The 138,898-nt window shown below is 34.2% G+C and overlaps 5 protein-coding genes across 21 annotated transcripts; 4 read left to right on the top strand and 1 right to left on the bottom strand.

The window, feature by feature from the left end:
• Positions 1–12,326: 12,326 nt before the first annotated feature.
• LOC148608666 (uncharacterized) lies at positions 12,327–19,364 on the top strand. Of its 2 annotated transcripts, XM_088546735.1 has the most exons (3): positions 12,327–14,643; positions 15,022–15,111; positions 15,505–19,364. In XM_088546735.1, exon 3 carries the CDS (start codon positions 16,935–16,937, stop codon positions 18,768–18,770), a length of 1,836 nt encoding a protein of 611 aa, XP_088402861.1. In that variant the 5' UTR covers positions 12,327–14,643; positions 15,022–15,111; positions 15,505–16,934; the 3' UTR covers positions 18,771–19,364. The 2 variants fall into 2 exon arrangements, with proteins under 2 accessions (XP_088402861.1, XP_088402860.1); XM_088546734.1 differs by having other exon boundaries at positions 12,327–15,111.
• A 3,699-nt stretch (positions 19,365–23,063) lies between these two features.
• On the top strand, positions 23,064–50,339 carry LOC148608665 (uncharacterized). 5 transcript variants are annotated; one of them, XM_088546730.1, is made up of 7 exons: positions 39,052–39,259; positions 42,142–42,215; positions 43,857–43,959; positions 44,662–44,791; positions 45,070–47,637; positions 47,806–47,884; positions 49,657–50,339. In XM_088546730.1, exons 3-7 carry the CDS (start codon positions 43,903–43,905, stop codon positions 49,877–49,879), a joined length of 3,057 nt encoding a protein of 1,018 aa, XP_088402856.1. In that variant the 5' UTR covers positions 39,052–39,259; positions 42,142–42,215; positions 43,857–43,902; the 3' UTR covers positions 49,880–50,339. The 5 variants fall into 5 exon arrangements, with proteins under 5 accessions (XP_088402857.1, XP_088402858.1, XP_088402859.1 ...); XM_088546732.1 differs by lacking the exon at positions 44,662–44,791 and having other exon boundaries at positions 39,051–39,259; XM_088546729.1 differs by lacking the exon at positions 42,142–42,215.
• A 31,207-nt stretch (positions 50,340–81,546) lies between these two features.
• On the top strand, positions 81,547–89,889 carry LOC148608664 (uncharacterized). Of its 9 annotated transcripts, none has more exons than XR_015915569.1 (7): positions 81,547–81,681; positions 84,241–84,361; positions 84,592–84,790; positions 85,484–86,835; positions 87,291–87,372; positions 88,145–88,284; positions 89,060–89,889. XR_015915569.1 is itself a non-coding variant. In XM_088547194.1 (7 exons), exons 2-7 carry the CDS (start codon positions 84,305–84,307, stop codon positions 89,083–89,085), a joined length of 1,851 nt encoding a protein of 616 aa, XP_088403320.1. In that variant the 5' UTR covers positions 81,547–81,681; positions 84,241–84,304; the 3' UTR covers positions 89,086–89,889. The 9 variants fall into 9 exon arrangements, 8 of the variants coding, with proteins under 8 accessions (XP_088403320.1, XP_088403321.1, XP_088403324.1 ...); XM_088547194.1 differs by having other exon boundaries at positions 85,484–86,830; XM_088547191.1 differs by adding an exon at positions 83,450–83,500 and having other exon boundaries at positions 81,593–81,681; positions 85,484–86,830; positions 88,145–89,889.
• Positions 89,890–92,685: 2,796 nt separating this feature from the next.
• LOC148608663 (uncharacterized) lies at positions 92,686–110,952 on the top strand. Its single transcript, XM_088543611.1, has 5 exons — positions 92,686–92,988; positions 106,236–106,344; positions 108,778–109,377; positions 109,686–109,770; positions 110,010–110,952. Exons 1-5 carry the CDS (start codon positions 92,686–92,688, stop codon positions 110,221–110,223), a joined length of 1,311 nt encoding a protein of 436 aa, XP_088399737.1. The 3' UTR covers positions 110,224–110,952.
• Positions 110,953–112,342: 1,390 nt separating this feature from the next.
• On the bottom strand, positions 112,343–133,440 carry LOC148608662 (phospholipid scramblase 1-like). 4 transcript variants are annotated; one of them, XR_015915571.1, is made up of 12 exons: positions 133,186–133,440; positions 127,615–127,675; positions 126,876–126,998; positions 124,460–124,591; positions 124,072–124,149; positions 123,458–123,534; positions 119,062–119,195; positions 118,654–118,774; positions 118,125–118,221; positions 117,098–117,199; positions 116,225–116,283; positions 112,343–114,065 (listed from the first exon to the last, which is right to left on the bottom strand). XR_015915571.1 is itself a non-coding variant. In XM_088547199.1 (11 exons), the coding sequence occupies exons 2-11, from the start codon at positions 127,631–127,633 to the stop codon at positions 114,012–114,014; spliced, it is 894 nt and encodes a 297-aa protein (XP_088403325.1). In that variant the 5' UTR covers positions 127,634–127,675; positions 133,186–133,440; the 3' UTR covers positions 112,343–114,011. The 4 variants fall into 4 exon arrangements, 2 of the variants coding, with proteins under 2 accessions (XP_088403325.1, XP_088403326.1); XR_015915570.1 differs by having other exon boundaries at positions 112,343–112,713; XM_088547199.1 differs by lacking the exon at positions 117,098–117,199.
• Positions 133,441–138,898: the final 5,458 nt, after the last annotated feature.

Here is a 138,898-nt window from a genome sequence, read left to right as displayed (position 1 = left end):
TCTCAGCTTTGGGCTTATGCATATCCACAAAAAAGTATGTATAGATGTTTATGATCTATATAGTCAATTCTAACGGATCCTTGTGTCTGAATTGGAGACTGTGTAATATTACATTAAGGTCATTGCTAACCGATCATTTTGTTTTTAATGTAAATTTCTCAGACGTGGAAAACATGTGTATGATATTCAAGTTTGCAGAAAAAGAAATTTACAAACATATGTCAAAGAATTGTCTTAACCTGTGCGACACGTAACTCAAATCATAGTATATAGGTTTTATGATGACACGAATACGCCTTAAATTACAAACACTTGCCTTTTTAATTAATTTGTTAAAATGATTTGTCCTGAGCCTTTTTCTTTACTATCCCGATACATTTTTTGGACTTACTTGTATCTAAATTTATTTAAATGCTTCGTCAACTGTACATTTCGTCAAATAAGCTAAAACTGAAACATTCGAACATATGGTGTAAATCCATTATTGTCCATTATTGTCATGGCCAACAATAGATCATGCTTCTAATAAGAATTATAATACAAACAGGTGGCTGGTCAAAAGATTTTCACACATGAATTGTTTAATGTCTTTACATCAAACTTGATATATTTCTAATTTGATTCTTTACTGCAACAATGCATCACACAAATTGAAATAAGGGAAGTACATGTAACCATAATTTAAAATACTGATTCTTCTCAGATTATTTCGTTGAGTATGAACGTATGTTATTTATCCTATTATCTCTAATATGCACACATGAACCTAAATTAAGACCATCTTAGCACATCATGAAGTACACTTATAAATCAATGGCTCTGATTTTGTAAATTCTAAATTGTAAATTTGTAAATTGTATGGTATAAAATTCCCACATGCACCATATATCATCCCTCATTCCCCATACCCAATTGTCTCTATCCCAATTCCCCATTTACAATTGTTTATTCCCCACAGAAAAACCACACCCCCTATTGAATTCCCGTTGTCTATTTCTTATTGAATATCAACATTTTCAAAGTATAATTGTTTCAACATTTATAGTGTTAATTCAATTTAATACACATTTGATGTAAAAAAAAATTTTTAGAAACAAATTTCTTCATCCTCCCAATTCAAAATCCCCTTCCCCCAAACAATATTTTCACCCCTTGTCTCCATTACCCATTCCCATCCACCATAGAACGGGAAGTTTTCCCCCACAGAAGTACTGCACCTCACCATTTATTTTGGGTACTGTTTACTGTATGGGATATGTTTCATGAATACATTATATAGGTATCTACTGGCTTTTTTAAGTCATACAACTTCTTTGTAAAATTGTGGACGAAAAGGGCCTTCATCACATACCAACTTGGTAATTTGGTATAAACGGTATTTGTGAGACCTTAAAAAGTAGTTATAGTAGGTCGAAAATAATAATTAGAACACGATTTTTCGTAAGACGTAAATCGTTCCCTTATTAAGATATCGCCAATGAGTTTTATTCCTCTAACAGCCCTAAAAAAGATTGGTTGATTATTAATGGTCAAAAAGAATTATGCCACAGAGGAAGTCGAAATAAATAATCATGACATATATCATATATTTGTTTAATTTACCATAAGCATTTGATACCTCTTCCAAAATTTTTTTTTTTAATTTCCAGCAATTCACTAAACCAGAAGTTCCCAAAGTTAATCGTAGCATATTCATCGATATTATATAAGCTAAAAATGTTTTTCAAGCAGAGGTTTTGAAAGGAAAAACCATTTAATCCATCTTGATAAAATTGAATATGTATCATTCTCAAACCTCCATTACCATAGCCCTGAATTCATTTTCTGCGCGCCGTTTTATCTTATATTTCCATTCCAAACATATTGGAAAGCGCGAATAACACAAATATTATAGCTAGTGCCGAGGAATTTCTAAATTTATTGAGTGAGATTGAATTAAATCCTCAAACGTTCTTGGCACGGGTGATCATATTGTGGTTAATCACGATAACCAATTGATTATCATATTCATTATATAGATTTCATTCATAATTCATCGATATTCTCATTATGCACTTTAAAATCAGTGATTTTTGTAACGTTTTGGCGGGAGAAAGTCCAAGAGTGAAACTAAAGAATTTATTCTATTATGTGAATTATCGAAATTTATTACCCTGGGAACATTCGATAAATCACTACCATCCATGACAAAATGGTTTGATCTAGTAATGTTAAAAAGTCGTCAGAAAACCTGTGCAGGCTAATGAAGAGATGCATGAATTTGGTAATAATATTTTCACAACCGTTATCTTACCAGGAAAGCCAGTGTTGCGTTTCTACCAGTGCTTTATTATATGTTTTATGATTTGGCATTATGGTATAGGTCAAATAATTCATTTAAATTGAGACTAAAAGTAAACCCGAGGAATTTAAATGGTTCCTTTGCCAAGTATAAATTATTATCTGCATTTATTATTACTATTTCTTATTCAAACAATCCAAATAGCTTTGTTTTTATTTTAATATTAGGCTTAAACCCAGAATACTTGAAATACAGAAATACAGCAAAATGGTCAAGCAAGTCATGAACCTTTTTACGTGTTTTTTTTTTACCGTCTAATGAAATACTGGCATTGTCAGCATATTGCTACATTCATATATGCTACATCTAGTGTTGAAGTGGATCTAATGACAAGCTATCCTGTAACCTAGTTGCAGACAACTGCTATATCAACTTCTCTGTAAGCGCTACAAACTACTTAATGACAGTGAAGAAAGCAAAAACAAAAAAACGCATCTATATATTATATAGTAGGATATCAGTTGTTATAGGGACACACTTGGTTTTTAAAAGAAAATTATTTTAATTATCACAACTTATTTAAAAACATTATACATCGTTGTTTTTCCAAAAAAGATGGTACATCTAGATACAAATTTATAGCTCTTGGTAGAGATTCCTCATACTTTGTAAGAACTAATTCCAAATCATCTTTCAAATATACAGAGGAAGATATTTACAAAATGCTGGAATTTTTAATCGACAACATATTTGTCCAGTGTGGTGGACGCGTTTTTCAACAAATGGTCGGCATTCCAATGGGAACAAATTGTGCTCATCTACTTGCTGACCTATTAATTCACTCTTATGAGGCTGACTTTATAGCTGATCTGATCCAAAAGAAAGAATATCGTTTGGCTAGGTCCCTTAATCTCAGTTTCCGCTATACAGATGAAGTATTATCTTTAAACAATCCTAATTTCGGGGATCAGATACATCGCATCTATCCCAAAGAACTTGATATAGAGGATACTGCAGACACTGTCAGCCTCATATTTTGACCTACAATTAGAAATCGATGGTAAAGGAAAACTATTAAACAAACTTTACGACAAACGTAATGACTTTTCATTTAGGGTTGTCAACTTTCCTTTCATCTGTAGCAACATCCCTTCAGCACCTGCGTATGGAGTGTTCATATCTCAACTCATACGTTATGCCAGAGCTTGCCGAAATAATGAGGCTGACTTCTCAGTGTCTGTAGTATCCTTTATCTCAAGTTCTTTTGGGTAGATGCGATGTATCAAATCCCCGCAATTAGGATTGTTTAAAGATAATACGTCATCTATATAGCGGAAACTGAGATTGAAGGATCTAGCCAAACGATATTCTTTCTTTCTGATCAGATCAGCTATAACGTCAGCCTCATAAGAGTGAAGGAATAGGTCAGCAAATAAAGGAGCACAATTTGTTCCCATTGGAATGCCGACCGTTTGTTGAAAAACACGTCCAGCACACTGGACAAATATGTTGTCGATTAAAAATTCCAGCATTTTGTAAACATCTTCCTCTGTATATTTGGAAGATGATTGGGAATTATTTCTTACAAAGTATGAGGAATCTCTACCAAGAACTATATAATTGTATCTAGGTGTAACATAATATATTATTTTTTTACGACAAAATATGTACAAAAATACATATATTATTTGATTTCCGTTTAACTATATTTTGCTGCCAACGTTTTCAATACAATTATACATTTTTGTCAATAACCTTTCTTTAGGTTTATCCTCCTCATGCTGCGAAGGATTGTGTGTCACCACAGACATAATTTGTAGATTTGCTGATAAATGTAATGGAGTTGTAGATTGTGGAGATGCGACTGATGAACGGTATTGTAGTCATATGACAACAGGTAGATAATATTTAACTGAAATCAACACCTTAATCGGGAAACATTTATCGTTTAAGGGAAAACTTCAGAACTTAGTTAAATGGAAGGCAATGCATAACATTATGCCGGTCACAGAATGTAGGTTTTGTTTATCCAACACTTCAAAGCCAATAAATTAATTGATTTATATACTTTTTGCAAGTGTATTCAATTACAATTATTTATAATAGACTCTAAAAGTCTTTGCTTTTACAGAATCTTTTCATACCGACCCATAAATAATATTTCCTACTCCTACGTGTTTAAATTTAAAGCCCCAAGAGACCAACGCACTAGTAATTTAAAGAATTCAGGAAAGATAATAACGTTGGCCTCATATAAATTTTAAGAATAACTGTTTTTGTCATTAACGTTTACTTGGGACCACTAGCAATTTTTATTTGAATCAGCCACCGTAACTCAAATTAAAATTTAAAATACAATAGAACTAAGTAAAGTAGAACAGTCACAATTTTCTTAAGATGCAGGTTTTAATTTTCTTTTTTTCAAAATTGATGAATCAAAAACCCCAAAGGGAGAACTCACTGTCTAGCACTAGGAAACCAGGCCTGGAATTTCCTGTTATAATCTAAATAATCAGTTATTTAACGTATTTTCTTAGCGTTATGGCCTAGTATTGACCTGTTGACATAATGTCAGGTCATGACAGTAAGGCATCAAATACGAGTCTTTTCGACATACAGTGCTATATTTTTATACATGCTCCCAAACTATTAATTAATAGTAGTTGTCATTCTAAGAGTTGCATGGCGCTGAATCACAGGTGAGACCAAGAGGGGTTTATTAGTTCGATGTAAAACGAGCTGTCCAATTCTTTTACTTTCCCTTCCAGATACATGTACCCAAACTTTTAAATACTAGTAGTTGTCATTCTAACAGCTGCAGATTGGACACACAGGTGTTTGCAAGTGATTTTCTGTTATATTATAAATAATCAGCTAGATTTATTTTACGGTGAAGGCCCTTGATTGGCAAAATGTCATATAGTGACAGTAAGATAGCAATTACGAGTATTCTCTACATATAAAGATAAGTACCATTTTCTTCCCTTTAGTGCAATGGGTGATAAATACATGTAAGAACAAATTTTGGTAGATAAACACTGTACCTTCTGTTAATACAATTTTACAAGAAGAAACGGAGAATAAGCAGCTCTAATTACAGTATGCATGTAGTTGTTCTATATGTATTACACATGTAAACCCAGTTCTATCAAAATAAACAATGCAGTGAGATGTGTCCGATGTTTGATACGTCTCGACATGTTTGTTATGTACGCTTGAAATGTTGGTCTGTACAAGGGTACTTTAAAATATTGTAGCGACAACATTTTTGCTCAGTGCGGTAGATGTATTTAAAAAAAACAAAACAAACAAACAAAAAACGTTTGGCATTCCAATGAGAACAAATTTTGCTACTCACTTACCTGTTCCTCCAATTAAATGAGGCTGCCATTTTAGTTGATCCGATCCGCAAGAAGATACATTGTTTAACCAGATCAATTTATATCAGTTTCCGCTATATAGTCGACATAACATCCTAAAAAATCTAATTTCGCAGATCTTATACATGGCATCTACTCAAAAGAATCTAAGATAAAGGACACTAGAGACACCGAAGTCAGCTTAATATCTTTATTTCCACTTTGGGATCGAAGGTAACAAAAAAATTATAAACAAAACTACATGACAACCTGATGACTTTCCAATCCGTATTATAAACTTTCCTTTTATCTGTAAAAATACCCTTTTAACACCTGCGTATGGTGTTTTCATATTACAAATCAACGTCATGCCGGAGTTTGACGTAAGTACGCGGACTTTTGTACCAGGTTATACATCTTACAATTAGGAACAAAGATTATGATGCTACAAGATTGAATTCATCACAACAAAAGTTTTATGGTCGTCATTGTGAACTCGTGTCATAGTTTTCATTTCCCTTGTCGTCTATCCCGGACATAATGATATGTGAGCAACTTGGCTGGTCTTTATAGAAAACCAGAAAACGCTTGCCTTATAGATGCACCTGGTCACTCCTCCAAGTTTTTTAGTCCGAGTTGCTCATTTCCTTTCGTTTCTTTGTAAGTGTTATTTTGGTTATTTAATGTATTTTGCTGTGTGTGTCTGTTTGTGGCTTGCTGACTTTATTGCATCCTCTCAAAAATATTCAATAACGAATGGTATAGTATGATTATTAGAATTAAAGTGGGAATAATTCTGAATCTGTATTAACTCCAACGCACACATTCTATAGCCATGGACTGAAGAAAATTCACAGATTTTATTTTTCAAACTTCTTATCCATGCTACTTTCAGGGTTTACTTACACACGTAACGTTCAAACCTTCATTTACTTATTGAACTTCGTCGATATAGAAGATAACACAAATATTTCTGATCCAAAGTAAATTACGAGATTTTTATTATACGAAATGTATATCTTTGAGACTTCCCACATCATTTTTAGAAAAAAAAAACATATTCAGTTACTCACCATTAAAATGAATTTGATATACAGAATTAAAATCTTTTCATTTCTAACATGAATCTGGTTTGATCTTTAATCGATAAACCATTGCTTCGACTCCTTTTTTGTACATTTTGGCATCTCATTTGTTTGAAGTTTGGAGAGTGCTACTGAATAAACCTGAACATCGCCAGAATTTCTTCGAAAAAGATGTGCTTGAAAGAAGTTCGGTTTGCAGTGTATGATATTTCAAAATTTTGTGAAAACAAAAAGGTTTAAGGAGGCTAGATCTTTACATATAGATATATTGACGATGTTCTCTACATTAATGATCCTAAATTTGGAGAATGACAGCCGTTTGTTAATCCACTAAAACTAAAAACTTTCTCTGCGTCATTTTTAGACATTCATCTCGATTTTGAAGACAGCAGTATATTCAGTACAAAAATATATATGAAAAATGAGACGATTTTGTTTGAAAAATAATAAATTTCTCTTTCTTGTTCAGTAATATACCAGCTAGTCTCGCATATGGTGTGGTGTTTATATCTCCCAGTTGTTAAGCTATGTCAGATTTAGTAGCGTCCATTCTTACTTCTTGAAACGCCACCATTGACTGATAGACAGGCCTTTGGACCAGAGTTATTAGGAAAGAAAACGTCTCGAACCCTGCCTAAACAAATTATTTCCGATATCGTTATCTTATTAAAAAATGTTCTATTTCTGATAAACAAATTATAAATGATAAATTTTCATAATGTGTGCAAACTAATTTCTGTACTTTTTACTTGTTTATAATTATTATTTCATCTTTGACACAAAGTTCAAGTTTTGACTAGGGGGAATTTGATGCTGCCCATTTGTATTGAAATTTACTGGAAATAATGAACGTTAATGGAAGCGTGAGTTAAGTGCTATATAAAATCTGGGTGAACCCACCTTTCATTTTGAAATGCAGGTACCATACCAAGACAAAGTAGTTTTCCAACTTTCTGTTTTTTGTCCTGATATTGCCCTTGTTATACGTACTTCCCTACTAGACTATTTCCTTTAACTACTGCCTAGATTGATCAGTTCAGTTATATTATTTTTACCCTTCATTTAACACATCCACAATATTTTCAAAAGAAAATGCATCGTCGATTCTCTTCCTTGGGAAATTGGAATTTTATATTCACAACGAACAAATATTTTGTATTAGGACATGGGTGAAGTATTGCACCAGGTTACAGCGCACCATCAAATTAAAGGTACAATATATGATATAATAATACGTACAATTATAATAAATTATAAATTGAAAAAAAAAAGAATTAGATACGACAGTAGTTGACGATTGTCTATACTGACGAAAGACTTGTACACGTTGTACATCCTATGGGGTGAGATACATAATGTTCAGTGTAACGAGATAACCACTTTCAGGATACTTTTAATTTTATTAAGCCGTTTTGAATAAAACCATGCAGATTGTATCGTTTCTCGTGACCCAGTAACACTAAGTAGGCCTAACACAGTTTCTGGACAAATGAAATAGGCTCAAAATAAGTATTCGGAATTTAGTTAGAGGGACTTAAAATGAAAACTGCTGTTATTCTTATTCACTAGTACTGAGTTTTAAGTCTTAATCGGCCATTTCGATCATAACACAATCTTAGACCGTCTTAAAATATACTGAAAAATCTTAACAAAAAATTATCAAGACTATGTAAGAGAGTAAGACTATTTCAGACTTTGTTGGATCATTTTAGATTGTATGAAAATTCTGTGTTAAGATGTTATAAGATCGCGTCTAGACTTGTATAGTCATAACATTGTGAACATGAATTGTCCCCCTTTGATAATATTCTTGAATTATATGCTGTTTTTAGAATTTTTTTTATAAATGTAATTAATAGATTTTGATTCTAAATATTTCATGTATTTACTTCTAAAAAATATTAAGTCAGAGTTTTGTTTCTAGATTTGTATCCATATTTAGTGTATTCAATGTACCTCCGACTTCAAAAAAAATCTTATGCTGATGATTTTGAATACATATGGTCAATTTATCGGGTAATTGTAGAAAAAAAAACTTAAGTCATCAAAAGATTGCAAATCTGCGAAACGCGTTTGCAGATTATGGAAGTCACAAGCCGACAACGTGCAAAGGTAAAATAATTAAGCCGCGCTTGCTACAACACCAATCAAGCTGTATCACGACAAGATGTTTATTAAACTCTCAATTACCAAATTAATTGCGTTTAATTACATCGGCTTTGTTTATTCTAAGCACTCATATGTTTCACATGCTATAAACTAAATTTAAAAGTGCTAGAACAAAATACCATAATACATGTAAACCACTGAGAGAATAAAAATAGTTCATAATTATTATAAAGAATATTTTGTGTTAAATATTGATCGACCTTTCTCTAAGACTTGTAAATGTATGCCTAATAAACCAGTCATATGTAAATGACCTAATTTATTTTAAGCATTGCAAAATCAGGGGGATGGCCATATAACATTAAAGTGGAGTCCAATCCAGATTTGTTTCACTCTTTGGTTGACTTACTGCAGCTTTTGGAAATGTTCACACACTCACATGAGGTACATTTGTATGAGACTGAGTCAGAAAATCAGCACAGCAGCTTGCATATAGATGCCACATGTAGTAGGACAAGTTATATTTTGACATAAGGACAGTTCTTTGGTCAGGCTTCACGACGGCTTGCTCCGCCAACATCTACTAATATCATTGTAATGGGTGCTCACTATAGACCAAAAATGTATATAAGTCCATAAAAACATGTAGTAGCAGCTTGTCTTTGATACCAAATGCCCATTTTGTACTAAGTTTGCTTTAAATAGATTAAATTTTCAATTATAAAGGAGGTAAAAATACTTCGTATAACATTAACAGTACCTACATGTATATTACCTACATGTAATAGATTATGTGACACCGTCTTAATAGCCCATGTTTGACAATTTATTTTAAATTATTAAAACAAATAAATGCACCCACCCCACATCATTATTAACCTAGATCGCGCTTATAATTGAGAGTTGAACACTATACAAAAGTTCAAATTCATATAGATGTAATCGGATTGTGCGCTGTTTATATCATCACAAGAACCATAACAAGGACCATTCCCGATTTTTGTGTGTTCAAATCTCTCGTGTTTTATTACTATTTTTTAAAAATTTTCTTCTTTTTTCTTTTTTTTAAATTTTTTATACCCGCCACACCTCGTGGCGAGGAATTATGTGATACCCTAATGTCGCGTTCCTCAGTAGTTTTCGTGAATTGCAAATTGTTTTTCACTTTTTACCATCCCCCTTGTTTTTCGATACATGTTTCCCGATGATAACTAGAAAACAAATGAAACACAAAATAATAATTTTCGAGTTATACTTTTTTAAATCCTACGTTTATATATAAAAGTCTTAAGGATTGTACAACGATACCAATAAATATATTATTACGCTATGCAATGCTCTTTATGGTACAGTTATAAAACTCATTGATATCCTTCAACAGAACGTGGCATATGAGAAAGTAAAAGATAGCTCAGACTGTATACTTCAGACTTGAAAATATTAACCAGTCAGTAATTTGAACTCCTGAGAAGGATCTCGTATCCATCCGTTTGGTGGTCTAATTACTAATTTACATAACTATTAACTGAGGTCCGACGTGGTTTATGTGTGGGTGTGATCGAGTGAACGAACCATGATCTTATACACTTAGATAAAACAAATTAGCAAAGTATAATTTTTCAATTTGTTTTCCTTTATACACTATAACATTTTGATGAGTATATATTGATGAAAAGCCATGTAAGGCATCCGTCCCAGTTGATTATACATGTAATTTATACTATCAAATTTATATATCCAAATCGGAACACCATAGCCATAATGTTTGCACATTCCCATACGGTAATATACAGGAAGTTATCCCCTCCTCCGGATCGTATGTTAAATACTAAAATACGAATTTTCATGTGGTTACACTTGTTTTAAGGAATCATGTCCGTTACAGTGGCATTTATACATATACTTGTTTTTGTGTGAAACATTCCACGAAACCGGTAAAATAATCCCATTACATATGTAAATGTATGCGAAATATTGGTTCCTTACTGATTTTAAATGTTTGTATGCATACATGGCATTAACAAATGAACATGTAGACTGCAACACTAGTGGAAAAAAAACACAGAACTGCTCTACTTCTGATCCGTTGAAATATTATGACGCAAAGTTTAAGAAAAAAAAAAACAGATACATTTTCATGCAGTTGAAATATATGTACATGTAGGTATGCAAATGATTAGAGGTTGAAGTAGCTTCAAGTGTGTGTATGTATCTTTAGGAACGCAGCAGCAGGAACGGTTGGCGTCGGGCCAATAATTTTTGTTGGTACGGCACGCCGTATCTAGTATGCTCTTTTCGACGTACTAAACGAGGTTTGAGTGCTGAATAACACCTCTGTGTATAGGTATACAACACACCATCATCCATACATTGTATGTGGACATGCGTGTATTTACAATTAAGAAAAAAAAAAAAAAAAAGACACCCTCAAATGTTATACCGACAAGATTATTACAAGTGTAGCCTTTAATGTCAAAATTGACATTTTGAAAGACATGAATATATGGAACGCCTAAACTGTCTGATGAGATACACATTTGTTTACATGTTGTCAATTTTATGTTACTTTTTGTGGTTTTATAATTACATGTAGTCATTTTATATTTACGTTATGTAGGAACATCATTGCATTATATCGTTTTGTCTTTACGTTCTGCCATTTCGTCTTTACGTTCTGTAATTTTGTCTTTACGTTATGTCGTTTTATGATTATGTTATGTCAACATATATTTACGTTAATATGTGGATTTATCTTTACGTGCAATGGTTTTCTTATAACGTGAGGTCGTTTCATCTTTACGTTATTTCGATCTTTAAATACTTTATGTGCATTTTCTTTTCTTTACGTGCAGTGATTTCTTTCTTTACGTGATGTGGTTTCTTCATTAGGTGATGTGGTTTCTTCATTAGGTGATGTGGTCTCTTCATTACGTGATGTGGACAAAAATTGCATGATGACGTGTGACCCCGGAACTTTTCGATCCGGTGTAAACTTCAAATCAGTCCGTAAAAGGCAAAATAGACGTCACAACGCCGATTAGAAAAATGCTGAACGAAATAGAATCAATACAATAGAATCTTTAAAAACACTAATAACAAATACATTTACCTGAAAATGAAACAGTTTGTACTTACCTTACTTTAAGTTCCTAAACAAGTCTATCGTTATATATATGCCCGCAGGAAGGTTAATTAAAAATGTTTAACTCAATAGAACAGTCTATATCTAATTATGATTATTAAGTATTAAATGGTGTAGAATTATTGTTTATATACTACGCAAAGAGTAAGTAAACAGTAACCCCCTCCAAAAAGAAAACAGAATAATGCTGGTGTTGATTACATGTAATATCTACATAGACATGGTAAAATAATAAAATAAAACAAATATCGTTGCTTGGTGTGTCTGCAAAATCATAGTTAGATGAGAGGAGCTTAACATATGATTTTTAAGCATTCTTTTATACGTTGATTCGGTTTCAAAATGATGACAAAAAGTAGTGATGTTGGGAAAATAAGCTAAGAATACAAAAGAGGCATCTTTTAGTCTTCACCCCTGAAAATATAGAGTAAACCCCATTAGGTTCCTATTTAAAGAGAAATCAAGGGAACCAAGGTTATAGCGGTAATCAAAAGAATGTAATTCAGGGACAAAGACTAGACATGGAAAACAGGCATACCCAACAAAGAACACGAAGTAACTAAACTCATGCATGCAAACTAACAAAAGCAAATGAGCAACTCGGACTCAGTAGTAAGATCAGTCTTAGCCTCTACGTTTACACAATACATTGCCTTATACGGTGTTCTTTTGATGCCGGAGTAATAGCTTTTGTATTTTCTACTGAAATTGCACGAATTTTGTTGCCGTATTTTTGCAATTATTTGAACGCATCCAAGTTACATTCATATCTTTTTTGTCTGCGTTAGAACAATCCACACACCTCTGTTGGGCTTACCGTGAACATTGTTTCAATTCAACCATAGCCTTTAAATCAGAAATTATACTGCATTAAATTCAGTACCATTATCAGACTCCACTAAAAATTTGGAGCATGGATCAGTTGCACTGGTAGGGTAAGCGTACTCTGGTTTTCTAGAAACATCCACCGAGTTGCTCATAAAAAGTCAAGTCCGGGGTAGACAAACGAGGAACGGAAAACTATGACCCTTTGAATGGTTGTCAACCTGCACCATAATGATCCACGAGTTCATGATGACTATAACGACGTAACGACGTGACCAGAAGGACCATTTTGAATGGAGAGGTTTTGCAAGAACGGTCACGTGGTTTAGCCTTGAAGTCCTCAAACTCGAGGTTCTGCAATAGTCTTTTATAATGGAAAATTTTGGATTAAATGGATGAAGTATAGGAACATGAAATAATTGGTACCGATTTGTCTTTGAAATATGGGGGAATTTTGTTGGTAACTTTTTTTTTGTGATGGAGGATGTTAGTCAAATTAATTACATCTATAACTTTGTTGACAAACGGTAGTGGAAGAAATGATCGTTTTTGTATCTTGATTTTTCACACAAATTGGTTTAAAGAGTCTGTGGAAACCAAGATCCAAAATGATGGCAACAAGTCTGTATAATGATGAGGTGGGATCAGAAACAGGAGTGTCAAAACTTGGTTTATAAAGGGAGTGTAGTAGAGTGAGAGGTATAGAATAAAGTTTGGTTCTAATGTGATGAAGTCCAAGAGGTTTTTGTATGAAAGGAAGGAGACCATCTATGGAGACATCATGTAACTTTGGTGACGTGATTCCTTTCCCATCTTGCATTTTTGTCAAATAAATTCATCACATTTATGCTATTGTTATAAGTTAGATACATTTCTGAGAGGAATAATTCAGATACAAGTTCTATATACTGTAAGATTTAAACTATAGTGATATTTAAATTATATGTCTTTACATAGTATTCTGGATATGATGACATATCTGTCGGCTATTGCTTGTCATTACAAAACAAAATATCTAGCTCAGCGTGCCAAATTATAACAAAGACGAGTGTGTTAGAATGATTTAATGTTATTGTCATGCAAGAGTAATCAAGAGAACCAAGATTATAGCGGTAATCAAAAGAATGTAATCCATGGACAAAGATCAGACATGGAAAACAGACATACACAACAGAGAACACAAAGTATCTAAAATCATACAATGAAGTAACAAAAGCAAATAAGCAACTCGGAAAGTGTTTGTAAACTGTCTCATGATGTAAAACTACAATCATTAAATTAATCAATATAATACTGCAGTCCGGCATTTACATGGAAATGAATATAGTCCCAAAGTAAAAGTAATTCCCCTTAAATTGAATGAATAATAATAATAATAATGTATTAGAGTTGTACTGCATAGATTTTCATTACATTACAGGTATAATAAATGACCTGATGTGAGTTAACTTAAATGGTTTGTCAGACAATGTAAAAAACGGACTCGTGAAAGCTTAAACCGTTTTATTGTTGTATGAAGAAACTGCGGAAGATATTTGTTACTACTGATCTGAGGAAATAGAAAGTACTTAAGTATTGAATTACAATTGCTTAAATTTTCTACAATGATCGGTATACAACGTCCTTTTAAACATATGATTTATTTTATCATGAACAACAATGATCTGGCGTTTAGCCTTGATTAGGATATTTAATTATTGTTTTCTGTTATTCATGTATTCCTTACAATTTATATAAAACAGGATTGAGTATAGAAGGCATCTATTATGATTAGCATTTTATTCTACACTGAACTACATTATCAATCTACATGGTATATAACAAGAAATCTCTGATACGGCGGTAGGTACTTTTTAAACGATAATACAATAGAATGTCACTGGGAAATGTTTATCATCACTTCATGGGTGTATATAGTTTTATCAGTAAACTGTTATCAATTTCCTAATTATCATATATAATAGTATCTGATGTCTGTCATTCATTACTTAATTTTTAAACTTCCTCATTCATGCTAAATGCTTTATCACTGATTATATTTTTATTTTATTCACTATTGTTTTATCATACATTATTTTCAGGTGAGTGCAACGGGGAATAATTTCCATTCTATTTACAAATAACATAATGGCTAATACATGTGTATGTATCAAAAGCGTCAAATATAATATGAGTATTATCAAACTACCATAATTAATGTTTTATGGGATTCTTTTTCAGAATTATAACACTAACTTTTTATCAATTTGATGACAAAATGATAAAAAAGTGTAAAAGTGTATTAGGAAGTTTTGCAAGATTTTGCCCAAGGTAAGGTTTGTAAATTTATTAACATACCGAAAAGGAAGTAACTACAATGACGCAACTAACAAATGCTAACTATATCTTTATAAATAGCGAACAAATTTACGTGCTTACAATGCTTAACATATGTAAGTCGCTTGATAGTGGTTCTAACAAAGTTTGCAATTTGCTGATAATTTAGGATATCAATTAATGTTTTATCGTCATTAATTCGAAAAAGAAACTAAATATTCGTATTTCTTTCAATTTCGATAATTTTGTGATTATTCATTGTGTAACATTAAACCGTATACATGACAGTGTATCTCATTTCCTATTATGTGTAAGTTTATAAAAATTGCACAAATAGCTATTTTCTGACCTATTTAGTGTTAGATGAATTAGACTTATGTTTTGTAGAACAGCGTTTTAACGTGGTGACGAGACCTAACAATATTTCAGTTATAAATGCATAGTGATGTTGAAACCAACCTGCGGAGTTGATTATGATTATGTTGTAATTTGCAGTTAATGAATATTAACTTAATGAACATGGTGTCATAAAAGAACACGACCAAGTACTGTTGATAAAAAACAGCAATTTATTTTTTTTGTAAATTGCCACGATTTGTATTTCGTCTTTTATGTCGATAGGGCATTTCGGTCTGACATACTTTATTTTGTAATTTTCCTTGTCTGGTCTGATAAGACCAGACAAGGAAACTACAAAGACAAGGATCATATTCGACGCGTCTGCAAAGTGTGAAAATGCATCGTTAAATAGTGTCATTCATCAAGGTCCAAAATTACAGAGGGATTTATTTGATGTTCTATTGCGATTTAGAAAGAATCCAGTTGCGTTAGTTTGTGATATTGCTGAAATGTATCTGAAGATAAATATAGCTCCGGTTGATAGGCCATTTCACAGGTTTTTGTGGCGCTCAATGGAATTAAATCGAGAACCGGATGAATATGAATTCAATAGTGTTGTCTTCGGAGTTAATTCTTCGCCATTTCAGGCCCAATATGTTGTGCAGAAGCATGCCGAGTGCATGAAAGCGTCGCATCCACTTACATGGATGATAGCATGGATTCAGTAATGAATGAACATGAGGGAATATTATTGTATAATCAATTGTCTGATTTATGGTGGAAAGCTGGAATGTACGCACGCAAGTGGTTATCAAATTCAGAGGCAGTGTTAGATTTTATTCCGAAGGAAGATCGCGCGTCCGAAGTTAATCTTGATGATGGTAGTTTGCCTACTGTGAAAACCTTGGGAATTATGTGGAAAGCGAATGTAGATTTATTCACATTCAAAGCGAAAACTCCAGGCGAGGACTTTGTGTACACAAAGCGAAATTTCTTGAGAAAAGTGGCTATGTTATTCGATCCTCTTGGATTTATTTCGCCGTATATAGTGAGAGCTAAAATGTTGCTTCAAGAAATGTGGTTAACTGGATATAATTGGGATAATTTACTAGATGAAAATTTAATATGTAAAGCAAAATCTTGGTTTAAAGAGCTAAATGATTTGAATCAAATCAAAGTTCAAAGGTGTTTACAAGTTGTGGATCAAAATGAGGAAATTATTCATACTAATATTCATACATTCGTTGATTCGTCTGAAGAAGGATATGGTGCCGTTTCGTATATGAGAATCGAGTATAAGAGTGGATTAATTTCGACAAGGATTATTGCATCGAAATCGAAAGTTGCACCAATTATTGCAGTTAGTATTCCGAGATTAGAGTTGATGGCTGCTGTTTTAGGATTAAAACTTGCACTTTCCATTGCGGAGCCGCTTAGAATACCGACGGAACAACTTGTGTTTTGGTCAGATTCTATGGATGTTTTATGGTGGATACGTGGTCGAAGCAGAGACTTCAAGCCGTTTGTCGCGAACCGCATTGGAGAGATACACAGGGCTTCGAGTCCAACACAGTGGCCTACGTACCAACGAAAGAAAACCCCGCGGATCTGGTATCGAGAGGCAGGACTTTATTCAGATAAAATCGGACATTATATGGTGGGAAGGTCAAGACTTTCTATCAAAACAAGAATGTGACTGGCCTGAATGTCGTATTAACAAAGGACTATCGTGCGACAAAGAAGTTAAAAGCGCTAAATCGGATGCTAAATTAGAGACTGCCAAGGACAGTGAAATATTTACAATGAAAATTGTGTTTGTATCGGAGAAGGATTGGCGTTTAAATCCAGAACATTATTCGAGCTGGTTGAGACTCATTCGTGTTCGTTCATGGGTTAACAGATTCGTTGAAAATTGTAGACTTACGCGTGACTTACGTAGAAAAGGTGGACTTAGTGTAGATGAAATTGAAGAGGCAGAGACTCAAATCGTGCGCGACGCGCAGAGATGTGAATTTCTAGAGGATTATAATTCAATTATGAAAGAAAAACAGTTACCGTCGGGCAGTAAACTTCTAAGTTTAAAACCGAAAATCGATGAATATGGACTATTTAGATGTGACGGGCGTCTTGAACATGGAGATTTATTGCCATATGACACTAGGTATCCTATAATACTTCCGAGGAAAAATCGCGTGACAAGACTAATCGTGAAATACTACCACGACAAAGGTAGACATGTGTGCGGGACAAATCAAACATTATCCATGATGTCATCTAAATATTGGATTATATCCGCCAGAGAGGAAATACGTGAGTGTGAAAATAAATGTTATACGTGTCGTAAGAGAAAGGCGAAAACAGCAGAGCAAGTAATGGCTCCTTTACCGGACATTCGCTTCAGAACGCCATTACATGCATTTGCGCGTATTGCAGTGGACTATGGTGGTCCGTTTATAACAGTGCAGGGTCGAGGAAAGAGACGTGAAAAGAGATATTTGTGTTTATTTACGTGCTTGGCATCGAGAGCCGTGCACTTGGAAGTTGCTTTTGGACTAGATACTGACTCTTTTCTTAATGCGTTTTATAGAATGGCCAGTAGACGTGGAATGCCACAAGAAGTTGTTTCGGACAATGGAACAAACTTTATCGGTGCAAACAAGGAATTACAGGAACTAGTTTCACTATTAGATAAAGACAAAATATGTGACAATACGTCGAATAAATGTGTTAAGTGGCATTTCAATCCTCCTCTCGCGCCTCACTTTGGAGGCGTACATGAAACGATGATAAAAGCCGCAAAGAAAGCAATTTATTCGATATTAGGAAATGCGGACATTACTGACGAAGAGTTGTTAACTGCATTTATCGGTGCCGAAGCAGTCATTAATTCGCGTCCGCTTACATACCAGTCGGCAGATTCCAGAGATGACTTACCGTTAACGCCTAACCATTTCCTACATGGACAAATCGGAGGAGCGTTTGCACCAGAGACCGTTGATACAACTGACTTTAACCCACGTAAACGACGGCGTCGAATCCAGGAATTAGTTAGACATTTCTGGCAAAGATGGATTAAAGAGAGGCTACCAGGACTAAATAGAAGACATAAATGGACTGAAACTGAAAAGGACTGGAAACCCAATGACATTGTGCTTGTAATGAATCCCAATCTTCCACGAGGACATTGGCCGTTAGGCAGAATCATCGAGGTGTACTCAGGAAAGGACAATCATGTTCGAGTCGCCAAAATTAGACTTGGACAAACTGTTTTAGTACGACCAATTACCAAACTGTGCCCGTTGGAAGTTAATTGACTTAAATTTAACGTGCAATAACTATCAAGAAGCAGTGACTTTTATTCTCTCCGTTTACATGGACTATCGCTATAGTTATGAATTATAGACTATCGAATATTTTCATTTATTTCGTTTTATTTTGTTTTTTTTTGTTGTTGATTGGCTATGCTCAATCAAGAAGGGGAGAATGTTTAGAAGACAATTATATTTTTTGACTTCAATTTTCATATGTTTTTAGATAACGTTTTTTTTGCTAGTTTTATTTCTTTTCACTTTTAATTTTCATTGATAATTTTACATAGAAATCGAATTGTAACCTTGATCTAGTTAAGATAAGATAGTCGTTGTTTGTCTGGTCATCCAGTACTTGGAACTAATTAATTATTTTGATAGCGGTCAGCTGTTTAACATATTTAATGATCTGTATCAGACAGACAATTAGAAAGTAAAAGTTCAAATTGGTAATTTGGGGAGTTACATTTAGGTTAATTGGGTTTATTTGTTCAGATTCGGCACATTATTATGGTCAGTTAGAAATCAGAGTTCGATCGGTAAACATTGTATTCAAATATGTGAATGTATATATTATGTAAATAAACGTAGGATTAGAAAGATCGTTTTTAATCGAAATCATTGTCGTAGACAAAAGTTATAGTGCTCGTCGTCTAGCTTCCCAATTACATAATTGAATAAACAATCGTAAAATCGCTTCCACTGCGCAATCACTCTGCTCCATTATATTGAAAAAATTAAAAGCAAATTCAGTGGTGTAGAGATCAAATAATTGCCTTTTTAATAGTCAACGTTTCTTTGAGTGAAATCATATTGTAAGATCAGTGAGATTTTTACATGGTAGAAACGTAGACTTTTATCATATTTGAATGTTCTAATTACGTATTTCAAGGGCCATTATACTTTACTGACAGCAAAACGTGAAAATGAAAAAGAAACAAACAAACAAACAAAAACAAAAAAAAAAACAAAACACAAAAAAAAACCCACTGATATCCAGATATTTGTGTAAAAGTTTGAATTATGATATAACAAAACTGCATGTAAAAAAGAAAGACAATCCTAGTTTGTAAACTGTCTTTTTTCGTGTCGACTGAAGTAAATTGCATTACTCATGTTTTTTTTTTATATATTTAAACCTACAATACTTATCATTAATCTTCGACTTGTAAATCAATACTGTTTCCCCCATTTGATTTAAAGTGTGTATGTTTCATTCAGAGGGAGATAATTGGTTAGTTGGAGGTAAAAGGCTTGATAGAAATTACGGTTTACAAAAATTATCCTATTTTTTGTCAATATAAACTAAATGTTTTGTTTTTGTTCGTTTTGTTTCAATGTTTTCTTTTTTCTTTGCTTGGTTTTTGCATGTTTGTTTTTTAGTTTTTTTAGAACAGTTTTCCTTCGAAAAAAAAACACATTTTATTTCCGCAAACAATGCATTTAAGTAATTACAGAACCAACATAAAAATCTAGCGGATATTTGTCGATACAAACAATGGAACGCATTCAAAAACACTTAATTACAACATTTCTCTTACAGAGAAATGGGAAGAAATGATATTTTATCTATGTTAATCACGAAAACATATAAAAATCCACCAAACAGGGAAGTAGGGAAAGGATATAAAGTACCATCAGCATCTAATAACATATTTAAATATGCAAAGCATTTGTTAAATATGTTACACGCTATTTATAATGTAATACATCTCTGTCACTTGTTATTCAAAGGACGTATTAAGCAATAAAAACTAAATAACCGAATTATTTTGTTAGGAATGTTGAAAGATAAAACTTCGCTATGAATGAGGAAATGTGCACGCGTCACTGACTGACATTATATATGTAATACTTAAATAGCAGTATCTCATCATAAGGTCACCATACAAATATAATCATTTTATCAAACCGTGGATGTTTTCTATATAAATATTGTATTAAGGTTATAGTAATATTCGTTTCTGATTTCCGAAGAATCATAGTATTTCAGACTATGTTAATATAGATATTACCATAGTATTATCTTTATAGCAGAATAAAGGTACCAACATTGTATATAATTTAATAATTCAGATTTCCACTCTTTGATTTTGTTTTATCTCTACATTACAATACATTACACTTAGATTACCTATGATTCAAAATACATTCGAATTGCCATTTCAAATATCCAACCATGTGTACATTTGTATTAACATGCCATATATGTATGTGTGGAAAAAAACAAAGCAGATGTTACCTAGTAAAAGACTAGGCATGGAAAACAATTGAATGTTATTTTTATGCTTGTTCAATTTCTTCATAGTAAATATTATCATTTATATGGTTTATACATTTTTTGATGTAGAAATGTTTGTTTAGTATTACGGTAGCAGTATATTTTTGCCTTTTTATACTATGTTCTTGTTGTTTTTTTAAGTCAATTAAATGGTTACCGCTCACCTCTGTTCAGGTCATCTTGGTGTCTATTTGTAAACTGTATTTTTGAAGTCCTATTTTAGAAGCAAAAATATAGGTTTCAATGGCATTGCTTGCCGAAGCAAGATTATATCCTTTCCTTTTTACTTAATAAATGTTGTTTGATGTCAGTACCATCATCAACATGAATTTTACATCTATTTTTTCTAGATAGTTCGTCAATATTCTCTAGAATTTGCTGTCGTTCACACATTGATTATTATTATTGACGTTTAATTTGAGCCACTTCACAACATAGATTTTTTTGTAATCAATATATATGTTAACTAAATGTGACGATGACATGATACGTGTTCCTTATTTAAAATTACTATATAGGTCTGTGCTTTGATATTATCATAGTTAATTTATTTATTAAAACCTTGAGACATAAACAAATGGTAGAAAGGAACATATTACTGCATAAAATCGACTTTATAAATTTTACGTTTTCTTAATTCCATGCGGAATGTTTGTAAATTCAATTTCAGTTAGGCAATATCTAAAATAATATTTTAGCACTCTACACGTACAAATTAGCATGTTTGATAAGGAAAAACAGGAAACAAGCTTTCAACATACAAGATTCTGAAAAAGGGACATGTTGCCACAAGTTAAGAGTTAACTCTACAAAAGTTTTATGGTCGTCGTTATGAACACGGGGGTCATTATAGTGTATACATCTGCATCATGAAAACCGATTCGTTCGACATGGAGGGTAGAAACAATATTACCGAACGCGTCATTGTTATTTGTTGAGCGTGACTATTTTCCCCGTCTATTCTTTGTCCTTTGGTTACTTTCAATTCTTTTCTTTATCATTCGAACCTTGATTCCTTTGAATAATATTTTATGATATTTAATTATTATATTTTGTGGGATTCATATTGTTCATGTTTTAATATTGGTCGCAGAGCTTTGTCTGTTATGATGTGTTTTTTGTTTTTGTTTACTATTTTATATTCGATTTAACATATATTTCCTGTCCCTTTAGTTGAATCTTCAGTTGTGCTACTTCTTTAACGTTCGTTTAATTACACAGACACAAATACAATTTTCACCACCCTTACATCCCGTTAGAGTCGTTCAGATAGCTCACGGTTATTTACTCCTATCTAGCCTCCCCTATAATTATTCACACAACATACTAGACATTGTGTTGAAAGCATTTGGATATTTCGAAAAACTTAAATACTATTGTTAAATATTTTGAAATATATATAACTACTTTTCCAGGCAATAATTTGTTACTTGATCTTTAATGATATGGCGTTGACTATTTAATGTTTTAATACATTAAGCAATGGATGGTAAACATATAACTGAATTACAGATAGTACTTAATACCTTGTATATAAAATGTGTAAAGCATCAACTATCAAGTGTGTCTTAAATATAAATTACTCAAGACCGTTTTGAAATTTAAAAATACAACAATGTGCATCATCTCGTACCTTAAAGATTGTACAGATGTTATGAATTCGTAAGGTCTTGAAAATTTTCGAAAAATTGTTAAGCAAGGGGAACATGGCTGTCTTGCACTTAATAATGTGTTGTCCGTATCCGTTAAACTTACATGTGCTTAAAACTGATGGTATGTTTCCGCTTTTAAAACTATTAAAAAATGAATATAGAGGTTTTTTTTTAAATATCTAAACTCCGAAATTGCATTATTTCCCCGACACAGTTTTGGAAGTCCGATAGGAGTCAGCTGCCAAAAGATGTACAGATTTAGTACCTTTCAGTCTTTGATTCTAAATCGAAGAAATTAATCTTTCACAATACTTGTCCATTTTTTTTTATTTTAACATCTACACATATGACATCTTGTTTTTGCAGCTAAGAGATTTCTGAAGGAGAAGAGAACACTACAAACATTTGAGAGATGTTGAAATGCGTAATAGCAAGTCTCCTAGTTTTGTTGACATACTCCAAGATTGTTGTAAGTTAATTGAAATTAACAGATAAAACGACATTTTACCAAATCAAGTCATCCAAAATTTACCCCATTTGTTATCAAATGTTAAAATCATCATTGTACAAAATTGTCAATAAAAGGGGATGTCCAAATTGTCAATAAATTGAGATGTCCAAATTGTCAATAAAATGGGATGTCCAAATGGTCAATAAAATGGGATGTCCAAATTGGAAACGTTTTCTTTTCATGAAACAGTCAATTTAAATAATTTGCATTGATCTGTGTTTCATAATGTTTAGCACTTGTACTTTCTTTACATGAATTTAAAAATGTATTCTTAAGTTTAATCTACAAAGACATCAACCATCAAACTAGAATCTGATGCATCAATTTGGCACTTTCTAATTTTCTTTTGAAGCTCCTGTAACCACATTTCTCTTTGCCTCTGTTTACAACAGAACCTCTTCTGATTGTTTTCACGTTTTTACAACTTGATCTTTTTACATTATCATATTGAGTTTCATATTTTAATAATCTATGGCTTTTGAACTCTTATTTTGATTTGATAACACGGATAAGAAGATAATGTATACATATTTATCCGTAAGCGCAATTTTAAACATATTCCCATATCGCAAATTCAAATTTTCTTTCCCTTTTTTGCTACACTCCGAGATACGACCGATGAATGAAACGCTACTCAAAACATGCAAGTATTGCTAACACTGAAATAAATACTTTTAAATACTTTTAGTTTTCACAGAATTGTACAAAAGATCAGTTTATGTGCATCGACAATACTACCTGTATTCAACTTATATATAGGTGTGATGACCATATTGATTTCGACAGTGAATGTCCTGACGGTTCCGACGAGTTAAATTGTAAGGGTTAACATATTTCCAATCTTAAATGCCTTTTAGTTTTTGAAACATCTTGTTCTGCAAAACATTACTTTGAATTCTGTTTCAATAATATCAGAGCGTGGAAATTACTATTACTTAAGGTTTTATAAGTAAAACCCTTACAACATATTTATTTTTAAATTTGAATGACAATAAAATCAAAATCACATCAAATAACAAATACTTTTAACGACACCTATTCGTTTTACATTTACAAGTGCACGGTAATTATTGAACAAACTGTCATATATCGTTGCGTATAACAACGAATGTTCTTTGACTTGCAATTTATCCAGTTGTGTGACTGCTTTAATTTCAAATGTTAATACATAGGTGATAGTTATTGTAGTCTGAAAGTTTTCTTTTTTTTTTCTCAACTATTACAAGAAATGGAAAAAATAATAAGTACTTATGAGTTTAAAACCTATGTTCAGTATATTAAATATGTCTGAACAGATTAATTCAAAAATATGTATTGCGCTTAAAATCTTTAAAAATAACTTGAAAGTAACAGAGAACAATTTACATATATATATATATATATACCCTATAGAGAATAGAGAAAACACTGTAAGATTAAGAATACTTTTGACGAAAAAAATAATGAACATCAGTGTTAACAACAATTTTTAACACTTATGTTAATGCTACTTGAAGATGTATCTAGAAAAAAAATCCTTCATTTCTTTACAATAAAACTACAATAGAAAATATCAAACCAATTATGGTGATCGTTGGAACGAACAGTAGTCACTGTTAACATAATAATATGCATATTTGTCACGAAATCATAAGTCCATGCTCCCAGTCTTTAGTGGAGAAATGACACTAAAAGATCAGGTCTAAATTGCGAAAGAAATTAAAAGGAAAGAAAAATGCAGAAAAAAAAACAAGATTCAGGAAAGTCGCTTTTGTGCCAATTGACAAGGAATCGACTATAGAGCTTTTTTAGATATTGTCCTGAAGCAGTTATATTGCTGGGGATGAAATAGCCGTTCAGGTTTTTTTTCAGTCAGAAGGCTTTCGAAGAGCACCCATTGTAAAATTACAAGAACTATTTCTTCATACGCTACCGAAAATACCTTCAAGTCATTATTTAACTACCTAAAAGGTAGTTGAATTTAAGAAATGGACATAGTGTAAAGTTCACAGCCCCACAAATAACATGTATAAACCTATATATGAGTGATCTAGGGCGCTGGACTTAGTGCAGGTGGTGTTGCCATAGATGTCACAGCGGTACGAGTTCGAGTCCCGCGGAGGGACGACCAAAAATTTGCATCGCAAATTTGACAGTTCTAACATCGTTGGGAATTTTTCAGACCCTTCTATAAGTTTACTTTATATATGTGACAGTGAAATACATCTCAGTGAAAGAATAATCTCGGGAACCAAGGTTATAGCAGTAATCAAAATAATATAATCCGGGGACAATGACCAGACATGGAAAACAGACATACACAACAAAGAACATGAAGTAACTAAAATCATACATACAAAGGAACAAAAGTAAATAGACAAATCGGAAACCACCAAAAACTGGGAGCATGGACCAGGTGCACCAGCAGGGTAAGCCTCCTCTGCTTATGCCTCCAATTTCAGGGTGACAATAATACGTTTTACATCAAATAGATATTTTTCGCCTGTAATATGCATTTTTAGAACCCTACTTCAACCAAGCTTTTGAAAATATTCAAACTCATTTATGTTTGGTACAACTAATGATAACATGCAAAATATTAAAGATATTTATGCTTTACCGATTCAAACATTCAAAATTAAAATAAAACCAGAAAGGTGTCCACAAGTATCTTTATCTTGTAACCATCATACATTTAGTCGTCTGAAATTCTACTAATATTTGGGCTATCGTATTCACTCTATCTCTTTCAATGTTCATCACTGCCGACGTTAATATAAAGCACAAGTTGAACTACCTAATGCAGTCGTTTTGTTTGCGTATTCACCTTTTGGCGTACCAGAAAAATAAGTAAGATAAATATTGTAAACACTCAAATGCAACATATAACTAGATTTTTAGAGATTTTTTACAGCAGGGAAAAACATTATCATCACCATATGTTTTAACACATATAAAACAAATTAAACAATCAAAACTTTTAAGCTAGAAAATCGTTATATTATTCCATACGTGCATAAATGTTTGGAAGGCAATATATCTAAATTGCCGATTCTCGTTTATCAGGTTCTACTAGCGTGTGTCTCCAAGGACTTATACATTGTTCCGATGGATCATGTAGGTACATTTGTGATGAGAGTCCTGATTGTGCGGATAGAAATAATTGTACTTTCACAACAGGTACCTGTAAATGTTTGTAGTTAATATGCGTAAAAGTTGCAGTGTTGACTTTTAGATAAAATGAAAAAAAATCTTCTAATGGAACACACTACAAAACTAATGTCTCATGATATTGATCTTGTCTAAAACTCTAACAATAAAATGTGGTCCACAACGGATCAATCATATATGTATTTAGACACGGATGGGCAACTGCTTATGCTGCATTCCCTACTACTAAGTATACTCTGGTGTAAGGATCCACTGCACATTAATAAGAAACTTCATAGTGCATATATTATTTTTTTTTACAAGTACATAAAATAGTTTTATTATATGTTTTTCATAGTTTATCGTAACACTTGTTTATTTACGAAAGATTTCAGTTTTTACAGTGGTTGACAGTTTTATAAAACTATGAGATCCAGTAAATTTAGAATTTAAATTATGTGTTGTGGTATATTATCATTGTAAATACTTTATAAGATACAGTATAAAAACAAAGTCATAGCTTATAATGCTTCATATAATATTCTTTAAATTTGCTTGCGAACGCTTCTCTTGCTGAGTTTTATAGGGCACATTTCATTAAAAGCTTTCTAGATTATAGATAAATTGATATTTTATAGTTTATGTCAGTTATAATAATTAGCTGATACAAGTATATATAAATGCACTCAATTATATTTCGGTTTTTGTTCGTTAAAATGTAAGGCTTGTTATATGAAATTAATTGTATATCATGTCGTTTTGATTGAATATTTAATTAAATCTCGATTTTATTTTTAAGTGATATAATGTTGACTTAAACTGATCTTTTACGTAAAAAATGTTGTCATATTTGTAATTTAGGTCTATTTCAGCACTACACAGATGAGAAAATATTCATGTTGTAAAGAGAGGTAAATTCTGTTTGGCCCTCGGATATCATTTTGCACGTGCCATTTAAGATCTTTAAGAATGGATGATCACTCTGTCCTAAATGTTGCTAGTGATAACGGAACAAAGAAAACCAAGATTCGAACGGCAATCAAAATTAACATGATATAATAAGGAAGACTAGTAAAATAGACTCACACTACAAAGAACATGAAATAAACAAGTAATACGCACATAGAAAACAAACAAGTAGATCAACAGGACTCTAAAATCAACTATAAGCATGGACCAGATGCACCTGTAGGGTAAGTGTTCGTTGTGTTTCTTGAACCTCCGATTTAGCGCATATAATGGCATACCCGAGTTATACTTTGAAGTGAAAACTATGTATTAGATACAGAAGAAAGGTAACAAAAGAACGGGCGGTTATCAACCGTTACCGTATAGTTACCGCCTCGGACCATGACCTGACTACTCGTACTATTTGGTAACGGTTGACTACCGACTGTTCTTTTGTCATTTTGTTCTGTATCATACTTGTACGACGTTTAACTCAATGTTTAATCTTATTATTTGCTTGAAACACCGTCAAGCAAATGTAGGTGAATTATGCAAATCTAAATTCAGTGGTGAATCCAGAAGGGGTGCAGGGGGTCGGCGAACTCCTTTTTATAAGAACATTTGTCTTTTTCATGCATGTATAAAAAATTCTGAGGAAGCTCGGCTGACACCCCTCCTTTTCAAAGTATTTGGATTCATCCCTGAAATTTGTATAGATACGTCTGAAATATATTATAATGTTATATATAACAGGAACAATAAAAATAGGAAAATTGAATAATAACTGAGGTAAAATATGGTGCACAGACAAAAAAATGAATTACAATCATTAAATAGAGTGTATGACATATATGTATAAGTCAAAACTAACGATTACATGGCTTTATTTTTTTTTAATTTTACAGAGAAGTCAATATCATCACGCTATCATGCCGTATTACATATTTTTTTATATACGAGGACCTTTTAATTAGCTTATTCTAAATATAATCGCGCATCATCATAATGTACATGATATTCCTTTTTTCTTCGGTTGTTTTGTTTTTAAATTATCAATTAAATTATCCATAGGCGAATGCAGGGGTTTGGAGAAATGAAGCAAATCAATTGTGCTGGAATATTTTGTTTATTTCGAGCAAAATATAGTATGAAAGAGCAAAGTCTTGCCGGGAACCCCTCCTGTTTATGGACTCTGTCTAATATTCAAAATATGTGGACCCGTCTCTGTAAAAAAATATGTTAAACGAGCTATAATACCGCGTTAATGTAGAGCAATGAGCAACACACTATTTTACGTTGAAACAGACTTTTGTCTGTCTCAGTTTGATTTAAATTCTTTCCTTGCAGAAGAAGAACTGGGAGGGAACCATCCTTATAGCTACAATACAAGTATTGATCTTGACGACAGTGAAGATTGTAACCTGACACCCAATCAACAAGATATGTGGCCGTCCATCAACAATGGAAAAAGTGGAAAAGGCAATGATAAAAGTTTTCCGGTAAACACTGTGCAAACAAAAATTTGGGCATTAACACCTATGATGCCTGGGAACGGCGGCGAAATGATTTTACTAGAAAAAATGGACATTCTTTAAGTGACCCATATACTCTATTATCACCTTTAAATTCGGTATTCACCGACGAAAACTTGGATTTCTGGCTTTCCTAGTTTGTTGTTGAGGTTGGTACATTCAGAGAATTTGTTTTAGAATGTGTAACAATGCACTTGACAATGTATTAATTAGCCGGATCATTTCGGTACATGTATGAAATTCAATGTGGACGCACTTTTGAACTGTCGAGTAATTTGTAAATTAATAGTTAACCAAAACCTATAAAAAAAGCTCGCGTAATTCCACTTTTTGAAATGTACCCAAGGTTACATTCACAACAACAATGGCATTAAACTAAAATAGCTTTTATATTGATAAATTGGTAATACTTTAATCAAATTTTAAAATCATCACTATAAAAACTGTCTAAACCCAACCCTTTTTAGACTGTGAAGTTTGTTCTGTTTCGACAGGCATTCGTTTTATTCAGGTTTAAGTAGCTGTCTTTGCAAGAATCATGCCAAATGTGATACACCCTAAAAGAGCTACATAGTCTTATTTTTGTAACTTAGTTGTTATATGGGTCTATATAATAAAATGTGTAATTATTTATTCAAATCTGCCTGTTCTCAGGAGATAATTAACATTGAAACTCTAATTGATTCAATTGTATTTGAGTGTCATTTACAGAGTTATCTCCCCTAATTTTGAAATCTACAGTGCATTCTATAAAATTTTTATCTCATAAGAACACGGGTTATATATGAACAGCTGAATGTTAATTTCTGTTTACCTATATATATGCAAATATGTCGGCATTTTATTTATGAATCACATTTTGCATGATTCTTAGCTTGAGTACTACTTAAACACATAATTGGAATGTTTCTTTTTTATGTTTCATCGGCGCGTAAAAGCATTGATCGTAGTAACATTTTCATGGCCAAAGTTGGCGACCGCTTCAGTGAAAATTGTGTTAGGGCCAACGATCGACGTTTCTTTCTCTTCTTCTCCTTTGTGGGGGGGGGGTTATTTTCATTACATAGGAAATAGGCAAAACGCAGCGATCAATAAATGTGGTCTTGTAATTGTTGGCGTGGCCTATATGTACTGGTATAATTGATAGACAGAAATGTGTTTCACCGAATTCACCTTTCTGTATCCATACTTCCAAGACAGTTGGAGTGGGATTAGGCAAAAGCGTCTTCACAGCAGTCCAGCCGCTATTAGGACATACTCAATTTTTAACCAGAAAATTTTATTTCAACATCGTCGTATTACAAGGTTTTTAAGAATTATTTTATCAAAATTTATCCCCCATTAACATATTTATCGTTTTGTGTGCATGAGCTCGAACACTTTATTGGAAAATTAACAATGCTTTGTCAACGTAAAGGTTTCAGACCTTTTGAAAATAATATGACGCCCATGGAGCTATAGCACGATAGTACTTTTACGCGTGTGTTATAAACGGAGACTTTTACGAATAGAACCAATTATGCGTTTTACTCATTTTGACCTACTTTTAAATTGAGTACGCATGATCAGTTCTATTCATAAAAAAATGTCCGTGTAACACCCGTTAAAGTACTGTTTTTCAATAGCTCTGCTGGGGGTAACGTCGTACAAGACAAACACGTATCCGTATTTAGTCAATATTACCACTTGTAGATTTGGTGTCATGCTTATTTCATCTGAACAAACATTTAAAAAAACCAATTAAACATCTGTCTACTAAGGAAAAAATCTACTTTATGCATGTATAATCTAAAGTAATCAAGGGAACAAAGGTTCTAGTGGTAATCAAAAGAATGTAAACCAGTGACAAAGATCAAACATTGAAACAGACATACACAGCAAAAAAACAAAGTAACTAAAATAATGCATACAAAGTATCAAAAGCAAATAAGCAACTCCGAGCATGGAACAGGTGCACTGGTAGGGTAAGCGTCCCCTGCTTTCCTAGAAATACCAAACGTGTTTCTCATGACATGTCAAGTCCGGACAAAGGAAAACTATGACACGTTAAACAAATCAGTTTTCATGGTGAAGATGGATACATCTTTAAGATCCACGAGACGACCATTAACATCAAGGAAGTGTGTACTACTCTATGAGTATAACGGAACAAGTTCTTCTTCAGTTTGGTATAAATCACATGAAAAGGGTTCTTGAGTTACTTAATTTAATATGTTTACGCCTGAGTGAACAGTATCTACATATTTGTTGTAGAAATATTACCATTCTTTTTGTCATCTCAGTATAAGATGGCCTTTTGCATATATATTCGTTGTTACCTAATTCGTGTACCCAATAAAAACGAATACCTATATATTAAAGCGTACAATTACAATTATTTGTTATAATGCTTTCCAGTGTATACATTGACGACCAAACGATATAAAGTTATATATTGTTATCTTTTTTCCTCGAGCAGATAAATGGACTGAAGTTGACTGTTAAAGTATTGATCGTTCTATGTGGGTGAGTAGGAAACTTAAAACAATAACATGTAAAACGTTGTTAAAAGAGATATTAACCTGCCCAATTAAGATAACATGATGCGTTTCATGTAAATTCGACTGATAAAAGCCTTGTTTTAGTCATATATTTGACAGCTTGATAGAAGACTATCGATGTAGTGTCCACGTGTATACCTCGCTGGAAAACTGAATACAATTCCTTGTTTTCTCATATTTTGGCCGTTTAGTTACTTATATAGTCCCTTATTTTTAATTTTCTGCAAAGATTTAACCAATGTAAAAACTGGGTTTCTTTCATCAATAAGACCGCTTTCTGTATTTGCTAGGACAAGATCAAACAATTTGCATAAAAACGAATAAATTGCACAATGCATGCATAATCAGTACTTCTTAAACGTTAAAATGGTAAACGTTCTTTTATGATGCTCTCATCTTCCTCATAGAGAATATGTTTTTACTATTTAAGACAAAACTTTGATTTCAATATTTACGTAAATACATATATGAATTAAAAAAGCAGTTTACGATGTCTAAGGCATTACTTCACATACAGAATGACTAACTACTATTTATAATATCCTCTTCCAATCATACGAAGGGTTAGGCCAATCATATCATAGTCTTTCATTATCGATCAAAATATGATAAAAAAAGTTGTTCGATTGTTACTTTATGTTCTTTGTTGTGTATGTCTGTTTTCCATGTCTGGTCCCTCTCCCAGGATTACATTCTTTTAATTACCGCTATAACCTTGGTTCCCTTGATTACTCTTTAAGCTAACTTGTTGTTTATATTTTCGACAAAGAAAGGAAGGAAGAAAGGAAGGAAGGGAAATGAGACGAAGAAGAAAAGAAAAGAGGCGACTTTTCGACAAAGAAGAGTTCTCATTCATGTATACAAGGTTCAGACCACCTCTTGGTCTAAGTTTGCCATCTTTTAGTCATTGTAAATGTCTTTAAAACAAAACTTCGGTTTCAATTACTACATAAACACATTTATGTGCCATAAAATAGTTTACAATTACTAAAGCATTATTTAACGTACATCATGCCTTCATTTATTTTGTTTATATATTTCGTCGAAGTTTCATTGATACTTAAAATAATTGAGGATATCAAAGTGGTTGTATTTTCCGATATCAGATATTCATCCTTGTTTTTTGTATATTTCTTGTATGCAATTATTGTTTTTCCTTGAGTAATGTTTAACAAATTTCAATGATAAATCGTACGTGTCAACATTAAAGTGTTTATTTTTTTATTTTCATTTTCGTTTTAAATGTCATATAATAAAGCACCAAAGATCCAAGGCACAATTTTTGGCTTTGTAGCAATTTATTTCGTTTTCAGTTCCTCTTAAGTCAAAAGCCAGAATGTACAGAAACGCATATAATAATGCTAATATAGAGATAATTTCAAAAATCAGAAACAGAAATGTTCCTGAAAAAGAACAAACTATTTTTTATCGATGCAAGGTATATTTTATGTCATCTAACATCTGAATGCCATTGGGTAAGTTAACACATATTTTGCCGTGAAATATTCATGCCCATTACCTGTGCCTCTTTCATTTGGTGTAAGAAATCACAAACCACATATACATATATTGTGGTGAAAAAAGTTCAAATTCTTAGCACTATAGCGGTCAGCAAAAAAAAAAAAATACAAAAACAAAAACAATATTTCATGATATTAAAATAGCAATCTTTCACCGTTTTGAATAATACCATGCAAATGTTACAGGTAAAAATGTCCGCAATATTTACTTTTGTTGCTCTCTGTGTATTTTTTCAGTTACTTTATGTTCTTTGTTGTGTTTTCCATAAGTTGTCTTTGTCCCTGGATTATATTCTTTTGATTTCCGCTAGAATCTTGGTTCCCTCATTTACTCTTTCATGAGGTCAATTTCGGGGAGAACAATCTGTCAGGAAATAAATACTAGAACTTATGCCATTAAATAATATTATCACGTACCGGGTGTATGTGATCAAAGCGCTCTGGAGTTCGTACCAGAGTTATATCTTTAGATTTAGCGACGGCATTGTAATGTAGCGTGACAAAATGAAAAATTACCGTTGCACAATACCAGTGCTTAATTTAATGACTTAGGCCAACGCATAGGATTTAATGAGATGGGCCATGGAGACAATAGGGGTCACTTACTCTTAATAACCGCTGCACTGATAAAGGTACGCTTTATGCCACGGCTCAAACGTGTCCATAACGTCCTTAGCAGTGGTATTATAATTTGTCTAAATTCTTGTTCCTTAAACAGAAATACTTCAATAATTCTTATTCAGAATTATACACTGTAATTCTTTTTCAGAATTACCCTTCAACTCTAACCTTAACTACGTACATCAAATATTTAGCTTCTTTATCACCCGACTACAGACTGACTAACTGACAAATTAAAATTCACTGCATGTAAACCAAAAATAATCTCGAACCAAAAGCAACTATTATCTCTAAACCAATAACATTTATCCCGATTTATGTCAGAAGCTACCAACTGTCGTACCAGGAGATTTATGTACAGAAAGTGCATACTTTACGGATTGTAACTATTGATATGTCTGATTTCCACAATTGCTTAGCAACAGGTAATCAGGTGTTTTGAAAACGTAACGAGTGAAAAAGAGAAATCAAGGGAACCAAGGTTATAGCGGTAATCAAAAAGAATGTAATCCAGGGACAAAGACTAAACATGAAAAATACAACACAACAAAGAACATAAAGTAACTACAATCATACATACAAAGTAACGAAAGCAAATGAGCAACTCGGACTCCACTAAAAACTGGGAGCATGGACCTGATGCACCGGTAGGGTAAGCGTCCGAAAAGTTTTGAAAGAGATTTGATGGTACATTTTGCACATTCTTGTAGAGTTTAGGAATCCTGTACATAGACGGTAAATCACAGTCATTGTCTTTGGTAGAGAGACCAAAAGAGGATGGCACAGATTTATGGTTTTCCACAATTTCTTCTTTGGAGAGTGTGGTAGCAGTATAGGTCTTATGCTTCTGTGTCTACCTCTAATAAATACATTGGATGTTAAACGTTTCGCAAAAAAAAAAACAATGCTGTTTTGGGCTTTTTCTACTGGTACGACACAATATTTGTCATGTATTTTAGACAATGTTTTTGTACATCGGAGTCTTTGAAAACTGATGTAGCAATGGCACTCATTGACCTACTTAAAACTTTAATTCGGCCTTTAACCACTCTGACAGAGAATCAACGTCCTCTGTTTTTCATTTTATTCATTCTCTTACTTAGTCCTCCACGGCATCCGTATGAACTTTAAAGTTATAATTCCAATTTATTGAGCGTGGTTCACGGTACTTGCGACCTTTAAAAAGGATATTACATTTCCGTTTTCGATGATGGACAAATATCCCGTAGCGACTTGACAGGGAGGACCATATTTGAATGGAGAGTTTTTGCAAAAACAGTCAGGTGATTTAGTCTTGAAGTCCTCAATCTCGAGGTTCTACAATAGCCTTTTATAACTGAAATGTTTTGATGCAATGAGTGAAGTTAAGGAATATGAAATAATTGGTACGGATTTGTCTTTGAAATATGGGGAACTTTTGTTTGTAATGTTTTTGTGATGGAGTATATTAGCCAAAGTAATTGCATCTTTACCTTTGTTGACAAACGTAAGTGGACGAAATGGTAATTTTTCTTCATCTTGACATTTCACACAAACTGGTCTAAATGATGAAAAGTTTGCTGAATGTATAAATCATACGTCAAAGAGTAATCAAGGGAACCAAGGTTATAGCGGTAATCAAAAGAATGTAATACAGGGACAAGGACCAGACATGGAAAACAGACATACACAACAAAGAACATAAAGTAACTGAAATCATACATACAAAGTAACGAAAGCAAATGAGCAACTCGGACTCCACTAAAAACTTGGAGCATGGACAAGGTGCACCGGTAGGGTAAGCGTCCTCTGTTTTTCTAGAAACACCCGCCGAGTTGCTCATAAAAAGTCGTCCGGGGTAGACAAACGAGGAAAGGAAAAATATGGCCCGTTGAATAAATCAGTTTTCATGATGCAGATGGATACGCCATAACGATCCACAAATCTTGAAGTCCTCAATCGCGAGGTTCTACAATAGCATTTTATAACTGAAAATTTTTGATGCAATGAGTGAAGTTTAGGAATATGAAATAATAGGTGCGGATTTGTCTTTGAAATATGGGGGATCAAAATCATCGCAAATTTTTTTTAGTTTGAATTATTTCTTACAGTACTTTCATTTGCTAGTATAATTTGTTGTAATATTTTTTCTGCAGCTTGAATATTTTTTCCACAAAAAATCTAAAGAATAAGGATATCCTGTATGGAAACGCACTGAGGAACTACATTGTTTACAAACAGGCCGTAAGAATTTCCATTAAATGCCAAATGACCTTATGGTTTTATCCCTTATAGTTTCTCGTGAATCGGTGACAAAAAAATTACGTTAAGACAGTTCAGGACTTCATACAATGGGCTCAAATTTATAATCTAGAATTTTTATTTGAGGAACTGAAAGGAAAATTACAGCATTTCTTAGTGGACAAGAAATTATGTTGTTATAATGCTCAGGTATTCCTCGAGTTGCATTTTTTGCATTTAATATGTAGACGCACGAGACGTTTTCTGGGATGACGACATCAAATGTACTATTATTGTAATTATAACCAGATGTAAATGATTTTCTAAGTCAGCATGCGTCCTTTCCTTTCAGGTCTCTGATATTTTTTTCTCTATTAGCATTTCCATGTGCCCAATGTCTACCAATATGTCTGATCTTTGCTTTGTGAACCGTTGTTGCACATGAATGATTATTTTCTAATTCCTGAAAGTACACTGTTTCAAATTGCAGCTGATCCGTTGCAAAGATGAAAACGACTGTGTTAGTTTCAAATATTATAAAAATCAAAGTTGTTAAAATGATCAAATTTATTACCCTAAATATCAGTATACCAAGGAAACTGGATAAACGTGAGAGATGCTTTACAAAATCACAAAACTATTTTGAAAATTGCATAATTCAACAATTTCTTAGGTCATTCTTATATCTTAAAAAGAATTTCAGCCCGCTCCATAACTTTTTCGTTTTGATCATTTGCTTTTTGATACAAAAGCGTAGATGAAATAGTAAAACTCCAACGTGAAAACTATAAGTGGCTTCACAAATTATATTTAAACACTTAACCATTTTAGTTTATTATTATTTTTTTATAATCGATATTTTGGTACTGAAAACTGTACATTTGTTGATAGAAAAACATCAAATACCGGTATCTTCTCCCGGCTTCGTTAACTATAAGAATTCTTTGTATATAAAAAAGAAAGGAAGGTAGAGAGAAAAGAGGCAGAATTGAAGATAGAGAAAAAAGGGAAACAAAAAAAACCTAGAAATAAATATATATATAAATAAATAAACAAACAAATAAAGCGAGGATTGATATTGGATATTATCTCTAAGGGCATATTGACTAAGACATTTAAGATAAGAAAGCATAGATCACATAAATTTTGAACAAGCATACTAGGAAAATATACTATAGGTATATATTATTTAGACGAATGCGGTCTGGTCGGGAAGAATATGTACTGAAACTGTCTCAGATAGACATACAATGACTGAATGTACAATTTAAAAAACACTGATGTACATTAGTTTTGAGATTGTTTCATGAACAATATCTGGTAATTCATCTTGTCCTACAGGAACATGGGAGTTATGAGACAACCTTAATTCATTCTTGTTTTTGATTTCACAAAATTTGGAACCAGGAGTCCCAGCAGGCAGTGGCAGCTTCTAATGATTCATTTTTAAATGTAATAAGTTTTTCTATATTAAGATTTTCTTTCATAAATTGTTTTAGAGCATTTACATTTAGTCGTGAATTTTCCATTTTTTGATTTATATACGTAATATTCGGCGAATAAAATTATAATATTTCTCACGTTATTTCTACTGGAATTTACTGATACTGTATGAAATTTGTATTTATTATATTTATATTTGGAATTCTTGTATATCGTTTAAGATTCCATTCTTATTAAGTAGATCATGTATAAGCCATAAACCTTTTCTAGACCATTTTTCTACCACACTGGTATATTTCTAATTTGGATATCTTTATTCATGTATTTGATTCAAATCCTGAGTATTGCTTATAGGAAGTTTGCATTGAAGTTCTGACCAATGTTCAAAATCTTCTTTCCAAAATGGGTTTGTCATTTGTTTAATAGGACCTATGTGAAGAATATCTTCCTCTTTTATATTTTCAGTAAAGAAAATAAAATGACTATAAGAACTGGTTGAGTTTATTAATCTCCTTATCCATGTTAACTTAAGACCTTGAATATATTGCTTAATATCTAAAATGTTCAGACCTCCATTGTCATATTTCTCTGTTAAAACTTCCCTTTTAATTTTATCTGACTTGCCATTCCAAATAAATTCAAACATGTCTTTGATGATTTTTTTCTATTACTGTGGTTTGAGGGCTTGGTAATGATAAGAAAAAATGGTTCAGTTTGGAAACGATTAACGTTTTAATTATCGTAATTTTTCCTATCGGTGTAAGATTTAATTTTGACCAGAAATTTTATACGTATTCAATATCTCTAAATTGTGGGCCATAATTTAATGTTTCTACCTCTTTTAAATATACTGAAAAGTTTATACCCAAATTTGTAAACCTGCTGGAGCCCAATTTCAATCCCCACTTTACACACATTGTCTCGCTGACCATACTTTTTCTTCCCAATCCACACAACCTTCGTCATTTAAATCCGTGGTGTGTAAATGCTCACGGTCGTATGTTAAACAGGCATATTGGTCTACTACTTTTTTATAACATCTTTGACAGGTTTTTTCATAGCTTGTGTCATATAGAAGAGTTGTTAAATTTTCATAGACCTTTACCTATACTAAAATTGTTTAATTTCAGTGTAAGGCACACAGATGAATGGTCTGACCTGTAACTGTTATCAATTTTTACATTTTGGACGCAAGGATATAAACTTTCGGATAAAATAAAATGATCTAACCTAGCCTGTTTTATAATTCTATTTTATATGATACGAGTTCCAGATTGAAGCATTGATAAACCAAAAGGTATTCACTAATAGACTCCATGTGATAAGGAATTTGAAATACTTCTCACAAGTAAGTAAAACTGTTGTATATTCTTTATATAACATATATTGTAAAATAACTAAAATCTTTATTGAAACAAATAACAGCTAGTTATGATATTGTGCTAATTTACATCATGGCAAATTCATCTAAGAAGTTATATTAAATCCGACAATTTCTATGTTTCAGGCGCAAAAATTTCTCCTGTCTGTTCAACATTAATTAGTATATTACACCAATAATTTGATAATTAACAAGCGAATTAAATATGTATGTGTCATTTATAACAGACAAGCTTGGTGTAACATATGAAGAAGTTGAAAAATGTTGCAATGAACAATTTAAATCGGTCTTATTATCTGATACATCAAATGGTCGTTCATTAATACTGATTTACAATGTTTTCTACTGTTTTTACTGTAAAGTATAAAAAAGTGCAAAAATCCTAAAGATTAAATTACATACCATGTTTATAAACTTTAGATTGAAGTAAAGAAAGGTTTTATTTTATAATAATATTTAAATGTCAAAACAGGTTCTGGTCTTTATTGCGTTTTATTTTTTGCACAGGCATTCACCGGAACTTGGTATTTACACTCTAAAGGGCATTACATACCTATTCATATGTCTTTACACAGCGATGAACAGACAAATTCATTGCGTAATAAGGAACGAACACACAATTATGGATTATGTCGTATCAACTTTTAAGTGATGAATAAAAGTGAATTGAAAAAAAAAAAATCATGCCTATTGCACAGCTTTGATTGTTAGACTACAGTGAGTATTGTTATTTCTTTTGATTACCACACGGAATGAAGTCTTTCTTGACAAATTTAATAGTGACTCTTGATTCGAATTGAATGAACGTATGTTAAATAAAACAAAATATAAAAATGCTTATAAATGTACATTCGTTTTCTTCTCATGTACATTTAATGTCTGTTACTAAAGTATCCAAATTATCGCCTACGCCCATTATGGTTACAATTGAGACACATTTGAGGGTTTCCTCGTCGTTCATTGAAGACCCAAGGGTGGCTTTGGGCATGTTTCTACCAGACGGGGTGGTTGTGTCTTTGACATAATTACCATATCCATTCTTCTCAAATGTATGATAAAATTGTTAGCCTTTAGTATTATATTGTTTTGTCTGCATTAGTCTAGTCAATGTAGTAAATTTTATCAAACAAACTGCAACATAAATTTCCCCGATCCAATCTCAAGGATTTCATTTCAATTTGACAAAGAAAAATATCTAACAAAATCCAAGGTTTCATTTCAATTAGACTAAGAAAAATATCTAACAAAATCTAAGTTGTAAGAACCTCAAAACAGCATATCAAATAAACATTGGAAAGGGGAATAATTCTGTATAAAAGGCTGTAAAATTAGAGATAACATGAATACAAAATCAAAATTATGTGAACTTCAAGAAGTCTAGTTTTGATAAAGTAAGTATTATATTTTTGTGAACAAAGCAGAATTTTTTAAAAATGATTAATTTGTATAAAAATATACCAATTTGATAGATTATATGGCAAAATGTAGATGTTAATGTAACAAATATTACGATGATCTATCGCTAGTTACCTTCAGTTTCAGTAATGAATATTAGTATTTCCATCAAATTAGAAGAAAATTTGAAAATGTTGAATTAGACTAATAATCTGAAAAAAAATGAGATTTCAAAATACAAATCATAAATTTTGAATAGATAACTGATTGACTAGATACACATCCATAACCCATGATTCCTTCCATTATGATCTGATGATGATGTTTGCCTTTAGATTAATACTGTTCTGATTCGTCTTGTAGAAACAACATTTAAGAAATGACATTATCTTTCAGCTAAACAGTCCACCTCCACTACTGAAAAGTTTTCAAAATGTTTTATTTATTTATTTATTTATTTATTTATATAAAAATTCCAGCATTTTGAAAACATCTTCCTTTTTTATATTCTGAAGATGATTTGGAATTATTTTTTAACAAAGTATCTCTACCAAAAAGTAAAAAAAAAGATCATTTTAAGGGCGGAAAACTCTGTAAAAAAACTTTGTTTTTCTAACATTCTATTGAAAACATTAAAAGCAAATCCAGTGATGCAGAGATCAAATAATTGCCTTTTTAATAGTGAAATCGTATTGTCAGATGAGTGAGATTTTTACATGGTAGATACGTAGACGTATTACTCCTGATAAGTGGTATTTTGTAAGTTTTTAGTTCTTATTTTATCATATTTGAATGTTCTAATTTACGTATTGCAAGGGCCATTATATTTTACCAACAGCAAAACGTGAAAATGAAACAGAAAAAAAACCCACAGATATCAAGACATTTGTTTAAAAGTTTGAATTATGATATAATAAAATTTTATGTAAAAAAGAAAGACAATCCTAGCTTGTAAACTGTCTTTTTTCGTGTCGACTGAAGTAAAGTGCATTACTCATGTTTTTATATATTTAATTCTATAATACTTATCATTAGTCTTCGGCGTGTAAATCACTGTTTCTCCCATTGTGAGGGAGTATGTTTCTTTCAGAGGGAGATAATTGGTTAGTTGGAGGTAAAAGGCTTGATAGAAATTACAGTTTAAAAAAAATCCTCATTTTTTTCTGTCAAATTAAACTATATGATGACTTTTTGTTTTGTTTTTGTTCGTTTTGTTTCAATTTTTTCTTTTTTTTTGCTTGGTGTTTGCATGTTTGTTTTTTAATAACATATTTAAATATGCAAAGCACTTGTTAAATATGTTACACGCTATTTATAATGTAATACATCTCTGTCACTTGTTATTCGAAAGACGTATCAAACATCAAATCATGTGTACATTTGTATTATCATGCCACATATGCATGTGTGGAAATAAACAAAGCAGATGTTACCTAGTAAAAGACTAGGCATGGAAAACAATTGAATGTTATTTTTATGCTTGTTCAATTTCTTCATAGTAAATATTATCATTTATATGGTTTATACATTGTTTGATGTAGAAATGTTTGTTTAGTATTACGGTGGCAGTATATTTTTGCCTTTTTATACTATGTTCTTGTTGTTTTTTTAAGTCAATTAAATGGTTACCGCTCACCTCTGTTCAGGTCATCTTGGTGTCTATTTGTAAACTGTATATTTTAAGTCCTATTTCAGAAGCAAAAATATAGGTTTCAATGGCATTGCTTGCCGAACCAAGATTATATCCTTTCTTTTTTACTTAATAAATGTTGTTTTATGTCAGTACCATCATCAACATGAATTTTACATCTATTTTTTCTAGATAGTTCGTCAATATTCTCTAGAATTTGATTATTCTTATTGACGTTTAATTTGAGCCACTTCACAACATAGATTATTTTGTAATCAGTATATCTGTTAACATGTGATGTGACATGCTATAAGCTATTCAGTACAATGGGTTGTCACCAAAATTAGAATATTATTTTCTTTATGGACTAGAAGACAATTACAAAAGATAAGAAATAAATTTTGAGAACCGAAAAAGGAAATTCACTACATTTTATTGTTAACGTTAGTTTAGTGCTTAGGTAGATTTATTTTTTTCCAAATAGTATATACTACGACCAACTTTAAATAGTTCTTCCTACTTTACAAACCTCCAAACCGTAACAAAAATACAAATTGATCAAAAATATCCTCAGGTTACCCATTAAATTAGTATGAAATATCTTCCTGGATGGACCACATTATCTGGATACAACGAAACGAACAGGGGGTATGTACTGTTTATAGTATTATATTGCTGTTTCCATTGTTAAAAAAACACGAACTTTTAAAATTCTTTTCTGTAACAGACAAACTAAATGTGACGATTGCATGATACGTGTTCCTTATTTGAAATTACAATATAGGTCTGTGCTTTGATATTATCATAGTTAATTTATTTATTAAAACCTTGAGACATAAACAAATGGTAGAAAGGATCATATTACTGCATACAATCGACTTTATAAATTTTACGTTTTCTTAATTCCATGCGGAATGTTGGTAAATTCAATTTCAGTTAGGCAATATCTAAAATAATATTTTAGCACTCTACACGTACAAATTAGCATGTTTGATAAGGAAAAACAGGAAACAAGCTTTCAACATACAAGATTCTGAAAAAGGGACATGTTGCCACAAGTTTAGAGTTATCTCTACAAAAGTTTTATGGTCGTCATTATGAACACGGGGGTCATTATAGTGTATACATCTGCATCATGAAAACCGATTCGTTCACCATGGAGGGTAGAAACAATATTACCGAACGCGTCATTGTTATTTGTTGAGTGTGACTATTTTCCCCGTCTATTCTTTGTCCTTTGGTTACTTTCAATTCTTTTCTTTATCATTCGAACCTTGATTCCTTTGAATAATATTTTATGATATTTAATTATTATATTTTGTGGGATTCGTATTGTTCATGTTTTAATATTGGTCGCACAGCTCTGACTGTTATGATGTGTTTTTTTTTTTTTTTTTTGTTTACTATCGTATATTCGATTTAACATATATTTCCTGTCCCTTTAGTTGAATCTTCAGTTGTGCTACTTCTTTAACGTTCGTTTAATTACACAGACACAAATACAATTTTCACCATCCTTGCATCCCGTTAGAGTCGTTCAGATAGCTCACGGTTATTCACTCCTATCTAGCCTCCCCTATAATTATTCACACAACATACTAGAAATTGCGTTGAAAGCATTTGGATATTTCGAAAAAGTACATACTATTGTTAAATATTTTGAAATATATATAACTACTTTTCCAGGCAATAATTTGTTACTTGATCTTTAATGATATGGCGTTGACTATTTAATGTTTTAATACATTAAGCAATGGATGGTAAACATATAACTGAATTACAGATAATACTTAATACCTTGTATATAAAATGTGTAAGGCATCAACTATCAAGTGTGTCTTAAATATAAATTACACAAGACCGTTTTGAAATTTAAAAATACAACAATGTTCATCATCTCGTACCTTAAAGATTGTACAGGTGTTATGAATTCGTAAGGTCTTGAAAATTTTCGAAAAATTGTTAAGCAAGGGGAACATGGCTGTCTTGCACTTAATAATGTGTTGTCCGTATCCGTTAAACTTACATGTGCTTAAAACTGATGATATGTTTCCGCTTTTAAAACTATTAAAAAATGAATATAGAGGGGTTTTTTTTAATATCTAAACTCCGAAATTGCATTATTTCCCCGACACAGTTTTGGAAGTCCGATAGGAGTCAGCTGCAAAAAAGATGTACAGATCTAGTACCTTTCAGTCTTTGATTCTGAATCGAAGAAATTAATCTTTCACAATACTTGTCCATTTTTTTTATTTTAACATCTACACATATGACATCTTGTTTTTGCAGCTAAGAGATTTCTGAAGGAGAAGAGAACACTACAAACATTTGGGAGATGTTGAAATGCGTAATAGCAAGTCTCCTAATTTTGTTGACATACTCCAAGATTGTTGTAAGTTAATTGAAATAAACAGATAAAACGACATTTTACCAAATCAAGTCATCCAAAATTTACCCCATTTGTTATCAAATGTTAAAATCATCATTGTACAAAATTGTCAATAAAAGGGGATGTCCAAATTGTCAATAAATTGGGATGTCCAAATGGTCAATAAAATGGGATGTCCAAATTGGAAACGTTTTCTTTTCATGAAACAGTCAATTTAAATAATTTGCATTGATCTGTGTTTCATAATGTTTAGCATTTGTACTTTCTTTACATGAATTTAAAAATGTATTCTTAAGTTTAATCTACAAAGACATCAACCATCAAACTAGAATTTGATGCATCAATTTGGCACTTTCTAATTTTCTTTTGAAGCTCCTGTAACCACATTTCTCTTTGCCTCTGTTTACAACAGAACCTCTTCTGATTGTTTTCACGTTTTTACAACTTGATCTTTTTACATTATCATATTGAGTTTCATATTTTAATAATCCATGGCTTTTGAACTCTTATTTTGATTTGATGACATGGATAAGAAGATAATGTATACATATTTATCCGTAAGCGCAATTTTAAACATATTCCCATATCGCAAATTCCAATTTTCATTCCCTTATTTGCTACACTCCGAGATACGACCGAATGAACCGCTACTCAAAACATGTAAGTATTGCTAACACTGAAATAAATACTTTTAAATACTTTTAGTTTTCACAGAATTGTACAAAAGATCAGTTTATGTGCAGCGACAATACTACCTGTATTCAACTTATATACAGGTGTGATGACCATGTTGATTTTGACAGTGAATGTCCAGACGGTTCCGACGAGTTAAATTGTAAGGATTAACATATTTCCAATTTTAAATGCCTTTTAGTTTTTGAAACATCTTGTTTGCAAAACATTACTTTGAATTCTGTTTCAATAATATCAGAGCGTGGAAATTACTATTACTTAAGGTTTTATAAGTAAAACCCATACAACATATTTATTTTTAAATTTGAATGACAATAAAATTAAAATCACATCAAATAACAAATACTTTTAACGACACCTATTTAAGTATGACTGTTTTTATCCTCATATAGTTTGAACAGCATACCTCTTTTGAAATAGGTCATATCCCTATAATGTGTAAAGAAGGAGAATTTAGATGTAATAGTACACTGTGTGTCATTGGGGATAGCTGTGATGGGAAAAAGAATTGTCCTGATGGTATTGATGAACGGAATTGTGGAGATATAACTACTGTAGATTATTCCAAAACGACAATGACAATGATAACAAAATATATGACTGCTTCGACAGCGGATGTAAAACATGAAACTAAAACCTCAGTAGAAGATGAGACAGAAACTAAGATACAGACAACAACCGCTGATTTAACAACAATAGAGATACCAATAACAACCGCAGATACGACATCAACAGACATACCGACCACAACCGCTGATGAGACATCAACCAAGATATCGACTACAACTGCTAATATGACCAAAGCAAAAACAGAGATTCCTACCATAACTACTGATGTGACAACAGCGATATCCACCACAACTGCTGATGTGGAAACAAAAGCGAAACCGACCTCTACTGCTGATGTAACAACAACAGAGATACCTACCACAACTGCTGATGTAACAACAGAAATACCTACTACAGCTGCCGATACGACAACAACAGTGATACCTACTACAACTACTGATATGACAAAAACAGAGATACCCGTCACAACTGCCGATATCACAACAAGAGCGATACCGATCACGACAGCTGATATTGCAAGAACAGAGATACCGACAACAACTGCTTATATGACGACTGACGAACACGATACAACCGCTGATATGACATTTTCAAAGGGAGCGACCACAATCGATAATAGAACAACTGAGATACAGACAGTTACCGCTAATATCACAACAACAGAGATACTGACCGAATCTCCTGAAATATCAACAACAGAATTACCGTCTGCAACGGCTGCTATGACACCAAAGGTACAAACTACAACAGTTGAATTGGCAACTTCGACAGAGGTGTCTTCAAAAGCATTTACAACAACGGAAATACCGACATCAACCGCTTATTTAACAACATCTGAAATTCAGACCACAATCAATGGTATAACAACAACATATATTTCGACAAAAAATACTGATATGGCAACAACAAATAAACTTAACAGCACAGCTGATATGGCAACAACAGAAATAAAGACCACAACAGCTGGAATGACAACTAAGATACAGACGACAACAGCTGAAATGACAACAAAAGAGATTCCTACCAAAACTGCTGATGTGACGACAACAAAGATGCGAACCATAACAGCGATACAGTCCACAACTGATGATATGACTACTACAGAGATACCGATCACAACCGCTGATCTAACAGCAACAGAAATTATAGCTTCCATACCTGATACGACAGCCACTAGTATAAAGTCCACGACTTCTGATTTAACAACTTGGATAGTGACAACTGCAGATATGACATTTGACAAACCGACAACAACTGCTGGTATGAAATCAACAGAGATACCAAACACAACCGCTGATACAACAACAACAGAGATACCAACCACAACCGCTGATACAACAACAACAGAGATACCAACCACAACCGCTGATACAACAACAACAGAGATACCAACCACAACCGCTGATACAACAACAACAGAGATACCAACCACAACCGCTGATATGAAAACAGAGATACCAACCGCAACCGCTGATATGACAATAGAAATATCAACCATAACCGCTGATATGACAACAGCAGAGATACCAACCACAACCGCTGATACAACAACAGAGATACCAACTACAACATATGATAAGACAACAACAGAGATACCTATCACATACTTTGATATAACAAAAGAGAAACCTACAACATCTGCTGATATAACAACATCAATAGAGATACCAACCGTAATCGCTGATATAACAACAACAGAAATACCCATCAAAACCACTGATATGACAACAACAGAGATACCAACCATAACCGATGATACAACAACAGAGATACCAACCACAATCGCTGATATGACAACAGAGAAACCAACCACAACGGCTGATATGACAACAACAGAGATACCCATCACAACCTCTGATATGACAACAACAGAGATACCAACCACAACTGATGATACAACAACAACAGAGTTACCAACCACAATCACTGATATGAAAACAGAGATACCAACCGCAACCTCTGATATGCCAATAGAGACACCAACTACAACCGCTGATATGACAACAACAGAAATACCAATCAAAACCACTGATATGACAACAACAGAGATACCAACCACAACCGATGATACAATAACAGAGATACCAACCACAACCTCTGATATGACAACAGAGATAGCCAGAACATCTGCAGATAAGACATCATCTGAGAAAATAACAACAACTGTTGACATTACAACAACAGCAATACCAATCATAACCGCTGATTTGCCAACAATAGAGAAATTGACCAAAACCGCTGATATGATATCAAATGAGAAAACAACAAAGAGTATGCCAACAACTGATAATCATACCAACCAAAATAATTTCACAATTTCGACTGTAAATCCCAGCGTCGATACTGAACGGCTTTTGGAAACTACAACAATGATTACTCCAACTGTTAAAGATCTACCGGATGAATCAACCAATCAAGGTATATATCTAAAGTAAAGGCTAAAATATTAAAAATAATGTGTTACAAATATTTGAAAATCTATAAACAATTTAATAAAAAAATATATTTTTACATTAAAAAAATAGAACAAAATGATAGAATGATTAGAATAAGTCTTGTCTTATCTTTCAAATGATTATATTTTAGATGCTGTCTTCTTTCCCGTTTTTATAACTACAGTCTGCATTATATTATCGATTACTCTGCTTGGAATAGTGTCGTTTATGTAAGTTGACAATAGTAATTGATAAATGATCTAGTCGTCAAATCACGAGAGAAATCATATATTTTAAGTCAGTCAGCAAATTAATCAGAATTAATGTAAACATGGATAGAAAACTGTTGATCAGTAGACTTTTGCAGATTTTCTTTTATTCTTTAGATATGATCGAAATTCAAAATTGAGATGATCTTGAAATTTGTAAAAAAAATCAGCTAGAAACATTATCACACACTGTAAAAAATGAACTATACAAGCACGGACAAACTTTTTTATTTATTCCGTGTGGATGTAAGGCCAAACACCTTCCCGCTTCAATATATTTAGATCGCTCAATCGGTTTCACGAATTCCACGATGATTTGCACTGTATTGTCATCCTCGAGACCTATTAAGCTTACTGTTGGCAGCTTCCTTTACGCTTTATCTATATATAAACGAGGGTCCGACCAAAACATTTTCCAAAATTTGTTAGTTCTTACATCGTTGAGAATTTTTCAGACTCTTTTATGCTTAAGTTTTCTTCTGTGTATCAATTGGCATAACGCATGAGTTGTGATATGAATACTCCATTCGCAGGAGCCGAAGGGATGTTGCCACAGATGAAAGGAAAGTTGACAATTCTGAATGAAAACGTTTTTCGTAAATTTTGGTCAATAGTTTTCCTTTACCATCGATTTAGAATAGAGGATTAAATAAATGACACATGTCACAACAAACCAATAATCTCAAAATGTGACGACTCTATTCGCTACCCTGTTCCATTTGACTCGTACTACTGTTATATATATTGCAACACCACATGCAACATACTGAATTTAGTGCAGGTGATGTTGCCATATATGTCAAAACAGTACGAGTTTAAGTGCCGCGGAGGGAACAATCAAACCGTTGCTTTACACTTTAGTATCGTTTGAATTTTTCTGAAGAATCAGTGTTTTTAGTGTATAGGTATATATAGGAGAAGATAAATAAAGTTGTAAAACAAAGATATAACTCATTGTGTAGCAGAGGGCAATTGCTGTATACAAAACTTGAATTCAAGTCTAAGAACCTAGAAAAATAAACAAAAACAGGCTATTATATGGCGATACGAAAATACAAAATGAAATCGTCCTTCAAAACAATTTCGAGGTGCACCTGTTTGAGATGATTTGTGTTTTCCATAGAACATCCACCTGGTATACAGAGGAGGAAACCTACGAAAAATCGAAAAATATACTGTTTTTGCAAGTTATATTGTTCATGAAATAGGTTATGAAAATAATATGCAACATAAAAATATAGTTACTTATAATATTATTCGAAAGTCTCGATTCAAATTGCTTAGGAAACCTGAACTTATTTTCATTTTATCGACATATTTCATTTAAGTAGCTGTCTTTGTAAAAATCATGCAAAATCTGAAAAAAATGTGATACCCCCCAAAAAAGGCTGCATATTTTTATTTTGTAATTTAGTTGTTTTATGGGTCTATACTATGGAATGGACAATTATTTATTCCAATCTGCCTTTTCTTAGTAGATAATCAACATTGAAAATCCAATAGATTCTATTGTAATTTTGAAATCTACAGTGCATTCTATACAATTTTTTTTATCTCCTAAGAACACGGGATATATGAAAAACTGAATGTTAATTTCTGTTTACTATGACAATTCAAACAAAATATCTAAAATAAAAACATGTACCCATGAATCACATTTTGCATGATTCTTTGCTGGAGTGCTACTTAATAATTCGCTGATTTTGTAATGTCTACTTTCATTTTCTTTATAGGAAACAAAGTCTTCAAAATCAAAAGCAGCTCAACAAAAGTACAGAAACACCACTAAACAAAGATCCTATTAACTGTAAAACTGCAAATGGACTACCGTATCCAGAGGTGTGCTTTAACGGAATAAATTTATTTAAATTGGACATTTGCAAAGAGGATTTCGACAGAAACTGGTTTAATTTAGGTGTAATTCAAAATATTCCAGAAGGTGCTTTCTATGTATGATGACTGTATAACATAATATGATGTTTTTAAAAAAATCTGTTTTAATTCCTGTAACAGGAACTGTTTTGATGCATGGAAGGTCAGCGTTCGCAAATGAAAATAAGCATTAGAGAAATGATACACTTGTTGTACAAAGAAATCTATTACAGGAATTTATGGCCTATGTGATGACGCTTAAAATGTTATAAGACCTCCTTATTTTGATTTGAATTTATTTATTCATGCCGGGAATACTTAGAATGACAGAATCGGATAATCCAATGAAATATTCTAGCGCATAGCTTGTCGCTGGAGTTACTCTATCTGTCTTGTACACGTGATATTTTGATTTTATTCAAATAATCATATATGTTTCTTACAAAATGTGGATAATTATAAATGTATCAACACATTCCAAATATGTTTTCTGTAGCAGATGAAAGCTCAATTGAATTGGTGCTAAATAAAGTTTGATACTACACATGCATGTTACGTTTGTATATGACACTGTCTCATTGGTGTAATCCGAACACATAATAATCAAGACTTTCGATCGGCAATTTTAAAAACATTATTTTTTGTTCAAAATTTGCTTTTAAATACTGGAGTTTCCGATGTTGTCCTCGGGAGAATAGAATTGAATTTAATTAGATAAATGCAAATGGTTTTCATTAGGTGCTAGCGATAGTTAAGGATAAAATAAAATATCTCTACTTTTTAATTGAACACATTATACATTCCTATTTCACAGTATGTTACAGGATACTTACAGGTGTGCTGCAAAAATTTCAACATCCGTAAATAACGGATGCACATTTGTAAGCATAGTACAAATACCTTTTCAATTGCGTACTTGTCAAAATTATCTAACCTCTTCGTAAATGAAATCATCAAATGTATACACGTGACTTTCCCAGACAATACTTATATCTGTTACTTCCATTTAGCGAGAGAAAATTAATAAAGTTTTTCATAACGAAGTGTGACATATCGACATTGAAAATGAAATATATACCATAATGCATGTCATGGGCATTTGCAAACATTTGCTGTTAATTTTTTTTTATTTTAGCAGTAAATGATCGTGTTTTCTTAAGTCACCATGTTTACACAATTAAAACCCATTGACTGAAAATTACAAAATGATCATAAGAAACCAGCAGGTTGGTTCCAACATTAATCATACCACTGTGCATTGCAATCTGCAAATTGGGAGGACAAAACATAAACGTCTGATTTATCTAACACTAAATATAATAATTATTTTGTGTCTTACTTTTACAAAAATATAAATGAGATGTGACATGTATGTCTTCTATATATTGGTTTATGTTTCGAAACCATTAATTGCAAAATCATCGAATTTTAAAGAAATGTGAATATTTGGTTTCTTTTTTTAAAAAAGTAATGACAATAAAAGCATTACATGATATGCTCTACAATGTATAAATTTTTAATTTTTTTAATACCTTTCAAACAATTGACATATGTTAATATAACTTTTCATTGTAGGCCCATTGTAAGCCCATGAACTTATAAAGGTATAGATTGCATTATTTAGTCGCATCTTTGAAGTTATTTCCTAATTGTGTATGATTTTAATTTACAAAATGTATTTAATGAAAAATCTTGCAGAAATTAGACTTACACTAGATTTCATTTTACAATTCTTTCACCACAAATTATAGCAAATAAGTGCTATATATATGTATAGAAAGGTCTGAAAAATTTCCAACGATGTTAGAACTGTCAAATTTGTGATGCAAATGTTCTGTCGTTACCTCCGCGGGACTCGAACTCGTACCGCTGTGACATCTGTTTTCCAGTATATGTATATACTTGGTCATTATATGAATATAGTTTGCCATTATATAGATATACTTCGTCATGCGTATGATAACTAAGTATATCCATATAATGGCAAATTAAATGCATGAAATATAAATGTAGATGCATATAATAAAGTCATGAACAAATAATGCAGGAACAGCGTTCGATTCAAAACATTGTTGTTCTAAAGACATTCTTAATACGAAAATCATTTGGGAAATTGTATAAGTATGCCGATGATTGCATTAAAATATTCAAGCACAAGTTAATTGTCAACTTTTCTTTCATCTGTGGCAACATCCCTTCAGCACCTTCGTATGGAATGTTCATATCACAACTAACACGTTTTTTCAGAGCTTGCCGAAACTACGTAGATTTTTGTATCGCGCTAGAACTCTAACAGATAGGCTTCTGGAACAAGTTTATGTTGCTACAACTTTTATAGTCGTCATTATAAACTCGTGGATCGTAATAGTGTATCCATCTGCACCATGAAAACTGATTTGTTCAACGTGTTTTCCTTTGATCTTTCCTCTACCCGGGACTTGACTTTTTATAGGCAAATCGGCGGGTGTTTCTAGAAAAGCAGAGGATGCTTACCATACCGGTGCACCTGGTCTATGCTCCCAGTTTTTAGTGGAGTCCGAGTTGCTCATTTGTTTTTGTTACTTTGTATTTATGATTTTAGTCACTTTATGTTCTTTGTTGTGTATGTCTGTTTTCCTTGTCTGGTCTTTGTCCCTGTATTACATTCTTGTGCAACTTTACTTAATATGTACTTTTAACATAATATCAACATGTATCCCATGTTCAATTTCGTTAGAAATGTCACAGTTGTAGAAATGGTAATTTCGTTGGGACTTTGTTTCCTTGGAATATTGTTGGTCCTGTTGCTGTGCGCGAATTCGACAGGATAAAATATTCCTGTTCGTTTTATAGATTTATTTGTGTAATATGTGTTATGTATGCTAGACAGATATTCGTATTGTTGTGTTTGTAATAAGAACCTTATTAATATGTAACTTGACGTAAGATTTCGAATGTTCAAAGATTTTGTCAATAAGATTTCAAACAACGATTGTTGTTCGCGTATGCCAGCGGAAGGACTTAAGGTTCCTTAAATATGACGTAATATTTATATTCCAAATGATATCATGAGCGCCGGCCGGGTATACCACCTTACCCAAAAGGCGCAGTTCGTTTTTCCCATACATTCTGTTTTATGTTCGTATTTCTATTCTTTTATATTTATATTCAGTATACTGGCTGGTACTTCAGATTCCAAAAGAAATATATATTTATTAGAATGAGAGAAACTATATACATATGATGACAAAGTATATCTATATAACGGGAAACTATATAGATATAATGCAAAGTGTATCCATATACTGGCAAACTATATACATAGCATAGAATGGTTCTCTTGTGCCTCCTACCTACATTCACCGAGTCTGCTCTCCAAGGTGGAACTAATTGTGATTTCATGTACCAAGCTGAGTTTAGTATTCTAGTCTTCATTTCGTCTACAGGTAGCCTTTCACAACCTCAGTGAGCAAAAATAAGTGATGGCATAAAATACGGAATTTAATAAAACTCCATCTTTTTATCCTTAGTCAACATCTGCTTGGATCTCAATATCAGCCATCCTGAACAAGTAAGAGAAGACAGCATATTATTATATATCTAAACAAGTTGACGATGATGCGTTTAAAGTACTTAATTTAGTGTATGTAGTCCAAGTTTTTTCCTTCTCTCTAAAAAGGTTTTTTTGAGTGTGTTAACTTTGTGGGACGACAGAAACATTGCCCGTATTTTTCAAATTTGGGTGGTTGGCAATGACGCATTCCTCTGCCGTAAGCGATTTTCGGTTTGTTACCGGTGACTATCAGCGCACAACCTAACAGACTTTTTAAACAGCCTGGGTTTGATTTTCAAGTCATAATATTGCTTTTGTCGTTGGAAGCTTGAATGCGAATTTCTGCCTGCAATGTAAAAAGATCTTTGAATAGAGTCACAAAGCCATTCTCCATACTAGCTTGGACACAAATTGTTAGTTTGGTTATAGTGTGTGTGATCCTGTAATAATGTCCAGTGGGAGTAAAATTTCACACCCATGCATTCAAAGGTTGGGGCTACATATGAAAGGAAAGTTGACAATTCAGAATGATAATTCATCACGTTTGTCTAAAAGTTTGGTCAATAGTTTTCCTTTACCATCGATTTCTAAGTGTAGGTCAAGATATGAGGCTGACTTCACTGTGTCTGTAGTATCCTTTATTGCAAGTTCTTTTGGGTAGATGCGATGTATCAAATCCCCGAAATAAGGATTGTTTAAAGATGAAAGTATGAAGTATATATACAGTACAAGTATTATTTATTTTTACATAGAATAAATATGCATTTGTCACATGTGTATTTTTTATATACAGGTATCACATGCGTGGTATGAAACGTCTTTTTCTCATGCATGTGCCACGCATGTGCACATATGTGGTATTTTTACCAGTGTAAAATTTCATTCACCACTGTAACCCTTAGATTATATTAGATTTGATAGTTAAATAATATTTTCACTTATCTTCACTCCTCTGAAATAGCATTCCCACTTCAACTGGTGGACATGTGCATGTTTATGTTTGTAGAAGTAATATCGATTTGAGTCTCAAAAATACCTGAGTGATAGCAAAACCACATTGCTTAAACTAAATGATTGGTCCCAGATCTCGTTAATACCTATCGGAAAAAAAAACAACTCTGGTTTATAATTTCTATGTTTGTACATAGATAAAACGTGTCTCCCGCTTATTCCTTGTATGTAAACAATGTGATTTTAAGTTGTATATCATATTACCTTCAAATATTTTTAAATGATTAAAATGAGACCTGTAAATTATATACACATTTATATCGAAGAAGGACTACAGCTTAGCTCTTTAATTGCTGGTTGAATCGACATATATATTCTCAAAGATACATAATAATACCGTACACTAATACTTTAGTTAAAGTCTTCAACGGCCATTTCGCTCTGAACAAGTCTGACCAGTCTAAACAAAAAAAAATGTTAAGACTAATTCAGTCGTTCAGTAAAGTAACTGTTACGACTGCTATCGGTCGTAACCATTTAAGACTATTTCTGAGTTGCGCCGAAAATGTTGTTAAGACGGTGTCAGACTGTGATAAGATAGTTTAAGTCTCTTTTCCAATCAAATTACTATGTTATTTAAAAAAGATTTTTGATTTTTCAAACATCAGTTATCTCCCTTAGGTTAGCAGGTCAATGTACACTACTTAAACCTTTCCTTTTTGAAATAAAGAAAACAATATTGAATAATGTTGGGATGTGAATATTACGTAACTAAACAGCAGTAGCCGATATGTCTTGTAAAGCTGCATCAATTGCTGTGTAATTACATTTCAGGGGGTTTTGATATATACTTTCACCGCGCACTTCAAGTTGGTTTGCATTCGGAACGTCTAACAATATTTCCATTTGTAAAACCAAATCGTGAAATAGGAAAACAAAACACTTCACAGCATCAATTTGAAATAAATATTTCGTATTCGTAGGAGTACCATCAAATATAGGTGGTGCAGTAGAATAAATATTTATTTCTTCTATTTCATTTGTTCATACATGTATTTATCAAATTTGAGAAATTGTCGCAAACAGATAGGGTGCTGTGTTACATGTATCGCCTGAACTTTTGTATATTAAGTCATCTAGAATTCTTTAGAACACACAATCAACGTCAATTTTACTCTATGTAAAGTTTATTTCAAATTTCCATTTTTTTTTCATCATTTTTATAGTAATTTATTTTTAACTCCTTGACCCGTGCAATAGATTGCACAAATTGTTTTGCACACTGCCGATTCTAGATATAGCATTTGAATAATTTGGGTTAATTTAAAAAAAAAAACCTTACCCCAAGCCCCAACCCCAACCCCTGCCAAAAAAACTGATTAGCCTGCACCTAAAATACCTTGGACGATACATGTACAGGTCCGTCTAAACACCACAAATACCGATTTATTTGCACTTAGACCATAAAAATAGCACTAAGACCATAAAAAATAGCACCAAGACCAAAAAGAACACATTTGTATCTAATAAAAATTCCACCAGTAGAAAGCGTATTTAAAAATGCTTATAATGCAATAAATTAATTTTAAAAAATGAAATAAAACCGTCAGTTATTAAGTCCTTTGTGTGAGGACTTCCCGGCACGTGTAACAGACCGTGACCAGAACTCATTGGTGTCTACAGGTTATTAATAACAGTCGATGATGCATTCAGATTTTTATTTATTAAGCATTGCCCTGACTTTGAAAGAGTAATCAAGGGAACCAAGGTTATAGTGGTAATCAAAAGAATGTAATATAGGGACAAAGACCAGACATGGAAAACAGACACACACAACAAAGAACATAAAGTAACTAAAATCATACGTTTAAAGTTTTATTCTTTGTTTGGATTTTTTTTTTGGGGGGGAGGGGGTTCATTATATGAAATTTAAATTTGGAGCCGAGCAAAATGTACCAAAATATGAAACCCTTGAAAATTTATTCAATATTGCAAAGAAAAGTCCATACTTAGGTTTTCATTTAGCTTCGAAACTTTTAAAGACTACACAGTAGATCAGTATAATTTGGTTCAGTGGTATTGTCACTTTCTTAATATGTTAGACAGACTTACAGTTACATAGAAAATGCATATAAATGACTTCTCGTCGTCGTGACTTTTTTAAAATTCTCTAAAAGTTATGACACAGCATTATACCGATTTGAGTTATTATTTCATTATCCCAATGATTACAGCATATCTTTGATAACAATCGTTGAACATTAAATTGTCAAATATTACCATGTGCTGCTCCATCAGAACAAAATACACTTAAATATTTACTTTACAGTGATAAACGACTACGAACATTATTGCACGTGAGTTAAAAATGACGAAAAATAAATTGCAATACATGAATACTTTTTGATTTTCAATCGTCATTAGATATATTATTATCCGATCTCAGACACTAAATCCCTGCTATCGATTGATAACAATCAAATCTATATGTTTTACACTGTTAATAGCACCGGTCAATTGTGAAAACTAAGGCCACTTTTGTAAAATTTGTACACCTAATTTAGGAAATAATTCCAAATGAATGGTTGGCTGGATAAGGTTAAGTATAGTTAACATATTATAATTGGATTGATTTAATTTAACGATTACAAAGGTTAAATAACATAAACCTCAGTTATCTTACTTGAAATATATATTTAGATATTTTATATATATATATAAACGGAACATCGCCAACAGATGGTAAAATTTACATTGAATATTTCGGATAACCGATATTCTTCTTCAGCATAAAACTAATGTATACAACGTCTAAGAATGTGACGACTCTCTTCGCTACATCGCTCCATCGGATCAAATTGATTCAGGGAAGATAATGTAAACATATAGAAAGGTCTGAAAAATCCCTAATGATGTTAGAATTGTCAAATTGGCGAAACATATGTATGGTCGTTCCCTCCGTGGGACCCGAACTCGTACCGCTGTGACATCCGTGGCAACACCGCTTGCACAAAATCCAAGCTCCCTATACCACTCGGCCAGCTTGGCTATAAAAATGTAGCTTTCGCTGGCTGGGTCATTCCTCCTCGTAGGATTAATCTAGGGTTGTAACTTCGTACATGATGTATGGTAGTACGGGACAGCTGATCTAGATGTTATTATATAAGATAGGGGATCAATCAACTTAATGATACATGTCACAACTAATCAATATTATATAACGTCTAAGAAAAGTGACGAATTCTGAAACATTTCCAACGATGTTAGAACTGTCAAATTTGCGATGGGCAAATTTGTTTTCGTTCCCTCCACGGGATTCGAACTCGTACCGCTGTAATATCTATGGCAACACCGCCTGCACAAAGTTCAAAGCCCTTGACCACTCGGCCAGCAGGCGGTGTTGCCATAGATGTCACAGATGCACATATTTTGTTTTTCTTATGCTTTAATGATGTAGTTAAACATTATAATATAACATGATTGTTGTCAAATTTAGTGATACAAATGAAATTTTATAGATATCATGATCATTTATTCAATTAACCAAATATAAAATCAAATGAAGTGAGCATAGGAGATTTCAATGTGATGAACTTGCACAGATTCAGTTTGATACTGCGGATAGCCGTCATTTAATCGACAAAGCAGTTGATGACCGAGAAATATCTGAAATAAAATAAAAACTAATTATAGTCACGTCCCCACCTAAGCATCACTATCTGTTGATAAATTTCACCATTTTTTTTACCTTTATGTGTCAATTACCTGGAGTTGCATCGCGTATAGGTATATATTAAAATTTTTGCATTACTTTGTTATATCTAATTGTAATTGATTTTCACTTACCAGCGTTCAACGAACGGTCAGTGTAACTCATACACCGTATTACATACTGTCGGAGAAAATTGAGTATGATCCATTACATAGATGAATATGGAAATGGGAGAAGAAATAATCCAAAAGCTTTATGAAGGCTATGGGGTACAATTTTCAAATACAATCTAAAAAGGTAAATCAGATTTATCACAGTTAACTTGCCATATCATATACACGTGTCTAAGATTGTCAAAACACATATGAAAGGAATTCCATCTCAAAAGTACGCTTTATTGTGCACCTGGGGAGTTGTCTGTCATTGATACAGGCATGGTAAGTATCACAACTTGGTTTGGTAGTAAAGGTCTATTGTAATATTGTAATACCCATATTCCATAGGTTTCTTTTCAATTGGAAATTAATTACTCTATGAGTTCCCATTAAGTTAATATTAAACATGCATCTATACTCCGTTTCAATGGCCGGAATCAAACCTTATTTTTAATAATAAAAAACAGGTTAAATAAGACACCGTAATATGATATTTCAATTTAAATACTACTGACTGAATATATGTAGTATATACGTTTTACAATATATTCATTCACTGATAAAATAATTCACAAACCTCTCTACTGAAAAAAAAATGTGTGAGATAGTGTTTTTATTTTTAGTTGATGTCCTTTACCATACAATCATTAGCCAACGATGTCAAAATATGTAGCTTTGTCATTATTTTGAATAACATGTAAAGATACTTTATTGTATTCTTACATATGTGATGAAGATATCAACTATATACATACAATGTCCGAAATCATACAGTGTTGTCATTCTATACAAAAATATATTACTTTCTCTTTTATGCAAGTGAAGAAAACAAGATTATTTTTGTACATTCTTGATGACAAATAAAATATCAGGAAGTATACATAAAACTAGTCAACATTAGATACCAATGAAATTAAATTCGAACAAGGAAGTTGGAAAACGACGCATTCCACATTACTAACCAAATGGTATACTGAATCATTTCGCCACAGATGATAAAATTTAATATCTGCTTTATCTTAATGACTATGGGGATGTTAGGGGTATTCAAGCTATCGCCGTCCGCCATCATTAACTTAATCTATGCAACGTTAGGATCATCTTTTTCACACTTGTATAATAGTACAATGTGATATATTTGTTTGTTTATTACAGGTGTATATTCAACCACTGTTTAATACATAATGTATTATCAATAATGGACGATAAAAGTATAAAATGACGGACTACATGGCATACATGTGTTAACGTTTTTAAATCCTAATACCACTCAATCTATTCAATACAAGTGAATACTGCACTTGTAAATAAGATGTGTACATTCCTTTATTTTTCGACTATTCAATACTAACAATTAATGCATTTAAATTTACAAAACTCATTCGCATTGATATTGAGATTAGGAAGGCAGTTATTGAAATAAATATAAAACTATTGATTTACAAATCAAATTGTTATATTCGATTTGTATAGTCAGTAGCTGAAAGAATAAAGCAATCATTTCCTTATGGGGGCACACTGTTACAGCCACCTTGTAATAGTATAGTAATATGGTACAGTCCTTATTTCGATTTCTTTCCCTGATTAAGACAGAAGGGTGAAGAAGCTAAATCATTTGATTATACATATCGATATATTGAAGACATTTTCGTCATTAATGACCCAAAATTTGGAGAATGAATTCTACTTATTTACATACCAGAACTTGAAATTAAAGAGACTACCGACACAGCTTCATCCACGTCAGTTTAGACATTCACTTCAATTGGACGACTTTATTTGTTTCCGTACAAAGATATTAGAACAAAAGAGATGACTTGGATTTTAAAATAATAAAATTTCCTCTGTCCGTTTTGCAGTATTATACCATTTCACATGCATATGATGTGTATATTTTCCACAAGATTTTCCAGTAGTAGTCACTATCACTAACTTTTAATGCGATATTGTGGCCTGGGAGACACGATGTTATGAAAAGTTGTCACAAACGTTGCCTTAAAATGTTTTATTTCCGATATCCAGATCTGATTGAGAAATATTCTGTTTCTGACGAAAAGATTATAGATGATGGATTTTAATCATATCAACAAAATTAGTTTCTGTACTTTTTCCTACTATCTTATCATTTATCTAACTTATCTTGAACTGTCTATCCCATCAAAACTCAAATTTTCTCATTTCACTTTGTCAGCAGTCTTTTTTCTTTTGAATTTAGTTGTATTTATCTATTATTCATATTTTCTGACCAGAAACAATTTTATACTGACTGTTTAGATTCGGATATCCAAGAAATGAATAAGCGTAATATTGGAATCGGGAGTTGAAGCACGGTTTAAAATCTTGTTTAACCCTCCATCATATTTATACTTATACCTCAGTCAATCCTATTCAGTAGAATTTAAAATACTTTAATGTTTATCAATATCTTAGTAGTATGACTTCCTAATTCAAATAAGCCCGAAATAAATGTGACGCCACTGTTTATAATAAGATATAAGAAGATGAGTTCTTTGAGCATGTAGTCAAAATACACGAATTTTAGCGATAATGTTCATCTTGATTGTACGATAAAATATCATTTCGCGTTTTTATTTTTATCAAAAGAATACAAATGTATGAACTTAAATTGAAAATACAAAGTTTTATTGATCCATGTTTTATGCAATACTTATTCGATCTTATTTGTGCTAATATTATTTTAAAGACTATCTAAGATAATAATTTACGAATCTTGCGGATGTTTCTAGAAAAGAAGAGGACGCTTACCTTATCGGTTCACCTGGTCCATGCTCCCAGGTTTTTGTGGTGTCCGAGTTGCTCATTTACTTTTGTTTTTGTTACTTTGTATGTATGATTTTAGTTACTGTATGTTCTTTGTTGTGTGTGTCTGTTTTCCATGTCTGGTCTTTGTCCCTGGATTACATTCTTTTGATTACCGCTATAACCTTGGTTCCCTTGATTACTCTTCCATTACTAGTGATATTGTGTACGTGAATACATTTGTTTCTCAAATTTAGTTTAAGTTGCTGTCAACTGAAAGGATTTAGAAATATGTACGAAAAAGAAACTGTTCTGTGTTTAATTATAATAGCCATTTTTGTTCATGGATAAGAAATTCAACCATTATTTTGTTCACGGACAAGAAATTCTCAACCATTTTTTTGTTCACGAAATACTTTCAAACAATCACACTAACTTTCATTAAATTCTTTCAAGCAGAAAGAGAAGAAAATAGGGTTAGGGTTAATTGACTAAACGTCTAAAGAATGTCAAACTTTTTAATGAATTGAATTTTTTTGATCCGAGAAAAAAACATGGCCATAGTTAACACAGGACAATTTCTTTTTCGTTTATATTTCTAAAACATTTTAGGTGAAAGCAATGCAATCACTTCAAGCAATCTCAATAAAGTAACTTTCTCGCAGACACACGTTGTTATTGATTTAACTTGCTCGCTTTCATCGTTGTCTCATTCTCCAACTTATACATGTGCTAAACAAATGATAGAGAAATCCATGCACAGTTATGTATAAAGCAATGAAGTCTTTGCATTATCTGTTTCACTTCTATACAATCTAAATAACCTAATCATTTGCGTATGACCTTCTTGCTTGTGTCAGTTTACGTTAAAATGCCACAAATAGCACGAGTAATTCCTATTACATTTGGACTATATTTATAATCAACTTCCTTAACCGTAATTGGCTGTTATTTCCAAAGAATATTAAAATGTCCTTTGATCAAATTACTTAGTGTAAAATCATTTCAGTATCATCATTTTGTTTGCACAACGCAAACAGTTATGCTACTGATGGATATCGTATAATAATCATTTGATATCAGTAAGTTTTGCATTAACACTGATCCACTTTGTTGAAAGTGTACATGTACGTGTTAATGGTACAATATAGTATGTTATGTAAATTTCTTTAAATCGCCATTTTGATTATTTAGTCATTTTAAAGTTAAAGACTACAAATTTCTCAAAGACTAACTAGCGTTTAAATAAGGCAGAGAAATATAATTTTTATTATTTACCTTTTATATTGTGTTATGTTTTACCTACGGGGCGCCGAATGGGAATCTTGTGGTTTTGTACTCAAAATTCAATTTTGTACGAAAGTGAATTTTGTTCAACAAAAATGAATTCAAATTAACAAAATTTATAAAATACTACAAATTTTCATTTGGTGTCACAAAAGTCAATTCTGTGTCACAAAGTTCAATTTTGTGAAACAAAAGTCTGTTTTGTGTTTCAAAAGTCTTTTTGTGTCTCAAAAGTCAACTTTGTGTCTCAAAAGTCAATTTTGTGTCACAAAATTGAAATTTGTGAGACAAAATTGAATTTTGTCACAAAAATCAATTTTGTATGCAAATTAGTTTGCAGAATCCTTTGAATATGCAAAGGAAATCTCTCATCACATTTTGTAAGGTTTCTCATTGGATATGGTAACCGCAGGTTTCCGATTACTTCGAGCAACGCAGGACAGTTAATAAGGCCGTTTTAAGTGAATATTAAAAAATATATATATCTTTTAAGTTGTTTTTAGAGTAAAACTGTTTTAAAATGACTAAAATTGCTATTATACGTTTTGAAATATGAAATATGAAATTTGTTTGATAAAACAGGTTTTAAAACACGCGATTGTTCTACTTTCCATTTATTGAGATTTCTCCTGGTGAATCACGTGATCATTTTCTGACATCGTTCAACTCAACTATAAAATGGTTTTCCCGAACTGTTAATCGCACCCAAATTTGTTAAAATTTGACAAGATAACTTGTATTAATGTTTTTGTCCCGAATTTTGTAATAGTATAGTAATATGGTACAGTCCTTATTTCGATTTCTTTCCCTGATTAAGACAGAAGGGTGAAGAAGCTAAATCATTTGATTATACATATCGATATATTGAAGACATTTTCGTCATTAATGACCCAAAATTTGGAGAATGAATTCTACTTATTTACATACCAGAACTTGAAATTAAAGAGACTACCGACACAGCTTCATCCACGTCAGTTTAGACATTCACTTCAATTGGACGACTTTATTTGTTTCCGTACAAAGATATTAGAACAAAAGAGATGACTTGGATTTTAAAATAATAAAATTTCCTCTGTCCGTCTTGCAGTATTATACCATTTCACATGCATATGATGTGTATATTTTCCACAAGATTTTCCAGTAGTAGTCACTATCACTAACTTTTAATGCGATATAGTGGCCTGGGAGACACGATGTTATGAAAAGTTGTCACAAACGTTGCCTTAAAATGTTTTATTTCCGATATCCAGATCTGATTGAGAAATATTCTGTTTCTGACGAAAAGATTATAGATGATGGATTTTAATCATATCAACAAAATTAGTTTCTGTACTTTTTCCTACTATCTTATCATTTATCTAACTTATCTTGAACTGTCTATCCCATCAAAACTCAAATTTTCTCATTTCACTTTGTCAGCAGTCTTTTTTCTTTTGAATTTAGTTGTATTTATCTATTATTCATATTTTCTGACCAGAAACAATTTTATACTGACTGTTTAGATTCGAATATCCAAGAAATGAATAAGCGTAATATTGGAATCGGGAGTTGAAGCACGGTTTAAAATCTTGTTTAACCCTCCATCATATTTATACTTATACCTCAGTCAATCCTATTCAGTAGAATTTAAAATACTTTAATGTTTATCAATATCTGAGTAGTATGACTTCCTAATTCAAATAAGCCCGAAATAAATGTGACGCCACTGTTTATAATAAGATATAAGAAGATGAGTTCTTTGAGCATGTAGTCAAGATACACGAATCTTAGCGATAATGTTCATCTTGATTGTACGATAAAATATCATTTCGCGTTTTTATTTTTATCAAAAGAATACAAATGTATGAACTTAAATTGAAAATACAAAGTTTTATTGATCCATGTTTTATGCAATACTTATTCGATCTTATTTGTGCTAATATTATTTTAAAGACTATCTAAGATAATAATTTACGAATCTTGCGGATGTTTCTAGAAAAGAAGAGGACGCTTACCTTATCGGTTCACCTGGTCCATGCTCCCAGGTTTTTGTGGTGTCCGAGTTGCTCATTTACTTTTGTTTTTGTTACTTTGTATGTATGATTTTAGTTACTGTATGTTCTTTGTTGTGTGTGTCTGTTTTCCATGTCTGGTCTTTGTCCCTGGATTACATTCTTTTGATTACCGCTATAACCTTGGTTCCCTTGATTATTCTTCCATTACTAGTGATATTGTGTACGTGAATACATTTGTTTCTCAAATTTAGTTTAAGTTGCTGTCAACTGAAAGGATTTAGAAATATGTACGAAAAAGAAACTGTTCTGTGTTTAATTATAATAGCCATTTTTGTTCATGGATAAGAAATTCAACCATTATTTTGTTCACGGACAAGAAATTCTCAACCATTTTTTTGTTCACGAAATACTTTCAAACAATCACACTAACTTTCATTAAATTCTTTCAAGCAGAAAGAGAAGAAAATAGGGTTAGGGTTAATTGACTAAACGTCTAAAGAATGTCAAACTTTTTAATGAATTGAATTTTTTTGATCCGAGAAAAAAACATGGCCATAGTTAACACAGGACAATTTCTTTTTCGTTTATATTTCTAAAACATTTTAGGTGAAAGCAATGCAATCACTTCAAGCAATCTCAATAAAGTAACTTTCTCGCAGACACACGTTGTTATTGATTTAACTTGCTCGCTTTCATCGTTGTCTCATTCTCCAACTTATACATGTGCTAAACAAATGATAGAGAAATCCATGCACAGTTATGTATAAAGCAATGAAGTCTTTGCATTATCTGTTTCACTTCTATACAATCTAAATAACCTAATCATTTGCGTATGACCTTCTTGCTTGTGTCAGTTTACGTTAAAATGCCACAAATAGCACGAGTAATTCCTATTACATTTGGACTATATTTATAATCAACTTCCTTAACCGTAATTGGCTGTTATTTCCAAAGAATATTAAAATGTCCTTTGATCAAATTACTTAGTGTAAAATCATTTCAGTATCATCATTTTGTTTGCACAACGCAAACAGTTATGCTACTGATGGATATCGTATAATAATCATTTGATATCAGTAAGTTTTGCATTAACACTGATCCACTTTGTTGAAAGTGTACATGTACGTGTTAATGGTACAATATAGTATGTTATGTAAATTTCTTTAAATAGCCATTTTGATTATTTAGTCATTTTAAAGTTAAAGACTACAAATTTCTCAAAGACTAACTAGCGTTTAAATAAGGCAGAGAAATATAATTTTTATTATTTACCTTTTATATTGTGTTATGTTTTACCTACGGGGCGCCGAATGGGAATCTTGTGGTTTTGTACTCAAAATTCAATTTTGTACGAAAGTGAATTTTGTTCAACAAAAATGAATTCAAATTAACAAAATTTATAAAATACTACAAATTTTCATTTGGTGTCACAAAAGTCAATTCTGTGTCACAAAGTTCAATTCTGTGTCACAAAGTTCAATTTTGTGAAACGAAAGTCTGTTTTGTGTTTCAAAAGTCTTTTTGTGTCTCAAAAGTCAACTTTGTGTCTCAAAAGTCAATTTTGTGTCACAAAATTGAAATTTGTGAGACAAAATTGAATTTTGTCACAAAAATCAATTTTGTATGCAAATTAGTTTGCAGAATCCTTTGAATATGCAAAGGAAATCTCTCATCACATTTTGTAAGGTTTCTCATTAGATATGGTAACCGCAGGTTTCCGATTACTTCGAGCAACGCAGGACAGTTAATAAGGCCGTTTTAAGTGAATATTAAAAAATATATATATCTTTTAAGTTGTTTTTAGAGTAAAACTGTTTTAAAATGACTAAAATTGCTATTATACGTTTTGAAATATGAAATATGAAATTTGTTTGATAAAACAGGTTTTAAAACACGCGATTGTTCTACTTTCCATTTATTGAGATTTCTCCTGGTGAATCACGTGATCATTTTCTGACATCGTTCAACTCAACTATAAAATGGTTTTCCCGAACTGTTAGTCGCACCCAAATTTGTTAAAATTTGACAAGATAACTTGTATTAATGTTTTTGTCCCGAATTTTGTAATAGTATAGTAATATGGTACAGTCCTTATTTCGATTTCTTTCCCTGATTAAGACAGAAGGGTGAAGAAGCTAAATCATTTGATTATACATATCGATATATTGAAGACATTTTCGTCATTAATGACCCAAAATTTGGAGAATGAATTCTACTTATTTACATACCAGAACTTGAAATTAAGGAGACTACCGACACAGCTTCATCCACGTCAGTTTAGACATTCACTTCAATTGGACGACTTTATTTGTTTCCGTACAAAGATATTAGAACAAAAGAGATGACTTGGATTTTAAAATAATAAAATTTCCTCTGTCCGTTTTGCAGTATTATACCATTTCACATGCATATGATGTGTATATTTTCCACAAGATTTTCCAGTAGTAGTCACTATCACTAACTTTTAATGCGATATAGTGGCCTGGGAGACACGATGTTATGAAAAGTTGTCACAAACGTTGCCTTAAAATGTTTTATTTCCGATATCCAGATCTGATTGAGAAATATTCTGTTTCTGACGAAAAGATTATAGATGATGGATTTTAATCATATCAACAAAATTAGTTTCTGTACTTTTTCCTACTATCTTATCATTTATCTAACTTATCTTGAACTGTCTATCCCATCAAAACTCAAATTTTCTCATTTCACTTTGTCAGCAGTCTTTTTTCTTTTGAATTTAGTTGTATTTATCTATTATTCATATTTTCTGACCAGAAACAATTTTATACTGACTGTTTAGATTCGGATATCCAAGAAATGAATAAGCGTAATATTGGAATCGGGAGTTGAAGCACGGTTTAAAATCTTGTTTAACCCTCCATCATATTTATACTTATACCTCAGTCAATCCTATTCAGTAGAATTTAAAATACTTTAATGTTTATCAATATCTGAGTAGTATGACTTCCTAATTCAAATAAGCCCGAAATAAATGTGACGCCACTGTTTATAATAAGATATAAGAAGATGAGTTCTTTGAGCATGTAGTCAAGATACACGAATCTTAGCGATAATGTTCATCTTGATTGTACGATAAAATATCATTTCGCGTTTTTATTTTTATCAAAAGAATACAAATGTATGAACTTAAATTGAAAATACAAAGTTTTATTGATCCATGTTTTATGCAATACTTATTCGATCTTATTTGTGCTAATATTATTTTAAAGACTATCTAAGATAATAATTTACGAATCTTGCGGATGTTTCTAGAAAAGAAGAGGACGCTTACCTTATCGGTTCACCTGGTCCATGTTCCCAGGTTTTTGTGGTGTCCGAGTTGCTCATTTACTTTTGTTTTTGTTACTTTGTATGTATGATTTTAGTTACTGTATGTTCTTTGTTGTGTGTGTCTGTTTTCCATGTCTGGTCTTTGTCCCTGGATTACATTCTTTTGATTACCGCTATAACCTTGGTTCCCTTGATTACTCTTCCATTACTAGTGATATTGTGTACGTGAATACATTTGTTTCTCAAATTTAGTTTAAGTTGCTGTCAACTGAAAGGATTTAGAAATATGTACGAAAAAGAAACTGTTCTGTGTTTAATTATAATAGCCATTTTTGTTCATGGATAAGAAATTCAACCATTATTTTGTTCACGGACAAGAAATTCTCAACCATTATTTTGTTCACGAAATACTTTCAAACAATCACACTAACTTTCATTAAATTCTTTCAAGCAGAAAGAGAAGAAAATAGGGTTAGGGTTAATTGACTAAACGTCTAAAGAATGTCAAACTTTTTAATGAATTGAATTTTTTTGATCCGAGAAAAAAAACATGGCCATAGTTAACACATGACAATTTCTTTTTCGTTTATATTTCTAAAACATTTTAGGTGAAAGCAATGCAATCACTTCAAGCAATCTCAATAAAGTAACTTTCTCGCAGACACACGTTGTTATTGAGTTAACTCGCTCGCTTTCATCGTTGTCTCATTCTCCAACTTATACATGTGCTAAACAAATGATAGAGAAATCCATGCACAGTTATATATAAAGCAATGAAGTCTTTGCATTATCTGTTTCACTTCTATACAATCTAAATAACCTAATCATTTGCGTATGACCTTCTTGCTTGTGTCAGTTTACGTTAAAATGCCACAAATAGCACGAGTAATTCCTATTACATTTGGACTATATTTATAATCAACTTCCTTAACCGTAATTGGCTGTTATTTCCAAAGAATATTAAAATGTCCTTTGATCAAATTACTTAGTTTAAAATCATTTCAGTATCATCATTTTGTTTGCACAACGCAAACAGTTATGCTACTGATGGATATCGTATAATAATCATTTGATATCAGTAAGTTTTGCATTAACACTGATCCACTTTGTTGAAAGTGTACATGTACGTGTTAATGGTACAATATAGTATGTTATGTAAATTTCTTTAAATAGCCATTTTGATTATTTAGTCATTTTAAAGTTAAAGACTACAAATTTCTCAAAGACTAACTAGCGTTTAAATAAGGCAGAGAAATATAATTTTTATTATTTACCTTTTATATTGTGTTATGTTTTACCTACGGGGCGCCGAATGGGAATCTTGTGGTTTTGTACTCAAAATTCAATTTTGTACGAAAGTGAATTTTGTTCAACAAAAATGAATTCAAATTAACAAAATTTATAAAATACTACAAATTTTCAATTTGGTGTCACAAAAGTCAATTCTGTGTCACAAAGTTCAATTTTGTGAAACAAAAGTCTGTTTTGTGTTTCAAAAGTCTTTTTGTGTCTCAAAAGTCAACTTTGTGTCTCAAAAGTCAATTTTGTGTCACAAAATTGAAATTTGTGAGACAAAATTGAATTTTGTCACAAAAATCAATTTTGTATGCAAATTAGTTTGCAGAATCCTTTGAATATGCAAAGGAAATCTCTCATCACATTTTGTAAGGTTTCTCATTGGATATGGTAACCGCAGGTTTCCGATTACTTCGAGCAACGCAGGACAGTTAATAAGGCCGTTTTAAGTGAATATTAAAAAATATATATATCTTTTAAGTTGTTTTTAGAGTAAAACTGTTTTAAAATGACTAAAATTGCTATTATACGTTTTGAAATATGAAATATGAAATTTGTTTGATAAAACAGGTTTTAAAACACGCGATTGTTCTACTTTCCATTTATTGAGATTTCTCCTGGTGAATCACGTGATCATTTTCTGACATCGTTCAACTCAACTATAAAATGGTTTTCCCGAACTGTTAATCGCACCCAAATTTGTTAAAATTTGACAAGATAACTTGTATTAATGTTTTTGTCCCGAATTTTGTAATAGTATAGTAATATGGTGCAGTCCTTATTTCGATTTCTTTCCCTGATTAAGACAGAAGGGTGAAGAAGCTAAATCATTTGATTATACATATCGATATATTGAAGACATTTTCGTCATTAATGACCCAAAATTTGGAGAATGAATTCTACTTATTTACATACCAGAACTTGAAATTAAAGAGACTACCGACACAGCTTCATCCACGTCAGTTTAGACATTCACTTCAATTGGACGACTTTATTTGTTTCCGTACAAAGATATTAGAACAAAAGAGATGACTTGGATTTTAAAATAATAAAATTTCCTCTGTCCGTCTTGCAGTATTATACCATTTTACATGCATATGATGTGTATATTTTCCACAAGATTTTCCAGTAGTAGTCACTATCACTAACTTTTAATGCGATATAGTGGCCTGGGAGACACGATGTTATGAAAAGTTGTCACAAACGTTGCCTTAAAATGTTTTATTTCCGATATCCAGATCTGATTGAGAAATATTCTGTTTCTGACGAAAAGATTATAGATGATGGATTTTAATCATATCAACAAAATTAGTTTCTGTACTTTTTCCTACTATCTTATCATTTATCTAACTTATCTTGAACTGTCTATCCCATCAAAACTCAAATTTTCTCATTTCACTTTGTCAGCAGTCTTTTTTCTTTTGAATTTAGTTGTATTTATCTATTATTCATATTTTCTGACCAGAAACAATTTTATACTGACTGTTTAGATTCGAATATCCAAGAAATGAATAAGCGTAATATTGGAATCGGGAGTTGAAGCACGGTTTAAAATCTTGTTTAACCCTTCATCATATTTATACTTATACCTCAGTCAATCCTATTCAGTAGAATTTAAAATACTTTAATGTTTATCAATATCTGAGTAGTATGACTTCCTAATTCAAATAAGCCCGAAATAAATGTGACGCCACTGTTTATAATAAGATATAAGAAGATGAGTTCTTTGAGCATGTAGTCAAGATACACGAATCTTAGCGATAATGTTCATCTTGATTGTACGATAAAATATCATTTCGCGTCTTTATTTTTATCAAAAGAATACAAATGTATGAACTTAAATTGAAAATACAAAGTTTTATTGATCCATGTTTTATGCAATACTTATTCGATCTTATTTGTACTAATATTATTTTAAAGACTATCTAAGATAATAATTTACGAATCTTGCGGATGTTTCTAGAAAAGAAGAGGACGCTTACCTTATCGGTTCACCTGGTCCATGCTCCCAGGTTTTTGTGGTGTCCGAGTTGCTCATTTACTTTTGTTTTTGTTACTTTGTATGTATGATTTTAGTTACTGTATGTTCTTTGTTGTGTGTGTCTGTTTTCCATGTCTGGTCTTTGTCCCTGGATTACATTCTTTTGATTACCGCTATAACCTTGGTTCCCTTGATTACTCTTCCATTACTAGTGATATTGTGTACGTGAATACATTTGTTTCTCAAATTTAGTTTAAGTTGCTGTCAACTGAAAGGATTTAGAAATATGTACGAAAAAGAAACTGTTCTGTGTTTAATTATAATAGCCATTTTTGTTCATGGATAAGAAATTCAACCATTATTTTGTTCACGGACAAGAAATTCTCAACCATTATTTTGTTCACGAAATACTTTCAAACAATCACACTAACTTTCATTAAATTCTTTCAAGCAGAAAGAGAAGAAAATAGGGTTAGGGTTAATTGACTAAACGTCTAAAGAATGTCAAACTTTTTAATGAATTGAATTTTTTTGATCCGAGAAAAAAACATGGCCATAGTTAACACATGACAATTTCTTTTTCGTTTATATTTCTAAAACATTTTAGGTGAAAGCAATGCAATCACTTCAAGCAATCTCAATAAAGTAACTTTCTCGCAGACACACGTTGTTATTGAGTTAACTCGCTCGCTTTCATCGTTGTCTCATTCTCCAACTTATACATGTGCTAAACAAATGATAGAGAAATCCATGCACAGTTATATATAAAGCAATGAAGTCTTTGCATTATCTGTTTCACTTCTATACAATCTAAATAACCTAATCATTTGCGTATGACCTTCTTGCTTGTGTCAGTTTACGTTAAAATGCCACAAATAGCACGAGTAATTCCTATTACATTTGGACTATATTTATAATCAACTTCCTTAACCGTAATTGGCTGTTATTTCCAAAGAATATTAAAATGTCCTTTGATCAAATTACTTAGTTTAAAATCATTTCAGTATCATCATTTTGTTTGCACAACGCAAACAGTTATGCTACTGATGGATATCGTATAATAATCATTTGATATCAGTAAGTTTTGCATTAACACTGATCCACTTTGTTGAAAGTGTACATGTACGTGTTAATGGTACAATATAGTATGTTATGTAAATTTCTTTAAATAGCCATTTTGATTATTTAGTCATTTTAAAGTTAAAGACTACAAATTTCTCAAAGACTAACTAGCGTTTAAATAAGGCAGAGAAATATAATTTTTATTATTTACCTTTTATATTGTGTTATGTTTTACCTACGGGGCGCCGAATGGGAATCTTGTGGTTTTGTACTCAAAATTCAATTTTGTACGAAAGTGAATTTTGTTCAACAAAAATGAATTCAAATTAACAAAATTTATAAAATACTACAAATTTTCAATTTGGTGTCACAAAAGTCAATTCTGTGTCACAAAGTTCAATTTTGTGAAACAAAAGTCTGTTTTGTGTTTCAAAAGTCTTTTTGTGTCTCAAAAGTCAACTTTGTGTCTCAAAAGTCAATTTTGTGTCACAAAATTGAAATTTGTGAGACAAAATTGAATTTTGTCACAAAAATCAATTTTGTATGCAAATTAGTTTGCAGAATCCTTTGAATATGCAAAGGAAATCTCTCATCACATTTTGTAAGGTTTCTCATTGGATATGGTAACCGCAGGTTTCCGATTACTTCGAGCAACGCAGGACAGTTAATAAGGCCGTTTTAAGTGAATATTAAAAAATATATATATCTTTTAAGTTGTTTTTAGAGTAAAACTGTTTTAAAATGACTAAAATTGCTATTATACGTTTTGAAATATGAAATATGAAATTTGTTTGATAAAACAGGTTTTAAAACACGCGATTGTTCTACTTTCCATTTATTGAGATTTCTCCTGGTGAATCACGTGATCATTTTCTGACATCGTTCAACTCAACTATAAAATGGTTTTCCCGAACTGTTAATCGCACCCAAATTTGTTAAAATTTGACAAGATAACTTGTATTAATGTTTTTGTCCCGAATTTTGTAATAGTATAGTAATATGGTGCAGTCCTTATTTCGATTTCTTTCCCTGATTAAGACAGAAGGGTGAAGAAGCTAAATCATTTGATTATACATATCGATATATTGAAGACATTTTCGTCATTAATGACCCAAAATTTGGAGAATGAATTCTACTTATTTACATACCAGAACTTGAAATTAAGGAGACTACCGACACAGCTTCATCCACGTCAGTTTAGACATTCACTTCAATTGGACGACTTTATTTGTTTCCGTACAAAGATATTAGAACAAAAGAGATGACTTGGATTTTAAAATAATAAAATTTCCTCTGTCCGTCTTGCAGTATTATACCATTTTACATGCATATGATGTGTATATTTTCCACAAGATTTTCCAGTAGTAGTCACTATCACTAACTTTTAATGCGATATAGTGGCCTGGGAGACACGATGTTATGAAAAGTTGTCACAAACGTTGCCTTAAAATGTTTTATTTCCGATATCCAGATCTGATTGAGAAATATTCTGTTTCTGACGAAAAGATTATAGATGATGGATTTTAATCATATCAACAAAATTAGTTTCTGTACTTTTTCCTACTATCTTATCATTTATCTAACTTATCTTGAACTGTCTATCCCATCAAAACTCAAATTTTCTCATTTCACTTTGTCAGCAGTCTTTTTTCTTTTGAATTTAGTTGTATTTATCTATTATTCATATTTTCTGACCAGAAACAATTTTATACTGACTGTTTAGATTCGAATATCCAAGAAATGAATAAGCGTAATATTGGAATCGGGAGTTGAAGCACGGTTTAAAATCTTGTTTAACCCTTCATCATATTTATACTTATACCTCAGTCAATCCTATTCAGTAGAATTTAAAATACTTTAATGTTTATCAATATCTGAGTAGTATGACTTCCTAATTCAAATAAGCCCGAAATAAATGTGACGCCACTGTTTATAATAAGATATAAGAAGATGAGTTCTTTGAGCATGTAGTCAAGATACACGAATCTTAGCGATAATGTTCATCTTGATTGTACGATAAAATATCATTTCGCGTCTTTATTTTTATCAAAAGAATACAAATGTATGAACTTAAATTGAAAATACAAAGTTTTATTGATCCATGTTTTATGCAATACTTATTCGATCTTATTTGTGCTAATATTATTTTAAAGACTATCTAAGATAATAATTTACGAATCTTGCGGATGTTTCTAGAAAAGAAGAGGACGCTTACCTTATCGGTTCACCTGGTCCATGCTCCCAGGTTTTTGTGGTGTCCGAGTTGCTCATTTACTTTTGTTTTTGTTACTTTGTATGTATGATTTTAGTTACTGTATGTTCTTTGTTGTGTGTGTCTGTTTTCCATGTCTGGTCTTTGTCCCTGGATTACATTCTTTTGATTACCGCTATAACCTTGGTTCCCTTGATTACTCTTCCATTACTAGTGATATTGTGTACGTGAATACATTTGTTTCTCAAATTTAGTTTAAGTTGCTGTCAACTGAAAGGATTTAGAAATATGTACGAAAAAGAAACTGTTCTGTGTTTAATTATAATAGCCATTTTTGTTCATGGATAAGAAATTCAACCATTATTTTGTTCACGGACAAGAAATTCTCAACCATTATTTTGTTCACGAAATACTTTCAAACAATCACACTAACTTTCATTAAATTCTTTCAAGCAGAAAGAGAAGAAAATAGGGTTAGGGTTAATTGACTAAACGTCTAAAGAATGTCAAACTTTTTAATGAATTGAATTTTTTTGATCCGAGAAAAAAACATGGCCATAGTTAACACATGACAATTTCTTTTTCGTTTATATTTCTAAAACATTTTAGGTGAAAGCAATGCAATCACTTCAAGCAATCTCAATAAAGTAACTTTCTCGCAGACACACGTTGTTATTGAGTTAACTCGCTCGCTTTCATCGTTGTCTCATTCTCCAACTTATACATGTGCTAAACAAATGATAGAGAAATCCATGCACAGTTATATATAAAGCAATGAAGTCTTTGCATTATCTGTTTCACTTCTATACAATCTAAATAACCTAATCATTTGCGTATGACCTTCTTGCTTGTGTCAGTTTACGTTAAAATGCCACAAATAGCACGAGTAATTCCTATTACATTTGGACTATATTTATAATCAACTTCCTTAACCGTAATTGGCTGTTATTTCCAAAGAATATTAAAATGTCCTTTGATCAAATTACTTAGTGTAAAATCATTTCAGTATCATCATTTTGTTTGCACAACGCAAACAGTTATGCTACTGATGGATATCGTATAATAATCATTTGATATCAGTAAGTTTTGCATTAACACTGATCCACTTTGTTGAAAGTGTACATGTACGTGTTAATGGTACAATATAGTATGTTATGTAAATTTCTTTAAATAGCCATTTTGATTATTTAGTCATTTTAAAGTTAAAGACTACAAATTTCTCAAAGACTAACTAGCGTTTAAATAAGGCAGAGAAATATAATTTTTATTATTTACCTTTTATATTGTGTTATGTTTTACCTACGGGGCGCCGAATGGGAATCTTGTGGTTTTGTACTCAAAATTCAATTTTGTACGAAAGTGAATTTTGTTCAACAAAAATGAATTCAAATTAACAAAACTTATAAAATACTACAAATTTTCATTTGGTGTCACAAAAGTCAATTCTGTGTCACAAAGTTCAATTCTGTGTCACAAAGTTCAATTTTGTGAAACAAAAGTCTGTTTTGTGTTTCAAAAGTCTTTTTGTGTCTCAAAAGTCAACTTTGTGTCTCAAAAGTCAATTTTGTGTCACAAAATTGAAATTTGTGAGACAAAATTGAATTTTGTCACAAAAATCAATTTTGTATGCAAATTAGTTTGCAGAATCCTTTGAATATGCAAAGGAAATCTCTCATCGCATTTTGTAAGGTTTCTCATTAGATATGGTAACCGCAGGTTTCCGATTACTTCGAGCAACGCAGGACAGTTAATAAGGCCGTTTTAAGTGAATATTAAAAAATATATATATCTTTTAAGTTGTTTTTGGAGTAAAACTGTTTTAAAATGACTAAAATTGCTATTATACGTTTTGAAATATGAAATATGAAATTTGTTTGATAAAACAGGTTTTAAAACACGCGATTGTTCTACTTTCCATTTATTGAGATTTCTCCTGGTGAATCACGTGATCATTTTCTGACATCGTTCAACTCAACTATAAAATGGTTTTCCCGAACTGTTAGTCGCACCCAAATTTGTTAAAATTTGACAAGATAACTTGTATTAATGTTTTTGTCCCGAATTTTGTAATAGTATAGTAATATGGTACAGTCCTTATTTCGATTTCTTTCCCTGATTAAGACAGAAGGGTGAAGAAGCTAAATCATTTGATTATACATATCGATATATTGAAGACATTTTCGTCATTAATGACCCAAAATTTGGAGAATGAATTCTACTTATTTACATACCAGAACTTGAAATTAAGGAGACTACCGACACAGCTTCATCCACGTCAGTTTAGACATTCACTTCAATTGGACGACTTTATTTGTTTCCGTACAAAGATATTAGAACAAAAGAGATGACTTGGATTTTAAAATAATAAAATTTCCTCTGTCCGTTTTCCAGTATTATACCATTTCACATGCATATGATGTGTATATTTTCCACAAGATTTTCCAGTAGTAGTCACTATCACTAACTTTTAATGCGATATAGTGGCCTGGGAGACACGATGTTATGAAAAGTTGTCACAAACGTTGCCTTAAAATGTTTTATTTCCGATATCCAGATCTGATTGAGAAATATTCTGTTTCTGACGAAAAGATTATAGATGATGGATTTTAATCATATCAACAAAATTAGTTTCTGTACTTTTTCCTACTATCTTATCATTTATCTAACTTATCTTGAACTGTCTATCCCATCAAAACTCAAATTTTCTCATTTCACTTTGTCAGCAGTCTTTTTTCTTTTGAATTTAGTTGTATTTATCTATTATTCATATTTTCTGACCAGAAACAATTTTATACTGACTGTTTAGATTCGAATATCCAAGAAATGAATAAGCGTAATATTGGAATCGGGAGTTGAAGCACGGTTTAAAATCTTGTTTAACCCTTCATCATATTTATACTTATACCTCAGTCAATCCTATTCAGTAGAATTTAAAATACTTTAATGTTTATCAATATCTGAGTAGTATGACTTCCTAATTCAAATAAGCCCGAAATAAATGTGACGCCACTGTTTATAATAAGATATAAGAAGATGAGTTCTTTGAGCATGTAGTCAAGATACACGAATCTTAGCGATAATGTTCATCTTGATTGTACGATAAAATATCATTTCGCGTCTTTATTTTTATCAAAAGAATACAAATGTATGAACTTAAATTGAAAATACAAAGTTTTATTGATCCATGTTTTATGCAATACTTATTCGATCTTATTTGTGCTAATATTATTTTAAAGACTATCTAAGATAATAATTTACGAATCTTGCGGATGTTTCTAGAAAAGAAGAGGACGCTTACCTTATCGGTTCACCTGGTCCATGCTCCCAGGTTTTTGTGGTGTCCGAGTTGCTCATTTACTTTTGTTTTTGTTACTTTGTATGTATGATTTTAGTTACTGTATGTTCTTTGTTGTGTGTGTCTGTTTTCCATGTCTGGTCTTTGTCCCTGGATTACATTCTTTTGATTACCGCTATAACCTTGGTTCCCTTGATTACTCTTCCATTACTAGTGATATTGTGTACGTGAATACATTTGTTTCTCAAATTTAGTTTAAGTTGCTGTCAACTGAAAGGATTTAGAAATATGTACGAAAAAGAAACTGTTCTGTGTTTAATTATAATAGCCATTTTTGTTCATGGATAAGAAATTCAACCATTATTTTGTTCACGGACAAGAAATTCTCAACCATTATTTTGTTCACGAAATACTTTCAAACAATCACACTAACTTTCATTAAATTCTTTCAAGCAGAAAGAGAAGAAAATAGGGTTAGGGTTAATTGACTAAACGTCTAAAGAATGTCAAACTTTTTAATGAATTGAATTTTTTTGATCCGAGAAAAAAACATGGCCATAGTTAACACATGACAATTTCTTTTTCGTTTATATTTCTAAAACATTTTAGGTGAAAGCAATGCAATCACTTCAAGCAATCTCAATAAAGTAACTTTCTCGCAGACACACGTTGTTATTGAGTTAACTCGCTCGCTTTCATCGTTGTCTCATTCTCCAACTTATACATGTGCTAAACAAATGATAGAGAAATCCATGCACAGTTATATATAAAGCAATGAAGTCTTTGCATTATCTGTTTCACTTCTATACAATCTAAATAACCTAATCATTTGCGTATGACCTTCTTGCTTGTGTCAGTTTACGTTAAAATGCCACAAATAGCACGAGTAATTCCTATTACATTTGGACTATATTTATAATCAACTTCCTTAACCGTAATTGGCTGTTATTTCCAAAGAATATTAAAATGTCCTTTGATCAAATTACTTAGTTTAAAATCATTTCAGTATCATCATTTTGTTTGCACAACGCAAACAGTTATGCTACTGATGGATATCGTATAATAATCATTTGATATCAGTAAGTTTTGCATTAACACTGATCCACTTTGTTGAAAGTGTACATGTACGTGTTAATGGTACAATATAGTATGTTATGTAAATTTCTTTAAATAGCCATTTTGATTATTTAGTCATTTTAAAGTTAAAGACTACAAATTTCTCAAAGACTAACTAGCGTTTAAATAAGGCAGAGAAATATAATTTTTATTATTTACCTTTTATATTGTGTTATGTTTTACCTACGGGGCGCCGAATGGGAATCTTGTGGTTTTGTACTCAAAATTCAATTTTGTACGAAAGTGAATTTTGTTCAACAAAAATGAATTCAAATTAACAAAATTTATAAAATACTACAAATTTTCAATTTGGTGTCACAAAAGTCAATTCTGTGTCACAAAGTTCAATTTTGTGAAACAAAAGTCTGTTTTGTGTTTCAAAAGTCTTTTTGTGTCTCAAAAGTCAACTTTGTGTCTCAAAAGTCAATTTTGTGTCACAAAATTGAAATTTGTGAGACAAAATTGAATTTTGTCACAAAAATCAATTTTGTATGCAAATTAGTTTGCAGAATCCTTTGAATATGCAAAGGAAATCTCTCATCACATTTTGTAAGGTTTCTCATTGGATATGGTAACCGCAGGTTTCCGATTACTTCGAGCAACGCAGGACAGTTAATAAGGCCGTTTTAAGTGAATATTAAAAAATATATATATCTTTTAAGTTGTTTTTAGAGTAAAACTGTTTTAAAATGACTAAAATTGCTATTATACGTTTTGAAATATGAAATATGAAATTTGTTTGATAAAACAGGTTTTAAAACACGCGATTGTTCTACTTTCCATTTATTGAGATTTCTCCTGGTGAATCACGTGATCATTTTCTGACATCGTTCAACTCAACTATAAAATGGTTTTCCCGAACTGTTAATCGCACCCAAATTTGTTAAAATTTGACAAGATAACTTGTATTAATGTTTTTGTCCCGAATTTTGTAATAGTATAGTAATATGGTGCAGTCCTTATTTCGATTTCTTTCCCTGATTAAGACAGAAGGGTGAAGAAGCTAAATCATTTGATTATACATATCGATATATTGAAGACATTTTCGTCATTAATGACCCAAAATTTGGAGAATGAATTCTACTTATTTACATACCAGAACTTGAAATTAAAGAGACTACCGACACAGCTTCATCCACGTCAGTTTAGACATTCACTTCAATTGGACGACTTTATTTGTTTCCGTACAAAGATATTAGAACAAAAGAGATGACTTGGATTTTAAAATAATAAAATTTCCTCTGTCCGTCTTGCAGTATTATACCATTTTACATGCATATGATGTGTATATTTTCCACAAGATTTTCCAGTAGTAGTCACTATCACTAACTTTTAATGCGATATAGCGGCCTGGGAGACACGATGTTATGAAAAGTTGTCACAAACGTTGCCTTAAAATGTTTTATTTCCGATATCCAGATCTGATTGAGAAATATTCTGTTTCTGACGAAAAGATTATAGATGATGGATTTTAATCATATCAACAAAATTAGTTTCTGTACTTTTTCCTACTATCTTATCATTTATCTAACTTATCTTGAACTGTCTATCCCATCAAAACTCAAATTTTCTCATTTCACTTTGTCAGCAGTCTTTTTTCTTTTGAATTTAGTTGTATTTATCTATTATTCATATTTTCTGACCAGAAACAATTTTATACTGACTGTTTAGATTCGAATATCCAAGAAATGAATAAGCGTAATATTGGAATCGGGAGTTGAAGCACGGTTTAAAATCTTGTTTAACCCTTCATCATATTTATACTTATACCTCAGTCAATCCTATTCAGTAGAATTTAAAATACTTTAATGTTTATCAATATCTGAGTAGTATGACTTCCTAATTCAAATAAGCCCGAAATAAATGTGACGCCACTGTTTATAATAAGATATAAGAAGATGAGTTCTTTGAGCGTGTAGTCAAGATACACGAATCTTAGCGATAATGTTCATCTTGATTGTACGATAAAATATCATTTCGCGTCTTTATTTTTATCAAAAGAATACAAATGTATGAACTTAAATTGAAAATACAAAGTTTTATTGATCCATGTTTTATGCAATACTTATTCGATCTTATTTGTGCTAATATTATTTTAAAGACTATCTAAGATAATAATTTACGAATCTTGCGGATGTTTCTAGAAAAGAAGAGGACGCTTACCTTATCGGTTCACCTGGTCCATGCTCCCAGGTTTTTGTGGTGTCCGAGTTGCTCATTTACTTTTGTTTTTGTTACTTTGTATGTATGATTTTAGTTACTGTATGTTCTTTGTTGTGTGTGTCTGTTTTCCATGTCTGGTCTTTGTCCCTGGATTACATTCTTTTGATTACCGCTATAACCTTGGTTCCCTTGATTACTCTTCCATTACTAGTGATATTGTGTACGTGAATACATTTGTTTCTCAAATTTAGTTTAAGTTGCTGTCAACTGAAAGGATTTAGAAATATGTACGAAAAAGAAACTGTTCTGTGTTTAATTATAATAGCCATTTTTGTTCATGGATAAGAAATTCAACCATTATTTTGTTCACGGACAAGAAATTCTCAACCATTATTTTGTTCACGAAATACTTTCAAACAATCACACTAACTTTCATTAAATTCTTTCAAGCAGAAAGAGAAGAAAATAGGGTTAGGGTTAATTGACTAAACGTCTAAAGAATGTCAAACTTTTTAATGAATTGAATTTTTTTGATCCGAGAAAAAAACATGGCCATAGTTAACACATGACAATTTCTTTTTCGTTTATATTTCTAAAACATTTTAGGTGAAAGCAATGCAATCACTTCAAGCAATCTCAATAAAGTAACTTTCTCGCAGACACACGTTGTTATTGAGTTAACTCGCTCGCTTTCATCGTTGTCTCATTCTCCAACTTATACATGTGCTAAACAAATGATAGAGAAATCCATGCACAGTTATATATAAAGCAATGAAGTCTTTGCATTATCTGTTTCACTTCTATACAATCTAAATAACCTAATCATTTGCGTATGACCTTCTTGCTTGTGTCAGTTTACGTTAAAATGCCACAATTAGCACGAGTAATTCCTATTACATTTGGACTATATTTATAATCAACTTCCTTAACCGTAATTGGCTGTTATTTCCAAAGAATATTAAAATGTCCTTTGATCAAATTACTTAGTGTAAAATCATTTCAGTATCATCATTTTGTTTGCACAACGCAAACAGTTATGCTACTGATGGATATCGTATAATAATCATTTGATATCAGTAAGTTTTGCATTAACACTGATCCACTTTGTTGAAAGTGTACATGTACGTGTTAATGGTACAATATAGTATGTTATGTAAATTTCTTTAAATAGCCATTTTGATTATTTAGTCATTTTAAAGTTAAAGACTACAAATTTCTCAAAGACTAACTAGCGTTTAAATAAGGCAGAGAAATATAATTTTTATTATTTACCTTTTATATTGTGTTATGTTTTACCTACGGGGCGCCGAATGGGAATCTTGTGGTTTTGTACTCAAAATTCAATTTTGTACGAAAGTGAATTTTGTTCAACAAAAATGAATTCAAATTAACAAAATTTATAAAATACTACAAATTTTCAATTTGGTGTCACAAAAGTCAATTCTGTGTCACAAAGTTCAATTTTGTGAAACAAAAGTCTGTTTTGTGTTTCAAAAGTCTTTTTGTGTCTCAAAAGTCAACTTTGTGTCTCAAAAGTCAATGTTGTGTCACAAAATTGAAATTTGTGAGACAAAATTGAATTTTGTCACAAAAATCAATTTTGTATGCAAATTAGTTTGCAGAATCCTTTGAATATGCAAAGGAAATCTCTCATCACATTTTGTAAGGTTTCTCATTGGATATGGTAACCGCAGGTTTCCGATTACTTCGAGCAACGCAGGACAGTTAATAAGGCCGTTTTAAGTGAATATTAAAAAATATATATATCTTTTAAGTTGTTTTTAGAGTAAAACTGTTTTAAAATGACTAAAATTCTATTATACGTTTTGAAATATGAAATATGAAATTTGTTTGATAAAACAGGTTTTAAAACACGCGATTGTTCTACTTTCCATTTATTGAGATTTCTCCTGGTGAATCACGTGATCATTTTCTGACATCGTTCAACTCAACTATAAAATGGTTTTCCCGAACTGTTAATCGCACCCAAATTTGTTAAAATTTGACAAGATAACTTGTATTAATGTTTTTGTCCCGAATTTTGCTGGAAAAAGAAATAAATGTCAGATTAGCCAAGAAAATCATATTAAAATGTTTTGTGCGGTGAAAGATTATTTTGTTCCAGTATCCCTCACGATTGTTTGCTAGATATAAAAAGATTCCTTATTTTATTCCGATTTTATTGATGCATGAAACAAGAAATTCGGCTGAGTGGAACAGGTCGGGCGAGATGAAAAACTGATATAGTACGTGTCTAACATTCGTTTCCCTTCTGATTACTAACGCCCAAAAAATTTGTCTTTAGACTCAAGATTAAGTGACACAGTGGATAATACGATTACGATATCCGATATTTCTTTCACTTATGTGCTTTATTATAACCGTGCACATTCGAACCATATCCAATGTATTGCAGTGAATGCTTTATGTTTGTAATACACGTGTACATGATGCTGCACATTTTGAATTATTTTGCATATCCAAAGGATTCTGTAAACTAATTTGCATACAAAATTTGATTTTTGTGACACAAAATTGAATTTGATCACATAAAGATCAAGTCCCATTCGGCGTCCCGTATTACCGTTATGAATCATTTATGACATTATGTATAATGAAAACCGCGAGCTCTTTTCATGTTACAGTTTTAACGAGATGTGTATGTGTTCTTTTCTATGAGGGAGGACAGGAAAATACCGTCGTCAGTTTTTTAAGTTTGAATATATATTATTGTTTTTAGTATTTTGTTGAAATCTCTTGTTCCAGGAAGTTATTGTAATGTTATGTTGTAATAAGTATTTGGTTTTTCTCCCTATATACTATTTGCATAATAATGATAAGTAGTTCATCAGAATGATCCAGGTTCTCTGTTCATATTTAGATAGAGAAATTGAAGTAAGTCACATATAGTGGGTGGTATCGCAGTGTCGAATGCTATATTTTATTTATTTTTATTTGAAACAAACATAGAATATCGGTATTAAAAAAAAAGTCAAACCTATTTAACTGACTTCAATGTTGAACATAACATAAATCAAAAAAGGAATAATGCATACAATGTTTAAATATCCGAAACAAATCAAAGTTACTCTTAAGACAGTTTTCACTGTGAAGGCCTTCGACTTCGATCTTGATATTTTAGGAATGATGGAAACATAATGCTCCATGAATATCATTGATAATTTTGTTGATATTTTACAATAAAAGTGTTTTATTTTATTTTCGTTATTAATTATTGACAATGTAGAATTGTTTTTCGGATTACACCAAATATTATTTCAACTGCTATAAAAGTCAATCAGTTATCAAACATGGAAATGTATCCAAGAGCATAGAAGATGACAATATTGACTTGATTGGAGGAAAAAATTATATTCTTATGTCGAAAAAAGTATAAAGCACTAAAACACCGAGGAGATTTATTTTTACCCACTTGACGTTTATACAGCCGTAATTTAAAAAAAATATTTAAGAAAAAAACACACAAACGTAAACAAAACGATCATCGAGTAAATCGAATGTTCGCGTATTGCAGAAAACAATACGTGTATGGGCTAAACTTCCCATTTAATGGAATACTGGCACACATTCATAACTTTATTGATTTTGACCTCATTTAACCTATTGTTTTGTAGAACGACATACATCCGTTGTTGCCAATGAGACTGACACATTATTGAAACTGCTGTAATTTTCAAGATGTGGACGCTGGCAATAGTAACTTTACTTTTGTCGTCTTTAATATTCAACACAGACGTAAGTGGGTTTGTAAAACTAATTTGTCAAATGTTAATTTTTAATTATGTATCATTGATTTTAGTATAATAGTGTATTTGTGATGAACAAATTAAAGAATTCAAATTTAAATCGCTTAAAACAATTTGTCATTCTGTATTTATTTAATACACTCTATTTATAAGTGGGTCACACATCATTTATTTTCACATATTATATTAGATTGAATGATTAACGTGTTTACTATTTAGGCAGCATGTAGTGCTGAGCAATATGCGTGTGATGATGGGCAATGCATTTTAAGAGTTTATAGATGTGATTATAGCCTTGACTGTACTGACACTTCAGACGAAAACAACTGTAAGCAAAATAATGATGTAAAAAGACAGCCTAAAAGATCCATAACGTTTCTCATACAGTATTTGAATGAGGAAAACTTCACATTCTATGGTATGTGGAGGGGTTGGGATTTTGAATGGAGAGGATGGGGAAATTACTGTAAACGAATCAATTTTTGCGGTGTACTAATTTTCGCTATTTTCGAACTGAAAATGTATTTTTAACACCATTTATAACTTATCATTTTTTTTGTTTGAAAACGCTAAGGTTGATACCCGCGAATATATTCATTTGACAACAACCTCGAAAATTAATACGTTTGCAGTAGTGTTAAAAGTTTTTAATGATATGAAAAATGTATGAAATTTAATTAAATGCTGAAGAATTAAAACTTTTAAAATTTAATTTGATAACATATATATATTAGATCAAAAATATGCAATGATTATTCTATGAGGGCGGGCGTTTTGCTATGGTTAAATGGAATGGCGACAATGGGGGATGGTATATGGTGTCAGTGGAGAGTTTATACCATTCAAGTACTGTATCATATGGCAACTACGATAAGAGAAAAAATCACTCCTCCCATTTCGAATTTTCTGTTAAAGGATAGTTGGCACCCTCTTGATTTTGTTCTGATATAGTTTTTTTATACCAGATATCTGGTATATTCCCAAAAACTTATTATTTTTTGTTTAAAGTTACATCCTGTTGAAAAACATATTGCAATTAATACAAATAATGCAAAACGTTTTTTTTTTAATTTTGATTGTAATTGATGTAAGGTTTTTTTTAATTTATTAGGTACATATCAAGGTTCATGTAATGAAGGTGAACTTAGGTGTTACAATGGAGAATGCATCAACCCTAATTTTGAATGTGATAGAAAGAATGATTGTGTGGATGGATCAGATGAATTGGAATGTGATTACAAATCAACTTTATCAACATTCACAAATGGGTTAGAGGAAATAGTAACAACCATTTTAAATCTCCCTCAAAAAAATAGTTCGTCAACTGTTAGACAAGATACTTCACGCTTGCATACCATTTCAACAACACATTCACAAACTCAAACAGAGCAAAACGTGCTCAGTACTGGAATATCAACATCCGAACCTCATCCATTAATAGATCATGACGAAACTACACAGCATCAACAGACAACAACACAGTTAGAAATAACGTTGTCAAAACAACAAGATCGGACAACAGAACCGGAAACAACCATAAAACATAAAGAAGAAAAAACAATATATATGACTACAAAAACTCCTGAATCTAGTGAGGATATACTAACAACTAGATTGAGAACACAAAACACAAATGAGAACGTGTCATTAATCACGACAACTTTAAACCTTTTCGAAATTAAGGAAACGGAAACTACGACGGAACATGGTATAACAAATAAGCAAACACAGCCAAGGACTATTACAATGCAACACCAACTTCAAACAACAAGCTATCGAACTAACACAGTGGAAGGAACTACACATAAGCAAGACACGACGTCATCGCATCTAACATCAACACAAGTCATGACAACACATTTGAATTTAACAGAAGAGACTACTACAAAAGAGGCTACGACACCATCGAAGTTACTAACTACAACTAAAGACAAAACAACAGAACAGTACGAATTATCGTCACAACAAGAATCGATAGCAACACAAGCTGAAACAACTACAGAGTTCTATTCCACATTAAGGGAGGACACTACCAGCATAAAACAAACTGAAAAACTGTCATACAGTTCAAAGATATCGATATCAACAAAACCAGAAAAGTCATCAGAACAAGTAGTGATCACTACACAAGAGACACCCATCAATCAAAAAACAGAAACTCAAACGTTGTTTAGATCTATGATCAGCCCGATGACAACAGTGATTGAAAACAGAATCACAGATGTAGACATAACAACTAAAAAAGTACCTTCTTCACTGCAACTCACAACATCAAACAGAGCGACAACAACAGGACCAGGTTTAACAATAAATCAGAAGTCAGAAAGACAAACTGAGGAAACAACATATCAAATCACATATAACGAGGTGATAACAACTCAGTCTGACTCCAACACTACAACAAAAGTAGAAAGCACATCTCTGCCCGGTGATTTACCTGACGAGTCTAATGAAAGGGGTAAGGTACATACTATACTATACTATACTATACTATACTATACTATACTTGATCGTGAAAATGTTACTTAAGAAGATGTGCAATTTATACCTATCCCTTAAAAATTCAATCAGAAATATCTGTAATTTTGGAATTAGATCTTAGATTCCTTATTTAGAATGCATATGTATATTCCTGAACGTGCAATTTTTCAGATAGAATTTTATTATATTTCATTACTGATTTTATTCTTTTGAATTCTTCTGTGTGTTTTTTATTGATAAATAAGGTAATAATTATTGAACTTTATACACCAGATGGTAAAATTAGTTGATCTTCTTCATCAAGGATTCAGATAAAGGTAAAAAAAAACATATAGGGCTTGATTACATTAGTTATGGTCAAAAAGATTCTTTTGTACATGATTTTGTTTATTTGTTTGACCTTAATTAAAGTTGTAAATGATTTTATGTCCTTGCAGATAAACGTTTCCTTCCTGTATTTATATCAGTTGCTGTTATTGTTTTATCTACAGCTGTTGCTGTTTCAATATTCATTTGTAGGTTAGTATTATACAAGTACACACATTGCCCGCAGTAGAAAGTAATACACCTTGTAACACACTCAGAAAATAGTCTCGTGTGACATACATTATACTGAATACTTTTCTTAATACATCACACTTTTATGCACATGTACATAATCTTTAAGAAACTCAAGTGTAAGTGTTGCAATACTTCAGATATAACGAATGTTTACCTGAAATTAAATGTATAAGTATTTAGTATTTAAATAAATCAGCAATACCAAAATAGCAAAAAAAATGTACACTAATTCGAAAAATGAATAATGGAAGTCATTTAACTATTCATTTTTCTAATTAAAGTCATCTTAAATAAAAATGACAAGGATGCGCCTACGGACAAGAAAAAGCAATTCTGGTCAAGGGAGAGATATATCGGGATGATATATCGTAACTACTAATCATATTTTAGGGGTGGAGCTAAAAAGGAATAGACAAAAATAGACCAAAATTTCACAAAATCTTTATCTTATAGAAATTTGTGATTTTTGTATTAACTATAATATATATATGAATATAGCTTTAAATTATACAAAAATTACAATTATCAAGCTTTAAAAGAAACTTCAGGTACTTTGGATCGTTAGTACATAAACATCTTTTGGGATTCACTACACAAAATATAAGACAATTTTACAACAAGATTGGCTTTTTTACTTTCAACCCTAAGTGAAATACGAAGAGTGCATTGTCGATTTTGATATGGAAATTAACATCTTCCATCCATAATTCTGGTATAATGTTTATTTCAAAAAACAAATGGTACTAAGAAAAACACCTTTGCTCGATAACAAATCTCGCCATAGTTCCGTGGATATGAGTGTTATATCTGATTCTAGTAATGGCAGTACATATAAAAATAATTATTGGTGGTCTGGCATACCTGTTACTGGTACACTAAATAGGCGTTTTTACATGTATGAGGTGGAATGGTTAAAAGCTTACAATCAAGACTTTAACCATTATGACAATTGCTAAACGGTATTGGTGACTGTAAAACTATTTCACACCGAAGTTGTCTGTCCCAACGACATAGTTTTGATGTTGATATAGAAACAACGTATTATAACATATTCACGTGCGAATTATTTAATACGTACATGTATACTGTGTTCAATATTGAAGATTTGTATGATAGTGGTTCCCTTTAGTTGACTACTTAATATACTATTTTTACTGTATTTGGAACTGCTTGTTAGTCAATCTCATAAAGTACTATCTTTGTATTTATTTAATTATTTGAGCGATATGTTTCATTTTATTCGAGAATAAATGTGGAATGTACAACAACAACAACGTTTACATGCATATTGCAGCACATATTCATATTGTGATCGCAATGATTTTGTTTTGTATAAGTCTCTTACTGTTGTTACATTTTGTAAAGTTAAACAATAAGTTCGCATTTTAGTGGACTATAAAATCAGAGTCGTAATTAAAGGTTTATAGGACATGATATATGAGACAATATTGCTTGATTATTTTCGAACATAATTGCCTCTTTGCTACAATAATTGTTTCAGTTCTGGATAAATGATTAAGATGATTTGATCACTTGACGACAGTAAAGTGTCACCAAGTCGTCCGTACAAGTATGGAATCGTATCCTACTGAAAATAATAGTGTTGTGTTTAACTGTTCTAATTCGGTTTATTCTTTGTTCTTAGAGAATGCATTTTATGATAAAATCTAACGAATAAAGGATGGCATGTATCACGGAGAACTACCAACAAATTCACCGCAGAGGACAGATCTAGTACTTCAGGTTAGGGACGTAAATAAGATGAAACCCCGAGCGAAGCAAGGCAAGAAACTTTAAAAATCAAGATTTTATGTCCAATTTTACGAAGGGCAAACACTCCTGACTACAATGGAATTGAAATTAAAGACAAATGCAGTACACATTAGAACTGGACCGTTAACAACAGTAGAAGAGAAATAACTCTATTTTTCCTACGAGACATTTAAAGAAATCATGTTTTATCCCTTTATACATTAAAAAATTGTTTAATGATTTATGTACGTATTACTGCAGTTAATCTGAAAATTTGTTAGTACATAAGGATGTTTGGGGACTCACTACACAAAAGTAAGACTGACAATTCTGAATCAAAATAATAATTGCTAAAATATAATACTTTTTTCTACAATATTGGCTTTTCTACTTTCAACCCTTTGTGAAATTAGAAAATTGCAGTGTCGGTTTTGTTACGGAAATGTACATCTTCCATCCATTATTCCGATATATGTTCATTTCAGAAAACAAATGGTACTAAGTATATGTAAATGTACTAACAATACCAATGCCTAAAATTAGAGCGTTGACATTAAAATTGATTAAAGATGTACGAAGTAGTTTAAAGGGACATTTGAATAGAAATAGGCGTTACTATTTAATGTACTCTGTGCATAGTCTATACACAGTATACAAGACTGAATCACTTAAATTTTAAATCAATTAATACGTATTAATCATATATAAATATATGTTGTTCTATTGAGTTTTACCTATTTACCTTTCTGAATGCTTACATTACGAACGTTGTTTACGAACTCAAAGTAAGGTAAGTACAAAATGTGTGTGTTCAGGGGCGGATGAAGAATTTTTTGTTAAACAGTGGGGTTTCCGGCCTAGAAATAAAAAAAAGTTTCATATCTCTCATTGCTTATTGTTGCCCTTGTATTGCGTACAACAAACATAAAACAACAATGGGGTGAGGATCTAATCCCTGGGACCGTCACTGGATCTCCAACTTCAGTTGAATAACTTGTATTTTTATATTGCTAGTGCGTATGGTACATATTGCAACGAAATTCCTTTTTTCTATTTCATAAAAATTTATGTACGTTCTACCAGAATGAGGAGACACCAAATATATGCATGGTATCTCAGAATGTGACGACTCTATTCGCTACACTGCTCCATCGGATCAAATTGATAGAGGGAAGATAAGGTAAGCATAGCAGTGCCTAAAAACTTCCCATAGATGTTACAACTGTTAAATTTGCAAAGCAAATTTTACGTCGCTTCCTCTGCGTGACTCGAACTCGTACCGCTGTGACATCCGTGGCAACACCGCTTGCGCAATGTCCAGCGCCCTAGACCACTCGGCCAGAGAGGCTATATGAAATATAGCTTTCGCTGGCCGGGTCATTCCTCCTCGCAGGATTAATCTAGGGCTGTAACTTAGTATATGATGTATAGAAGTACGGGACGGTTCATCTATACTCTGTCTATATACCACAGATGCGCAGCGGTATGAGTTCGAATCCCGCAGAGGGAACGACCAAAACTTTGCTTTGCAAATTTGACAGTTCTGACATCGTCAGGTCCTTCTATATTTACTTTATCTTCCCTGTATCAATTTGATCCAATCGATGGAGCAGTGTAGCGAGTATAGTCGTCACATTCTGAGACGTTTATTCTATAATATTGATTTGTTGTGATATGTATCGTTAATTTGCGAATGTATTAGGGCCATCCTTTTTAATTTCTTTTTCAAATTGTCGACTTTAATCTGGGAATTATCAACATTAGTCTTGGAATTATCAACATTAGTCTTGGAATTATCAACATTAAACATGGAATTATTAACATTGATCTTGAAATTTTAAATTTTAATCACGGAATCATCCACATTAATCTGGGAATTTCTAATGAGTGTCGAACTTATGAGGGTCAGACTATCGATGTTTTCCATAACATCATCGAACCGGAACAAAGTTAAAGCTCGTCATGATAAAACCATATAAAACCATATATCATGTCAATTTCTTCACGACGAAAGCTAGAGCGAAAAAACGTTTCGCTGGCAATCATACTTCATTTTTTTTTATAAAACATGCTCAATGGCGAGCAGGTTTTAATATGTTTTAAGTTATTTGTATGGGCGATTCATTATTTTTTGCCTATTCTCCTTTTTTAAGGTCATGGACAACCCTCTCCCTCGGTTAATTGTACATCACCTTAAAAAGATTGAATTTGATAATTTAAAAATTAATATAAAGTTGATAAGTCCAAGATATAAAGTTGGAATTTCTAAGTTTATTGTTGATAATTCCAAGAGTAAAGTTTGAAATTCTAAAAAAAGTTGATTATTTCTTGATTAAAGTTGACTATTTGAAATAAAATGGCCCTAATACGCTTCTGTATTAATTTTATCCTCTATCATACATAATTACACCTAAATGAACTGTCAGGTACTACCATACATTGTGTACTAAGTTACAGCCTAGATTAATCCAACGAGGAGGAATGACCCGGCCAGCGAAAGCTATATTCCGTGTAGCCTAGTTGGCCGAGTGGTCTAGGGCGCTGGACTTTGTGCTGCCGATATTACCACAAATGTCACAGCGGTACGAGTTCGTGACCCGCGGAGGGAAACACCAAAAATTTGCTTTGCAAATTTGACAGTTCTGACATTGTTTGGAGGTTTTCAAACCCTAATGTATATATGTATTTACAGTGCCTATATGGTCATATACTGTCAAGCACTGTTCGTGACACAAGAGATGACGCTGGTACTGCATACAAATGTATGTTGGAAGGTCATTTTATTGACATCAGAATAATTCTGAATAATTTATTTATTTTTTTGTAGAATGAAATGACAATATACGATAGTGAGTAACATCATGAACCAAAATGATTTGATGTGTTACAAGATAATGTTGAAGAAAGCGTTCATTTTGCTATTGTTGTCATCCATCGTCCATTTCTGTAATGTGAGTTTAATTGAATTTCAACGTTTTTTGTTATTTGTATTTCTGTGTTTAATTTATCATAATGAAATCGGTTTTGGGTGTATTAGATTATGTACACATTTGTTTGAGTCATACTTTGTAAGATGATTAAAGAACCTATTTTAATTGTTTTAAGTGCAATAAATTTTCATGGTTATGGCATAAAATTCAGACATACACTGCTTATGGTACATGTACATTAGGGATATAAACATGTGGAGGTGTGGCATGATTGCCAATGATATAGTCATCTAATAAAAACCAAGCAACACACAATAAATCCTCTACTAGTCTCCTTACAATCTTCGATGATTAGCGAAACCTATACCAAAAAGCAAGCTGAAAAAATCGACCTAAACAATAATGTAAAAATGCAATTAAAATAAATAAGAGAGAACAAAAAAAAAAAGAAAAAACAACAAGTAGTTTCAAAAGGCCGATTCTGCCGCACTTACCATTTTCAAGGGGAAATCCTGCATAGGACCCCAACCCCGACGGCCAAATGCAAAGGGGCGGCATTCCTATTGAGCATAGGGTAAATACGAGAATTATGACTTTCGTACACAATGGATTCGTTGACATTCCCACAGGTGGGGATGACTTCATCAACGAAGACGCCTTCCAGGAGAAGCTGCAGGATCAGAATCAGGAAGCACTCAAATGGAAGGACTTACCCACCGGTGTGATCTATAAGATCTTGGAGGTGGTAGAAGTGGATGGAAAATTCGGCAAAAGTGGAATCAACACCCTGAAGCATCGAGACGGAGAGACCACCAGGATATGGGCCTGCCCCTCGATCAACAAAGAGAAGGGTCCTTTGCAAGGAGCTTTCGTTCGGAGCACTGGATTTAAGGTGAGCAAGAAATCTCAGCAGCAGTACCTCTCCTATGATCTGGTGAGGAAGTAATAAAAAAATAATCGAGGGCTATGGGTAAGGGGTTCGAAATTTCTCAATCCAAATTACTGGATTGGGAATTTTTTTTTTTTTTTTGGTCACTTGGAACTTTGATCTGGGGGATTCTGGAATAAGCGTGGGGAGCGAGGCGCGCGTTGGAAGAATCCTCCCTATGGTGCATGCGCAGTAAGGTCTTCACTAAAAGTGGTAGCCGTGGAAGGTTTTCGCAGCTGCTGCTTTTCGTCGTAGTAGAAGCTAAGACATTTCACAACCCCTGCCAATTAAGATTTATCGATATCATCATCCTCCAGGCCTTTGCTCACTGCATCTTCGATCTTGGATTGGTAGGATCTGACGATGCGCACGGTATCGTCATGCTTTTTACGCTTTTGGCAGATGCGCTTGGCTAGCACCGCCAACCCCGCCATCGTGATGGAATTCACGACGGCTAGTCAGCTCAACGGAATGCATGCCACGGCGCCTATTCCCGTTGCGGCGGTGCTGAGTGTGCCAGTGGTGCAAACTACGTTGAGTACTGCACAGGTACCCAGAGCAAAAGACACCGCTTTTTCCACTCGTTTATAGTTCCTCGACAGTCGAGCATACTTATGCTTTTCGGATTCAAGCTCTTTCTCGATCGACTCGATTCTAGTTTCTCCGTTGGATTCCTTCCCCAAGTCTACGTCGTCCATTTATCTATATCTAGAGAGCATGCCCAAGACGGGGATGCTTTTGAAGGGGCTATTGGGACCAAGGATCAGTCCACTTCCATCGTAGATCTGACGTCCGCTCTTCAAGTATAGCCAATCACCGTATGTATTAGGCAAAGTGCCTGGATTCAAATACAGACCACGACCACGAGGTTTCACGCAGCATACTTTCCCACCCTTCTTGAGATATAATCTGGATCCCACAGCCTTCTGGATGGCTGCACTACCCAAACCGCCCAATGCACCCACGCCCAAAGCAGGTAGCACGGTTTTGGCCAGCATGGGTAGCGCAGCAGAGGCAAGACCTGCTAGCATGGGGAGGAATCCACCTTCTTTCTACATATTATGCCTCACCTGCTTCGAACTCATCTCCAAGACCATACCACCCTTCCCACTCGGCAAGAGCTTGGTGATGCGCTGGATCTGGCGGTGAGTGAGGAGCATCTTAAGCTCACCGGATAGGTTTGTATGCAGCAATCGGACGCTCACGGGGCAACCCTTCTTTGCCGCACGCTGGATCTTCTCCGTCTTGACCTTTCGTCAAGTTGAGACCGTACTCTTGATAATCCATTTATTTATACCTCGCGCAGATGGAAGCGGATGGTGAGATTCTCTCCTCGCAGATCGATGGGGCGGCCGTCATGATCGGTCAGATACGTCTGCATGCGGTCGATGGTCCTCAGGGTCACGGGTAAGTAGACGAGATTCTTGGGGGTCTGGATGATCTTCATACCCGGATCGACAGCGGGATAGAAGCTATAGATGGTGGACTGTTGCGTGGCGTGACGTAGCTTCCGTGGATGATATCGCTATTCACCAGGATGCTATTGATGCTGATGATATTGACGATATTCTCACCCTCCGCGTAACCGTTGGTGCTTCGGTCGTAGGTATACGTCCGGCGCTCGAATCCAAGCACCGTACTGATGCTATTGAGCACGTCGAAATCCACTCGATAGTTTCTGGCGAGGGTGAGGGTTGTTCTCAGCGTCGCACGATTGGCATCGAGAAAGACTTTAGCCTTGTGCCTATGCAGCCGCAGTTGCCGCTGGATCTCATCGTTGATATCGTCGATGCCGTAAGAGCCGGTGCTCAGCTCGACGGAAAACCAGTTAACCCCGTCATCGGGAGAGTAGCGGAAGGAATTATTACTTGCATAAATATTGGGGATGGAGTAGTAGGTCTCCAGATTCACTAGGGCCATCTCGTAAAATTTCTCCTCGCGCAATTGGAGGAGTGGATTGAAGCGGGTGAAGATCTGGCTATCGTTCCCAGAGACGATGAAGGAGAACCCATGCTTGGGTTCGGTATTGGTGGCGTTTTCCGCAAAAGTGAAGCGTCCATTTATCTATCCCTCCTCAGAAGACGACACTCATCTTCTGACCGTCGGATTCGAATTGGAGGATTCGATCGGAGATGACCAGGGCGAAGGCTTGTGTATTCGCAGGGACGTTGCGCCCGAAATCGGCTCGGATCTGGATATCCACCGTCGACTCTTTCAACCGCTCGGACTGATGGCTGACGTCGATGACGAATAGGGGATAGAGATCGATGAAGTCGGAGGGATTGATACCACCATTGCTCAGCAGACTTTCCATGCTGTAGAACTTCTTGCGGAATTCGGCGGCCTCCCTATAGACCCTGCACTAGGTGAAGCCGGCATTGAAATCCACGGCGGGATATCGCTCCGCATTGAGGGTCGCGTGGATATTTCGCAATCGACAGTGGTCGAAGACGGCGGCATTATTCAGCTGGTTATTACTCCTATCGGTCTGGAAGGCGACGATGATCCATCGCGGTTTCTCACGTCCGCTTTTAGCGGCCAGACGCCAGTGGAATTGCGAGGTTTGGGGCACGGCGATGGAGTCGCACTGCCTCATGCGGAATCCGTAATCGATCTTGGTCTTGCTTTGGGTGGTCTTATAGAGCCGCAGCTTATTTTCGTCGGAAGGGATGACGTGGGGGACGAACCAGGAGACCTTGCTCAGGATTACCTTGGCCACGTCGTTGACGGCGGCAGCTCGGAGGATGGCATTTGCATCCGAATCGCGCACCAGGGAGAGTTCGTGCTTGAATCCATAGACGATCTTATCGTAGTCCTCGGTAAAGCCAAAGACGTGCTTGAGCGGGATGGAGAAGGAGAAAGATCCCTTATTGGCTGGCTTGGTGATGATATATCCGTGGTGTGCTGCGAATCCCACGTTTTCTGCCTCGGCATTGGTAGTTGAATCTTTGAACCATAGCTGGTTGAGGCCTTGGGATTTGGAGAAGTCGTCGGGGTACTTCAGCATACCCAGCATGGTGGTGGCAACGCCGGGATCGTTGGGGTGCTCGATCTGCTGCTAGCTGATGCTACGAAATAGATACATGGCGCCGTTATGGACGAGCGATACCAGATCACCGTCAGCATACGCGGTGCCATCGTTCTTCTGAATTCGGCCTTCGATCAAGAGATAGCTTTCGGCGGGGTGGAGGAAGAGATCTTGAGTCTCGATATTGATGCGTATCTCTGCACCGGCATTATTCAGCTGCGCCCCGGCTTGAGGTTCGTATTCGTGAACCTGATACTCCTGCAGACTTTTATCGAAAGTCAGTCCTTCGGTGATAGTGAGCATATCGGCCATCATATATTTATCTATAGCACTGGACGAAGTCATGGATGGTGGCGATACCCCCCTCCCCCGAGGAGATTATTGAGACGGACCTGCTGCTGTAAGGTCCTCGTCCGCCGACTGCATACTTCCGACGATAACCGTGATTCACTACTACAGGCATCGTAAATTTATCTAGAGGAGCCCCCGATGCAGCTTCTCGTACTCCTCCCTGCTGATTTGACCGGACTTCCTCATGGCGTCGAGGATGGCCACGATTTCGTTGCGCACCCCATTATTTCCAGCCTGGTAGGCGGCGGCGCAAAGATCGAGACGATACAGCAGCTGGTCGAAGCATGTGGATAGGAAGACGGTCGGCATCCCGCTGCCATACTTATCTTGTTTATAAAGGTAGGATACGATCTTCTTCCATTTGCGGCTTCTGTTGGCCTTTTGGGCGGAGTTTCCTTGATATATGGCACCCGACGCTCGAAGGATATCGCCATAGGTATGCAAGTCCTCCACGTCGAAATCTTCGGGATGCTTCAGGACCATAAGCTCCCACAGGCCGGGGGTACCCTTATAGCGCTCGCCATTGACGAAGATATCGTCATCGTCGAAGGTGACGGGCAGACTTGCGATCATGATGGAGCCGTCTTCCACTCGCCATCCAAAGGTATGGTCGGCCTGTGGAGTCATACTGAGCTGAAGATAGTGCGTCGCTCGCGGACTGAGGCTGGTACTCAATGCTTGCTCAATGGGCAGTGGGTCGTCATCGTCCTCAGCGTTAGAGGTAGGAGGGGGAAGGGCAGGCATCGGGGCGGGCAGAGCAAGTAGGATATCTTCGATCGTTTTGGTGATCTGGGAGGCAGTCTCCTTTTGCGTCTCGACCACGGGCTTGAATATCTTTGAGAGGTCGCGGCTGAGTCCGATCTTATCTAGGCGACGCTGCATTTCGTTAGCCTGGATGCTACGCTTGGTCTTCTGCATGTCCCTAGCAAGCGCCTCATGCTGCTTGGGATCGGTGATCTTGATAAACGTCATTTATTTATAGTTTCACCATCGTCCCATCGCCCCATAGCGTTCGGCCTATCGCCTCCCATCACCCCATAGCGTTCAGCCGAACGCCCCATAGCGTTGGATCAATCATTCTCCCATGCTTTTTGCCTCCTGCCTCAGCGGAATGCAAAAACCGTGGATTCCCGAAGTGATGGCGGATCCTACGCACTTTCCATGCATTTGGAGGAGCAGAAAGGCTTTGTGGAGATCGTACTCTCCCACAATCCTCACTTTTACGCCCGACCAGAGGATGGTAAATTTGGGTACGTATATAGTCCCCTCGTGGATACGGTGCAAGAACTTACCGCGGACAATCTTAGCGCCGCACCGATAGCATACCTCGGCGAAAAGCTTCAAATGCCTCTTGCACTTATCACTGCTCGATATGGAGGGATATGTGCACTGATGGCCGCGGACGGTCTTGATGCTGCATGGGGGTCCAGGCGGCTGCTTAGGTTTGCGGGAGGGCTGGAAATTATAGGTCCTTCCTTCAAAATCCTGATCATCGATGCGGCGAGCGTACCTTTCAGCTCCACATCTACTGCAGCAATACCCCGGGATATCGCCATTAATAAGCACGCGCTCCCACGGTCTTGCATTCAGGGGGTGGTCGTGGGGCTTGGGGGCATTCTCCCGATCCAAGTCCCGTTTATTCTCCAGGAAAAATTCCTGCAAGTGATCCATTCTTTATCTTAGACTCGATAGAAATCGTCTAGATTGCGTCGATATTTCCCAGCCGTCTTGGGGCTTGTGAGATCGATGGTCATAAATCCGTGAGGCTTGGTCCAGCAGTGATTGCATAAGGCATCGAATTGAGCCGGGGTGGGATCGCCGCAACGGTCCCGGCGGATATGATCGCGAGTTTTAGCATCCTGCTCAAAAAGGCAGATGACGTTGGCATTCTCCCGGATCGATTGCCGCGGGAGCTTGAAGTAATTTTGGCAGAGGTAGAAGCAGTCCACGTTATTATGGCGACCGCGCACGTAGTAGTCTTCGCACTTGCTCTGCTTGCTCAGCATCAAGTCGTCGAAGACCATGAGGTTCTTGTGGGTGGGATCGAGCTCTCGAGGATCTGGCACATCGCTCGCCCGCTCAAAGAAGAAAGGTTCGATACCGCTAGGCTTGGTCGGCGGCTTCATCATCTGTACCACGTCGACCAAAGAGTGGGGGCAGCGATCCTTGATGGAGAGAAGGTCGCGGATATCGTCTTTCGAAAACCCCTTTCCCAGCGCCTGCCGCAGTAGCTGGTAAATGGGCTGGTGGAGCGATTTTCCGAAGACGTAGAGACGATCGTAGTCGAGCCATCCAATGCGCAGGAGGAGGTTATTCAGCAGCGTCGTCTTGCCGCAGTCCGACTTTCCGATGATCAGACCTCGGATGGATCGCTGCGGGAGGAGAAAGTGGTTATGCCGACGACTCGCGGTGGGCTCATCGTAGGTAAGGTTTTTAATGTCCATTTAACTATATAAAATGGGAATGTATTGCTTGAAGTGCAAGCGGCCGAACGAGACAGAAAGTCGCTATGAGACCACCACCAGCAATGGGAGGCGGCGAAGGGGTGGGCTATGCGCCGTATGCGGGGCTAGGAAGTCTCAGTTCGTGGCTGCTTCCGGCACTGGACTCATGAATAAGATGATCAATCGGATGCCCGTCGAGATGCATCTTCCTGGGCATAATTTCACCGGCCCCGGGACCAACCTCAAAAGGCGCTTGAATGCAGATGGTACTCCCAAACCTTGGTTAATGCCCATCAATCGAATGGATCAGGCTGCCTATCATCACGATCTATGCTATGTCAAGCATAAGAATACGACCGCACGCAATTCGATCTGCGATAAGACGATGCTAGCCTCCCTTGATGCGATCCCCAATCCCACCGCACGCGAGCGTCTCGAGCGTGGCATCGTAAGACCCATCATCGGCACCAAAGCACGATTTGGACTGGGCGTGAAAAAAAAAGTACAATGGTTGGACGAGCTAGCCGAAGAGCTGCATAAGCCAGTCCGACGCAAATTTCAGAAGCGTCGCGTGGTGGTAGGTGGGGTGGATGAGACCTGGGCTGCCGATCTCGTGGATATGAGCGCCTTCTCCCGCGATAACCGAGGCTTCAAGTATCTCCTGAGCATCATCGACGTCTTTTCCAAGTACGGTTGGTTGGTACCGCTCAAGGATAAGAAAGGCGCTACGATACGAGATGCCTTCCGGACCGTCTTCAAGGATCGCACGCCCGAGAAGCTATGGAATTTTACAATCGTGAGGTGAAGGATCTGCTCCGGAAGCACGACGTCGATCTCTACTCCACCGAGAACGAGGAAAAATCGAGCGTGGTGGAGCGCTGGAATCGTACCATGAAGGAACAGATGTTCAAATACTTTTCGGCCAATTCCACGCGGACCTACCTTCCCGTCCTGGACGATCTCGTCCGCCAGTGTAATACCACCAAGCATTGATCCATCAAGATGACCCCTACCGCCGCCAGCCAGAAAGAGAACGAGTCCAAGGTCTTCTGGAATCTCTACGGAGACCTCCCATCCATGCAGCCTCAGCGATTCAACATCGGCGATAAGGTCCGGATCACCAGGAAGAAGGGCATCTTCGAGAAGGGATATACTCCGCGCTGGACGGAGGAAGTCTTCACCATCGCCCAGACCCTAGAGACACAGCCGCCCACCTATCGTCTCAAAGACTATGAGGGTGAGAAAATCAAGAGATCCTTTTATGAGCCCGAGCTCCAGCACACCGACCAGGATATTTATCGCATCGAGAAAGTCTTGCGCCGGCGGACCCGAGGAAATCTACGTCAAGTGGAGAGGCTACCCCAAAGAATTCAATTCCTGTATCAAGGAGTCCGACTTGCAATGATCCCCAGCAGGCTTTCCGGTCTCGATCAAAGGAGACCAGAAAGTCTTGATTCAGTTCGACGAAGAGCCTTAATGCGTCTAGATCCTCTTTCAAGCGGTCGTAAAGTGCTTTTGTGCTTTTTTGTTTCGTTATCAGTCCGGGGGAGTGGGAGATTTAGCAGGTGATACTTTCGCATGTCTAGATCCGAATTCACCTTGCCGCTGTCTGACTTATCGACTTTGCCATCTTTTACGGCCATCAGCTTTTTGGTCAGGTCTTTGATCGATGCGTCATGCTCCTTTTGCATCTGCTTAATCTCCGAATCCAGCTCATCGATGTCTTTCATGCTGTCTTTCAACTGTTGGCTGACCCATCGCTTCGTCACGGCGTCCGAGATGTCTCGGGGCAAACCGAAGCTGGTGATCCGATGATCTTTCATATCGAGATCCTGAAGCATCCGCCAGACGGGCATGCGCTTTCTTGAGTGAGATCCAAACTTATTCATTTACCTATAGTCCGAAGATCACCTCCTCGAGCGTCCGACCTTCCGATAAGAGCTTCAGTAAGTGCAGGCAAAAGTGCCTGCAGACCACGCCGCTGGAGCTCATCAGTATTATATCGAATTTCCAGCTGCAGATAGTCGACCATCTCGTCGGGTGGAGGCAGGCCGTAAGGGAGATTCGGTAGTGACCATGCGCGAGGATGCTGATATGGCGCTTATCGTCCTTGGCTGAGAGAGCGATCTTGTTGATCTCCTCGTCGTAGATCTGATGGAGATGGCTGCGAAGGATGCTCATCGGTCGGTGGATCTCCTGTTGAGTCTAAAGGTATCGCTTGTAATCCTCGAAGGCGATGCTACGCTTGATGACGCTCTTGGTGACTCCCTTCGCCTTCCTGGTGATCTGACCGTCATCCATCTTGAAGGCGTATAGCTTCGCCCGGAGCCCCACGAATTCGGCCATGATCTTACCGTCGCATTCGTCCTTGAACATCCCGATGACCTTCTTATTCACGCCGGTGGGGATGTCGGAGGGATGCTCGGCCGGGTAGTTGGACGTATCAATTTTTTCCTGCACGTGCGGTGTAATATCCTTGTAGAAGTCGGCGGTCTGGATCTCGTAAGCCAAGCTATCGGTGTCGGTGAAAAGTAGTCGGGCACGATCACCGTATATCTCCTTCACGAATCCGTAGTGGAAGTCGTATATAAGGAGCTTCGAGATGTCCAATATGCACGCTCCCAGGTAGACGGGCTTATCGAACTTCAGCTTGGTCTTCTTCATATGAACGGCTGCTAGATTCTCGGTGAAGACGACGCGACGATCGAAGTTGGGCTTGGCCACTAGCTTCAGGGCCTGCTTCTCGGTGGTCACCAGCCTGACGTCGACGCGCTTCCGGATATTCTCCATGGTCTTGCCAAACACCGAATTATTCATGAGCTTGCAGAAGTCCTTCTCGGAGTCGGTCTTGACCCGGGCGCGAAGAGTGGTATCCAGATCGATGTATTTCCTTAGCCATGGAGATTGGCTGAATCCGATGATGCGATGGACTTTGGTAAGCTGAATCCCCTTCTTCAGATACATCTTGAGATTTCGATAGTAAAGGGTTTATTTCTCACGTTTGCCCAGGTGAGGCACGAGCTTGTGTACTTTGCCAATCTCCACGTTCTCGGGCGCGAGAGGGTAGTCTTTGTGGGCGTCGTGAAGATCTTGAGAATATTCCAGATCGCATTCCACCATGGCGCCGTACTCGTGGTCGTCGGGATATTCCAGGATCTTCTCGATCTCCTCCGGCTCCATCCACTCGAAGTCTCCCGTGGGAAGGGACTGCACCATCCCCACCCGTAGAGATTGTTGGCGTCGAGGTAGGTCAGATACTTGGTGGGCTGGGAGGCGTCGTACGTGGTCATGTAGGGGTTGTTGGCCTTGCCGTAGCGGTGGGTGATCATGGCGACACCCCCTCTGGTTGCCCTCTCGAACATCATCAACATGTCCGGATCGGAGAGCAGCTCCAATCTCACCTTCGTGGTTTTGAGGGCGGCGTCGTAGGATAGCCCGGGGGATGTGAAGTAGTGGGCGGGATCGAGTCCGTAGTGGGTCAAGCAGATATCCCTGAAATCCTCAAAGATGTCGGTCAGCAGCAGCACGTCAGTCTCGAGATAGAGGTCGTGATAATCGCGTGTGTTTTTGCACCCGAAGGTCTCCCTGACCCTCTGAGCGTGTGCGTAATCCTCATCACTGATATGCTCTCAGGAGAGCGTGCTGAAGAAGGCCTTTTTGGTTGGGAGCTGAGTCTCTTCCAGCTTGGCCGGCCCATCCATATAATCGTAGGAAAATACCCCCTTCCGAATCATTAGCTCGTGGCGATCGCCGAATCTCGCCTTCACGGTCGCGAATTGGTCGGGGGTGAGATTCTTAGCTAGAGTATCCAGGCTGTTGAGCATAAACCTGTACGAATCGACAAATCTCATCTCCAGATCGTCCACCTGCTTGGAGAAGCTGATATACTTCTCATCGGTATTAGGGATGCAGTTGAACTTACCCTCGGTGTGGCCAAGCTCCTTGACGAAGATATGAGCGTCGTATCCGCTCAAATTGTGAAAGAAGATGGGGACGTGCTTCGGAAGCTGGACATCCAGATTGCACTGGTTTTGCGCTGCGCCGCGATATTTCCCGGTGAGATGGTCATGATCCCGGACCTTATCCCCTCTCAATGCATCGCCACAGATGTGGCAGCGCGTGCTTGCTTCGAAGCGCGCCTTATCGTCGTCAGTCATCTTCATGGGCTTATTCACCTTGTATAGTTTGGAGATGGCACACATTTCTTCCTCTACGCATTGCACACATTTCTTGGCCGCATCCTCCCCGCAGTAGACGACTGGATCTTTGTAGTCGCCGTGAGCGTATTTCACGTAATAGCAGAAACCCGAGGGTCGCTGCAGTTGATAGGCCTTCGTGTAGGAGTGTGATGGATCCGGCTGACAGGTGTTGAGCTTCTCCGTGAAGCACTCGAAATCTGCGTATATCGCAAAGGGGACTCTCATCATCTTCTTGAGATTATGGAAGGTTATGGTGGCTCCTTCTTCCGGCATCTCGATCCTGACCGCCTCTTTCTGGGTGCAATACTCCATGTGCTCGTCCAAGATATCCTGCCTAGAAAAGTGGGAGAGGCATCTGCGGCAGAAGAGCTCGTGACCATGCTTTGAGATTTGGGAGCTCAAGAGTCGTGAGAGGCTCTTGGTCCAGCAGTAATGCTGCTTATCTTCGCTAGTCAGGAAGAGAAGATCTACGTGGGTGGAACCCGTATTTTTGGATATCTTGAGTGGGTAAACCTGGAGATCCTCTTCACCATCCTCACCCTTCTTCACCCCATTAAACCCATAGACGTTGACGTTGATGGTGGGATTCTGCCTCTCGAATTTATCAATCGCCTTGAGCGAGACCAAGAAGTTGATGCCTTTGAAATTCAGCTCATCCTCCCATTTCTTGTACTGAGATACGCGGTTGACTGATTTCTGATCGACTTCTTCATGATGTAGGGCTGCAAGCACCGCCCACTGGAAGCAGCGATCATCCTCATTTTTCACGTTGACGATCGCCTTCTTTTACGCGAGTGCTGATGGAGTCGGAATGAAGGAACCCCCCTTGAGCGGCTTGAATTGGTTGAGGTGGATTTCTAGCTTCTCGACGCGGCTGAAAGTCCACCCACTCCCTTCCCGCATGTATCTTGCCATACTTTCCTTGACCTTCGCGATCATAAAAGCGATTTCAAATTCGAGGTCAGATGACTGGGTGAGGGTAGCAAGAGATGATCGAAAGTAGGGATGACGTACGTATTTTTTCCAGTCGCGGGATTGGTCCTCACCAGCTCTACTAGAAGTACTAAGTTCACCTTCAATCCCTTCTTTTGGGCAAGCGCATCGGAGATGGTGGTGGTGATGGTGCTCCGACTTACCTTCAGAAAAGTGCTCACGTCGTGCGGCTTCGCGGGTTCTATGACGACCGTGCCAAATATGCCATTCAGTGCTTGACGCCTATCGGTGACCTTGATCTCATCCTCAACTGGGGTGCTTTTGATGTCCTCTTCCACCAGCTGGAGCAGATCCTCTCTCTTGATCTGGGAGTACTTGGTGAGGCCACGATTCTTTGCCAGTGCTTTGAGCTGCTTCTTGCTGAAGACTTCCTGGCGGGCAAATCTACGGGTAGTTTTCTCCTACTGACCCCCCTGAGACCCTCGTCCTTAGCTATTTGACGGGGGGTCTTCATGGTCTCTTTCACCACCATCTTACCCTCGATTGGGATAACCTCCTCCTCCTCCTGCTGACGTGGTTGCCTGCTATGTCTCCAGCAGAGACCATCCTTCCCGGGCTTGCTCTTGCAGAACTGTCCCTTCTTCCTCTTGAGTTCGACGCCGCATGTGGTCTTCTGCTCCCCTGGTTGATGCTCAAATCGCAGCTTCATTACCTCTGCACCACAATTTTGATACTGCGTGGTGTGTTCATCGATCTGCGTCAGGTTGGGGACATTGCAGCACTGTTGCTCCCTTTGCGGAGTTGGGGTGCTATCCTCCAAATCTTTTTTCATTCTCCAGAAAGAAATCCATCATATTTCTTTCGGATGTCATATCTTTATTAGTATCAATCTGTGACATTCTTCCCTTTAAGGTGTCCTTATCCACATCCCCAATATCCTCTGGGGCGATCTGACTTATGCTCTCTACGAAAGACATAATTCTTGTATTTACCCTATGCTCAATAGGAATGCCGTCCGTTTGCATTTGGCCGTCGGGGTCGGGGGTCCTATGCAGGATTTCCCCTTGAAAATGGCAAGTGCGGCAGAATCGGCCTTTTGAAACTACTACAACAACCACTGGATTACAGGTTCCTGGTTTGGGATAAGCACATATACATGTATGTAAAGTAAATGGCCGAATTGAATATATTTGTTAGGGGTCCCCCCCCCCCCCAACCTGGGACAATGACGGAAAAATGCAACTTTAAAACAAACTATTAAAATCTGAAATTACATTAAATCTTGAGATAGATACAGAATACAAACATCTTAATCAAGAGGACAAAAGTCAACAGGTTGTGTCACCCTCGAAAGCTTTTTTTTCTGTCACTTGCAGTACTGTACATGTAGTTCAAAATCCACACACAGCATATAGGCACATGTACAACTAGTTCACTCAAGCATAAATAAAACACGTCCAATAGGATTAAGTGAAAACATATCAAGAAATGTCTAAGTATAAAACAAGGTCTTCGTGCAAATGCCAAGATACATGTTAAAAGTCATGATGTTCAAATTATGCGGGATTAGTTAATCTTGAACTTTGTGAAAGAAATTTAAACGTTATCGGCATACTAGGAATAGAGTGCATGAACCTTCGCATAGAGTAAATTAAAAAAAATAATTTAAAATTAAGAGAGTCAATATTAAAACCAATACAAACGTAATTCAAAGATTTAACAATAATACGGTGACGAAAACCTTTACAGATATAAAATCCCATGTTTTATTAAGATAAGACTAGAATAACCAAACTTCAGCATCAGATCTTTATATTTATGTTAACGGTGCAGAAAAACCCACTTAACAAACGACACTTTTTCTATGTTCATTCGCCATATTTCTCATGTAACTATAATCCTTACAGTATTCAGATCTGTTTTTTTTTTCATGCATTGTTACACTTAATCAAGAACTCTTGCCAATTTCACATAAAATCTGTGTAATTTTTATCTTAGAATAAAACAAGTTGGCGTGCGTGACAAACTAAGACTGGTTATATATGATCTGTAACTATTTCTTATTTACAAAAACAAAAGTGAATTATGTTTCACATGCATGAGTTACCCCCAGTCTAAACTTTTATGAATCTGGTACATAAATGTTTATAGTTGTAAGTTGAAAACAGTACAGTACCATCAAAGACCACTCGATTTTAAACCCTTTTTTGATATACTATACAAGTGGAATATATATTTACTTCTTTAACGTTATAGGGGACCTGTACTGGTGATGCGTTTACATGTGATAACGGAAACTGTATCAATAAAACCTTTGTATGTGATAATGGAGATGACTGTGGGGACCTTTCTGATGAAAAAAATTGTATGTTTTACAGTTCATAAGTTCTGGTAGTTACAGTTCTTTCTTTTTCTTCTTTTTTTTCCTTATTTCATTTCAATTTTGCAATCAATATATTTTTTTTAATTTGTAGACTGATATATTTCTTTATACCCCTTAAAACATCGAATAATCGAATTATTCATGAGACTTTACTCTCTCGAATTTCTCTTTAATGTATATGTAACCCCACAAGCGCTTTGAGGGATAAATGATGAAGTAGTTCGTCATTTTCAGATTCAAATTAGTAACTAATCTTCAAACCTAGCTGATATTTTGGCGATTAATAGTCTAAAAAAACATGTTAAAAAGAAACTATAGAACCTTGTGTGTCAAATGTAAGATAGCTGATCAGCATGCATGGAGCATGGTCAATATACACTTGCACGAGGAAAATTAGTTTGTTCTACAATAGCCCTACCTCGCGGAAGTGTATATTGAGCATGCTCATTAACTTTCCACAAAAAGGGTCTATTGTTCATACATATATTATGATGAAGGTGAAAACTTTTAACGCTCCCGAAGAAACATTAATTAAAAACAATTTTTTTGTCAGCTCTGATTTGATATATTATACTTATGTTTGGTAAATTTTGTAATGATATATATTTGCCCTAAAGCATAATACTAATTGTCATGGTTTGATATGTCTATTGGCCGAAATGTCTTTGGGTCGAATTGTCCGGCAGTGGTTAACATTAAGTTTCTTATAATTTGCGAAACGTCTTTAAAGATATCTTTTACTGTATTTAGTTTCGCTTAATTCTGTTTCATTTTGTATTTTATTATATTTTAATAATGTTTTTATAACGATTTTATTCATTTTATAGAATTGTTTCGTTTCGATTATTTCTTTTATTGATTATTTTCGTTTTGTGGTTCGTTTTCGTTTCGCAATTTTTATGAACCGAGAATTATGGGTAATAATACATAATTTTCGTTAACATCTGCATGGGCGGCATACTGCAGACTTTAAGGGCAACCCTATCTTGGAAAACCAAGATTCGATTTGTATTTAATTATCGAAACTAGCCAATACTTTCCGAAACTGGTTTGAAAGAATAATCAAGGGAACCAAGGTTACAGCGGTAATCAAAAGAATGTAATCCAGGGACAAAGACCAGACATGGAAAACAGACACACACAACAAAGAGCATTAAGTAACTAAAATCATACATACAAAGTAACAAAAGTAAATGAGCAACTCGGACTCCACTAAAAACTGGGAGCATGGACCAGGTGCACAGGTAGGGTAAGCGTCCTCTGCTTTTCTAGAAACACCCGCCGAGTTGCTCATAAAAAGTCAAGTACGGGGTAGACAAACGAGGAAAGGAAAACTATGACCCGCTGAATAAATCAGTTTTCATGGTGCTGATGGATACACCATAACGATCCACGAGTTGATGATGACGACCATAAAACTTCTGTAGTGATGACTTCAATCTTGTAGCAACATAACCCTGTTCCAGAAGCTTATTTGTTAGAGTTCTAGCGCGATATAAAAAGTCTGCGTAGTTTCGGCAAACTCTGGCATTACTTATGAGTTGTGATATGAACACTCCATACGCAGGAGCCGAAGGGATGTTGCCACAGATGAAAGGAAAGTTGACAATTCTGAATGAAAAGTCATCACGTTTATCGTAAAGTTTGGTCAATAGTTTTCCTTTACCATCGATTTCTAAGTGTAGGTCAAGATATGAGGCTGACTTCACAGTGTCTGTAGTATCCTTTATCTCAAGTTCTTTTGGATAGATGGGATGTATCAAATCCCCGAAATTAGGATTGTTTAAAGATAATACGTCATCTATATAGCGGAAACTGAGATTGAAGGATCTAGCCAAACGATATTCTTTTCTTCTGATCAGATCAGCTATAAAGTCAGCCTCATAAGAGTACAGGAATAGGTCAGCAAGTAAAGGAGCACAATTTGTTCCCATTGGAATGCCGACCGTTTGTTGAAAACACGTCCACCACACTGGACAAATATGTTGTCGATTAAAAATTCCAGCATTTTGTAAACATCTTCCTCTGTATATTTGGAAGATGATTTGGAATTATTTCTTACAAAGTATGAGGAATCTTTACCAATAACTATATATTTGTATCTAGGTGTACCATCTTTTTTGGAAAAACAACGATGTATAATGTTTTTAAGTCGGGATTTTAACTGAGTAAATTGTGTTTGACTTTCAATCGTACATATACAAGTATACGCAAATGAAGCTGCCATGATGATTTTGCTGTTTCCAGCTCCTGTAAATGCAGGTACAAACCGGATATTGGTGCTTTTTCTAGCCATAAGTATACAGAACCAAGTTGATAATACAACCATATGCTCCCTAAGCATTTCTTATTTTTTAACATATGCCATACATTGTACATCTGAAATGCAATTATATCTGTATACATGTACATTAGGTGCAAACAAAACCACCTGTCCAGAAAGGCTGATCCAATGTGATAATGGGCAGTGTGTGGAAGCAGAAAATAAATGTAATGAAGGAGTCTCATTCTCAATTCAATCCACATCTATGGTAGTCAGTTCGGTAACTTTACTGAGCGCGAATACAATAAAACATGATGTTTCAACGTCATCGCTAAAATCTTCAGAAACAGCAACTATGTCAGAACTGATACCAAGAGACAGAACTACAGTACACCAAGAACAAACAGAAACTACTATCAGACTATCTAGTGAATCAGAAACAACTACAAATCAAATACTTAATACCACCAATTCGACGTCAGAACCTAGTACTAGCATAGCGTCGAAATCTACTTCTGGCGTTATGTCGGAATCAGCCACTGGAGTAACGTCGGAATCTACCTTTGGCGTTATGTCGGAATCAACCACTGGAGTAATTACAGAATCTACCTCTGGCGAAATGTCGGAATCAACCACTGTAATAAGGTTGTATTCAAACACGTTTACCAGAGATCGTTCTACAGTTGGACCTGTCATTCCAATAACAACTACATCATCATCAGGAGAAATCCCTGACGAAACATATAACAAAGGTACTCAATTATTGTAATGCTAGCTCAGTGCCGCAGTTTTATATATATAACCACAAAATTCACTTCTTTGTAAATGTATATACAGTTTTGTAGTCATTTACTTCAGTTAGATTCTTGACAAATCGTGTTTACATGGTTAGGTTTTCTTTTCTTTCTTGTTTTGTTCTTTCTAATGTCGAACAAGTCAGAATGTAAACGCATGCATATTACTTTATTTTTCAGTTACATGTATGGTATAAAACCACTTGATTTGACTAGAAAATGATAAACGTTACTTCAAAGATTCATCTGTTTTTTTGCATTTTTAGAAACAATTTTTCTGGCTGTTTTTCTGCCAGCTGTCATAATTGTCTTTGCTGTTTCTGTGACAATACAGTATATGATTAATGAAAGGTGAGTCTCTTTTATTCGTACAAACATGATACATGTAAAGGTACTACATGTCGATTTGTTCTGTCCATTGTAAGAACTATTTTTTATAATTATATACAAAAGTGTTCAAACCAGCTCGTCAGTGTTTAATGTTTTTTTTTGTAGTGAATCTACGTCAAATATAGGGAGATACTCTTTTCTTTTTCCCTTGATGTTAGATCATGATTACAAGTTAAAATTGAATGTAAATCTATTTTCAGGAGGAAAAAAAGACCGCCAATATTTCGGACTCTGGAGGAAGAAACTGAATCTAATGATGAAACAAATTCATTGGAACCATTCGGTCGGATTAACCTTGCTTACAATTCATCTTCGTTTCGACGAAATGATATGAGATGGAGTGCTATAACTAACTGGGATTTCAGTGCAGAACTGAATGAACTTCAAAGCACACAAAAACAAAGTATTAGTTGACCCAGTGGTGGATTCATTGAAGCACAACGCTGATACCCAAACAATGCCTCTAATCAGCTACCACACTTATTTAAGGATTCAAAAGTATGATCTACAGATTCCAGAGTCGTCTCATATACATTTACAACCTTCTCATGGCAATTTATAAACTTCATAAAACCATTTTGCCTATTTACTTTTGTTCCTTTGTATGTATTATATTGGTTATTTTATGTTCTTTGTTGTGTGTGTCTGTTTTCCTCGTCTGGTTTTTGCCCTTGATTATATTCTTTTGATTTCCGCTTGCATCTTCTCTTTCGTAGAATGCTACACAGAGTACATAAATGTACACTGTTTTAATCATTAAACATCAACAATCCGGTTGTCTGGTTAAATTGTTTGACAAATTGTGTTTTACAAACATCAAATTTAGCATGGGGTCTTCATCTTATTTTACATGTAATCCTGGATTCCTAATTGATATTGAGCTACTCAGAAATATAACACCAACTTCATGTAATTTAAAATGATGGAATATTTACCGATTCTAAACACGTTCGTACTACGTTTATGGTTTGTCTTTTTTTTTAATCCTTTTGGAAAGGCATTTTACATTTTGTTGGCTGACACTTGGCAAGTGTACACAAACATGCTATTTATATGAATATCTAAAGTCTTCACCTCGTTACATTGTGTCTTTCTCTTAGTCCTGTCTCTTACGTTCAAATTAAACATGTATGTATCTGTTAATTTGTATTTTTTGTGTCGCTTTTTTTCTTTTTTCCAAGACGTTTACGTTGGTTGATCACAGGTTACAGAATACATATCAATCCAATTCTTTAGGAATGAAAATGTATTTGGTACATGTACATGTAGTAGGCGTTATTTTTATATCCTGTCTTATGTTCGCACGATATTTAATGGATTTTGACTTGATTTGTAAAAGAACTGAAAATTCAATATGGTCATAAAAAAGGCGTATTTCCTTTACCTGGTTCTTAAATCCTCAAAAACCCGACTCGATACGTTTTTAAATTAATTAAACTATTATATAAGGATATAATATCCAACACCACAGTAATCTGACGTTTTAGTGATAAAAAAGTGACACAACTTTTTGTAGGTTTAAACCGGTGTGGAGCTGGTATACTGTGTATCAGTTAACTGCTAGTAGTCCTTTATGCATTTGTGTAATTAGTTTCTTTATTTCTGTTTTTATAAGAATTCAAACCTTTTTGATCTGATTTTAGGCGAGTTTAATTGTGTAATATTTTTTCATAGTTTGCGTCTGTCCCAGGTGAGGAATTTCTTATCTCAGTATGTATTATTTCGTCTTCACTTTCAATTTACTTTTATGTTGCTGGAATACAGTGAAAACAGTACAAAAAGACTGTCTACATTGACAATATAGCAAACCGAATACAATAGATTACTTTATAAAAACTGACAATGAGGAAAACGTAACACATAAATATGAACAACTCGCACATAAAACCGACGGTGGCATCAGGTGCTTCGAAAGGATAAACATGTCCCGCTCCGCAAGCGGCATCCGACATATTGCAAGTAAGTATAATCCAAAAATAGTAATGCAAAAATACACTTCCAACGTTTACACAGCGATATGGGTAAATGATGATTTTAACTTAGATTTACAGTATCCTTTCTGCTACCTTGGACCAACATTTTCTTGCCAACCAACCAACCAACCACATAGCAACATTGACCCAAAGGGTATATGCTGTCTGGGAAAGAACGTCAAGAAATGCTTTGGTGTTGACAAAATTTTAGTTTAGTAAGGTTTTTCTGTTTGTTCAGTTTCAACAGTTTTAACTGCTTAAAATTAGCTTTCAGTTTACACACTTTGTTTATGAACATACAGGCTCACACTTCAGGGTTTAGTTTAGATAGGTTTTCTGTACATAAGACAGGATTTGATTTTTTATGCCAGGTTTTAGTTTGATCAGGATTCAGTTTGCACAAGCTTTCAGTCTTAACATAGCTAGATTCGAAAGTATTCCCAATCTAGTTTCAGTTTTGATTTGTACCACAGTATGTCTGCTGGTGTCTTGTTTTTTTCAGGGTCTCTAAATCCATTAATGCTGACATATGACTCATTAAGGCCAATTATGTGTACATAGACAAATTAAGTATATATTATAAGATTACAATATTCATCTTTCAAAAAACAACAAATATAAACAAACATAAATGTATGATAAAAAAAAAGAAATACATTAAAAATGTAAGATCTTAAACATAAATACTTAATACAGTAACATAAAATTTAAAAAAAAACAACAATTTGTACTTTAACATCTGAGAGATTGTAGTCCAAACATTTGATGTACCAATAAAAACATAAACAAAACGACTGTAATTTCTAGACAATATATAATGAAGTCCACCATGTAACATTCACATCAAGTTTTAGTGAAGTCCACCATGTAACATTAACATAGAATTTCAGTTGTGATGATGATGACCGCTAGTTTCAAAATGTAGATAATCCTGAAAATTATCAAGATTTACAAACGTAATATACAAGTAGCAGTATTTATAATAAGATGATAATAGATCTAGTTTATAATGTGAATAAATTCTAGAGATTAACCTGACTTAACTGGCAGCTATACGTGAATTTCAGGGATAAACCGGACGTAACTGACTGCTACATGCATAAATTCGAGAAATAAACCTGACCCAACTATCAGCTATGCATAAATTGTTATAACTTGTGCCGTTCTTATCTTAGAAAAAAAACTATGCTTCGGAGTTTTACTTTTTAAAGGGGTTTAGGTTCTTGAACAGCAGAGAAAGATACGTACATGTAAATACCCGCTAAACATTAAACAGATACAGCTGGAGCTATGAGAATTTAAGAATGTTGAACCTGACGGTTCACGCTTCAATAAATAATGCACATGTCTACAACATATTATGATTTTAGTCTTTGCCTTTGTGGAACGGAGCTGTTTGTTCTTAAATAACATTGTACTTAGTTGATTATAAATGGCTCTGGTGTCTTATTATATTTCATTCAAAAATGATAAATTCCTATAGTTTAAATATTATACGTTATTTTGGTACATTCCATTTTAGCTCCGCCATTAACAAATTATTGGTTGTTTCGATATAGTAAACACGACATATCACGATATAGACATTTATCTCCCTTATCATGACATATCACGATATATAAACATGTATCTCTCTTATCACGACATATCAAGATAGAAACCTGTATCTCCCTTGTCACGACATATCACCCTGACCACTATATATCATTCTCTTGACCGGAAATGCCTCTTCTTCACATTGGATATCATTTTCATTTAAGATCAAATTATTTGAAAAAAAATAAAGAGTGGAAGAGTTCTGTTTTTGTGTTATTGCTGATTTATCAAATTGTTAAAACGTTTTTATATTTCAAGACTACAATTTATCTGAGGAAATGCAACAATTATACCAGAGTTAAATTTCACATATATTTCATAAAGGTTGCGTACATGTTCAAAAACATGTGATGTATTAAAAAAGGTATTCAGTTTATATTACACATATTTCCTGCAGCTGAGGATGATTCACCGAAGTGACACACTCATTTAGTATACTTCATGTGTTACTTCAGCGTAACACCCTCCACTGCAATACTGCAGGTAATATGTGTATAAAATCGCTTGACCAATGATTATGTGCAAGACTTAATATTACACACGCTGTGTGTCTAAGTTAAAAGTCATAACAATCACTTCCCAGCGGCATACGTCATTTCCAAAATGCGTCACTATTTTGAAGAATTCCTTTTTTCAGAGATGTGCATATGTAGGATGCTCTTTAATCAGTCTAAATTCACTCAAGTCCTACACAATATATATTTAGCTAGAACTGAAACACAATTACAGCTATTATGGAACTTTGTTCAGGTGGGGCATGTTTCGGTGAATAGGAACCCTCCTCCCCTTTGTGGGAAATTGTTACAAATTTTATGCAAAAAAAATCATGGACACCCCCTTTTTCGGTAACCCTTCTTCCCAAAATATCTTGATCTGTGCTTGGTCTTGGTGTAGATAATTTATAATAAGTCTACCAAGAATGTATTGCAGTTTACAAGTTTAATAACTGAGGTCAGTGATTAACGTAAAACTTACCACCACGAACATTCCACCAAGAGGTCAATGTTTAACGTTCAACTTACTACCAGGACAGGAACATTCCATCCGGGGTCAGTGATTAACGTTAAAATTACCACCAGGAAATTCCACCCAGAGATCAGTGATTGAAGTTTAACTTACCACCAGGAACATTCCACCCTGAGATCAATGATTAATGTTTAAATTACAACCAGGAACATTCCACTCAGAGGTCAGTGATTAACGTTAAACTTACCACCAGGAAATTCCACCCAGAGATCAGTGATTGAAGTTTAACTTACCACCAGGAACATTCCACCCTGAGATCAATGATTAATGTTTAAATTACAACCAGGAACATTCCACTCAGAGGTCAGTGATTAACGTTAAACTTACCACCAGGAACATTCCATCCAGAGGTCAGTGATTAACGTTCACCTTCACACCAGGAATATTCCACCCAGAGCTCAGTGATTAAGTTTAAATTACCACCAGGAACTTTCCATCCAGAGGTCAGTGTTTAACGTTAAACTTACTACCAGGTTCATTCCACCCAGAGGTCAGTGATGAACGTTTAAATTACCACCAGGAACACTAAAACTAGAGGTCAGTGATTAAAGTTTCACTTTTCAACAGGAACATTCCACCCGGAGGTCAGTAAATAACGTTTAGCTTACCACCAGGAACATTCCAGCCAGAGGGCACTGATTAACGTTAAACATACAACCAGGAACATTCCACCCACAGGTCAGTGATTACCGTTAAACTTACCACCAGGAACACTCCACCCAGAGGTCAGTGATTAACGTTAAACTTACCACCAGGAACAGTCCACCAAGAGGTCAGCAAAAAAAGCCTTACTTGTCACCAGGAACATTCCACTAAGAGGTCAGTAAATAAGTTTAACTTACCACCAGGAACACTAAAACTAGAGGTCAGTGATTAAAGTTTCACTTTTCAACAGGAACATTCCACCCGGAGGTCAGTAAATAACGTTTAGCTTACCACCAGGAACATTCCAGCCAGAGGGCACTGATTAACGTTAAACATACAACCAGGAACATTCCACCCACAGGTCAGTGATTACCGTTAAACTTACCACCAGGAACACTCCACCCTGAGGTCAGTGATTAACGTTAAACTTACTACCAGGAACAGTCCACCAAGAGGTCAGCAAAAAAAGCCTTACTTATCACCAGGAACATTCCACTAAGAGGTCAGTAAATAATGTTTAACTTACCACCAGGAACATTCCACTAAGAGGTCAGTGATGAACGTTTAAATTACTACCAGGAACAATCCAACTAGAGGTCAGTAAATTTTTACTTTTCAACAGGAATATTCCACCCAGAGGTCAGTAAATAACGTTTAGCTTACCACCAGGAACATTCCAGCCAGAGGGCAGTGATAAACGTTACATTTACCACCAGGAACGTTCCACCTAGAGGTCAGTGATTAAGTTAAACTTACCACCATAAACATTCCACCCAGAGGTCAGTGATTAACGTAAAACTTACCATCAGGAACATTCCAATAAGAGGTCAGTAAATAATGCTTAACTTACCATCAGGAACATCCCACCCAGAGGTCAGTAAATAACGCTTTACTTACCACCAGGAACATTCCACTCAGAGGTCAGTAAATAACGTTTAATGCCACCAGGAACATTCCACTCAGAGGTCAGTAAATAACGTTTAACACCACCAGGAACATTCCAGCAAGAGGGCAGTGATTAACGTTAAACTTACCACCAGAGACACTCCACCCAGAGGTCAGTGATTAACGTTAAACTAACCACCAGGAACATTCCACTAAGAGGTCAGTAAATAACGTTTAACTTACCACCGGAAACATTCCAGCCAGAGGTCAATGATTAACGTTAAACTTACCACTAGGAACATTCCACCCAAAAGAACAGCCTTCTTAATCACATCAAAATCTTTAGGAACTATATAAAAAAATAAACATATTGTAACCAAGATGAAAAATACGTGTAATTAAAAAAAAGTGAGATCCATTGCATCAGCTTGAAAATAAATTTGTTTAAAGTGTATTAAAAAAAAGCTTATTCAGTAATACATTCCCAATCAAAACAACATACCAGACACAATGAAAGATTGCCACTTGTTACATGGTTTAAAAATGTCAAATAAAATATATTCTAGGAAAAAATATAAAAAAAAGATTATTTTCATTTTTTTTTAGAAACAATAAAGTGCAAGTCCTTGCTAGAATCAGACAAAATGGGGAAAATCAGAAGTCTGCATGTCACCCATCTGACAATAGTAGTATATAATTATATAAAATACTACCAAACGATGTTTTCTATATTTGAAAATATCACTATTTGATCTCTGCTTCGCTGGATTTGGGCAGATTTTTTTCAGTAGAATGTTAGAAAAATAAGATTTTTGATATAGTTATCTGCCCTTGAAATGTCCATTTTCAGGGAATTCCAATGAAGTTTTAAACCAATTTATCAAAGTTATATGGAAAACATAATTATGTCCTCTTTCTTTGATTCTGATGGTGCAAAGGATTTTGTCATAGATTATCATGTTTCACAGATTGTCCGATTCTTACAGAGACTGACACTTAAAGAACATTCGGTATAATAATTGTTTTTACCAGAATACACGACTTCATTGAATTATTTTACATGTATATATATTTTTTGCTGTTGTTGGTTTTTTGTTTTTTTTTCTGGCCGATGCAAAAAAACATGAACAATATAAGTAATAGCACTAAGATTATAAACTAACAGCCGATGGTTATGTATCGAGCCGCAGGTTATAGCATTATCAATGTTGTAGGCGAGATCACACCGCAAAGGCAGTCAATGTATCGACAATGTCCTCTATCATCTAAAAATACAACTATTATGGTAATCTTAAGCGGGTATTACATGCACTATGCAGAAAACAAATGGGCATTTTCATGTGGCAATGCACACTTGATATTTCAATGCACATTATTTCATATCAGTAAAAAATCAGTAATTTCAATTTAATAAAACCTTTACCATGGTATTAATTAATCTACAGTATAGAGTTTTACCAGTCAATTATGTCATAATGAGATAATGTCTGCCTGCATTACCACAATGTGATAATGCCCCATTACGAATTTAGAGTTGCATCCCCCTTATTAAAACGCATTCGTGATCAAGCAGTTGTCAATGTAAATATGCAAAAACATGATTTGCATGGCTTTCTAAAAAAATCGAGGATATGGTTCCTCAATGAAATAAACATAATAGTTGTCAATATCGTGATATTTAGACTGCCCGTAGGACAGTGGTATTGACTGCGACAGCGATAATGGCCTCGCCCAGGGGCGGATACAGGATTTTAGATTAGGGGGGCGCACAGTGAAAATTCGCGGAACGAAGAGAGGCGAAAAATTGTTTGAGGTTAATTTTTTTTCAAGTATCCTTCTAAGTAGGTGCAATGTAGATACCTTTTGTGGTAAAATTTGAGAGAAATTAAAGTTTCAATCTAAAACTGCCATGATAACCTTTGCTTTGCAAATTTTAGGGGGGTGCGCACGCCCGCCACGTCCAAGCATAAATCCACCCGTGACCTCGCCTACGGCTCGGTCATTATCACAGTCTTAGTCAATACCGCTGCCCTGTGGGCAGTCTAAATATCACGATATTGACCAGTTTATCGACAACTATTGTACAATTAATGAATACTATAAGATCATTTTTAACAATAAAGTATAGCTGATATGTCTCTGATATGGACTATCAATATCGCCAATCCTTAATCTTCATACTTCACGTACAACAACCATGAAAGATGTCTGCGTCACCGTAAGTATCCATAACTGAACCTTTCTTTTTGATAAATCCGACCTCATTACCATCATCTACGTCAAGTATCTATGTAACAAAAAGTCAACGTCATCAGATACTGTATATGGACTTTTCGTTATCAACGGCGGATTCGTGTAAAACATTTTTTGATCGAGGATAAACTAAACTAATCGCCATGGAGATAAGAAATATAGGGTAATAGCAAAGTTACCGAAATGATAAAAGGTTTAATTTAAATTCAAAGGGAGTCACTATACAGTGCAATAATATACACTACAACGTTTCCTCCAAAATTCTTAATATAAAACTGGAAACAATGTACAGCAGCTAATAAGAAACTAACAAGCAATCCCAATTTAATTTCTTAAAAAAAAACATTTATATGACAAAACTACAAAGGTGCGTGTTGAATTAACAACCAGTTTTAACTGAAACAGTGCCAAACTTGTCTGTAATAGACATTTTTTCTTTCTCTATTGTTGCTCGTCAAATTCATACCTTGAATATCACATCATTGCATGGACAATCACAGGTACATCTTGGGCTGTCTATAAATAGGAACGGTGTGTTCGATGAGTCACATACTGTGTAGTGTGCAGGTATACAACATCCATTGCTCCTTAAATAAAAACAGGAGACCTTTGTTGCTTTGTTGGTCAGCTATTGTGATCGTGCTCTTGTGAGAGTTTGATTAATATCTATATGCACTTATGTTATCAAATAGTCTTCAATTTAGGTAGCAAATATATTGTGCAGATATTTTCTTTTAAGTACCGGTAATTCAAGTTGTGCAGAAATGCATCACGACTAAATATGGTATTAAAGAAAACATTGATAAATTTGTGTGTTTTCTCCGTACTCACTTTTTTCATTCTTTTCTTACCATAGCGTTGTACTTATACATACGCTTGTTTGACGTATCCAATCACGTGACCGGGTGGACATTCTATTTTTAACAGATCGCCATTTCTGTCGATATCGTCGTCGAACGTCCTACAGCTGGCACAACAAACATACTCCTTACTCATTCTAATGATTTCCTACAGAGAATGATAAAAGTTACTAATAAAAAGCTGCATGTGTCATTTGCAAAAACAAAAAACAAAACCAAAAAAAAAACAAAAAACAGCAGATCCGTTTAAGTTTCCGTAGTATCTATCACATGGCTAACACTCTGCCCCTTCATTAATGAGAGTTTAACCACTGCCCTGCCCCCTTCATTAATAAGTGCTTAACCACTACCCCTTCATTAGTGAGTTAAACCACTACCTGTTCCTTCATAAATGAGTGCTTAACCACTAACCAGTTCCCCTTCATTAATGAATTCTTAACCACAGCCCTCTTCATTAGTGAATGTTTAACCACTACCCCCTTCATTAGTGAGAGTTTCACCACTACTCCGTGCCCCTCATTAATTAGTGTTTAACCACTGCCCCTTTCATTAGTGAGAGTTAATCAACTGCCCCCTTCATAAGTGACAGTTTATACACTACCCTGTGTCCCTTCATTTTTGAGTGTCTAACCATTGCACCAATCACTAGTAAGAATTTAACCACTGCCCCTTTCATTAGTGAGAGTTTAACCAATACACTGTTCCCCTTCACTAATGAGTCTTTAACCACTGTCCTTTCACTAGTGAGAGTTTACCACTGCCCCCTTCATTAGTGAGAGGTTAACCACTTCACTGTACCCCATCACTAATGAGTGTTCAACCACTGCCCCTTCATTAATTAAAGTTTAACCACTGCCCCCTTCATTAGTGAGAGTTTAACCACTGCCCCTTCATAAATAAGAGTTTGACCACTGCCCCTTTCATTAGTGAGAGGTTAACCAATACACTATTCCCCTTCACTAATGAATGTTTAACCACTATCCCTTTATTAATGAGCATTTAACCATTATACTGTCCCTGTTCATTAATGAGTATTTGTAACTTCCCTATCCCCTTCATAAATGAGAGTTTAACCACTCCCTGTCCCCATTCATTACGAGTATTTATAACTTACTTCCATGTCCCCTTCATAAATGAGTGTTTAACCACTACCCTGTCCCCATGGGGGTCAATTCCTATATACCAGTATATACAAGCGTGCCGCTGGAATGGGCCTGTTTTTTCTAGAGTTGATATATATGATTGGGTAATAAATTTTTCATTTCCAATGTCAATGGGCTGTCAGTGTTTAGGTAAAATAAAAAAAAAATCTATGTTGTGAAGTGGCTCAAATTAAACGTCAATAAGAATAATGCCTTTGTGAACTATAGCCACGTTTAAAAGGAACTGAATATAAATAAAATATGAATAAAACGTAAAAACAAATTGATAAATGCGAGTCTTTTATCACATTAATCAATTTGTCTCTACGTTTTACTCATATTTTATTTCTATTTAGTTCCCTTTATACATTTAAACGTGGCTATAGTTCACAAAGGCATTATTCTCATTTTTAGGTATACTGTACAAATGTATCAATGGGTCATATTTCTAAACTTTCAGTGTATAATTTATTGCTAAGACAACCTTTCCATTTAATCTTCAATTAGTATCTGCTATAGCTAATGCCATGGGGAAAACTTAGTTGATGAGGTGACAAATTACAGATGCATGGGATTTGATCAAAAGTTCAGCAATTGTGTGCCCTTTCTGCAACCTCTAGGATACCTTTGTTTTTATTTATGTTTTCTTAATTCAAAAAGATGTCAGTTACACAGTAGTAGAATATATAAATAGGTATGTATTTTGTGCTGAAAAATATCTAAATGGAACTGATTTCCTTGTAGACAAATATATGAATGGGGGGGGGGGGTGTTTTTCCAGCTCCAGCTGCACCCCGTACCAAGTTTTAACCAAAGTGACCACGCCTGTGCTTAACCTCCTTTATTATTGAGTGTTTAACCTTTACCCCCCCCCTTTCAAGATTATTTAACCAATACAATATCCCCCTTTATTATTGAATGTTTAACCTTTACCCTTCCCCTTCAAGATTGTTTAACCACTATCCCATCCCCCTTTATCTTTCCCCCCAAAAGATTTTGTAACCACTACCCTATTCCCCTTCTTTATTCAGTGTTTAACCTCTACTCTCCCCCCTTCAAGATTGTTTAACCACAACCCTTTCCCCCTTTATTATTAAGTGTTAAACCTTTACCCTTCCCCCCGTCAAGATTGTTTAACCACTATCCTATCCCCTTTATTATTCAATGTTTATCCTTTACCCTTCCCCTCTTCAAGATTGTTTAACTACTACCCTTTACCCTTTATTATTGAGTGCTTAACCTTTACCCTCCCCCCCCCCAATCAAGATTGTTTAACCACTACCCTATCCCCCTTTATTATTGTGTGTTAAACTTTTACCCTTCCAGCCTTCAAGACTGTTTAACCACTACTCTTTCCCCCTTTATTATTGAGAGTGTAACCTTTACCCTCCCCCCCACAAGATTGTTTTCCACTACCCTTTCCCCCTTTATTATTGAGTGTTTAACCTTTACCCTTACCCCATTCAAGATTGTTTAACAACTATCCTACCCCCCTTTATTATTGAGTGTTTAACCTTTACCCTTCCTCCTTCAAGATTGTTTAACCACTAGCCTATCCCCCTTTATTATTGTGTGTTAAACCTATACCCTTCCCCCTTCAAGACTGTTTAACCATTACCCTAGTCCCCTTTATTATTGAGTGTTTAACCTTTACCCTTCCCCCCTTCAAGATTGTTTAACTACTATCCTATCCCCCTTTATTATTGAATGTTTAACCTTTACCCTTCCCCCCTTCAAGATTGCTTAATCACTATCCTATCCCCCTTTATTATTGAATGTTTAACCTTTACCTTCCCCTCTTCAAGATTGTTTAACCACAACCCTTTCCTCCTTTATTATTAAGTGTTAAACCTTTACCCTCCCCTCCGTCAAGATTGTTTAATCACTATCCTATCCCCTTTTATTCAGTGCTTAATTTTTACCCTTCCCCTCTTCAAGATTGTTTTACCACAACCCTTTCCCCCTTTATTATTAAGTGTTAAACCTTTACCCTTCCCCTCCGTCAAGATTGTTTAATCACTATCCTATCCCCTTTTATTATTGAATGTTTAACCTTTACCCTCCCCCCCCATCAAGATTGTTTAACCACTATCCTATCCCCCTTTATTATTGAGTGTTTAACCTCTACCCTTCCCCCCTTCAAGATTGTTTAGTCACTACCCTATTCCCCTTTATTATTGAGTGCTTAACATTTTTGATAACCTTGAAAATACACATGTAAGCACAATATCATTAAAAATATAATCTATATTGTGTTTCACTTCATAAGTTACATGTACAAAACTTTTCATTTAGTTTCTTTTTAAGACTGATTGGTCTAGTTTCTTACAAGTTAAATGTGTATTATATCATCAAATGAGCTATACTTATCCGTTCATCCTTTTTAGGATAACTCTCCCTCATATTTTACAATGTATTATGAATGGCCTATAAATTCTCACCCTCTTACATTGCCTCATAATATACAATGTACTATGAATGGCCTATAAATTAGCGCCCTCTCACACTGCCTCATATTATACAATGTATTATGAATGGCCTATAAATTCTCACCCTCTCACACTGCCTCATATTATACAATGTACTATGAATGGCCTATAAATTAGCGCCCTCACACACTGCCTCATATTATACAATGTACTATGAATGGCCTATAAATTAGCGCCCTCACACACTGCCTCATAATATACAATGTACTATGAATGGCCTATAAATTAGCGCCCTCACACACTGCCTCATAATATACAATGTACTATGAATGGCCTATAAATTAGCGCCCTCACACACTGCCTCATAATATACAATGTACTATGAATGGCCTATAAATTAGCGCCCTCTCACACTGCCTCATAATATACAATGTACTATGAATGGCCTATAAATTAGCGCCCTCACACACTGCCTCATATTATACAATGTACTATGAATGGCCTATAAATTAGCGCCCTCTCACACTGCCTCATATTATACAATGTACTATGAATGGCCTATAAATTAGCGCCCTCACACACTGCCTCATAATATACAATGTACTATGAATGGCCTATAAATTAGCGCCCTCACACACTGCCTCATAATATACAATGTACTATGAATGGCCTATAAATTAGCGCCCTCACACACTGCCTCATAATATACAATGTACTATGAATGGCCTATAAATTAGCGCCCTCTCACACTGCCTCATATTGTACAATGTACTATGAATGGCCTATAAATTAGTGCCCTCACACACTGCCTCATAATATACAATGTACTATGTTAATACCTTCTTACAACTATCCACTACATGAAGCCTCAGTGCTCTATACCCTCCACCAGCCATTCTTTCTTTCCCTGTTGATTCTAAAAAGGACAAATAAGGGAATATTTTAATTAAAGACAATTAGAAGGATGCTTTTTAATATAAACAATAGCTGCCATAAATCTGACGAAATATGACTAGTGAGCTGTATAGGTACATGTACAACATCATTATCAAACCCACAAATCATAAAACATATGACAGTGGACTTGTGGTAGAGATATGAAATTTGGTACACAAGATGATAATAAAATCTTACTGCCGTGTAACGTGGCCTCAAGAAGAAGCAATTTTGTCCCATCGGACTGATACGCAGTAAATACAGAAGATATCCTATGTCCCACAGTCCATCGGAAGTTTACTATTACAGTACTAAATGCTCGACGTTATCATTTCCAGCGTTCAGACAAAAACAAAACAGTTCAATCAATTAAATGGGCTGATAAAATGACAGTACCAATGATAGATTTATCAGCCATAACTCGAAAGTCGAAAGAATTAAGAGGAAAACCAGAAGAAAAGTACATGTATATTGTATTGCTTCAGAATACAGAAGTGTAATATTAAATTTAACTTACTTTCTAAAGCGAAATAGATTTGGTCCTTCTGGTCGTTAATGACTCGGTATCTGTTTTCAGATTCGAATCCGGACATAACTGAAATGACGAAACATTTATCATTTTATTTTGTCATTTTTTTTTATTTGAGTTTGATATAGCTTGATCGAAGGTTGATACTGCAGTACACAAAACAAGAATACATAGCTCGATCGAAGGTTGATACTGCAGTACACAAAACAAGAATACATAGCTCGATCGAAGGTTGATACTGCAGTACACAAAACAAGAATACATAGCTCGATCGAAGGTTGATACTGCAGTACACAAAACAAGAATACGTATATTTTATCTAAACATTTGTTAATTTAGTATAACACCAACAAAAAAAAGTTGTTAAAATGCTTACTTTCGTCCCATTCCATGGTTTGATGAATCTCAATATTCCCGAGAGGAGCCAGATATTCCAATCCATGAGGTACATCCGGTAATGACTCTGGAGCGGGGGCCCATTTATACGATTTAACAACTTGTCCAAATCCTGACAACAGACAATGTTGATATCAAAACATGTGACGTCTTATGATAAACATTTACAATTATAGTATTTGTAATTGTATCATTTGTAACTTATTAGAAAACTGAAGATTTTTATAACTGTAATATTTACAAATATATTATGAGGAAGCACACATTTGATTTTTGCAGTAAATAGAGTGTCGAATGTCAATTAATCTTGAGCTGACGGTGTCATAACAGTTGACTACATAGTCAGCAAAATGCGGTAAAATTTTGGAAATAACCACTTTATGATAAAGAATATTGTTGCAGTTAATACTACCTATATATTCCTTTGATTTAAATGGTGCATAGATAAACTTCAGATTCTCATTGTAAAGAGGCTCAGATTTAACAGGTTTATAACTTTAATTTCCTTGATTGATCTTTAAAAAAGACGGAACCGAATCACGTCAGATATAATGCTAGACAACATGTATATCATCTAAGAAAAACAAAACATTTAAAAGAACTGGACAAAGGACAAACATACTGGAAATACTTTTATCTTTTATATTTTTAAGTATTTACATATGATTAATGCCAATAAGAGTGTAGGTGGTACTGTAATTGGCTTGCTGTTCATCCTTCACTGTGGATAACATTTTGTACGACGATTTGGCATCTCCTTTGTGGACCAAGATGACGGTTTTGCAATATAACTTTCTTTGTATGGATTTTTACGTAGTTTGAGAATTCAATACAAGTAAGGTAAGTCTTCACATTGTGTTTCAATGTTGAGAGAAGACATGGAGGACTTTTTGTTTAGAATTTCATTTTTATGAAAAGTAGTACGTTTTTATATCAACCAAAACACACAAGTGTTTTTCTCCTACGCTGTTAGTACATTTGCTACGTCACTATAAACCGGAAGTAATTATATTAATACTTCAAACATAGGAACGCACATTTTTGTTCGAATTATTTCCCGTTTCAATCAACTTTGGGGATTGACTTTGTAGTGTACTTTATTTACATGTAGACCAATTATAATACTGTACATCAACTGTAGAAAACAATATGCGTTGCCAAAAGTTTCAACAAGTATATCATATGTACATTTTCAAAATTAAATTTACGTTTCTTCAGTTTTTCGATAAAGTAGCAATAACATCGACGTACTTTTGATTTATTTTATGCTTTACAATTCGATAACTCACATTTAAATTTTGCAATGTCACTGAAAGAATTCTTATATGGAATACATCTCAAAACTTTCTCTTGTGACGCTATTATTTTTTACGAATCTTTTCTTTCAATTAGTACAAGAGTACACGTATATCAAATTTAGGTCATTCATAACCAACGTTTGATAACTATTCTTGTAACTTTTTACCTACATGTATAATTATGCTATCTTTCAAATATAGAACACTTAAGTTAGGTTTTAATTCATGTACTAAATTTCAGAATAAAAGTAAGCAAAGACCTTTTTTCTGTATTTTGTACATGTGTAATCAATAGCAGAGTGACGTGTAGCTACAAAATGTACATGCAACAAGCTTAAGACACAGCTTTAAGAAAGAGATGTCTACAGTAACAACTTCATGTAAAAACGCCATTCAAGCTTTCCTATCAAGCGCAATTGCTTCAACTAAACTAAGAAACAAATAGGCAAGTCCGAAAGCGCTCATCGAGCTACATGTTTGTACCATGTTTATAGGCTAGCCTTTAAGTTACCCCAATATAAATTGCTTTTAAACGTATAGTATGTCTTTGTACTAAGGAAAGTATCCCCTTATTGTTTCACAGCTACTTTTCTAAGTACATGTACATTGTCTACACACAACAAAGTCGAGAAATGAAACCAAGAAAATGAGCCTTTGCCGTAGTTTGGTATTGTATTTTTTAGCAGGTCATAGCTATAATAGCCCTTAATTCTTGGTCTTTGAAGTCCACGAGCAGCTATTTTTATGCGGAAGTCTTGCACAGAAAGTTACATCCACCTTCAAAAAAGACTAGTGAGTAAAGTTCGCTTTCCTGAAAATGTGTGAAAATTTTTTTTGAAGGCAATGCTTACTTGCAGTGGCCGATCCAGAGGGGTGCAGGGTGTTGGCCCAGTCCTCTCTCTTTTCATAAAAAAATGTCATTTTCATGTATAAAACTGACACAAAATGGCAAATAATGTCTTAGCAAATTCACCCCCCTCTTTCCTAAGGAATCTTGGCTGGCACTCTTCCTTTTCAAAGTGTCTGGATCCGGCCTTGTGTAATTGTTAATGTATCTACATATACATCGCATATTAAGCCATAAAAGCGACGCTCTACCTGGTTGCTTAGTCACTGTATGACTGGAGGGGCCAGTAAATCTATTGCCCCATTCATCTACAGCCTTCCGACCCCCGGGCGCTATCACAGCGTATCGGTCATTATTTTGACGAGCAGGAGCAACTGAAACAATTTTCATAAACAAATGATTAAAAAGAATAGCTCAATTTATGCCTGTAATGTCCATTGTTTACAACGTACTTGTTAATGGCTAAAATTACATACGAACCAACATTTGACTATAGTCAATAAAATAAATAAAGCTCAAATGGCAGTAAAGCATACATCAATTATCTTAAAATGTCCTGGATTATATTACTGCAGAAAGTGTATGTAAATTATTTAGTTAGCATGTGTACAAAGAATTGTTTAGCTGAACCGTAAATTATCCTCACAAATCGATTATAATAGTGAAACACGAAACCGAAACAGTTTTGTTTAGATACGAAATGTTCATTGAGAAGTTGACAAAAATAAATGTAAATTGCATAACTTAGATCTCGGGGAGACTTCTGAGGGGTTGAACCCCCTTTTAGGGAGGTTTTTACTGTTGTTTAAAAATGGCCAAATGATAGCTTGGAACTCTGGAGAAGAGTGTCTAGCCATCAGATGTAAGAATACTCAAAAAAGTCATGGAAGAATATTCACATTTAACCTAAGAAAAAACCAAGCAGTTTTAACAGTCACTTTCACTTAGATTTCCGTTTATTTGCGTCCTTTTACCACTATAGTATCTTACCTGTCTCACCTGTCTGCATGATATTTTGTGATGTCACTAGCTTGTTTGAATTGTTTTAGACCTGTTATCAAAATTTAAAGGAATAATTCGTTACATCAGTAGAAAGGGCATGTCAGCAGAGCATTCGTGTACAATGTGTTTATATAATGAAGTGAATATATTAGAGTCTAGTTTGACATATAATTCACATACATGTTGTACATGTATCGTGTCAAATCGTCCATGTACTACATTCTAGCATTCTACGTACATGTACATGTATTATGTGAATTTTATAGCACATCTTATCACTATGGAACGCCAAATCTTCGTAAATCATAAGGCCAAATTAAAAAAGATGTGCACCCTATACAAATGTAGATATATCCACCCTATTTTTTTTTCAGCTAAATAAAGTGTACCTTGACTTTTCAAACATATTTTTTCAATAAGCACTGTAAAACAGAAACAGGAACAGGTATGGTGTAATGCAACAAAGTCAGAATGTGTATCACATAGACCCAATCTAAAACAAAAGTTATGAAAAAAATCCCTATACAATGTACCTGCATACCATATTTTTCAAACGTGTAATAGGTTCACCTCTCTTTCAAGAAAGGCAGAGGACGTTTACCCTACCGGTGTACCTGGTCCATGTTACCATAATAATCTCCTTATTTAAACAGGATAACATATTTAGTTACATAACTAGTTTACAATATGGTCCTGCATTATATACATATATACATCATAGATTATAAAAGTTACAATATAGCAGTAAAAGATAAACAATGTTTGACTAGCAATACAAATAAACTAATGACCATAATATTGTTGTAAATACCTTTTTAACAAAAAATATTCTATGGTTGTACATTTTTTTAAAGTTCCATTCAGATCATTCTATAGATAACTACCAGAAATAATAAAGATCGTTTATAATACTCTGTTTTTGATTTTGGAACATATAGTAAATTTTGGGTACTTTGTCTTGTTAATCTTGAACTAACTTGGCGAACATATTTAAATAGATTTAAATAATCTGGAACCATTTGATTTATTGATTTAAAAACAAGAATTGCCTTTCTATAAACAAAATAATCTGGCAATGGCATCCATATTAACCTGTTCAAAAGTACATGTAGCAGATGGTGTCATAAAATTTTGCTCGTTCAAAATAATCCGAGCAGCCCTTTTTTGTAGTTCAAAAATTGTATTAATATTGGAAGCATTTTTTTCACCTGACCAGATCGTACAGCAATAATTGAAATGTGAGAAAGTTACAGTGTTATAAACCTTAAGTAATGCAGAATTAGACATAAAATATTTCAAATGTCTCAGAACTCCTATTTTCTTGGATATATTTTTGGTTAAACAATCAATATGATATGACCAAGTCAATGAACAATCAATGTTTAGTCCTAACAGCTTAGCTACATCAACTGTTTCAATAACAATATTATTAACTTCAATATTTATTTTTGTACATTTTGACAGTCGTTGTTTTGAACATACACTGTGTTCTTAAGATTCATTGTTAATTTATTGTCTTTCATCCACTGCATTGAATTATAAAAATCTGCTTTTAATTTATTCTCAATCTTATCAATCGACTTATCTGAAACATCCTGTGAAGTGTCATCCACATAAATAGTAGCATATGAAAATTTTAAACTAATTGGATAATCATTTACATACAATATGAAAAATAGTGGCCCAAGTATGGAACCTTTAGGAACACCTATAGATATACTCTTTGACTTTGAAAAACTTCCTTTCCAACCAACACATTGTTCTTTATTTGAGAGATATGACTTAAACCACAAAATAGAGTTTTCACAAACACAAAAAGATTTCAATTTATAAAATAAACATCATGATTAACAGTGTCAAATGCTTTACTCGAGTCAATAAATAATACACTTGTTAATTTACCATCGTCAATATGCTTGAGCCAATGAGCAACTAAACCATTTAATGCAGTCTCACAAGAGTGTTTTGGTCGGAAACCGGATTGACTTGTAGTTATTAATTTATTATTTGACAAATATTTGTAAAATGTATTGAAGAGATGTCTTTCAAGAATTTTGCTAACAATTGGCAATACCGAAACTGGTCTATAGATGTTTACAATATGTTCATCGCCTGATTTGAATATAGGAGTAAGCCTGGCATTTTTCCAGTCATTATCCACACAGTTTGTATCAATTGAAAAGTTCAAAATAAATGTTAAAACTTCAAAAATTATTACACTTGATGTTAATTTAAGCAATTTAACATATATATTGTCTAATCCTGTAGCCTTTGCAGTTCGCATTCCAGAGATTTCCTTCTGAACAAAACTTTTAGTCATTTTTGGTATACTAAATGAGTTAGGTGGCATAAGTTGTTCAATATCCGGTAGAGATTTATCAAACTTTTTACCCAAATTATGACTGATACTGCAGAAAAAGTAGTTAAATATGTCAGCAATCTCATCATTTTGTGACATAGTTTGATAATCTTTTTCTAAATAGAAGTACATGAGTTTTTAGATTTTGATGGAATGAATTCCTTAAGACGATTCCACATATCTTTTGGTTTTATAGACACTTGGTCCCAGTTTTTAGTGGACTCTGAGTTGCTCATTTGCTTTTGTTACTTTGTATGTATTATTTTAATTACTTTATGTTCTTTGTTGTGTTTGTCTGTTTTGCATGTCTGGTCTTCGTCCCTGGATTACATTCTTTTGATTACTGTTATAACCTTGGTTCTCTTGATTAATCTTTAATATGTTTACGAAGATGTAACTATTGTAACAAATAAAGTATCTGTGAACTGCTATATATCGACATTGCGAGTATCAAAGAATCATTTTAGCTTTAAGCTAAAGACAGGTGAACACAATTATGTTTCAAAGTATTTCAGTATAAGTGTAATATGTTAGCTTAAGGGACTGGTTTGTGTTCACTGTTCAGTGATCTTGAACTGTCTTAGGTAGTACAATACAGTTAGGTCATTTCTGAATATTTGGTCTCATTTTGTTGAAATAAAGCTGTTTTGAGGCAGTCCGCACAGAAATTTCTAGTGTTTTGACATAAAAACTGCATATTTTTGAAATCCTTGGTGTGTGGAGGTTCAAGTCATTTATAAGTAATTTAGTGATTATTGTTATAAAATCCAGAAGCCATGTTAACATACTGAAAAAAATATTACTGAGTTTTAGTACAAATCACGGGTGCCTTTCCAAAACTAACAGCCAATTACTATGTTTTATAAAATATCAGACACTTAGACACTACTACAGGATGAAAGCATGCAGGGAGTAGTTGGAAAAAGGGTAAAAATAATAAGACCCTTTTTGTTTCATTCTCTCACAATTTTAGTTCCAAAAGTTCGTGCGGAATAAGGTATTTTGAAAATCAGCCATCTAATGCTGAGGAGAGAACCTAATACGGCAGGGGACTGAAACGTTCCGGATACCATTCTTTCTTTAAATTACACCTGTTTACCATTACATACATTACATCTGTCTACGTATAAATGCGTAACTACATTTAAACAATATATCAACCAAATTTCAACTTTTAATTTTAACAAAATTTGACCGGGTAACTTGGTGTGCGAAACAGCGCGCCTTAACATAACTGTATAGTGCACCCTTTAAAGAAAAAGGGACTTTTTAAGTGGTGTATGTTTTGTGAATTTTGGAAAGCTCTATTTATATGGAATTAAAAATACCAGATTTATTACAATTGAACATAGGATATTGATTCTAGAGCAAATCTAATACTTGGTCTTGTCCCCCAGATTGGGGATAATTCAGCCTTGTGTTCTACTACATGCATTCATATAACTGTAACAGGGCGGGTTCAGACAATATGCTTATCCGTAACCCCTGTGTACTAGAATGGTCTAGAATTGCTTTTTTTATACATTTGTATATATCTGTCTGAACAAATAGAAAGAAAACCTTAAAGTACTCTATATGAACCTTCAAACAAAACAATAGACGACAGACCTCATATCAACAGTTAATGACGATAGTGTGTACCATAAAGTTGCAGCATTCTAGACTAGTTTATTCCACTGAAATCTGAGCTTTTTAAATCGGCAATAAGACTCAAGACTTTATTAGTTTTCATATTTTATATACCAGAACATCAACATTTGAAAACATCAGTATAAATATTTCAAATTCAACAATGTAAAAAGTTTGTGTAAATGTTTCAAAAATAGAAGTAACTTATGCAATAGCACTTTTCAAAAACAATACCGCTTTTAAACAGATGGCACTGGCGAGGTAAATAAAGAGGACGGACTAAAAATTAACCCTAAAGAGAACGCAGAGTGATGACGGACCTAAATTAGCTAAGTAAGCTTTATATTTAATTTTTTACTTCATTTTAAAGTCAGAATTTAGTTTGAATTTTAGGAAAGTTTAAATCAAACTATTTAAGTTTTCAAACCAACATTTTGATGGAGTTTCCCCTGATATGAATCAGGTTTCCAAAGGTTAGTAAGGAATTAGAAGGATTTATACAAATCCTATGATCTATAAAACATACTTTGTAAAGCAAATTTCAAGACAATATGTAAATTACACATTTAGACTATATATAAATCTTATATCAAACTTCTTTTGGTAAAGAAGTAAAATTGGCTCTTCAAAATTTTAGTCTAAAAAGACAATCATTTAAAATGAACAATACCTACAAGTAATTGTTAAATGGAACTATCAAATCCGCTAAACAGTATTAAAAAATATATATCTGCCAAAAAAGAGTAAAATTCACTTTACCTGGCCATGTGTATTAAGGAGAGATAATAATGGAAAAGTAGCCAAAACCGTCACATAATGAAAAAGGCTGTATACATGGCAAAAATGAGGAAACACATTAAGACCCACATTTTTTTCACACTCTGGGCATTGAAAACTGTATTTATTTGATGTTTTTTTATTTTATCATTGGTTTTCATATCCCATAACTGTATACAATGTATATCAGGCGCCACTCCGTTGACTGAGCAAACTTGTGTCTGTGCCCGTAAATGCCCCATTGTCCAATTACCTTAATTTGTGTAAGGAAAAGCAGTGGCGGTTCTGGTGTGTGTGTGTGTGTGTGTGGGGGGGGGGGGGAGTCGATGGGTTGAATCCCTAAAGTACACATTTTGGTTGTAAAATTTTGTTAATTTCATGCAAAACTGGGGCAAAAATAGCAAGTTATAGGCTGGTTACCCACTTTTCAAAAAACCCTGGATCCGCCCCAAGGAAATCCAGTTTAAATTCAAATGAATCAAGTAGCAGCTAATATATTGGGCGCATCATTTATTGTTTCCCGCTTCCCGCAGCTATATAGCTATATATTGTATATAATTTGTACCTATCAACTAGGAACTTAGAACACGACCGTCTTGGGAGGCTATTTTTATTTCGCTTGGTCGCCTCTGCGACAAAAAAAAATGAAGAAAAAAAACAAACATATCTTGACTATCCGTTACAATGTATTTTTTTAAATAACTTCAAAATCAACATGTGCATTGTACATGTAGAGGAGACCATCCATACACTTCAGGTTAAACAACATAATTTTAATCTCATAGTATTCTTACCTCACACTAAATCCTGGCTGCATCAATGAGTTCATTAACTAGAACGGTGTTGTTTTGCAACAAACCACAACAATCGTTATTTTTTGACCCACATTTCATTTTTAAATGCCTGTACCAAGCACCATTACGGTAGTTTCCAACTTTCTGCTTCTTATCCTGATATTGCTATACGGGTTTATCCTAGATTTTATCAATTCAGTAATTTAGTTATTATCCTTTTTATAGATTTATATCAACACCGCGAAACACGTGACCTCCATGTGATCAGTTTCACGGAAAAGTTGCATTGGAAGGAAATTTTGAAAGATTTAAAAGTAAATATTACAGAAAATTTACGTCCAGGGTTTACGCATCATCGTATTAACACTATATAGACCCCTCATCATATGCAGCGTTTCCTTACAAATAATTTGATTATGAACATTTTCAATATTGAAATAAATGTCAATTTGAATTCACACTGTTTTAAAATAAGGATTTAACATAAATCATTTTTCACATGTACTATGTCAATTGACCCTAACTCTAATCCTTAAAGATGTATTTGTAAGACATAATGCTATCCGGATGAAATCTTATCCTGGGGATATAACTCCACATTAATTGTTTTTCCAGAGGAAATTATTTGACTATGAAAAAATATCCACCCTATTAAATTGTTTCCCTGCTTGATTTAAAAAACATTAATATAATTTATGCTAGAGGTATTCCTAATTGGAAAAAGGATATTATTTCAAACTATCAAATATTACCTAGAACGTAGTTCAGTTAAGGTGAACATAATTTCTGCGCCTAATAAAAACCTATTTCAGTACTTTGACCGAGTAACACCCAAAAAAGGAGATATGATAAAAAAAAATAATAATAAATATATCAGTCTTTATAAGTACTAATAATGGATTTTGTTGGATTTGCTCATGTATTATTCTCACTTAGTGAAAAAAATATCCAGTCAGTTCGGTTGGAATTCATGTAGGCAGTACTTAAGAACAAACATTGATTAATTGTTTTAACAACATATGTTTAGTGAAATGTTTTGTTATTGAAAATTATCCATGATGAAACTTATTGTTTCATGATATCCTGACAACTATCTCCTTTTTTATATACATGTACATGTACATTTATGTATACATTTTTAAAAATTTAAGATAGCATTTAATTACAGAATAATATCCTGGATAGAACCTAATCTGTATTTAACATCCCATAAAAGAATGTCCTAAAAACTAATTTGAATCAAAGTGCTGAGGCACTGAGTCAAGGAAGATCTCAAAGTAATCAACAACATTCATGCAACTAGATTGTAAGCTAAATAAACCGATCAAAACTTAGTCCTTTTAAAGAATAACATTTTTTTTTTTAACGCAGTGTATAGTTATACAGTCCGTTTATCAATATATATTTTTGGATCTTCTTTTAATTTGTTCTTTTGTATTATTGCTTTTGGTATTCCTGGCTGTACACGTACGTTGATGTCCTCAAACACTTTACAAAATATGAATTCCACTGAGAATCACTGACTATCAATATTCGATGAATTTTCAAAGTAGGAATGGATCCACACCTTGAAATTTCGGTTTGGAGATGCATGTAGTAGAAATGAATCCTGCAGACTGGAGGAAGTTGAACAACGGCCTAATCTCAAGGGAGAAATGAGCAAAAACATTTCCTTGTTTTTACTCACTTTGATGTAGATTTTTTTTTGTAATTTAATTTAAACTAAAATTTGTCCTTGTCATTGTTGTCTAGATTAGGCTATGGGTTTAACTCGTCGAAACTGTGCACGTATTTACAATAAATGATTACCTTTTAATAATGTATGTTCATTTCTTTCACTATTTTTTCTGCATGATTGTTTCACAAATATGTATAAGATTATAATACAAGTAACTCTTATGTTTTTCAAATAAATAAGTGCTAAGAAATCAGGCTTCATGTTTTTATTATTTTTTTTATTATTATGAGATGTTGACACATACATTTACAGCTGCTTCATGCTACACATACATGTACCAGCACTTGAGAATCATGAACTTTGTTTCATGCTTAAATAGTGTCCTAGCACAGAAATGGTCTGTTTTACTTTTGCTTTCTTCTCACTTCATCTAGTGAAACTTGTATGTGATAACCATTGAAAAGAAATCATGGAAAAAATCATAACAGTGTCTGATATATGCAAAATGTTACAATGTAAATTCAGGAAAATATACATGTCTTTTAACCATACAATATGGAGAAACCTCCTCTTGTTGGGAAATATTGTTATAATTTCGTGCAAATCAGGCAAAAATAGAGGTTGGGTGGTTATAACAGTCCGAGGTTTTTACTGGTTTTTAAACCGCCTAGGCAATATTCCCACAGTGATCAATACTGGTCGACTGATGGGCAATATTCCCACAGTGATCAATACTGGTCGACTGAAAATTTGCAAATAATATTTATGTCATTATTCATAGTTTTTGTCCTACATTAAAAACGTTAACATAGTATATATCTACTATATTTCCGTGTTCTTAGATTTATTTATTCTTTTAACATCTTTATCAGCTGTATTAATTAAGAAAAAATAAACATTTCTTTCTCTAAAACAATTCAAATTTATCTGAAATAACATAACAAACTATACAAAAATGTACAGTGTATTTCATGAGCACATCTTTGTTTCAATAACTATTAATAACAGGAAACATACATGTAAGTAAGAGTAGAACAGGCTACCTTTCACCTGTCATTGTTAAAGCTGCATTAGTTGTCATTTTCGTAATTTTTTGTTTCTTATGAAATTTGAATTATTTCTACTAAATTGTACTTTTCTTGTACAGTTTCATTTGAAATCCACAAATAAAATGCATTACATACATGAAATAGGTGTCTATATATCTATTGTCTTGTAAAACAAAAAATCGACCTAGATAAGTTCGTATGCATGTGACTTCTGGTGACCTTAATCCGCGCATGTGCTGTAAAGGTCGCTTCTTTAATAACAAATCTAATTGCAAAGCAAGTAAGACCGAAGGACTCAAGCCGTAAAAGAAAAGTTCGAATACAACAAAAGGATCCTTTTGGAATTCACGTATCGTGATATAATGCGACTCAAATATGGTCGGTATTCATTCAAAGTAATCAAGAAATAGATCAAATGAAATGAAAACAAGACACGTGCTTACATGTGTACCTGTTATTGTTATTTTTTTTACCAAGGTTGAAGTATTATAACCCAGGTGAATGTGATTTCGGCAATTTTCGGAAGTAATGGCGAAAAATAATTAGATCAGACCTATCGATCTTCTTTGATTAAAAAAAACGTTGTTTTCACAATATTCTGTGTGTATTATCAACATTTATCGCTTCAATTGCATTACTACAAACTTATGTCATTGAATCAGTCAAATTCATTGGAATCGAGAACTGAACAAATTTGGCAGCTAATGCTGCTTTAAAACAACATCCCCTCATAACCAGATAGATCATAAAAAGTGGTTTGAAGTGATTAGTTTAAGACAATAAATTAAAGTCATTTTATTTACCAGACAAAAACCTTCTAAATACAGAAAATGGAAAGCTTTAGGGCTTCTTCAATGTATGATTAATAATGATGTTTGGACCCCCATTTCAAAATTTCTGGATCAATCCTTAAATGTTGATTTATCTATGAGCAATTAATGTCACATTATAAAGTAGAAAACAAATTAGATACATATATTGCTATATTACAAATATCATAATTTCATGTATGAAATCTTTAATTGATACCGTACTGCATATGCCAGTAACCATAGTTAGAGTACATGCACATGTATTTTTGTAGTTTTCAGTGTAAATGTCTTGTTCACAGACATACAAATGTAAACTGCAAATTTTGCTAAGAAATATGACTACACTGTTCTACATTAGCAATAAAAACAGTATGCCTATCACCAGTTTTACAAATTTTAAATAACTGTGTACATACAAAGTATATGAATAAATAATGTATACCTTTAACACTTACCTAGTACATTGTACATGTTAGAATGTCCATGAAAATCACCTCTTAGAAAAGGTATACTTTTGGTAGTCTTGACAATTCCAACACATTTTCAATGCACATTCATGGACACAGAATTTCTAACATAACTGTGTCTTTCTTGTGTCATGAAAAGCCTGTTTCTTACTTGATGATCTGCATTCTAAATAAATGTGTCTGGTTTATCTTGACAATGTACCGAAAAAGAACCAAATTGATAATCATTTATGACTTGCATGGATATAATACACATATGCATTGTGTTACTGTTTCTTTAAATTCCATACAGAATAGTACATGCCAAAATATGTATCACATGCGGTATCCACAGGAGACTCCTATATCAACTCAAGGGCCACTGGCCCGTGGGTTGATATAGGTCGAGGGTTGATACTGCATATCAAACAGATTTTCATGTCATGTTCATTCTTTCTTATATTTTATCTATACAAAATGTACTTCAATTGTGTTCTGTGCAAGGTGTGATATATGATATGCAATATATGTCTAGGGGTGTGATATAGGGTATGCAATATATGTCTATGGGTGTGATTTAGAGATTGCGATATAGGTCCATGGGTGTGATATACAGTACGTAATATAGGTCTGGGCCTGTGATATACGGTATGCAATAGACCGGTAGGTCTAGGGTGTGCGATATAAGTCTAGGGGTGTGATATTCAGAAGCCAATAAAGGTCTAGGGGTGTGATATAGAATGCAATGTAGATCTAGGGGTGTGGTATAGAATGCAATATAGATCTAGGGATGTGATATACAGTATGAGATACCTGTATGTCTATGGGTGTGATATACAGTATGTGATACAGGTCTAGGGTGTGATAGGGTATGCGACATAGGTCTGTGGGGATGATATAGGGTATGGGATAAAGGTCTATGGTCAGTGTGGAAGTTTGGATTTTAGGAACATGTACAAGTGTATGTGTAATGTCATGGCTCATTTATCCACTCGCATCCCAAAGACATTACTTTATTTCATTGGATACCCCTCCTTTATGATAGTTCAAGATTACCTACTGAATGTGATGAATATGCCATATGACCTCATTTCATCCTTACCGTTGAAACAGAGACATTATTTATATCTGCTTTGAAATCATAATACAATTCTGTTTATTTTCTATTTTAAATACTTCATTGTTTGCTACATGTATGTACATGTGTGTTTACCATTTTATTTTATTTATGTACATGTACATGTAGTAATTAACATATATGCACAGTACTTGCATTTTATGTACAGAAGTTAAATTCCTGTGATCAAATTAATCACACATGAAATTGTCCAATAAAAGGGTGGGGTGTCAACCCCATGCACCCTCCCCTGTATCCGCCACTGTAATCTATACTTACTACACAAAAAGTGTACATTCCCAGACAGCATGCTTCTGTTGGGCCAACGTTGGCTGATGGTTGGACCGCTGGTTTTTAGTTGGCGTTGGCAAGACAACGTTGGTCCAACATTGGCCCAATGTATTAGTCGGTAGTTATGGAAATGTTTCTTCTTGATTTATTTTTAAGCAAAATGGTTTTTTTACTTGACAACCAAATGATTAAACACGACATTTTGAAATTTTAGATACTTTCATAACATAAACAGGTTCTACGTTGGTCCAACGTTGCCCCTACTATATTTGAACAACCATTTCATTTTATGTTTCTCTTTAAAAACTTGTTTTAGAAGC

Source organism: Perna viridis, chromosome 9 (genome assembly GCF_037379345.1).
Source record: "Perna viridis isolate PV_CMFRI_1.1 ecotype Kerala chromosome 9, ASM3737934v1, whole genome shotgun sequence".
NCBI classification, from domain to species: domain Eukaryota; kingdom Metazoa; phylum Mollusca; class Bivalvia; order Mytilida; family Mytilidae; genus Perna; species Perna viridis.
The sequence above is the reverse complement of the archived record's forward strand: the minus strand, read 5'-3'. Positions and strand labels throughout refer to the sequence as shown.

Excerpts from the sequence above, each read along its gene's own strand:
- LOC148608666 (XM_088546735.1), top strand. The coding sequence starts at position 16,935 with ATGTTTTATGGTGGATACGTGGTCGAAGCAGAGACTTCAAGCCGTTTG.
- LOC148608663 (XM_088543611.1), top strand. The coding sequence starts at position 92,686 with ATGACTTTCGTACACAATGGATTCGTTGACATTCCCACAGGTGGGGAT. Across the intron at positions 92,989-106,235 it reads TTCGGAGCACTGGATTTAAG|GGGACCTGTACTGGTGATGC; the intron begins GTGAGCAAGAAA and ends TTAACGTTATAG. Across the intron at positions 106,345-108,777 it reads CCTTTCTGATGAAAAAAATT|GTGCAAACAAAACCACCTGT; the intron begins GTATGTTTTACA and ends CATGTACATTAG.
- LOC148608662 (XM_088547199.1), bottom strand. Across the intron at positions 123,535-124,071 it reads AATCTATTTCGCTTTAGAAA|AATCAACAGGGAAAGAAAGA; the intron begins GTAAGTTAAATT and ends TGTCCTTTTTAG. Across the intron at positions 119,196-123,457 it reads TAGTGGATAGTTGTAAGAAG|GAAATCATTAGAATGAGTAA; the intron begins GTATTAACATAG and ends CATTCTCTGTAG.
- LOC148608664 (XM_088547190.1), top strand. The coding sequence starts at position 84,305 with ATGTGGACGCTGGCAATAGTAACTTTACTTTTGTCGTCTTTAATATTC. Across the intron at positions 84,362-84,591 it reads CTTTAATATTCAACACAGAC|GCAGCATGTAGTGCTGAGCA; the intron begins GTAAGTGGGTTT and ends TTTACTATTTAG. Across the intron at positions 87,373-88,144 it reads GTTTCAATATTCATTTGTAG|AAAACAAATGGTACTAAGAA; the intron begins GTTAGTATTATA and ends TGTTTATTTCAA.
- LOC148608665 (XM_088546731.1), top strand. The coding sequence starts at position 23,110 with ATGTTGAAATGCGTAATAGCAAGTCTCCTAGTTTTGTTGACATACTCC. Across the intron at positions 24,027-45,069 it reads CGGTTCCGACGAGTTAAATT|GTCATATCCCTATAATGTGT; the intron begins GTAAGGGTTAAC and ends CTTTTGAAATAG. Across the intron at positions 47,638-47,805 it reads GGATGAATCAACCAATCAAG|ATGCTGTCTTCTTTCCCGTT; the intron begins GTATATATCTAA and ends ATTATATTTTAG.